We start from the raw sequence: 144,179 nt of genomic DNA, 5'->3' as shown, positions 1-144,179 counted from the left end.
GGCTCCAAGGCACTTTCGGGCATGGGGCCAGGTTCGGGGGCGGGAGCCACAACACTAAGGTAAATTCAATTCCAACTTCTGATTTTTTTTCTTCGGAAGGTTATTCCAGAATCTGAATCCATGAGCAGAGTGACCCAAAAATCAAACACACATAGATAGAAACTTAATCATCATAATGATTAAGAGTCTGAATAAAGAATGGAAAAAAGTGAGATTTGAACTTAGGCCCCACTAATTCAATAATGAGCCTTAGTTAAATTTTTAACCCATTTGTTTCAATCCTTCCCTATAAAATGATAAACTACTCTCTATCCTAGCATGTTTTAGTAAAATAATCCAGAACAACTGCAAGCAATTTGATTGTTCACTGTATTTATGAAAAAGAAGCAACAGCTAAACTTTACACAAGTAAATGGTTCCTAAATCAGACAATTCAAAGGTACCAATTTTAATAGTTTGGCTGTGAACTATGGATTCTTTTTTGGATTTAATATCTGAATATATAATATCTGAAATAGTGGCATCTTAAATTTAAAGGAAGCTTTATCTGAGAAAAATCTTTCTTTCATCAGGATAAGTATTTTTTGGTTCTTTCATACATTTTTATTCTTTTAATATGCTGTTCCATTTTAATCAATGCCTTTCAACTATTCCTACTGTTTTATATTAGCCTTTTGTTTCTGAGCTCTTCTGAGAGTCTTTAGGATTATAGAATCATGGGTTGGTAGCAGGGGTGAAATGCTCACAGTTCGGACTGGATCACGCAATCCGGTAGCGATTATGGTCAGTGGTTCGGTGATCCGATAGCAATGGCAAAGCAAAGCTGCACCCATACCGCCCGGGTGTCATTACTTCTGCACATGTGCAGAACCTTTTGAACATGCTCAAAAGATCTATGCATGCATGTGATGCAGTGCATGCACTTCCGAACCGGTAAGGAAAGTATGTAAATTTTACCCCTGCTTGGAAGGGACCTCAGAGATCTTCTAGTCCTACCCGCTGCTCATGGCAGAAGCTTCATATAAATTGTTGTCCCAGTCAAATGGTTGTTCCATCTATTGTCCAGCACCCACAATTCCAGGAGGCAAACTCTTCAATTGATTAATTGTACTCACTGTCAGAAAATTTCTCCTTATTTCTAAATTGGATCTTTCTTTATCAAACTTCCAACTATTACTTCTTGTCCTGCCCTCTGGTGCTTTGGAAAATAAATTAATCCGTTCTTCTCTGTGACAGCCCTCAAGTACTGGAAGGCAGCTATCATGTTCCCCAACCCTTCTCTTTGATAGACTAGATATACCCAGCTCCTACAAACATTCATCATACGATTTAGTCTCCAGACCCGTTATCATATTTGTTGCTCTTCTCTAGACACTTTCAAGGTTTCAACATCTTTTTTATGTCATGGTGACCAGAATTGGCATAGCAGAGTATAAATATTGAAGGAAAGGGGGGAAAAGTGAATAATAAATTCAGTGTTGACAAGCATGATTGTTTAAATGAAAGCCTAAAATTATAGTACTGGTAAGTGTTCAGGATATATACATAACATATGAGCATTATGAGGCAATTTACAAGACATGCTCTAAATAGGAGTTTTATTTCTATGAATCTCAAAGCAACTTGTATCTTCTTTTCAGAAGAATAGACATGTTATCTTTTGAAATGCCACACTCATTTTGTCTTATGTAGCACAAGACTAAATTTTATTACCTGATAATATATGAGATAAAACAAATTCTACTCCACAAAGGTCCACATCATGATTAATTTGCCAATATTGTGGAATCTTAGAGAGTTCCTTTCATTGTATCTTCCATTATCTCTTTGGGGTTACTATAGATACTTCTCGAATTACAATTGTAATTGAGCCTGGCAATTCTGGTTATAAGTTGTGACATTCATAAAGCTGGTCATAGAGCCGGACTAGACCCAATTCTACACATGTGCACATGTGCATTTCTTCCATAAAGCCGGACTAGACCCAATTCTACAACCTTTTTGCAATGACTGTTAAGTTAAATGTAAAGAAAACCCATTGTTTGCTATGAGGCAGTTTTTTCCAGAAACCAGAAGTATACCTAAGTAAGTTCTGGTTTCTGGAAAAATGTAAGCAGCAAAAACATAACTGCAGGGTACTGCAAATGGCTGTAAATGCAGGCCAGTTGCCAAATGCTCAAAATATGGTCACTTGGGTTGGGAAGGGGGGGCAAATATCATAACTTCAGAACTTGGAGTAAGTAGCTTTTGGAGAGTCTACTGTAACTTGGAATGTCACTGAGTGACCAGTCGTAACTTGAGGGCTACTTTGCAGTACTGTTTTGCATAATATTGCATATATGAAGCATGAAAATGTCCTTATAAAAATGATCTTCCTACTTGCATGACTTTTTAAAGAGATCTCAATCGTTTTTCTGAATATAGTTCTATGTAGCTGTTGCATTTTATCACCTTCCTTTAAATCTCATTATTTGTTTCTGTGTTTTGCATAATATTGTTTAACCCCAAACTTAACACTATTGAATTAAACAGGATCAAATTTATAATACTTAAAAGCTGCAGGAAGTATACAGTTCTGTGCAGACGAGTTGCCTTAAGATGAAGACAGAATTCTGTACTTTGTTTCACAAATTTAGGGAGGTGGTTGATCAAGTTTTATCTACCAAACTGTTTGTTTAGGAGGCAGCTACCGGTATAAAAAAACTTCTGGCTTTTTTGGACAGCTGCTTCTGACCAATTAAGATAATTATTCTTTATGTTCCTAAGCAGGAAATTTCTCTTCCCAGCTAAGGACAGGAAACATTATGTCCAAAGAATTCACCAATATGTTCAGAATAGAGAATATCTTATCTAAAACACATTACATTTTTATGAATCCCTACACATTTGGCAGATCAGTTTGAAGTAATGATCAGAAAGTTCAAAAACTATTATTACACATGGAAAATTAAATCCAATATGCTTTTCCTGCATTTAGTATATTGGCATCTAATTTTAAGAGAAAAAGGATTACACAAAAGTGTGAAAAACTGACATATAGTTATGGCTAAATTGGTCATAAGGTATAGGAGTAATGGGATCCTGCACAGTTGATCAGTATCTTTCCTGTGCCCTTTTCTTTTATCCTTGTTTTTTAGTTGTATACTTCACATTAGCATCAGAGATTGTTTGCAACGCCACTAAAAAGATATACATTCCAACTATTTTTTAAATTTAAAAAAAAAAACTTAATTCCAAAGAAAAGTACCAAGGATTTTTAAAAGATAAAGCCTTCTTAAAAGAAGATATAGAAGATACTAAACCAAAAACAAGATGTTTTGACTTGTTTTCTTATATTGCTTTGATAATCAATTTATAAAAAATAAGTCTCCATTTATAAAATACAATTACTGTACAGTATTTTTCAGTTAAATAAATTGAATCAAGTCTTCTCACTAAAACCAGGTACTGTTATCTTAGGAAAATAACACATAGAAAGATAGCATTAGGAGTTAACAAGAATCTTAAATGAATCAGTTCCTCACTTTAGATGCCATTAGATCAGTGGTGGGTTTCAAAATTTTTTACTGTGGGTGTGGCTTGATGGGTGTGACATGGCTTGGTGGACATGGCAGGGGAAGGATACTGTAAAATCTCCATTCCCAACTCACTCCAGGGGAAGGTTACTGCAAAATCTCCATTTCCTCCCTATCAGCTGGGAGTCAGGAGGCAGAGAATAGATGGGGGTGGGGCCAGTCAGAGGTGGTATTTACCGGTTCTCCAAACTACTCAAAATTTCCACTACTGGTTCTCCATAACTGGTCAGAACCTGCTGAAACCCACCTCTGCATTAGATTTACATAGAATGCTTTGTTCATAGTAGGGGAAACCTGCCTTGTCTTTAAAGATAGGAAAGCCACGGTATTCTTAAATTTGTCGGTCAGTATGAAAATCATCAATTACTCAAGTGCCTACATTTCTCCATTTGAGATTTCATGAATCAAAATAAGAATTTCTATCAACATGTTACAACCATCTAAATCTCCTAAGTTTAAACAGCACTGATTCACACAGACTTCCCTAATATGCTCTTCATTATATATATTTATGGTCAAGTATTCATTTCAGATATCTAGAAAAGTGTCTTAAGTTTTTTTTATAAAGTAACTTTTTAACATCATGTCACTGATCCTGCCTGTTATATATACCTTAATTTTATTTATTTTAAATGAAAACATACTTCAAAATCCTTCAGCAACAAACTGTTCCAGACTTTCCCAAAATAAATCTTCAAACGGCATCAGTTAGCATACATTTATTAGAACACAATAGGGGAATGGGGGCAATCCAGAACATTTAGTCGCACTAAAACTGCTATTCTTTGGCATTTGTCAAGAATAAACTATAATGCCACAACTGTATTAGACCTATTTATAAGTCATTGTATTCAACCAAGGTAACTTAATTTCATTTCAAAGCTCCAGCTTTTCTAAGATATGTATTTGTGCCTATGTTACTGTGTATCTTTCCAACTCATCCATAAAAATGCAGACTAAATTCATTACATTATATAGTTACTTGTTTTTGTGGTCACAATTCATCAAGCTACTTTTAAGGTAATCTGAAAAAAATTATTGTTTCCACTAACAAGTCTTATTAGTATGCTAAGTGTCCCGGAGGAACAGGGTTAATCATACACTACAGTTTAGAAGGGATGTTGCAATGTTTATTGTGTTAGCCTTTTGTTTTCTTCTTCTTGCATATACTGTACACAAGTCATTTCAGAGGGCTTTTGGTTCTAAAGCAGTCTGAGACTATTAAAATAAACCACTGGCAATGATGAATAAAATCATTACTTATTGCACTTTTGAACCTAACTTCAGAATTTAAGTATGGAGATAAAAATTAAAATATTTGAAAATTATTCAAAATTTAATATATTTACTATATTCAATAATATTAATATAATATTTAATATTTAATTTGAAAAATTAAATATTTTAAAATTAACATTGCAGTTGTGCTCTTTTCAGTTTAGTATATTAAAATGTGGAGAATTCTAGTCCCAATACAGGGATGCCGTGGCTCAGTGGCTAAGATGCTGAGCTTGTCGATCAAAAGGTTGGCAGTTCAGCAGTTTGAATCCCTAGTGCCATATAACAGCCTGAGCTCATTACTTGTTCCAGCTTCTGCCAACCTACCAATCTGAAAGCACATAAAAATGAAAGTTAGAAAATTAGAGACCACCTTTGGTGGAAAGGTAACAGTGTTCTGTGAGCCTTTGGCATTTAGTCATGCCAGCCACATGACCACAGAGACCTCTTTGGACAGCACTGGCTCTTCAGTTTTGAAACTGAGATGAGCACTGCCCCCTAGAGTTGGGAACGACTAGCACATATATGTGAGGGGAACCTTTACCTTTACCTTTAGTCCCAATACAATTTAGGATAAGAAGGGCAGTGAACTATCTAAAATGGAACTATTATTAGCACTATACCTTATTTCATAATAAACTATCAAGTTTTTTTTATTATTATTTCAACCACCAACTTCCAGCCACACCTATTCTTTAGTAGTCTGCAAATAACCATGACTTACCATGCAGGGCTATTACAGAGCACGATAAGGGCATCACATATTTTCAATATTTGACAGGATTATATAAACATTGCCAATTTTTAAGTTCACCTGAATAAAGTGAGTATCCAAATCTCACTGCAAGACAGAGCCTGTTGAAATATCTAAATAAATGTAATTAAATTCAGATAAATAAACAAAGCAAAAATAACATTAAAGACTTAAAGAAACCAGGTGGAAGAAAGTCATTCTAAAGCAAAATGAATTGCATGTGCTGAAACTTGATTGACATATGTTGGATTTATTCCAAATAAAAGATTTAGACCAAGTCCTTTACATTTCAAAATATTAAAATTTACTATCCAAGAATTTTGTAGGATTATTTCTGGCTGGTTAAATTGACACATCAAAATTTATAGATAACTATCTCACTTTTTAGAATTACTGTGCATATTTTTTACAGGCCTACTTCATGATCCAACAGCTTCCTGCTATTAACATTTAATCAGAATGCTCCTTTAAGTAGTCTAAATCTGGACTATATATCACATGACTCACTAAAATAAACATATTGTGGGAAACAAGCATATGAATGGCATGTATTCTACCAACTGCTACACTAGAACAAGGCTGAACCATGTTTGCACAGTTGATCAGCGTCTATATGCTTTTGCTTGGATGAAAGAAACTGGGCACAGGTTCCATGTTTCAATGCAATTATTAAAGAAAACTACCTTCCCAAAATGAAAGTATAGGTTTTAAATTCTTAAAACCTTAAATTCTTAAAACCTTTTAAGAATTTAAGAATGTGCATGAAATTGCAAAAATTATCAACAGATCATTAAGAGAAAATGTGTTTGGTGGACTGACTGCAAATAAAACGCAAAGTCACAAATTCTTTACTTACATTTTGTTAGAGAACCGATTATCTATAAACTGCTGAAGTAAGTGCTGAATGCAAATCAGTTTTACATTACATTATTTTATATCATTGAAGATGGATATATTGTATTGTACCTTGTGAATTTTTCTCTTATGACCACTTTTGTTAAGAATCTAACTTAAGCAACATGTCACACTCACCATAGGAAGCCTTAACTGTATGCTATATAGATATCCACCAAAAGATATGATGAAAATATGTACCTTCCAGCTCAAAACTTGGATTCAGCGTATTATTTCCAAACATGCTTTAGTGCAAAGCATATGCCATCAACTGTGTATTTATCAAAGTAGAAGCTTTTATAAAGGAATTGCCTATTGAATTTTATATATGAATTAATTATGCCTCTTTTTTTGGTACTATTTGTTTAAATCTGAGACCAGTTTGGTGTAGTGCAGGGGTGTCAAACTCAAGGGCCAGGGCCAAATCTGGCCCCCATGGGGCCACCCTGAAAACAGCAAAGGACAGGAGAGCGGTGCCTCTGCCAGAAAAAAGGGAGCTCGGGAGGGGTGCGTGCGGCCCTCTCGAGCTCCCTTTTCAGCTGGAATAGCCTCCTGCAGCCCTCTGCCAATGAAAACAGAGAATGGGAGGGAGGGGACAGAGGGTTGCAGGAGGCTGTTGCAGCCAAAAATGGGGTGGGGGGGCACACAGACCCCCCCCCAGCTCTGTTTTTACTGGCAAAGGGTTAGCAAAAGAAACTAAAAACAAAACTAAAGGAGAAATGTTTCCCTTTTGCATTTGAGCATCCAAGATGGGACAGGAAAGGAGAAAGGGAGAGGAAAGTCAAAGAAAAAGTACGGAAGATGGGAAGAGAGCAAGGAAGGAAAAATAAGTAAAGAGAGGAAGGAAGAAGAAAAGAGAATGAAGAGGGAAGGAAAAAGAAGAAAAGGAAGGAAGGAAAGAAGATAATGAGGAGGAAGGATCTGAGGGAAGCCCTTAATATTTGGCCACCACAGGTGCCCCCAACATGAGTGATGTCAAGCTGGCCACACCCCCACAGTCAAAGATAACCCTGACTTGGCCCTTAATGAAATTTTGACACCTCTGGTGTAATGATTAAGATACCAGACTAGAAAGTGAGTGATCATGAGTTCCCACCTTAGCCAGGAAAGCCAGCTGGGGGACCCTTGGGTCAGTCACTCTCAACCCAACTTACCTCATAGGGTTGTTGTTGCTGTGGGGAAAAGAGGAAAAGGAGGGTCTGTTGTATATGTTTGCCCTCTTTGAGTTATTTATAAAAATAATAAAAGCAGATTCAAATAAATATTCATTTTATTTAAAAACTCAATCATTTTTATTAAGGGGCGTTTTTATTAAAAGTAGAAAATCAGGAAGAGCTGGTCTAATAACTTAGGTGTTAAATATATTTTTTCCCACAACATATTAAATATAATTTTTTGAAAGTCTTCACAGTGTTCACAACTAAGAGGTTAAAATCAATTACCTGTTATTAATTAAGTAATTAAGAAGCAAGCACATTCAACACAGCACATTCATTTATTTCAGAAACATATAGTACACCATAGATTTCTAAATAGGTTTATTGCTGCAAAATCTTCCCAAGTATTACACAACTAAATCAATGCTATAACAATTTCAAATTTAATAAAGGTTTATATTCAAAGGCAATTATTAAACTTCAGTATTTTAGCAGCACCAATATACACAATCACTAAGACAACTTGAAATTAACAATTTACAGCATTTTGTCAAAAGTTCTCTTTGAAACTTCTATCAGAGAGGAATGTAAATAACACCCAGATGCTGTGCTATTTAAAATACCAGAAACTAAAAGGCCAAGTTTCAAAAGAACAAAGTTTTTGTTTAAACACAGAAATATACTTAGTGCTTTTATATAACCACTAAAGTGCCACTTTCTCATAAGAGTTGCTTTCAGCCTTTCCATCCTATTTTGTTTAAAGCAGCTGGCAGTGACGTGTCCACCTGAATTTCAGGAGCTCTGTGTTAACTCCTTGGCTGCTGCAGCCCCTGAAGAGAAAGTTCTGTAGTGCACTGACTTCTATTATAATCAGAGTCAAAGTGTCACAGAACTTTCTTTCCAGAAGCCAAAACTTTTTCTACTAAAGGAGCTTCATCGCTGCAAGGCAAGGCATCTGTTTCTTGTCCACTGAAATAAAAGGGGGGGGGGGAAAGCATATATTATTCACAAAGGAAAGTACACAAATTGATACTTTTAAAGAAAGCAAAGCATTTGAGCAGTCCCAGCTTCCAACTTATATGTATCCCACCTTTGCACCAAAAATAGCAGCCAAATTATTGCAATCAGACAATTATTCCCAGCTGGGCTCCTAAAAGACTGCTGGTTTAGGCTCAGGTATGTTCCAGTCAGCTGCCACGATAGATTTCCGCATTGCTAACTGACGGCACGATGGAAGCAAAAACTAGAACCCATATGCTTTAGTCTAGGAACAGAGTTTGCTTCAAGAAGAAGGTAGTAGTTATGTGGAAGATCCCATTAGGCCACGTAGGCATACACCACGGAGACAAAAAAGTATACAACACCTAAAGAAGAATACCTATGCCTTCTTTCTCCTCTCTACTATAAGCTCCGAAAATCGAAACTAACTCTAGAAAGCAAAACCGCAACCAAATCAAGAAACGGGAAGCCCACCTGCTTCTCTATACACCGATCCAGATTTAAAGGAGAGAAGGGGATCACCTGCATCCAGGAACCGACTTGCTCCTATCCCCATCCCAAATGATCTTAAGCATGCCGAGGCGACAATGGGAGCGTTGCCTGCACCGGCGCAGGAGGCAAGCCCACCACGCTGTACAATAGGGGGTGGTGGAGGAAAAGGAACTCACCCACTTCGCCTCCTTGGCACCTGGAGCAACCGGGACGCCCAATGCAACAGGTCCGTGCACTGCCTCCTCCAACTGCTCTTGCTGCAGGAGCGCTCGCTTTTCCCTGCAGAAAGAGAAATAGGAAGAAGCAAAGAGCCCGGCGGGTGATGTGTAGCGGAGCTGCCGCGATTCGGACTTCTCGCGGCGGTGCCGCAACCTCTTCTTCCGATCCGTGGTTGCAACAGCGGCGCCTGCTACGGCAACGGAGCGGCAGCTAACCAGTGCCCCTCCGGCCGTCGCGTTCGCCGTCATTGCCCATTCCTTCTTCGCGCGCTCTCTCCGTTGCTCTGCTTCCTCCGCCTGCCTGCTCGCAAATGCCCGGTTCCCGCGAGCTCCGCTCCATTTTGACTTTTGCCGACGTGGAAATTTTGGGTTTGGAGACGAGCTGCGCTCTTATTGGCTGGCGGAGAACAGGGTCGGAGGTCATGGTTGCTGTAGCTGCTCCGCGCCAAGGAGTCTATCTCTTTTTTATCTATCTCAGACAGTGAAAAAAAGGGGGCGGTACAGGACCGGAGCCCCGAGATCACGCTGACCCGATCAAGGCTGAATGAGGTGCGAGTGGGAGGCAACACCTGCGCGAGCTATGAGCGCGCCCCCGCCCCCTCAGCTATTCCGCTGTCCCACCGGGAAGGCTGGCAGGGGTGTGGGAGGCAAGGACGATGTGATGTGGGTGGCCGGAGAGCGAAAAGGCTCTGTCTGGGGACACTCCAGGTAGAGTCGGAGAAGCAGCACTGCTGGAATGATGGGGGTCGAGGAATGGCAGGCAACTCACTTTCGGGCGAAGGGCGGCCGTAGGAGAGGCTATGAGTGCGGCAAGCTAACCCAATTGGCCAGAGGAGATGAAAGCAAGGTTCCAAAAAAAGTCACCTTATGCCAGGATTTGGGGATCTAGGTGTCTTGGTGAACAATCACTTAACAGTGATTTAAACAGTGATTAAGTGAAACAATCACTTAACAGACAGCAGTGCGCTGCATCTACATGGAGGGACGTATGCAGTGGAGTATCCCAAGGCTCTGTTTTAGGCCAGTACTCTTCACCATCTTCATCAGTGATTTGGAGGAGGGATAGATGGGGAACTCATCAAATTTGCAGATGACACCAAGCTGGCAGGAATAGCCAACACTCCAGAAGATAGGCTCAAGATACAGAAAAATCTTAACAGACTTGAACATTGGGCGCTATCTAACAAAATGAAATTCAAAGGTGAAAAAAGTAAGGTTCTACATTTAGGCAAGAAAAACAAAATGCACAGGTACAATATATGTGGTACCTTGCTCAATAGTAGTAACTATGAGAGGGATCTTGGAATCCCAGTGGACTCTTGGAGTCCCAGCCAACAATGTGCAGCACCTGTCAAAAAAGCCAACACAGTTCTAGGCTGCATAAACAGAGCTGCACAAATATTTTATTTTATTATTTTATTTTATTTATATTTTTTAGATCAGGGGTCTCCAACCTTAATAACTTTGAGGTTTGTGGACTTCAATTCCCAGAGTTCCTCAGCCAGCAAAGCAGGCAGATTTAGTTGCTGATTGAGGAGATGGATTTCAAGCAGGCAGATTCAGTTGCTAGCTGATGCAAGCATGGCTTTCCCAGCCCGAAAGGAGCAGTAATTATAGGTAAGTGAGGAGGGGGGATTGAGTAGGCATGGGTGGGGACTGTTGTAAGAGGTTGTTAAAAAATGATTTTAAAAGCCTGTGATAATCAGGAAACTCATCTGGGATCGGCAGAGGAAAAAAAGATTTTAAAAGCTCCTCTGACAATCCCAGCTGAAGTTCCCTCATTACCAGAACTTCTTAAAATAATTGTTTTAACAAGTTCTTCGGCTGAAGAGCTTATAGAAAACATGTTTTTTAAGGTTCTGGTGATGAGGAACTCAGCTGGGATCGCCAGAGAAGCCTTTTAAAACCTTTTTTTTTTTACAACTTCTTCGGCCAAAGAGGTTGTTAAAAAGAACTTTTAAAGGGTTCTGACGATCTCAGCTGAGCCGCGGAATCATCAAAGGCTTTTTTTTTTTACTTTTAAAGGCATGTTTTTGGCTGAAGAAAAACTGCTTTTAAAAGTTAAAAAAAAACTGATGATGGTGTGGCTCAGCAGAGGCAGGGAGCGGGGCCAGAGATTTTTGCTACCGGTTCTCCGAACCACCCGCCACCATTGCTACCGGATCAGGCAAGCCGGTCCGAGCCGGGAGCATTTCACCCCTGCTCCAAGGCTATTGGAATGTGAACTGACCATGAGCAGGATTTTACAACATCCTTCAGGACTAGATCACATCACTGTCCCAAGGCAAAAACAAGAATTTATGTGTGACTGCTGCTGTCTTCAGTAATGTAGGTCAGGCCTATGTTTGCCATGGACTCCTAAACTGCCTTAGACGCATATTCCAGGAAGGCAGATTAAAGTCCCCCAATATAAATCCAAAACCAACCCATTCATAGCATCAAGATCAGCTAGGGAAGCTACTGTGTAGCAGGAAATAGGCTATAGAGGCAGTAATTCCTTCCAGACCCTAAAACTCATCAATAGACTCTCCCAATGAGTTGCCCTTGAAAACCACCAGTGTCTCTTGAAGGACTGTAATGTCTCCACCATTTCTGCATTATGATTATGGCTGGTATCATACTAAAATGAGAATTCCTTTATGCTAATTTGGTTTAGGTAATTAAGTTGAATTGAATTGAATATTCTATTTGGCCAAGTGTCATTAGACATTCAAGGAATTTGTCTCCAGTACAGAAGCACTCAATGTACATGCAAAGCAACAGAGAGAATAATACTAATAATAACAATAACAACAATAATAATAAAAGGGGGAACTAAGATAATCAGGACAAGATTTCTGTAGGTAATTTAAAAGGTCTTCAGAGTAATTTTTTACTTGATAAATAGTTGTTTTTTAATTTAACAGAAGACTTATATTAAGAACTGATTTGTAACCGTGCCCTAAAATAGTCTTTGTGCGCTTACAGTTGGGGTATAATTATGAGAAGACATACTAATACAAAACAAAGCTTAGATTGTCACAGTTTCAGCTTTCTAAGGTCTTGATTCCTTTTGTTAATCTAGTTTCTTGCTCAGACCACCATCAAATTTATTTTTAACTGAATTCAAAGTTCCTGGTCAATGTGATTCTCAGTCATCAGGTAATGGTTGTGCCAAAGATGATTTTTCAAGAGGCAACTGGACTTTCTGGTTTTTCTTTGAAGACAATTTGCTTCTCATTCAAGAAGCTTCTTTAGCTCTGACAGTCATCCTGAACAGAGATGACTATAAGGGCAAGGTGAACAATCTTCTGAAGGACATGCTACATATGAAACTCTGAAGAGAAACCCCACCATTAGTTACAAAAAAAATATCATTGATTTTTTGCAACACCTATTAAAAGACAATGTCATCGACAAGCCACAATATTACCGTCTTTACCCTGGGGAAACCACCCCATGCATATATGGGCTCCAAAAATACCCAAAGGGGGAATTCCACTAAGACCAATTGTCAGCAGCATCCACTCTATCACCTACAACATTGCAAAACATCTAACCACCTTATTAACTCCTCTAGTTGGCAACACTACTCATCACACCAACAATTCACAGGACTTCACTAGCAAGGTTAAGTTTCCTATGATGTGACTTTTCTCTTCACCTGCATTCCAATTACTGAAGCTGTCATGGTAGTGAAAAAACGATTGCTATAAGACAGCACCTTAAATGACAGAACCAACCTCAGCCCAGACCACAAATGTGCCATGCTGGATGTCTGCTTGACCAGTACCTATTTTAAATACAATGAAGGTTTCTACAGACAGAAACAGACCTGCGCAATGGTCCCCATTGTGGCCAATCTACATAGAAGAAGTAGAACCAAAGCCTTAGACTCCTTCACTGGAATTCCATCCACTCATTGGTATAGGTATGTGGATGATACTTTGGTCAAGATCAAAACACAGGAATTGGAAGTGTTCACCAAACATATCAACACTGTGGACAGATACATCAAATTCACATGGGAAGATGTTAAGGAAAATAGTCTAGCCTTCCTGGACTGTGCGGAACATGTTAAGGAAGACAGAAGCCTGAATACTGAAGTTTATAGAAAACCCACCCACACAGATCAATATTTATATTTTGATTCCCACCACCCACTGGAATACAAAATGGGAGTCATAAGAACCCTACAGCACTGAGCTGAAGGCCTGCCTGCCAGCAAAGATGGGAAAGAAAAAGAAAAAGACACATCAAGGAAGTCCTTAGAAGGTGTGGATATCTCAACTGGGCCTTCATCATATCTCAAATAAGACCCTACAGGAGCTCCTCCATAACAGACAATGAAGAGAACAATAAATGAAGCAATGTTATCATTTCATACATTGCAGGAATATCAGAAAAGCTCAGGAGGATCTTCAGCCAACATAACATGTGCACACTTCAAAACCAAGAATACACTAAGGCAGAAGCCTGTTCACACCGAAGATAAAACACCCAGACACAAATTGACCAACGTGGTCTATGCAGTACAATGCAGCAAGCCATGTGCAGATCTGTACATTGGGGAAACAAAACAACCACTTCATAAGCACATGACACAACATAGTAGAACAAACACATCAGGACTAGATTCAGCAGCCCATCTGCATTTAAAAGATATAGCCCATTTGTTTGAAGACAGCAAACTCCACATTTTGAACAGAGAAGACCACTGGTTTGAAAGAGGGGTCAAAGAGGCCATCTATGTCAAAATTGAACAGCCTTCTCTCAACAGAGAGGGTGGGATACGACATCATCTATCTCCAATCTACAACAGAGTCCTTTCAACAGTTCCAAGAAGGCTCCACATCAATTTGCACCAGTCAGGTGACCCTGATGACACAGATAAATCTCCAGGTGACCTTAATGACTCACTAAAAGAATGCAGATGTCCAGCTGTCTGAAAGGAATATAAATCCTTCCATTCCCCACCAGTCAGAGCTGAAGAAGCTTCTTTGATGAGAAGTGAAACGTCTTCAAAGAAAAACCAGAAAGTCCATTTGCCTCTTGAAAAAACACCTTTGGGATAAAGTTGTGGTTCTAAGTACAAATACCAGGAAATAAGTCCCATTGGAATCCATAAAACAAGAGAATAGCACTGTTCTTAAATTGGAAGATACGACAAAGAATAAAAATGAAGAGATATCATAGTATAAGCTTGTATGTTTTTAGCCAGAGATTGGTTATTTACTGTCCATTCTAGAACAGTCTGAAAATATCAGAGTGTAGATTAGTGTATATCAGATGCTGGCCTTTTCTTTCAAAATCATATAAAGCATTTAAAAAACAGTGAAAGTAATAGCAATATGTTTTTCTAAAATAGATTGCTATATTTCAGGGAACTTCTGTACAGGTTTTGCACCAGTTTTCCACACAAGCAATCCAGGAGTGAAATCCAGCAGGTTCTGCCAGGTTCTGGAGAACCAGTAGCGGAAATTTTGAGCAGTTCAGAGAACCTGCAAATACCACCTCTGGTTGGCCCCAGAGTGGGATGAGAAAATATAACATAACATAACAACAGAGTTGGAAGGGACCTTGGAGGCCTTCTAGTCCAACCCCCTGCTCAGGCAGGAAACCCTACACCATCTCAGTCAGATGGTTATCCAACATTTTCTTAAAAATTTCCAGTGTTGGAGCATTCACAACTTCTGCAGGCAAGTCGTTCCACTTATTAATTGTTCTAACTGTCAGGAAATTTCTCCTTAGTTCTAAGTTGCTTCTTTCTTTGATCAGTTTCCACCCATTGCTTCTTGCTCTACCCTCAGGTGCTTTGGAGAACAGCCCGACTCCCTCTTCTTTGTGGCAACCCCTGAGATATTGGAACACAGCTATCCTGTCTCCCCTAGTCCTTCTTTTTATTAAACTAGACATACCCAGTTCCTGCAACCGTTCTTCATATGTTTTGGCCTCCAGTCCCCTAATCATCTTTGTTGCTCTTCTCTGCACTCTTTCTAGAGTCTCAACATCTTTTTTACATCATGGCAACCAAAACTGGATGCAATATTCCAAGTGTGGCCTTACCAAGACATTATAAAGTGGTACTAACACTTCACGTGATCTTGATTCTATCCCTCTGTTTATGCAGCCCAGAACTGTGTTGGCTTTTTTCGCAGCTGTTGCACACTGCTGGCTCATATCTAAATGGTTATCCACTAGGACTCCAAGATCCCTCTCACAGGTACTACTATTGAGCAAGGTACCACATATACGGTACCGGTGCATTTTGTTTTTTTGGCATATAATACAGTTAAGTCTATAACTATTTTAATGGCTATTAACTTTTCAAATATTTAGATTAGAGGCAGGGCTTCTTCTGCTAAGGACAACCTCCTTATTTTCAGTTTTAAAAATCAAGCACCAGCAATTAATTAATAAGTTAATATGAGGCTCACTTGATGATTTTAAACTTTTTAAAGCCCTCCTGTTCCACATAATATGCTGTGGCATGTTGACCATGCATTCTATTACCTATAGAAAAGTTTTTGCTATTAGCTGAATGTAGCTTCTTTTTCCATTGTAAATTTACATCACCCTCCCACATTCTATTGCCCTCTAAATATGTTTTCCTGCAACCTCTATATGTGCAGCCACTGTGCAATCTAACATGGTATTTGTTTGGTCATTTGCAAAAGCTTTTAAGTGGTTGCCACAAACAAAGTTTTCTGGCTGCAAAATTTTCTGGCTGCAGTGACACAAATCTTTCTGCACTAAAACTTTTTTCTTTTTTTGCAAAAATAGTAGTAAAGTAAAAACATGTGAGCAAATTTTTGACCAAATACTTCCCCCAATAACTATCACTTTGGCTGCATATTGCTGCCCTGATAGGAAGAGAATAGGAAGAGATAGCCTCTAAAAAATACTAAGAGAGAGGAACTAGGAAATGACTACCTTGACTCTGGGAGCCAAGAATGAGATAAGAATTGCCACTAATGAGAGAACAGGTTGTCCCAAATTAGCAGGCAGCAATGTTCAATGACAAACAGCCATCTTCTGGTTTCGTAAAAAAAACAGAAAAATCCACAAAAAAGTAACTGTGTGCTCTCAAAACACTCACCATCATGCAATTAGATAGGATTGCTGCAGTGGTGAAATCCAATTTTTTTTACTACCGGTTCTGTGGGCATGGCTTGGTGGGCGTGTTGTGGCTTGGTGGGTGTGGCAGGGGACGGATTCTGCAAATTCTCCATTTCCCATGCAAATAGAAATGAAATGAAAATGGTAGTAAGCAAGAACCATAATGGCTTAAGGGGTGAAGTATGAAAGCTCCTGGAAGTAAATCAGCAGTCACTCACTAACCTAGGCGATTCTTCAGATTCTACAGTGATTCTTCTTCACTGTAACCTTCCTCATATTGTATTAAAAAAGAAGAGAGTAGCAGAGCAGGGAGAACACAGTTCTATGTTTATATAGGGAGGATAAAATATACTTATATTGAATGAAATGCTTGCCATAACTCCCAATTTAAAATACCAAGATATATTGTAATGGACAAAAGCATGGTAATTATTAATTGTAAAGTTAGCCACAATCTTATGCCCCCAAACTATTTATGATGAGGACATTATTAGTTAAGAATTCATTCAAATTCGATTCATTCTCTTCTGGAAAATACTCCTGTTAAGACTTCCACCAACCAGGGGACAATCCAGAACCATATTTTGCAGCCAGCCAGCCAGCCAGCCAGCCAGCCAACCAGCTTAGCTATGAGGTGTGGCCCTGAACAGGGAAGGTTAAATATATCCTTCGTGTAAGGACAGATTTCACATCTTTTCACCATGGCTTCTGAGTACAGCGATCCAGAAGATGCTGAGCTTGATTTCGCACTGCATCCATACAAGGTCGGAGATTTGCTTCTTGTGAAATGGTCGGATGATTCCTCTCAGCAGAGATGGAAGGGACCTTTCAAAGTGACTTCGATCAACTACTTGTACCTGAAGCTAGATGGAGTGAAGGAGTGGGTCCACCACAGCGAAGTGAAAAGATATGTTCCACCTCCTGAGGAAGAGGAGAAAAAGAAGTCGGAGTGACCAAGTGTCAGACTTCTATACCAAGTTTTGATCAACCATTTTCCTTCTTTCTATCTTCTTTCTGACTATTATATAAAAGCTTAACGTAAAAAGCAGTTGGCATGCTCCCAAAAATACATGCTTCTTTGTTGCCGCAATAATGGACAAATGGATTGACTGAAAAAAAAGAAGAAGAATTCAAATGGACTCTTAGTATGTTTGTCCTAACAATTGCAGAATAATTGGTGTTACTTCACAACGTTGCTTGTTTTGTTTTGGTATTGCATATTGTGTAACTAAGCTCCTGTGGTTTGTAAATCATAGTTTAAGTATAATCTGAATTCAGCCAGTTGTTTATTTAACAAACTATAGTCAAGCGAAGCACAGCTATGCAGAGTGTAAACCAATTAGCACTCAATGTTCTGTAGCAATATTCTTGCTTCTTAGATTATTAATGTTTTCTCAGTAGGGTGTTGTGAGTTTGTCACTCTCTCTTCCTTGTTTATAGGACTACAATTTCTGCAAATAATGGTTTCTTTATATGTTCTGGGGTATTTAACATGTTTCATGCCATGCACATTTAAACTAACAGCAGATCTATTTTTATGGCAGGGCTCAAAAGATTATTTTTCTGGTTGAACTGGTTCTTTTTAAAAAGCATCTGAAATTGTACATTTTTATGCCAAAGTTTTACAGAAAGTTTGCTCCCATATGCATATAATTTCAATCCAGTACTCTAATTCTATTAATATATTAATATTAATGTAACTTACTGAATGGTATGTTCGTTTCAACTTTTTCAAATGGCTTTTTATTCTTGTATGATAAAATGCTCATCCTGAAATTTCAGAACCACATATAACATCCAAAATTATGGATTTGGCTCTATGTATTGTTACACAATTGTAATTTTTAATGTGACAGAGAGGAAAATTGTTCAGTACGGGAATGAGTAATCATTGTAACTCCATTGGATTTTAATTGAATGAAATATTACCAATTTAGGTTTTGTGCAATGTTTAATATAACAATTAAAATAGATTTAATTAATTTTTATAATGCAATAACTGGATCTACGTATAGTCCCTTTGAAAGTGAAAGCCCTTATGAAATATGTATACTGAGATGACTGATACATTATCTTGTTTATGTTATAATCACATAATCTATCTTTTGTGTGACATCCAACTGTTGAGCCAGAATAAATATAATTTAACCAATGTCCGTCTAATTAATTTTCTAACTACTTTGGATTCACTTTCGTAAAGCTTGGTTTTTATCTGAAAAAGGTGGTAGTTTCTTTGCCTAGATTGAAACATTTTCTTGAGCTTTCTAAAACAACAGTTTAAAATTCTCTTCTGGTGTTAGAGAACATAATGAATATTTGGTTTTGGGAACTGAAAAAAAACAAAACTTGAAACTTACCAATCAAATGGAATTAATCATTTACACATAATCTGTGTAAAAGGAAGCACAGGTTTAGGCACAATATTATGATGTCCACATTAAGCTGCTATTATTCATATTACACCTACCACCTATCACTGCAACCATAGGTGAAAGAAGCATATAGTGTGTAGTAGTTACAACATTGGACTAGGACTAGAGAAGCCTCTGCTGTGGAAATATACTGGATGATTTGGAGTTAATTTTTCTTTGTTGGGAATTAAAAGATGAGGAAAGAGCTATTGTGTATGCTGCCTTGAGCTGAAAAAAATATAAACAATATTCAAAGTATTCAAAAGATCAGTGTATTTTTCAATCATTAGCATGGAAAAATGGCCAGACAGAAGGAGGAGAGGGAGACAAGATCGCTTGCTTATTCAAGGAAGAGTCACAGAATCCCAAATCTTTCTCAAGCCCTTTTTCCTTTTCCTTCCCTGAGTATTGCAGCAACAAAAGCACAGCTATCCTTATCCATGGGAAAAAATAAATCTAGGAAAAGGGCTAGTCCTGTATGATAACTACAGCTTCTTTCTTATGTCTGTAATTTTCCAAATTAAAATAACTGTGATTAAGATCATAAGAATAGTAATGATAGATCCATCTTGGTAGCTTCTTCAGGGCAGGACCCACTTGAAAAAATGCAGAAGAGCTCCCTCAGGCACACATGTATAAACAATTAACTAATGGCCTTCAGGTCTATTTTTCCAGGAACAACAAATTACTCAGGATGTTTATACCACATGTCACCATGATCTGACCTTGGTATAAATGGAAATTACACTTTATTCGTTATTGTGGCTAATAGTTGTTGATGAAAGAAATACCTTTTATTATTTTTTTCCACAAGTCGCAGTAATTGTCACTATATTTAATTAATGATTCCTCGCTCCTATGAATCTAAATATATAGAAAAACATGGATTCTGAATAAAGAGATAATTATCTTTTTTTGTTTTTCTGAGGAAGAATAAGAATGATCATAAGCTAAATAGTGAAGTTGGTCCTGGAGTTTAATTTAGTTTCTTACATAAATTCAGAAGTATTGAACAAATGATAAACAAGACAGCAAGTCTAATATTCATATTTATGGCTAATGTCATGCATCTGTGATAGTTCATTTGTATAGCCATGCGCCTTAGAGGACGTATTATTTTTAAAAAATGCTCTTGCAAATGCACTTTGAAAATATTGGTTTTTCAAAATATTTCATTGTCATAAAATTACGTATAACTCAATTAATTGCAGCTTCCTACATGTGTACTTTAACAATAATCTTGGTAAAGAAGGCTATTTGTATTGGATGTCTGAAGCATTCTTGCATGGTTATATCCATGTTATCAGCTTTCATTTTTATTTATGTTTAGCATATTCTCTATTTTTCCTGCTCTTCTTCAATGTCTTCATCTTCAGTACATGTTAGTGAATTTCTTCCATCGAAATGGCTTTGTTTGACTTCTACCGCCTTCTTCCTCTTCCTCTTCCTTTCCCCTCTTTCCTTTCCTCCTTTCCTTCTCTTCCCTCCCCTTTCCTTTCCTTCTCTTCCCTTCCCTTTCCTTTCTTTCCTTTATGCTTTGCTTTTAGCTTTCCCATATACATCCATTTGATCCCATCCTTTCCACTCCAATCTTTGAGCATATACTTATATACAGTGTGGGTGAATTGGCTTTTATAGTGTAACTATTCTGCTATATACACTGGATATTGATTTTACTCTGTATGTATGCAGTCCAAAAATCAATATTTCAGTAGACAGAATAGAATGTGTGCAGTGTAATGGAGCTCTGCCTTCTAATGCTACATGAAGTGTCTTCATTCAAAGATTGAGGTCAGTCACTAAATGGAAATGTATTTTCTTATTTTGTCTATTTCAGAGATAGTATAAGGATCAACATATCAGCTTAAAGTTGTGTTCTACAAAATATATCACGAAAGTTCAAATTACAGAGCACAAATACATTTTTTTCAATACACTGTTGATTTTTTAAAAGAAACATATATTGTATTTAAATAATAACTCTCTTCCTTCATTTCATATATTTAATTTCCTCTGTTAAATTATTGAAAGACATGGCAGAAATGCAGAGGAAAATTCCATAATTTGACCACTGAAGTACAATTTTGTGGCTATATAGTCAGAAGTAATTTTGGTTGAGTGCCAGGACTGGGTTTTATGCCAAGAAAACAGTATGTAAAATAATAACCTAGATTTAGGTATTTTAAATCCAGCTGATTCCAAATTATAGATCAATCCTATGTGTGTGTAGCCTGATGTGAGTTTTATTGAATACTAGGCACTGCAACCTATAGCACGTGACTTACACAGAAAACATATATGCAGTTACCCAAAAGAAATCCCTATAAACTGAAGTAAACTTTTTGTTTCTTTAAGAGACATTAGAGAGGGTTAGAGAGGGTCACTGAATTTGAAATCTGTACATCTTTTTACATCATATCTACTGAAAATGTGTATATGCAAACTGAATATATGTTGACAAAACCTTTTCATTTTCAAATTGATATTCAGCTTCCCTGAGCAATCAAAGAGAGAATAAACAGATTCATGCACTAATTCATTAGCAGATGATCCCTTGTCCTTGCTGCACTATCCCATATCATTGAGGGGACTTCTAATTTTTAATAACTTGGTTACCATTCTTTGTTCACTGATCTTTGCAAAACAGTTGCAGTAGGTCATTATTCATTTCTTTTTTGTCTGTCTTTTAGTTTTATTTTTCTCAAAGAATTGAACAATAGAGCAAGTACCACTTTTTTTTTTGAGATGCACCTTTTGACCTTCAAAGTTTCATACTAGGCAGATCAGCCCACCTATTGTTGTAGATCTACAAAGTCTTTTCCTGGAGGTTGTTATGCTATATGGACATGATAGGAGTTGTAGTTCAACAGAACAGGCTTCGACTCAACCCTTCCAAGACTGAGTGGCTGTGGATGCCGGCATCCCGGTACAGCCAGCTGACTCCATCGCTGACTGTTGGGGGTGAGTCATTAGCCCCTATGGAGAGGGTTCGCAACTTAGGCGTTCTCCTGGATGGACGGCTGTCCTTAGAAGATCATATGACGGCCGTCGCCAGGGGAGCTTTTTATCAGGTCCACCTGATATGGATAGTGGTTGAATGATCTGGAATTAGGGGAGTTAGTTATCAGACCCCTGTCATGGTCAGATAATTCGCTCCTTCAGCTGGACTTTCGAACTGCCGACCCCCGCCGCAGGGAGACGGAGCCGACTCGCTGGTTCCATCCCAGGCGCCTGATGGATCCTGGAAGGTTCCAGATGGAGCTTGGGCTATTCCCTGAGGATTTAGCCCACGACTCGGCTGGAGCACTGGTCGCCGCCTGGGATCGGGCGGTGGCTGGTGCTCTAGATCGAGTCGTGCCTTTGCGGCCTCTGACCCAGTGCCGATTTCGTTTAGCCCCTTGGTACTCTGAGAGGCTGAGGGAGATGAAGCGCCGGAAAAGATGCCTAGAGAGTATCTGGAGGGCCAGCCGCTCCGAATCTGACCGGACACTAGTTAGGTCTCAAATTCGGACCTATCTAGTGGCGATGACAAAACGGGAGTATTTTTCCAACCTCATTGCATCAGCAGATAACCGCCCAGCCGCCCTGTTTAGGGTGACCCGCTCGCTCCTCCATCAGGGAGCGGTAGAGGATCCCTTAAAGGGTCGAGCTGAGGAATTTAGACAATATCTGTTTGACAAAATCGCTCAGATTCGGGAAGGGTTGGACAAGATTGGGTAGATCCGGACGGGGTGGGGGAGGCAGGTCTTGATGTTATTATCTGGGATGAGTTTGATCCTGTGGCTCCTGAGGACATGGACAGGTTAAGGGGGGGATTGAATGTGACCACATGTTTATTGGACCCGTGTCCCTCCTGGTTGGTACTGGCCACTCGGGAGATGACACGAGGCTGGCTCCAGAAAATTGTGAACGCTTCTTTGATGGAGGGTGTTTTCCCTGCTGCCTTGAAAGAGGCAGTGGTGAGGCCGCTCCTCAAGAAGCCTTCCCTGTACCCAGCTATTTTAGCAAATTATCGTCCGGTCTCCAACCTTCGCTTTGTGGCAAAGGTTGTCGAGAGTGTGGTTGCACGACAGTTGCCCCAGTACCTGGATGAAACTGTCTATCTTGATCCATTCCAGTCCAGTTTCCGGCCTGGTCACAGCACGGAAACAGCCTTGGTCACGCTGGTTGATGATCTCTTGAGGGCTTGGGACAGAGGTTGTTCCTCTGTCCTGGTCCTATTAGATCTCTCAGCGGCTTTTGATACCATCGATCATGGTATCCTGCTGCGCCAACTTAGGAGACTTGGAGTGGGGGGCACTGTTCATCGGTGGTTCTCCTCCTACCTCTCCGACCGGTTGCAGACGGTGTTGACAGGGGGACAGAGATCGACCCCGAGATGCCTCTTATGTGGGGTGCCGCAAGGGTCAGTTCTCTCGCCTCTTCTGTTCAACATCTATATGAAGCTGCTGGGTGAGATCATCCGTGGTCTTGGGGTGAGTTGTCATCTATACGCTGATGATACTCAGCTCTATATTTCCACCCCTAACCACCCCAACGAGGCTGTTGAAGTGATGTCCCATTGCCTGGAGGCCGTACGGGTCTGGATGGGGAGGAACAGACTCAGACTCAATCCCACCAAGACCGAGTGGCTGTGGATGCCGGCGGCCCAGTACAGTCAGCTAATTCCATCACTGACCATTGGGGGTGAGCTATTGGCCCCCACGGAAAGGGCTCGCAATCTGGGTGTCCTCCTAGATGCACGGCTGTCTTTAGAAGATCATATGACGGCCGTCGCCAGGGGAGCTTTTCATCAGGTTCGCCTGATATGCCAGCTACGCCCCTTTCTGGATCGGGCTTCCTTATGCACAGTCGCTCATGCCCTTGTTACATCCCACCTGGACTACTGTAATGCTCTCTACATGGGGCTCCCCTTGAAGGGTACCCGGAAACTCCAACTGGTCCAGAATGCGGCTGCGCGGGTGATAGAGGGAGTACCTTGTGGCTCCCGTGTAACACCCCTCCTGCGTAATCTGCACTGGCTCCTGGTGGTCTTTCAGGTTCACTTCAAAGTACTTGTTATCACCTTTAAAGTGCTCCATGGCTTAGGGCCGGGATATTTACGGGACTGCCTACTGCCACCATTAGCCTCTCACCGACCAGTGCGCTCTCACAGAGAGGGCCTCCTCCGGATACCGTCAGCTAAACAATGTCGGCTGGCGACCTCCAGGGGGAGGGCCTTCTCTGTGGGGGCTCCTGCCCTCTGGGACGAGCTCCCTCTGGGGCTTCGTCAACTCCCCGACCTCAGGTCCTTCCGCCGCGAGCTGAAAACGTTGCTGTTTCGAAGAGCAGGACTAGCGTGAACGTAGTTTTAAATTGGGGTTTTAAATCAGGGGTTTTAAACGGGGTTTTAAATTTGTATTTAAATGTTTTAGGCCATCAATTGAATTAATTTCCTATTCTTTTTTGCTGTTTTATATGTATTATTTGTTTTCTGTTGTTTTACTGGCTGTGAACCGCCCTGAGTCCTTCGGGAGATGGGCGGTATACAAATATAATAAATAAAATATAATAAATAAATAAATACGCCAGTTGCATCCCTTCCTAGACCGGGATTCCCTATGCACGGTCACTCATGCCCTCGTCACTTCCCGACTGGACTACTGTAATGCTCTCTACATGGGGCTCCCCTTGAAGAGCACCCGGAGGCTCCAACTGGTCCAGAATGCGGCTGCACGGGTAATAGAGGGAGCAACTCGAGGCTCTCATATAACACCTGTCCTGCGCAGGCTGCACTGGCTTCCTGTGGTCTTCCAGGTGCAATTCAAGGTGTTGGTCACCACCTTTAAAGTGCTCCATGGCATAGGACCGGGTTATTTACGGGACCGCCTACTGCCACCAATAGCCTCCCATCGACCTGTGCACTCCGATAGGGAGAGTCTCCTCAGGATGCCGTCAGCCAAACAATGTTGACTGGCGACCCCCAGGGGGAGGGCTTTCTCCGTGGGGGCACCTGCCCTCTGGAATGAGCTGCCTCCGGGGCTATGTCAACTCCCTGACTTCTGGACTTTCCGATGCGAACTAAAGACCTTTTTGTTTTATCGCGCATGGCTGGCTTAATGTAATTTTAATATGGGTTTTATTATGGTTTTATTATAGTTTTAAATTTTACTTCAGCATAATTGAATTAGATTTTTAAATTGCTTTTAAGTTTTGTGTAATCTGTTTTTATTTGGCTGTGAACCGCCCTGAGTCCTTTGGGAGAAGGGCGGTATATAAATTAAATAAATTAAAAAAATAAATAAATAAATAAATAAATAAATAAATAAATAAATAAATAAATAAATAAATAAATAGGTAAAATACATCAGGTTGAGAATAGGTGATTTTTGGTATCCTTTTAACTATCCTCCCACTCACACCTCTACCAATAAATAGGCTAGTGTAGAATATAATAGACTAGTTGAATACCCGTTCTCCACTATGAAACTATATGATTGGGCTTGATAAATCATAACTTACAGCTTGAAAATTAATGAGTAGATATGAGGTCTCTCCTCTCCCCTTCTCTCCCTCAGCCTTGCGCCACAGAAACCTATCCTATCCTATCCCCCTTCTCTCCCTCAGCCTTGCCCCACAGAAGCCTCCCCTATCCTATTCCCTTCTCTCCCTCAGTCTTGTCCCACAGAAGCCTCCCCTATCCTATCCCCTGCTTGCTGCTTTGAAAGTAAAACTGAAACTCCTCTCCTCTACTTGCGTTTTGCATTTGGAACAGATTTCTTTTCAGGTGGGGAGAGGGAGTAGAACTCCTTAACATCATAGGGCTGTTTGGAAAGTGAAACAGTATTTGCTGTGTGAGCAAGGAGACTGGAAGGAGCCTGGCCATGGCTTAGCTCAACTGTTCTGTAGTAAAGCTGCTTGCTGCTGTGAAAGTAAAACTGAAACTCCTCTCCTCTGCTTGTGTTTTGCATTTGGAACAGATTTCTTTTCAGGTGGGGAGTGGGAGTAGAACTCCTTAGCATCAGTGCATGTTAATAATAATATAGGAAATACTAATGCTCTGATGGTCAATTCGAAAAATCCTTTGTTAGTGAGCACCTAGAAACCAAGAGGAACATACCTGGCAAATTTCAAGTTTGTAGGCTTTATGTTCTGGAGATTTTGTGATGATGTGTGAGTGGTATTTTGCTTTCATATAGATAGATAAATGACTAAGGGAAGTAGAGCAAAAGAGTAAGGACACTTCCACTTTAACTTTCAGCTTCACACTTCAAATCCTCAGTAGGCAAACACCTTGCTAGGTGAAAGTGCCCTCTTCTGCTTTCACAATATGCAGTTGACCCAACCAAAGGATCCCTTCTATCTGATGGAGAGCATAAGTACTGACTAGCAACCTGTGAGCTATGTCACCCATCCTTTTCCCATGACTGCAGATAGCTTCCTGATTTCTTGGAGCAAGGAGAGAAAAAAATGTCACCATAAAGAGCATCTCCAGAACTGATTCACTGCTTAATTAAAAAAATGTCATAGCACCGTAACATTACCTTAATGCAGTGGTGAAATCTGAACTAGTTTACTACTGGTTCGCTGGCCGCACACGTGCACTGCACGCCAAATGCGAGCTGTGTACATGCATATGCAGTGTGCTCCAAAAGGAGGCTTTGGTAGCTTCTTCTACAGAGTGTGTGTGTGGGGGGGGGGGGGTGATCAGCTGTGGTGCGTGATTGTGGGAACCTTTTTAAAGCATTTTTTACTATCTATTCACCTGAACTGGTAGTAAAAAAATGCCTAAAAAGTAAAAAAAAAAAAAAGTTCCAACAATCAGCTGAGTGACGCGCAATCATCAGAACTTTTTAAAAAAAACTTTTTAAAGCATTCCAGGGAACCGATAGTAAAAAAATGCTTAAAAAGTTTTTTAAAAATGTTCTTGCGTCACTCAGCTGATTGTTGGAATTATTTTTTTTTACATTTTTTACTACCGGTTCGGCGAACCCGTAGCATTTTTTACTACCACTTTGGGCGAACCAGCCCAAACCAATAGCATTTTACCCCTGTCTTAATGAGAGGGGGAGAGAAAGGAATTGGGATGACACAAGAGTTCTTACGAATGGGAAATAATCTCAGACATAGGTACAGGATTAATGCTGGAAAATGATCTCTGCACCATTTCCTATGATACAGATCCTATGTCCAAAAAGTTCTTAGTATTGGGAGTATGGGTGCAGCACCAGTTCCAAGTCAAGGAACCTATAGGGCCTAAAACAAAAAGAATGAAGTCAGTACTAAGTAGTAGTTGAGGAACTCGAGAATGACAGCCAAAGCATTAAAAAATAACTACAGAGAGATTATGGCTATATTGTTCAATTCATTCTATTTAATTTCAGCTTTGCAGTTGCTAGGTACCTTAAATAAGTAAAGCAATCCATTCAAATACCTGATTACTCCAATCTGTGTCAATACTAGGTAATGTCTGTCTCTCACTACTCCTGCCTTCATCCAACCCTTTTTGAGACAGGTCCATTTACTTCTATATTCAGTGGAAATCTGGATTTATCAAATCTAATCTGGGTTAATATGTTGCATTAAGACATGTTTGTTTCATCATGATTTTTGAACTATGACAGTATTTATATGACGTGCTAACCCATAACATGTAATTAATACATTTCAATATCTGGATACACATATCACCCTAAATCCAAAAAAATAGACCATATTAGCATTCATTAAATATATCCTTAGTAATTAATTTTACCCAACCAGTTCTAGCAGTGACATCTTTGTGTTAAACTACAAGATTATATAAAGCCAAATTGAGGAACAAATAATATTCTGTGTCATCTATATAAAAAAATGGACTCCAGAGGATGGTAGAGGATAGGAAGGCCTGGAGGAACATGATGGGACATGACTTCACAACTAACAACAAGAAAGCATATGTCTACTTTAAATATAAATCCATAATTATATTACATCAGGTAAATTAAAAAGCATGGTACATGAATTCTGTATCTATAGATGTGCTAATGAATTATTACATAAATAGGAGCTTTATTTAGAGCTTTCAATAATTGCATATTGAATAATTTCTGTTTAATGTCATAATTGGGTATTAAACTGTTATCCATGACATTTTATTTCTAAAAGTTATTTGTGGATAGAATTATACATGCAAATTGGAGGATTTGTTGTGGTCAGTGTAAAATGTCATTTGGATGAGTAAAATAAATACATTCAATAGAGAATTAATGGAACTACTTCATTGCTGAATACGGCAAAAGCCATTTTACAATATCAGGGTGAAAAAAAATAAATCAAAATATTATCATCTACATAGTTGTTAGAGGATGTGAATTTTGGTTGTCCTTAATGAACTGAAGGAAATAAACCTAAAGTGTGATCCATCTGGATAAAGAATTCACATAACTCATATCTTGTCAATTCTAGTTATTATGGAAATAATAAATGATAAGTCTGGTAAGAAAAATGTTCTTTGTATAACTGTAGAAAGATTTTAAGGTGGAAAAAAAATTAAGATCTTCCAATTTAATTGAAGAATATACATATATTTGGTATGTTGTATTCTACATAGAAAGGTTTGTCTCCAGGGATTGCTGTCCATTGATGATAATCCACAAGCAGAAAAGTTCCTCTTCTTCCCTTCTTCCTTCCAGAACTGATGCTGGGTATTGCCATAGGTCATAGGTGAGGTTATCTAATCTAGTTCATGATACAAAGTTATATGGTTCAGGAAATTGATTTGGTTTTGCAGTATTTTTGATTATGATTTGAGAGCCAATTTGATAAACTAATACCTAGAACCAAAAGTAAAATTGCCATCTCAGTTTGTCACAGCTATTACTACAAGAGAGATAAGAGTTTCAGTTTTGGTTTAATTTTAGTTTATTTTTATTATTGACGTATTTTAATTCATTATGTATTTTGTTTTATTCTGAAAAATCTTCATCGCACAGATGGATAGACTTTGATTGTAGCACAAGTCTACAAACAGGAAATTTTGCTATTTCATTCAAAAGGAGGAGTCAAAGCTGTATACAAGTCCACAACTACTGGTTTTCTACCTTTGTCCAAGTGTGAATTGTAACCACTATGCTATTCTGTTTGAAGACCATGAAGTTATTCCACTTAATGACTGCTTTATTTTACATGCACACAAACCAGTAAATATCTTTCACACTTTCCAAGAGCCTATTGTTGCCAAATGTAATTCCAAAATCCTGTTTGACAAGTTTGGCCTTTATTCTCAGTGCTTGCCTAATCCAAATGTATGGTTTTTGTTAAGTAGTTGATGATTAAAGATATAATGAGAGATCTGATGTGATTTCAAACAGAAATGTTTCCGTTTATTATTAAAACTTGATTAAAATAAAAAAAGGCTTTTCATATCAAAGTACTAAGACATTTCATAGAAATAGTGCCTACTTCGCTATCATTCTTACAATGCATCTTTTATTATAAATTCTGGGGTTGATCATGGATTTGATCTTGTCTTGTGGCTATTTTGAATGTCAGAATTGCATATGGTTTTGAAGGTGTTCCACAATCTCCCTTTCCAATGCTAAATGTTTTGTCCTTGGAGGTTATCAGAAGACATGGTTTCCTAAAGTACTGTAATATTGAAATAATTTTCATTGCTGAACTAATAGCTTTTGTTTATGGAGGAGGGGAAGCCCTTACCTGTCCATTCTTCCAACAGCCAGATATTAATATATGGTTTGGTCCAGAGAAACAGAACATTTATCTGTCTAGTCCACTGTCACCTAACAGATTGCCAATGACATCTAAGATTCCAGGTATGGTTCTTTTTCTCCTTTTTTTTAATTCCTTATCTTTTGCAGCAGAGAATGGAAACTGAAGAAGCAGACTGATATAGTAGGTAAGGCATTAAGTTACAAACCAGGAGCCTAATTTTGCCTTAGGCACATTAACAAGTGGATGGCCTTGGGCCAGTCATTCCTTCTCAGCCACAAGCAACTGGCAATGGCAAACCATTTCAGAAATCCTAGCCAGTAACTTTCTTAGGAAGTGGCCAGGAGTCAAGACAAACTCAAAAGAACCTTCTCCAAAAAAATGGAAAATGAATCCATCTGTAGTATATCTGTGTTATGGTCATTCACTGTATATTGTGCTAACATGTCACAATTCCTAGCCTGTTTTTGCTTTGTCTCCAAAGGAATTTTTCAGGTTTATTTTGAAACTACTAACTCATATTTTTTCCATATTAGTAAGAATGTAGATTGGAACACATAGCCAAATAACTGAGAACCATTTTTTTTCAATGGAATTCAAACATTTTTTTTCATAATATTTCATTAGGTAAAGGTTCCCCTCGCACATATGTGCAAGTCGTTCCCGACTCTAGGGGGCGGTGCTCATCTCTGTTTCAAGAGCCAGCGCTATCTGAAGATGTCTCCATGGTCATGTGGCCGGCATGACTAAATGCCAAAGGCACACAGAACACTGTTACCTTTCCATCAGAGGTGGTCCCTATTTTTCTACTTGCATTTTTTACGTGTTTTTGAACTGCTAGGTTGGCAGAATGTCATTATGCAGGTCTTAAACAGAGGTTGCCAGCTTTATGGAAAGAAAATTTATCTGACCCCATTTGTCAAATAGTAATTAATACAGTCTGATTGAGGACATGTGATTAAGGATGGGAATAATCTGTTTTAGCAATAAACACAAGGATTGCTCAGGGAATGTCAATTCAGGATATTTGTACTACCATGCTAGGAAGAGTCAGTGCAACTATTTGCCACAAGTTAGCATTATTGCACTTGTGTTAGAGCTTTATGCAACACAAAGAAAAAACACTATAATACTAATAGAGAGGAGACTCCTATATCTATCCTAGACTAAATGACTGGTTTATTTCTGGACTCAATTTAATTAGTCAGTATTTTGCTACCAAAGTTCTACATAGCCTATAGCAGTTTTGCAAGCACAATGCTTGCTTTCCTAGATCAGTTTGGTGAATACTAGTTTCGTCTTGAAAGGCATGGGCTTTTTCTATTAGATTGTCAGTGATAAAGTAATAATGCTCACAATCTTCTTGGAAGCTACTGAAATCAAATATTTTCTGTTCTTATATAGCCACTTAAGCTTCTCAAGCATGATGGTTATACTGCTTTTTTTTAAAAGTTCTCTTTTATGTTAAAAACAACATTATATTTTCCTTTGTTTTATTCTAGAAATGCACAAGCACAGTCAAAGACACATACACATACACACCAGACTAGTCCCTGTTCTAGGAGAGGCTGCTTCTACTTATCTTCAAATATTTGGATTTCTGCTCCTATGTTACCAAGCCTGGACAATAGAAAAAGATTATTAGGCACTGTTTATGAAGAATTGTCTACTTTTACATTATGAGAATATGCCCTAATTTTGCTGAGAAATAATTACCAACAAGTAACATGGATTGTCTCTTTTAGATAGACTTATTTTTGATGCGCAAAACTTCATCTTATTGTACACGTACCAATATATCTAATAATCCAAGGCCATAGGGGCCCAATTCAAAATCTTTATTGCAACCTTAGAGTCCATTCATTAGTGGCCACTGCCTGGCCTTTAGAATGATATTCCTCATAGGTCAGTGTAGCTGATGATGTTTTGGAAGTGATTAGAAACCTGACTCCCAATCCTTGGGATAGGATGTGCTTGGAACTTTAATTGATTGTTTGATTCGTGGTTGTCCAGAAGTTTATATTTTTTTTATTCTTTTTTCTATTTTCAGTGTTGCCTATGCAGTACTCTTTCTGGAGTCAGAAAGTTTCTAAATCAGACAGGGGATTGATTGGGCCATGTGATGTGAATGTTACTGGACAGGTTAGGGTGTGAGTTTTAGTGTCGGTGGTGAAAAATGCAGGATTTCAGTTTCGGGTTTTCCCCAGATGTGCCAATATAACTTTTTTATTTTTTTTTATTTTGTCACACAGTATATATAAGCATAAGCATGAAATAACTAAACTATATATAAACATGAGTATATAATAACTATATTAATTGGATATAACGAAAGGAAACAATAGGATAGAAACGGTAGGCACGCTTGTGCTCTTATGCACGCCCCTTACAGACTCTTAGGCTCTTAGGCTTACAGGCTCTTAGGAATGGGGTGATGTCAAATTTCTCTAATAAAATCTTATTTTGATGGACTTTGTCTCGGAGTTCTGAATTGCAATGAGGAGTTAGTTGGAATGCTGACACAGTCATTTCAGTTTTGGTAACATGTCAACCACATATAGTTGCTTGTCTTATTAGAAGATTATTAAACTCATTCTCATAGCCCATTTTTCTGTATGCATAATAATACAGTGCAGTTAGTTTCTCATAATCATCATTTGGAGCTGATGATGCCAGCCATTATCTCTATGAGGAAATAAAAATATATATTGAAAGCTGTCATAGGAGTGAGTAGCGTCTGAAATAATGGTGAAATGCAGCCTGTTCTACCCAGCTCGGGCGAACCGGTAGTGCAGGAGGCTCCGCCCACCCGCTGGACATCATCACATCCTGTTTTAACACTCTGTGCATGCACAGAAGGTCCTGTGCATGTGTAGAGGTGTCATGCGTGAGCAAAGCGAGCGCTCCCATTTGAAAACCAGTAGTAAAGGTTAGTGGCTTTCATCCCTGGTCTGAAATTATTTGCAAATCGCCTTCTCATTCTTTTAACGTAATGTGCCATGATGTTGTCCAGTTTTGCTGTTGTTTGGTATAATGATGGTGAGTGTAAATTTGTACATTAAATCTTCTTTCATGTTTAAATGCTGGTCTCCAGTCAGCAACAATGAAAATGGAAACTTCTGAAATATCTCAAATTTGGTGTTTTGCAAGTTGAAAGAGCACAATTTATAAGTTATATTGTTGTAATGGTTTCTGCAATAATTGAAGAATTTCATGTTGAATCCCATCATTGTAGAGTACACTCATTTTTCAACTTGATACACATGAAGTAAATTTGAATTGCTGGTTGGGATCTGGCTGGCTGATGGCTTAGAACAGAGGTCCCTGATCTTTTCTGGGCCAGAAGGTCAATATGACATTTGGTAAGCTTTTTGCTGATGGTTGAAAATCAAGGCTGCCGGGGCTTATTATTTCACAGTGAGGTTGTTTTTGCAAGTACACTTAATTCAGTCAAGGATGAAGTTGTGATGCAAATACAAAAATACCAGACGGTGCTGGAGCAGGAGAGGAGCAAGCTAACTCAAAACATCCCTATGGCTCAAGGTTAAACTATCCCAAGAGACATTCATGATGTGTATAATATTACAGAAGAAACCTTTAACATTAGCTTTATATTCCAGCCATTTTAACAGTGACAATAGCTTCTAGACTATAGCAGCTTTAAGAGATGTGAACTTTAATTTGCAGAATTCCCCAGAGAGCATGATGATGATGATGATTGGAAAGGAAAAATCCCCCCTCAATTCATTCATAGTGGCTCTAAGAGCAGCTGGGAGCATGATTCCTCACAGATTATTATTTTTTTGAGGTTTTTAAAATTTAAAAAATGGCATCTCACTAGCTTCAACAAAGGAGGCTGGAATATTAATGAAGATAACAGTTCGCAGTGTAAAACTTTCACATTTTGCTCTGCCACTGAGTAGCAGAGACATTGGGATCAATGGCCCATCCTTATTCTGTGTGCATTATAAATATGATACACATAAAAAAAGAGCAGGGCTTCAATGTTGTGATTGCAGCTAACTTCCTGCCTTTTTTTAACCTGTTTTATGGACAGACCTGCATTTCCCCCAGGATAGCAGTAAACAGAATTGCCCTCTCCTCTAATTCAACAGGATTCCCAATATGAGCACCATTATTATTTCTATGAGCTCAAGGCCACAATATTAACAGTCCCAAACTTGGCAGGTTTTTATACTTTATTTAATAGCTGTGATTCCCTCCAAATGACAGAGCCTCAGTGACAGCAATCATGATAAGGGAGTTGTGGGACCATCCAAAGAATAGATGATGTCCTGGTTGCCCAGATACCTTACTGCCGAAACAGACGATGTCTTCCTCGGGATCCATTTTTGACATAATCTTGGTCATTAGTTTCTATTTTTCCTTATCTAGGTGAACCATTAGAATTATACTTTTAAATTTGGATGGCCATTATGCAATAGTAAATATCAAAAGATAATACAAATCAGATTGACCTGTTCTGAATTCAGAAGCTAAGTAGATCCAGGCTTGATCAGTACTTGGCCAGGAGACTACCAGAGAATGCTTGGAAGAAAGAAAGTTATGGGAATCACTTCTGTACTTGTTTATGGTGGAGTGTATATCAGGGGTGTCAAACTCGATTTCATTGAGAGCCGCATTAGGGTTGTGTTTGACCTCAGTGGGCTGGGCAGGCATGGCTGGGGTGGGCGTAGCCAGCTCAATGCCACTCATGTCAGGGGCACCTGTGGTGGCCCGGGTGGGGCTGGGAGCATCTATTGTCTTCACTTCTGTTTTCATCTGCGACGGTCTCCTGCAGTCCTCTGCCAGCGAAAACAGAGCTCCGTTTTCGCTGGCAGAGGCACCATGGGCCGGTCGTTCGCTATTTCAGAGCAGCCCCGCAGGCCAGATCTAAGCACTCTGTGGGCTGGATCTGGCCCACAGGCCTTGAGTTTGACACCCCTGGTCTATATGGTCAGCTAGAACTGCATTTTATTTGCAGACATCTTCACTTGAACAGACCATTACAAATTGCTAAGTAAGCCCAATTTCCATTAGATGGCAGCATTGTTAGCATTACTGGATTCATGCAGTCCCACAATATTCAGAGCAAAGACTATACAATTGAAATGTAAATGTTACATTGGACTGTAGCCTTTATGGGAATTGTGGTATTATTTTGTGGTGGTGTAGTCTTTATGGGCATTGTGGAGGATATTCAAAACAATATTTTAATAGAACTGTAGAGTATTTAAGGAGCCATCCGTAACCATGTGCTTAAAGATTCCTCTCTAATCAATGAAATATTGATTTTATGTATTAGTGTAGCATAGCAGACGGTGATATTTCCAAATCCAGATTTTATTTCAGATGGCTAGGAGTCATAGAAAACTCAAATATTTTGAGCTTGAGATACCTAATTCAATTGTTCCAAACTAAAAAAGAAAGAAAGAAATCTAGCACATGTATTTCAAGGTTGCAAACCAAGATTTCAATTTTTCTGACTTTCATAATTGGGCTCTTCACCTTGACAAGCTGCGAATTTATAACCAGTTCCAAGGTAAAGAACTTAATTTTTAAGTTGCTTATCCATCTTTAATATTTGGAAAACAAACTAAGATAGCAAATAGATCGCACTGAGCTCAGGTCTTCTAGTCCAACCACCTGCTTAACAAGACACCTTATACCATTCTTGACTCTTCCCCACTTTAGTGAAAAGTTATTGTATTTCTAATAATTATTTATAAATTTCCACATATGTGGTCATATTAATGGGCTCTTTATCACTTGCCCTAACTGTGGCATGAGCATGCCCTGGGAACCACTCTTTTTCTGCCATGTCCTCACAGTATCAGGTTTGTCCCCAGAACTATACCTGAGGCTGTTTAAAGTTATATTAGTTGCTCTGGTTTGAAAGTAGCATCTTTACCTCTTCTGCTGACACAAAATTTGTGATAATTATGATCTGCCCCATTTCACTGAGCATTAGGTTGCTGGCACAGTTGAAGTGGGGATCCAACCAGGCACTAATGGTCACTTCAAATGGTTGCTAGTGTGTTATCCCTCCCTTAAGTTGGTGGGAAGTACCCCCTTGATCATTTTGGTTTTGGCTATAGGAGATAACTACCCCCTACTATGCCTAATCAGTCCAATGTATGCCCATTTTTTATTTGAGTCATTGCTTACTTCTAATGGTTTCCTGAATAAGTGCCTGTGGATTTGGAAGTAGTTTGTCATTGCTTGCTTCCTAGGCCTAAGAGGGAGAGACTGACACAAGGCCTTCCAGAAGGTTCTATACCTAAGTTGGAACTACAATTCACAACTCCCAGTTTATACTCTGGTGTTTTAACTACTATAGGGAGTCCTCTATTTTCAAACAGAATTGAGCCCAAAATTTCTATTGCTAAGCAAGGCAATTGTTAAATGAGTTTTGCACTATTTTACAGCCTTTACACCACAATTATTAAGTGAATCACTACAGCTATTAAGTGAATCATGTGGTCATAAAGTAAATCAGGCATCCCCCATTGACTTTGCTTGTTGGAAGCCATTTGTTGCAAATGGTGAACACTTGGCCTTGGTGTTATGTCACACGCAGGTGTGAGCAGAGGCTTTTCCTCTTCCACGCATGTGTGGGACATATTTTAAAGCTTATTGGTTAAAGGCTGACAGTCTCCCTTTAAAAAGGTGCTGTTATCCGGAAACTGTATGTTGGTTCATTTGGAGTCTTTATCTTATTAAAAACATCTGCTGCTGGAAGTTTGGCTCCTCGCCTGTGTTTCGACCCACATATTCCATTGGCGATGAAGGTGCGATTCTTATTTAATCCTTTTTGACTATATACCGGAAGCTAATGACTATACAAATATCACAGATAATCGTAAACAAGCCCTTTTTTTGAGCATTTGTGGAAAAGAAGGAGTTGAGCCAGCAAGGGCCCTCATTGCAGCCCAACCCCTGCAGATGGTTCCTTGGGACATATTATTAAGCAAATTGAGGGAACATTATGCTCCTCAATCATCTTGCCTTGCTAGAAGACATGCTTTTTAACATAGTGACCAAGCGAAGGACGAGTCTATTAGTTGTTATATGGTGGCTCTCAGGAAAGCAGCTATTTAGTGTGAATTTAGCAACTTAGATGAAGCCCTTCGAGACAGATTGGTCTGTGGGATTTGGGATGTTCAGTTACAGAGATGATTATTGGCAAAACCAATGTTAACATTACAGATAGCAGTAGAGGAGGTGCAAGCCGCTGAATTATTGAATAGATCGACGGAAGAGATACAGAAGTCAGGCATCCCCCTGGTGGCTAGAAGGGGGGAAACCGTCCATCGGGGAGAGGTGGAATTATGGGAGGATACTGGAGATGAGGGAGATAATCATGATGATGTCCATCGGTTGAGAGCAGCCAGTAAGGATTGCAAATTGACAGAGGATCAGAAGTTGTTCTCCTCATGTATAGGGTGCGGCAGAAACCACCCAAGAGCTATGTGTCGCCATAAAAACACTATTTGTAGATGATGTGGGAAGAAGGGTCACTGAGCACAAGCTTGCCATATCGCATTGCCTGCCTCCTCAACTGGGCAGACTTTAATTCATAATGGAGGGGGAAAGCATGGCCCACTGAGGTTAAGAACCCCAGAGGATGAGTCTTTTACTATTAACACAGATGCCTATTGTTCAGAGAGGGTGACAAATCAAACTGGGATTCTGGAAAGTAGTAAAATTTAAATTACTGTCCTGATTGCAGGATCTCCCTGCTGGATGGAAGTGGATATGGGATCGGCAACAACAATCGTATCCTGGCAGACTCTACAGAAATTGGTGCCATATGGAGCCGAGCAGAAGCTTATGCGCAGTTGTATTCATTTGAGAGATTATCAAGGAAATAACATCCCCATCAAGGGTAGTGGAACATTCCATGTGGAATATAAAGACTTTTCCGGGCCACTTAAATTGGTTGTTATCGAAGGTGCACTGCCTAACCACCTGGGACTGGATTGGTTTGCAGCGTTGGGGTTAGAGAGATTACCAAGGTTCATAAAATCCAGGGAGAAACCATCAGAGAGTTGAGTAAAGAGTTTACCTATGTGTTTGACAGAAAGTTGGGAGAATATAGGGTACCCCAATATCCTTCAGTTTGGACCCCAAGGTGGCACCAATAAAGATGAAACTGAGGAGGGTGCTGTTTGCACTAAAGCCTAAGGTTGATTAACAATTAGATAAATTAATTCAGCACGGCATACTGAAACCAGTGGACCATGCCAAGTGGGAGACCCCTATTGTGACACCAGTGAAATCAAATGGGTCGGTCTGAATTTGTGCGGATTATAAATGTACATTAAATAGGGCTCTTCAACATAACGCGTATCCATTACCAGTGGTGCAGCACTTGTTCCATTTGCTGGGGGCGGGGGGGGGGGGTAAGATCTTTGCAAAGTTAGATCTTGTCAAGTGTATCAGCAGATCCCTGTAGATGACGTCACTGCCAAAGCCCAAACTATCATAACACGTCGGGGGGTGTTCCGTTGCCACTGCCTACAGTTTGGAATGAGTGTGGCCCCAGGGTTGTTTCAAAGCCTGATGGAACATTTTTATATGGCATCCCTGGGGTTGTTCCCTATTTTGATGACGTGCTCCTCTCTGCTACCAGTAAAACTGAATTATTTGAACGACTACAACTAGTGCTACAAAGATTTCAAGAGGCTGGACTGAAGGTAAAGGAGGAAAAGAGTAAAGTAGCAGTAAATAAGTTGAGTCCCTGGGATACCTGGTCGATGTGTCCGGATTGCATCCCACCTTCGTAGCCAATGGAATGTGTGGGTCGAAACACAGTCGAGGAGCCAAACTACCAGCAGAAAATGTTTTTATTAAGATAAGGACTCCGAATAAACCAATGTACAGTTTCCGGATAACCGCACCTTTTTAAAGGGAGACTGTCAGCCTTTAACCAATAAGCTTTAAAGTATGTCCCACAGATGCATGGAAGAGGAAAAGCCTTCTGCTCATGCCTGCGTGGACATAACACCCCTTCCCCCTTCCTCGAGAAAATTCTGTACACCACAAACATAATCATTCAGATACATTGGTCTATGGTGGCTTCGCATTGACTAGTGGCTTTCCTGTATTTCTGTCGGACCCTCACATGTTGACTGCATTTTCAATGATTCTTCAACTACATCAGATGGCTTACATATACTCTCTGGGGCCCCCTCCTGAGCATATCATAGTACAACTATCATAAATGCCAGTTGCCACGTGGTCAAATTTAGATCAGATGATTATGGGGATACTGCAAGGGTCATAAATGTGAAAACTGGTCATAATTCACTTATTCAGTGGTGCTGTAATTTTGAAGAGTCACGAAATGAATGTTTGTAAGTCAGTGATTACCTGTGCTGTGTCTCACTTTTCATACAGTTGAATCATATTCATATGAGAGATTAATTTCTCATTTTCCGTTAATGCATTTAAATAACTATCTAATGTCAAATCTAATGTAATATGGGGTCTCACTTCCAAATTGTGTTCTTACTGATTAGGTTGATAAATTAAATAAAACTATGGGTGTGGGTGTGCTTTCTTATATGTTACAGTATATGAATCCAGTCATGGTTTGTCATGATGTTTTAATCTATCAATGATAGCTTTTTGAACAAAGCATGCCTAATAAAGTCTTGGCTTAGAAGTAGACAATTAGAAGTAGAAAATCATGTCATGATTTTCCTTCTTTCTGTCTTCTTTTTATCTTTCATATTATAGGCATATATGATTCATTTTATTTTGCCTGAATAAGAATTCTGAAGCATTCAGAGGCCTGAACATTCCTTTTCTAGAATTTTTATCTGTTTTGTTTAATTATAATTAAATATTTGCTGAACTACTGATATTGGGTTTTTTTTAACTAGTCTAACACTGATATCATTGGGGTTTTTTAATACAACCTAATTCAGAATTATAGTTCCATATTAAGAGGTCTGAGTACATACCGTTAAGATAAAAGGAGCTTAATACATACCAATAAGACAAAACACCTTGATTTGATTCAAAATATTTATTTTTAGCTGTTTATAAAGAATGCTGCATTCTTTAACTGTACTCCTTTTGGGCACTATAAACACAAAATACATTGTAGGAAAGAGGCTATGGTGATTAAATATACGCTACATCTCCATTAGCCTTACCCAGTGGTTCTCAACCTTTATAGTGCTGCGACCCCTTTAATACAATTGCCCACGATGTGGCGACCCCTTTAATACAATTCCCCACAATGTGGTGACCCCCAATCATAAAATTATTTTCGTTTTGAATTTATCGTACCTGAAGCCGTATTGGCTAGCGATCTGAACTGCTTGCGATTGCCTTGAGGATGGAGGCATTAAAGCGGAGACTCCTCCCCTATTAAGTTTATCGCGCCTGAAGCCAGATTAGGCTAGCGATTGGGAGTGATTGCAGCTGGCTTGAGAGGGAGACATCAGAGCAAAGATTTCTCTCTTTTTTAATTCATTGTGCCTGAAGCCAAATTCGGCTAGCGATTTGAATAGCCTGCAGCTGGCTTGTGGAGTCAACCATTGGAGCGTGATTCTTTGACTCGCAAGTATACTTCCCATATTTCCAATGGTCTTAGGCGACCCCTGGCAAATCGTCATTCGACCCCCAACAGGGTCCCGACCCACAGGTTGAGAACCGCTGGACTAACCACAATACAAACTTGCCCTGCTCTACCAATCTTTTCTTCTCCTTCTATGTCTCCATGATGTTTTCTTGAAGAATAAAAGTGAGTCAGGGAGTCTTTAGTTATACATGTCAAAGCAGTATTTCCTTCCTTATTCCAATAACAGTCAAATGCAGACTAACAGCAAGTAAATGTTGCTCGGTTTTATCAGTTTTTATTTTGGAGGACAGAAAAGTGATTGCAGTGGTTGAGATGAAGACAGATTAGATTCAAGAGTTATTTCATCAATTTTCTCCTGACTCAAGCAGGACTCAAAGGTACTTTTTTCAAAAGGCAACTGAACTTTGTTTTTCCTTGAAGATATTTTGCTTCTCATCCAAGAAGCTTCTTCAGTTCTGAAGCTTCTTGGATGAGAAGCAAAACATCTTCAAGGAAAAAAAGTTCAGTTGCCTTTTGAAAAAAACACCTTTGGGATAACCATCACTGGATGACTGAGAATCTCCATTTCACTCCAAGAAGGAGTGAAAAGTACTTATTGGGGAAAGGCCTGAAAAAAGGTATGAATTGTCTTGGATCGTCTATCTCTCATGTTTTCTCTTCAAAGTAAATATAATGACAATAATATGATTTACCTTAGGTCAGATATAATATTTCTTGCATTTTCCAATCCACAGATTGAAGATCTGTTGTGTTGCCAGTGGAGAATTATACTGGTGTAATTTCTATGAGAATCCGTGACACAGCCACTGGAATGCTGATTTAAAACAGATGCTGATTAATGCCAACAGGGCAGATACATCATAATTACTATGGACCTTCACAGAAGTGTGTGTATCAATTCACACACAAATGTAGATGAAACAGAGAACTTATACAGTATATTTCAAGTGTTCCCCTCTCCCAAAAAGGTTTGCAGAACAAAACAGAGCCTAGATTATGCATCAACTTCTGCTAACCAGCTGACTGGATATTCTGGTTTAAGTTGACTCACCTTAATGGCACAAGCACTGCCATTCAAGAAATGGGGTGACACTGCAACAGTGTTGGATGTGAGCATCAAGAAAATCCCCAGTCCACAAGTAAGGCAGTTGAAAGCCTATTTAGCTTTGCTAATTTTATAATAGTATTTCCTCTTCAATACAATTTGTATCATGGGCATGGTCCAGTAAGCTTCATCAATGATGTACATTACAGTATTTACTGATGCAGCAGGATTGTGAGCTATTGGCAACTTTAGGCTGCTGTATACTTGCCCTCTGTCTGGCCATTGTGGCTTAGGTTGCATGAGAGACCAAACATCTGGTTTTCACAATAATTAGCTTGCATAATATCTGATTGAGCCTTTCCAAAGCACTTGTCAAGCCTTACATAAGTAGGTCCCATAGGAGTCTGAAGTTCTTTTTTATTTTAACCAGGTTGGGTGTTACTTCTGCCATCAGTGAGTGCATCACAAGCTTCCACTGCTTCTGGCAATATGAGTTTCTCTGTAGCAATACTTTAAACTAGTTTTATTATTTTGATGATGTTGCAAAATTTGCCTATCCCTACTCCAATTTGCCAAATCCTAGGATATTTTCATGTATTTCTTGCTGTGCTTGTTTGCTGTCAACATTGTCATTGCCAGCATAAATTGATGGTGTACAATCAATATAATACTTGCTCACTACTGATGGTGGCCATCATTTCACTCCACATCCTTCTTTTGCATCTTCTATGTCTCTGATAGACCCATCAGAGACTTAGAAGGATATAGGGAGAAAGAGAAGATGTAGAAGGTCCTATGCTCCTCACAACTCTTCCTTTGTTCCTTTGACATGTCAGTGTTCAGAAGTAGCCCATCCGAGAGGTTCCCTGGAATCCATTGGTTGGGCAACTTAACATAGCTACACCTGCAATTAAAGGCACATGCCTTCACTTGACCCACCTAACATTAAGGAAATGTTTGTGTCGTGTGTATATTCCTGGCAGCCAGGGATGATTAGTGAGAGAAAAAAGAAAACCAGGGGAAATTAACTTTCCAGATGTTGTCCTGCATTAAGACATAAAGGATAGCACCATTTTTGCCAACCAAAAAAGCAACAATCTCAGAGATTTCAGAAAGACGGCTTTAATACAAATCACAAGTAAAAACAAAATATTCAAAACAGGCTGATTTATATCAGTGAATGTGCAGTCTTTCTTCTCACAGCCCTCACAACTGCATTATATTGTCTCATCTCACATAAAATGAACACAATGCTGAAATGAACAATAGTATACTTTTTTGCTATTGCAAGGATTAATATACTCATTGGATTTTCTCCTTTTGCTGGCTACCAGACAAAAAGTTCAAAGAGTGTACAGTCAAGAAAGAGAAAAATGAGATATAGTGTCTGGAAGATACCGGGTTCTCTCTCTAAAGCCTGTAGAAGATTATTGATGTAACTGCCCATAGTCAATTTAGGATGAAATTTAGATACTATCAAAAATTATATATAAAAATGACTATTAAAATGTTTGGGTATCTAATGAAGAGCTAGATGGAAATGCTAGATGGATCCCAACTAAGTACCAAATAGGTCCAACCGGTCTTATTTCTCAGACTGGTCAAGATCAGTCAGATGCTGCCACCTGCTGTAGTCAGTTAATATGAATATTATTAGGGAGTAGAATAATGACCTTACAAAACTCATTGCTTTTGATGGATATTTGACCTAAATGGAGACTGGTTAAAATCATGGAAGTTTGGACTACCCACAAAGTCTTCTGTGGAACATCTAGGTTTAGAAACTTCTGATAGTCAGTCTCTGAAAAGGAGACAATGGGATAATTCTTGCTTTCATGCTGCATGCAGAGAGGTCCCTAGAAAGTCCAAATAACTCCAGCTAAATCAGAAAGGGTTTTGACTTCATCCTTGAATTTTACCTTAAAATTAAGTAACTTACTTAAACTTACTTTTAAAAAAGTAAGATATATGTGGAGGTATATATAGAGCAGATATATCTGGAGTTTTCTGGAAGTTTAGGACTTAAGTTCCCATCAATTCTAGCAAGCTAGCAGAATATTGTGGAGAAAAAAACAGCAGTCAAAATATTTAATACTTTACCTATGATTACTACCAGTAGGAGGAAGAGCCAACAGTCGAATACTCAGTACATCAAAGTATTTGCTATAGCTGTGCATGCATTATGTTTTGGTTGAATAATACAGGCATTCAGATTGTAGGTTCCTATGAAGACTGTTATTTCAAATGAGCTAGTATTTTACTCTAAAGATGCCTAAGACTTTTGGATCAGTGGACTGATTTGGAAAATAGCTGCCTTGGTGAGCATGAACTTTAATAAAATACACATTTACTACAGGACAAATTGAAGATGCTTCTCCTTGCTTCCTCTTTCTATCCCTGGGATCTTATTTATTTATTTGTCAAATTTTGAAACCACCCATCTCACTCAGAGAGGGATTCTGGGCAGTACACAAATAATACATTTAAATAGTATATAAAATTTAAAAAGAGACAAGGATTATTAAAATTAAATGTTATAACTTAATTAATTCATTAACACTTTCCAAAAGACCAGGAAAACAGGACCTCATGTCTGGGGGGTGGGGATGGAGAATGTTCCAGAGACAGTAGCTACAGCAGAGAAAGCTCTCTTTCTGAACCCTGTTAGTCAGAATTCTTTGGCCCACAGGGTCCATAATGTATCTTGCTTGCCTAACCAGGTGGGAGGACTGATGTAATGGGACAAAGACATCTGTGTAGGTAACCTGGCCCTATGTAGGGCTTTAAAGGTCATAACCAACACTTTTAACTGGATCCCAGTGCAGCTCATGAAGCAAAGGTGTTACATGCCCCATTCTTTGAGTATCCAAGATTGCTGATGCGGGTGCATTTGTACCAACTGAAGCTTCCAGAACTTTTTCAAGAGTAGCCCCATGTAGAGAACATTGAAATTGTCAAAATGGGAGTAACCTGGACATGAGTGACTGATAGCCTATCCAATGGCATTATGACACACAATACAAAATTGAGCAAAGGGTACAGCTACCATGACTCCAGGAAGACTTCAGATTACACACTGGCTCCATCTGGGGTAGTGTAGATCCAAGTCCAAAATTGATAAACTCCCGGATGCAGAGGGGCCTGCCCCCATCACTCCATTTTATAGGGTTCAGATGAAGTCTTGTTCCCCATCCAGGTCCCCACAGTTTCCAGATGCCACAAAAGAATGTCTACAGCATCACTCACTTCACCTAGAATGAAAATGTATAACTTGCTATCATCAACATACTAATGATACTTCATACAATGGCAATTAATGATTTCACCTAGTGGTTTCTAATAAACGTTAAAAACACTCCATAAAGCAGGGACAGTGAGCTGGATCTCAACATCAATTGGGACCAGCCTCAGAGGAAGGAGGTAACCAGCACAGAATTGCGCTACTTACTCCCAACTCCCTAAGTTGGCCCAAAAGGATACCATGATCAATGGTATCAAAAATCACCCAGAGGTCAAGAAGAGCACGGTTGGACACACCAGCTCTATCCCGCTCCTGCCAGAGGTCATCCATGAGTGCAACAAATGCTATTTTTGTCCCATATGCAGGCCTGAAACCTGATTGAAAAGGGTCCAGATGTTTCCTCAGGTTGCTCTGGATTACAATGCTACCACTTCTCGATCACCTAAAAAGGCAAGACTGGCTGAGGAGCATCTGAGTGACTCTAAAAAGCACCACTGGGCAGCATTCTGTGGATGCCATAAGAACAGAGAAGTATTGGCACTTTGTCATTCATACCTCTAGGAGGTAGGCCTTAAGTTCTAGCTCCTGTTTGGTCAAATTTATTCCTCCTTGTCATCCAGCAGTGCTCTAGGCATCTCTTGATGCTTTCCAGCTCGCTCAAATGCTCCATGAACCATGGGAAATAGTGGGACCAATGGCCCAAGAGAAGGCACACTGGCACAATCCTGTCCAAAGCTTCAGCCATCCTCATCTTCAGGAAGCTATCAGAACCTCCACAGGACTCTGTGACAGCCAGGTGGACACAACAAAGACAATGTTGCATCATCAAGTTGGAACAATTAGGGTTATCAAAGTGTTATAGTGCTGCAGTAAAATGCAAGTGAGAACAGTCCTTCATTTATGTTTGGCTTTTTAATTTAAAAAATCTAAAAATTAGTTAACATATTGCAATTTAGCTGAAACAACTTCAAGAAAGTAGCTATTGATATGTTGATGGCTATAGCCATCAGATTAGGAACCCAGCTATTAATTAATATTTCTGGAAAAAGACATCCCTACAATTAAAGGGAGGGGGGGAGGAAAAAGAAAAAGCTCAATTACAAATGATAGGAAATATTCAAATTTGGGTTTTTTTTCTCAGCAATCTCCAGATAAGTTTCCTGTAATCATAATCATTCAATGCCCCATTCAAAAGAGACAATATCCACTAGAACTAGCTAAATTACCTAGAAATATTTTCCTGCAGTCAAACATGCCCTATATATTTAATTTTAGTCACTTGATATTCACAAATCTGTAGTGCAAATCACTGAATTTGTTTTGTTGTTCTAAATAAAAGCAATGTGATTTTCCAAGATAAAACAATAAAATACTATAAAAAGTATTTTATAAAAACTATAATAATTTTTTTCTTCTGTAGAGTTTACCCTCTGGAATGGCACTGAAAAAAAGTGACTTATGACCCATTTTCAGATTTAAAACCATTGCAGCATATGGCATCATCCCCCCTCAGCCCTGAAGTAAGATTGGCCTCAATTCTATTGGCCCTTAAACTTGATTCTGGAATTGGGCCTGCTGATCCCATGGAACTCTGGTGCCGGTTAAGCTGTGTTTAAGTTTAGAATATCGTACATTCTTTCACCTCTGTTAGCTATGTTGTTTAAAAAATGTTTTAACTTGTGTTGTATTATTTTAATTATTTAATTGTTGGTCATTTGGCTTTGTGTTTTTAATTATGTGTGCATCCCAGGTGTGAGATGGACAGATGCATAAATTTAATAAATGAATTAATGAATTAAATGAATAAATAAAAAGCCACTCTAAACAAATTTTAAAGAAATTATGCTAGGTTACTTCCGATTCTTAAGCTTTTTTAAAAGCCTAACTCCAACTCTATCCAAAAAAAAGGGGGGGGGAATGAATAACTTCTCAAGTTGTATTGAGGCTAGAAGAATGAGTCTGAGAAAATTTCCTCATTCCCCAAAATTCTTTTCAAATTTCACATTACCTGTATGAACAGGAAATTTATAAGATGAGGACCACAGAGAGTAAATCTCATGAGGAAAAAATGCCATTATGGTCTTGCAAAATAAGGATGTGTAAACCTGATTCCTTATACTTTGCTTTCCATTCATTTACATCATTAGATCTACCTCACTGGAAATTTTTAGATTAGAGGATGCTAATTCTGCTATTGTTAACATATTTCAGTGTAAGACTCAAGGAAAAAAAGAGCTTCACATGCATCAGCACTTAGTACCCGAATGTACATACTGTGCTAAACCATGCTGTGCTTAATCGTGATTTGTTGGATGTACAGCAAATGGTTAGGGCCACATAATGTGCTTAGAAATAAGCCATTATAAGCTTCAGTGGCTGGATTCATTCCAAATCCCAAGGTACAAGCCACATTTTAGCATGGCATGTTATACAAATTCAGTCAATAGTACTATGTATACTGTAAAATTGTCCAGACAGTCTCTGTCTTGACTCCTACTCATGGCTGAGCATCTGCAAATGAAAGTGCCTTTTGGTAATTTTGACCAGACAAGTACCAGTTGCATTCTTTCCTGAAGAAACATGGAGCACTCACAGTCATTTATACATATTAACCTTGAAACTGGGTTACTGAAGAGATGATCGCTACTGAAAGAATTCAGATATTAACTACCATAGATATATTTAGCTTAATAAAGAGAAGTCTGGGGAGATGTGATAGACTTTTTTTTGTTTTGTTTACATTTATACCCCGCCCTTCTCCGAAGACTCAGGGTGGCTTACAATGTATAAGGCAATAGTCTCATTCTATTTGTATATTTTTTACAAAGTCAACTTATTGCCCCCCCAACAATCTGGGTCCTCATTTTACCTACCTTATAAAGGGTGGAAGGCTGAGTCAACCTTGGGCCGGGCTCAAACCTGCAGTAATTGCAGGCTTTGTGTTCTAATAACAGGCTTCTCTATTGCCTGAGCTATCCCGGCCCTATTCTCTATAGCACCTAATAAGACAAGAAACAATTGGCAGAAGCTTGGCAGAAGAGATCCAACCTGGAAATAAGGAGGAATTTCCTTACAGTGAGAACTATTAAGCAGTGGAACAGCTTGACTCCCAGAGTTGTGGTGCTCTGTCACTGGAGGTTTTCAAGAAAAGATTATACAACCATTTGTTTAAGATGATATAAATATTCCTCCCTTAAAAGTGGGTTTGGAGTAGAACACCTGTAAGGTTCCTTTCAATCTTATGGTTCTATGAAACATTATATAGCAAAGCTATATAATTTTACTGTCATTTTGATTTGCAATGATTTTGAACTTGGTACTGAATTAAATTTAAATTAATTAAATTAAATTTTTATTTTCAGCAATGCATATAAATAGCCATTCTATTTTCAGCTTCTTCTATTAACTTATTTGTTTAAAATCAAAGTTTAGAGACTTGTGCCACCTCTCTAACCTCACTTTATCTGTGGCCAAAAATTAAGTCTGAAATCCATTTCCTTTCACTAGCTTTCTGATTTTGAATATTTCTGTGGTCTTCTAAATACCATGGAGAGAGATTTCTATTTTTGCAGGGTTGGTCATAATACGAAATGATATATTCCATTTGCCTGCATATTCAAACAAAACTAATCTTTTAATTGCAATATTAAAGACAAAAAGCTACAAGAGTATATAATTTTTTCATTTTTACAGTGTAAATATGTACTTTTTTGTTTAAGGTAATAGCAAACATCTATGATATTATCAAGATTCTAAAATTGTACATTTTATTTATGAAACTACAGATCAAAAACCATCACTGGGTACTGATAAACCCTGAATATAATTTTCAATAAGAGCATAACTGAAATCTTTTTTCACCATTTTTTTTATCATCTCTATAAAAACATATCTTTTTTTATAGGTATTTAACAATGTGTGAGCAAGTACACTATTCTTGATGTGGCTCCTGTCCATTTAATATTACTATTCAAAGCAATGCTTTGGGGTTATTTCATAGCTAAACTTGCATTCTTACACTGAATTCTGATGTCAACATATGATTGCACAGTACTGTCCTTAATTGGCTGCCTCCACAGTCTCAAGTACAAGATGAGATACTGTAATTAAAGGAAAATAATTATTATAAATCTACAGATAAAACAGGTTATGCCTATAGGTGAATTGTTTGTGTATGGAAATATTCTTGCAGAAAATATTGTCACTTCAGTATACTAAATGCAAATCATATAACAACATTTATATTTTAAAAATTAGGAAAGTAACTTTCTATTGACAGACATTTACAAAAGTATGTTCTGGACTGTCTGCATTTTTACTGTACATGTCAACATTTGCCAAATTTTGAATGTTCACTGTAAACATATCAATCATTGTGTAGCTAGCAGATGTCTTGAGTCCATAATTAAAGTGTAACATGTGATAAATTTAGTATGTGCATATCCAGTTCTCTGCTTAAAGCCTGTATTTGTTTGATTCATTATAACATGCTTGAATAAAGTAATTCAATTCTTCCTCATTTTTAATGTTATTTGAGCCCTTTAATATAATTTGATGAGTTATTACAGTTGTTACAGCTGCTAGTTTTGCCCTCAATACTGATTTCACTTATGACCCCAGTCAAAACAAGATTTAAAGTTGAGATGATGTAAGTGAATAATTTTTATTAAATTTATTCATGGGACAATTTAAATAAGAATCTGCCTACCTTAGAATCAGGTCCGAATGAAAAATGCATTTGATTTATGGACCTGTCTATTTTAAAGATTTGTATATAGCTTAGGATGATTAAGTAAGAGACAGACCTGATTATATGAAATATGTAATTTTTGTAATGCAATATTGGAAGCAAGCTGCTAAACAGCAACAGCATAACAATGACTGGTCAAATATTTTTATTAAAAGGGAACTGCATAGCTGGAATGCAGAGTCATATGAATACAAAAACCTCTGTTCTTTTGAATCTCATTTTCTAACAAAGGTAGAGTAACATGTTTGAAAGAAAGCGAAAACCTCTACTTTTTATTTTATTTTATTTTATTTTGTCACAATATTATATACAAGAACATATAAGGAAACAATAGGACAGGAACGGTAGGCACTTTTGTGCACTTATGCACGCCCCTTATAGTCCTCTTAGGAATGGGGTGAGGTCAATGGTAGACAGTTTTGGTTAAAGCTTTTGGGAGTTGGAGAAGAGACCACAGAGTGGTACTTCCTGACAAGGAAGCAGTGTATTCATTGTGTTTGCCTGCTTGCTTGCTTTCTTAGCCACAATAATTTATTTCTGATATTTGTTTCATTAGAGATATATACAGGAAATGGGATTCAACCGATTCACATCACTTCAGCCTAACCAGGTTTTAAATTGCTGGCTGGCTCCGCTCCGCCCAGCTACTACTTATTGGCCTCCCATGCCTTGGCTGGTGCTTTAGAGTCACACCGTGGCATAGCTGCAGCTGCTCTTTGGCTCCCTTGCCTCGACCACACAGCCCAGCCTGCTTGCCTGCCTTTGCCATGGCCTACAACACAGCAGCGTCCTGCTCATCTTGGCCTGTTCCTGAACGCCCATCTTGGGCTGCTCCCAACCATTCCAGCAGCAGAACAGATAAGCACAGCCAGGTGCTCCCTCAGGGAAGGGTGGTCGACCTGCACCCACCTGGCCACTGGCAGCAGCCTACCCTGGTCAGATTGCCTTGGCGTACAGCCAGCTCCGTCTATTGAATTGACCACACAGTCTCTGCAGGCCAGCCAGTTTGCCTGCCTTCCCACATGACCCCCACAGTCCATCCGGTTCCCTCACCTGCTTTCCTGGCTCCCCAGCCATTGCAGCTTGCCTAGGTCCTATCCAATTCCCTCACCAGCTCGCCCGCTTTCCCGGCACAGATTGCCTAGACCCTAGCCTAGACCATGTGGGGCCCATGGCCAGCTGCTCTCCAGCTTCCTTGCTCCCAACCTAAGCCTTCACCAACCCCTAGTTAGGTAAATTTCTATTTTACTTACATCTCACCCCTGGGGCTGTTGAATGCTTTCCCCCAGAAAATCTACGCTTACTGCCTGTGCTCACCTAGAGGACCCTGCTCTGGTCTCAAACTACACCCTCCCCCCGGGCTATAGCCATTTATCTGGCCTGTGGCCTGCCACACTCGGCCACAGGGGGCAGTATGGGCAAGTAGGCTGAAACGGTTTGGGTAAGGTTATCTTACTGTCCCATCCATAAAGTGCTGCAGTGGAGACAAGCAGTTGGGTCAGGCCATTGTCTTGGGAGAACAAGGCTCACTGTGCTGTGAAAGACACTCTTCAGCAAAAGCAGCAGCAGAGAGAAGCAGCCACTGGAGAGCACAGGGAGCTGCTCTACATGTTCTCCAGGTCAGCAGTTGTTTTCTCTCCAATGCTGCTCTTGCTGGAAAGCATCTTGTGCAGCAAATTTAGCAACCATGAGCTGCCACTTTCCTCTAAGTCCCATCCAGAAAGCTCTGCAGCAGAGAGAAACAGCATTCAACCTGGCTGCTTCTCTCTGCTGCAGCACTTTCTAGATGGGACTTAGAGGAAAGCATCAGCTCATGGCTGCTAAATTTCACTGTGCTGCGCAAGACACTCTCCCAGCAAGAGCAGCGGTGGAGAAAAACAGCTGCCAACCCAGAGAGTACATGAAGCATCTCCCTGAGCGCCCAAGGCATGACCAGCATCAACAAGGTCCGCAAGAAGTGGCCATAAGATCAAGCAACATCTTGATGGGTGGGAGTCCTGAGAGAAAATTCCTTTTCCGAAGGCCACCCGCTGCTGCCGCCGCTCTGGAGCTCTCCTGCCACCACTGCCACTGCCACCGCCACTCTGGAGCGAACCTTCAGGATGGATCAGAAAGGTCTTGCTTTGCTCCCTGGAAAGGGCTCCATCATGGAGAGCTGTGTGCCCAGACCAGGTACTTTCTCTCAGGCCCCCTGCCTTGCATGGGGTGGCAGGAGGAGGAAGTGTATGGCTGGGAAGGCTGCCGGAAGTTCTTGCAGCCAAAGCCGGGATGTCTGCGAACCCTCATGTATGTATGAGGTCTTCTGCCTTGAGCAGAAGTTTGAACTATAAGACCTCCAAGGTACCTTCTTCTAGCCTATGATTCTAAAGTCTCCAAGACAAGGGAATTTGCTTAAATTGAGTGTGTGGTGTGGTGTGGTGTGGTGTGGTGTGGTGTGTGTGTGTGTGTGTGTGTGTGTGTGTGTGTTTCCCAGGAATAATAGAATAACAGGGTAGAAAGAAACTTTGGAGGTCTTCTAGTCCAACCCCCTGCTCAGGCAGAAAAAATGAGGATGCCAAAATCTGAGTGGAGGGCCTGGGAAAGATGTTAGAATAACAGAATGACACTTAGAAGGGACTTTGGGTGTGGGGGAATCCTATACCATTTCAGAGAAATGGCTGTCCGGTCTTTTCTTTAAAACTTCCAGTGATCAAGCACCTAGAATGTTTGGAGACAAGTAGTTCCATTGGGTTAATTGTTCTCACTGTCAGGAAGTTTCTCCTTAGTTTTAGGTTGCTTCTCTCTGTTCAGTTTCCATCTATTGCTTCTTGTTTTGCCTTCTGCTTCTTTGGAAAATATATTGTCCCCCCTTCTTTATGGCAGCCCCTCAAAAGCCAATTTTTAAAAAAATTTTTACAGCATAATAAAAAAGAATCATGGTGAACAAATTATTGGTCAGGTACATCTTTAAACATATCAAGTTTTACCTAAGTTATAGTTTAATACAATGTATTTTTCTTCTTCTTTAAATTCAATTATTTAATTGCACACAATCTGATTATAGAGGTAAATCAAATTCAACCCATTCAGGAAAATATTTAAATAAAGTCTAGTCCCCGTGCTTAATTCCCTTCAACCTCATTAAAAAATTCTATTTACGTTTTAAAATTTCACCACTCTCAGCTTTATATCTACATTACTAATCAGAGGTCATCCTATCTAAAATCTCTTTCTTAAAACTGCCCAGAGATCACATAGACAATTTCATTCTTCCCTCATCTTCTTCTGCCTCTAAATCAATAACATATATTTAAAGTTTTCCATCTAATCCATTTTAATATCAAATAAAAAATTTAACATTTGCAAGGGTAGTCATTAATTATATCCTCCAGTTATTCCCCCAAAATATTAACTGTTTGCTTAGAAGTTTTATCAAATCCTTTCATTACCTTACTTATTTGTAAAAAAAAAAAGAAAGTTTTTTCTTCAGTATAATAAGACTCATTTCCCTCTTATCCCAATTTATTCTAGTATTTTTCCCTCCATTTCCCAAAACCTCAAATATTTTTTATCATAGTTGTCATTCATATTTTAATATAGATATTAACATTTTCTAAAATAAATCTCTTAACATAACTCTAAAAGCAGCCATTAGTTCCTTTCAAAAACATGTCGTGTGTCTACATCAGCAGCGCCTTCTGCATGGGAATAGTCCACTATTCCATTCTTACTTACTTTCTTTGCCTCTGAGTTCTTCTTAAGTAAGGAATTCTCCATTTAAATCAATAATCCAAAGACACACCATCTAGAAATCTCTTCTAAAACTGTTGTGCGGTCCCAACAACACCAATCCTCATGGAGATAGTCACAAGAAAGCTATTCGACTCTTGCTATTTTCCTCTGCCTCTAATTATAAAGGCAACCATAAGTTCCTTTCAAAAAATGTCGTGTGCTCACATCCACAGAACTTTCTCCATGTGGAATAGTCTGCTATTCCATTCTTGCATACTTTCTTTGCCTCTGGGTTCTTGTTTAAATAGGGAATTCAATTTCTATAATTCAAAGACGCCATCTGAAACTCTTTTCTAAAGCTGTTGTGTAGTCCCAGCAACACCAATCCTCTAGCTGTCTTCCTCTGCCTCTAGATGTCTCCTTTTGAAACAGTTACTGCTCACAGATAATAAGTAGCCATTTTGGTGACAAAGATCCTTTGTTCTCAAATGTTTTGGTACGTTGAGGTCAATTTTCCAAGATTTTCCCTTAATTGTATTTATTTATCTTCCAGATTCTTATGTCCTATTAATATCTTTAATATTCCATAAATTTAAAACAGAGGGATTTGAGATATTCACATAAAAAACAGTTCAATAGCTTCTTTTATTTTTTCTCCTATTTCTTTAAATTCCAATATAATCCATTAAGACGTCCAACAATCTCCAAACCATTGTTTAGTCGGAAAAAGTTTGTTTTTCTTTTCTTTATTTAAATGGGATCTGCTTCCATTCCAAACCCTATCTTCTCTCTTTCACTTCCCAAATGTGTATTCTCCAAATTGATTTTCACTTTCACTTGTTATTCAATTAGCCGCCAATTTACAAGTTCTTCCCAATAGGGAAGGCTTGTGCCTATTTTAAATTCTTATTTTTTCTTTGTGAGACCATCACTCACCCGACTTCAACAATTTGTTTCTTGATGGTTCTTCCTCCTGCTTGCTCTTGCAGCCGCTGTGGCTTTGGTGCAGCTGCCATGATGGACTATGGTGCTGCATTCCTCCCGCTGGGTGGGGGGAAAAGATCCGGAGCTATGAGGAGTTTGCCAACTCCCCATTCGTTCCAGCGGCTCCCCCACTCTTTGCTGCTCCTTCAAGGCAGCTATGGTCTGATCCAAAGTTCGGACGGACTCCCTGGGCAGGGGGATATCAGAGCAAACCCCAGAGACATCAGGGTTTGTGACCGTCTCGCTCGCGATGCTGGCCACACCTCTCAAAAGCCTATTTTGTGACCTGCCTATCACACTCTTGGGCAAAGCATGTAAGCCATTTCTTCCTTTCATTGGTTCATGAAAGTACATTTATAGTATGTAGATGCAGATAATAAAGTCGAAAAAAGAGGAACAACATTTTTATAGAACTATAGATATATTGCGGCTGGACATGACAAGGAGTGATTAGGAGGGGAGGGATCGGGCGAGGTGCCCCTCGACATGAGTGATGTCCAGTTGGCCATGACCATCCAGTCATATGACCACCCAGCCAAGCCCACCCAGTCAAATGACCACAAGCCATGCCCACAGAACCGGTTGTTTAAAAATTTGAATCCCACCACTGGATATATACGATACAGATATTCATTGCAAGACCATGTGCCCTAGATCAAAATTTTTAAGGCTGATGCAATGAATTTCCAGAAATATTGTGAGAAAGAAACATAAGAGTCAATTACTGTAAATTTTTATTATTGTTTCCTAAATTGGTTTGTTTATATTTTTTGAACATTTATTACTTTGAGAATAAAATAGATTCATTTTATTCTTATCCATCCTGCCTTTCAATTTTTTTGCCCTTTGGAGGGACCCATTTTGCCATTTTAAGGAAGGGAAATTTAAAAAAAAATTTTTTTATGTATATGTTGTCTGCCTTACCAGGTAGACTAGACAGACTTTATTGTAAGGCAACATTAACAGAATCTTGCCTTTCCAGTCTGAAAATACAATTATTTATTTATTTATAGTTATATTTTACATTTCTGGATCATCCATCTTCCTCAAAGAGGAGCTCTGGGTAGTGTATAAGTACAGTATCAAAGTATAAAGCAGTATATGAGAATGAAAATGTTACGTTAACATTTAAATTTTAAAAGATTATAAAATTGTAAGAAATTTCAAAGAGACAAGAAAAAGTTCAAGGAGGCAATTTAACCCTGTTAAAAATTGGTTGATAAAGGCCAAGGAAGGGCTATGATGGCACCAACCTGTGATTGCATACTCCTTTGGGCTCCTCATACAAGGCTACAGAGTCATGTTTTGACTTCTTTTCAGAAGGCCAGAAGTGTGGGAGCCGACCTCAACTCCAGGAGAAGAATATTTTATTTATTTTTATTTTATTTATTTTGTCACACAGTATATATAAGCATAAGCATGAAATAACTATACAATATATAAGTATATATATAAGTATGAGTATGTAATAACTATATTAATTGGATATAACGAAAGGAAACAATAGGACAGAAATGGTAGGCACGCTTGTGCTCTTACGCCCCTTACAGACCTCTTAGGAATGGGGTGAGGTCAATAGTAGACAGTTTTTGGTTGAAGCTTTGGGGATTTTGGGAAGAGACCACAGAGTCAGGTAGTGCATTCCAGGCATTAACAATTCTGTTACTGAAGTCATATTTTCTGCAATCAAGATTGGAGCAGTTAACATTAAGCTTAAATCTATTGTGTGCTCGTGTATTGTTGCAATTGAAGCTGATAGGGTGGGAGCATTGGCAGAGAAGGCTATCTTCCTAGACCCTGTCAGTCAGAATTCTTTGACTGACTGGATCTGCAACATATCTTCCCTGCCTGTTTGGGTGGGATGGGCAGATGTGATGGGACAAAAAGCCAGTACCAAAGGTAGGGTAGCCCTATGCCAAGAAGGGCTTTTTAGATCATAACCAACACCTTGATTTTTACATGTGTGGCTAATTTAAGTCCTACCCCCCAAAATAAGCCCTAGTCAAGACCCTGCCCACTCCCGGGTACAGGACATGAGGTGAGGCACACTGGTAAAAATTAAGGGTTTAATTTTTAGGGTGGGGATAGGAGGGTGGACCTACCCTACTTACCAGGCCTTGCACACCCAGACACCTGCCTCGCCTTGTAGGCCCACTTCTGTGGCCACTTGCTGCTGCTCATGCGCGTTGCCCCACCCCTGGCGGCACGACACTCCGGATAGATCCAGAGCTCTTTTATCAGCTGCAGAGGGCTCTGATGGCAAAATGGAAGACAGGGGGTGCTGTGCACATCAATCCAGAGCAGGGATGAAATGTAAAATTTGTTACTACTGGTTCTGTGGGCATGGCTTGATGGGGGTGGTGGTAATGTGACTGGGTGGGCGTGGTCAATTTTTATTTTATTTTTAAAAGCATTTTTTCTACAACCTCTTTGGCCAAAGAGGTTCTTAAAAAATGCTTTTAAAAGCCTTTAATGATCAGGCAACTCAGCTGGGATCGCCAGAGGAAAAAAAGCTTTTAAAGGGTTCTGACAATCCCAGCTGAGTTGCCTGATTGCCAGAACCCTTTAAAAGCATTTTTTTTACAATCTCTTCAGCCAAAGAGCTTGTAGAAAACATGCTTTTAAAGGGTTCTGACGATCCCAGCAGAGTTGCTTGATTGCCAGAACCTTTTAAGAGCATTTTTTACAACCTCTTCAGCTGAAGAGGTTTTTTAAAAATGCTTTTAAAAGGTTCTGGTGATCAGGCAACTGGCCAGAGGAGCCTTTTAAAAGCTTTTTTTAACCTGAAGAGGTTGTAGAAAAAATGCTTTTAAAGGATTCTGACGATCCCAGCTGAGCTGCGCAATCATCAGAAGCTTTTTTTTTTACTTTTAAAAGCATTTTTTTTGGCCAAAGAAAAAATGCTTTTAAAAGTAAAAAAAAAAACAACCTTTGATGATCGTGTGGCTCAGCTGGAGCAGAGGGGGCAGGGATTTTTGCTACTGGTTCTCTGAACCACCCGCCACCATCGCTACCGGATCGGGTGATCCAGTCTGAACTGGGAGCATTTCACACCTGATCCAGAGCCTGTTTCTCAGCTGCAGAGACCTTTCCGGAAGGCCTCTGACAGCAAAATGGAGGCCAGAGGCAACACACATGAGCAGTGGCAAGTGGCCGCAGAAGAAGTGGGCTGGCAGTGGGCTCCTGCTGGGTGGGGCTGTTGATGTTGCCACTGCAAGGTGAGTTAATAATTAGACATCTGAAAATAAGACTTGGTGCCCTTTTTGGTGGCAAAAAAATTAAAAAATAAGACCGATTCTTATTTTCAGGGAAACATGGTAGAGTGCATTGCAATAGTCCAATTGGGAGATGACCAGGGCATGAATAACCAAGCAGAGGGCCTCCCTATCAAAGAAAGGATGTAACTCACAAAACACAAAGTAGGGCAAAGGCCCTCCTAGCCACGGCTGCCAATTGCTCTTCAAGCAAGAGCCGTGAGTCCAAGAGGAACACCAAGTTACACATTGCATCTGTCTAGGAGAGTGCAACCCCATCTAAGACCAAAGATGATAAACTCCTGGATACCGAGGGACCCATACACAGCCACTCCCTATTACCAGGGAAAGGACAAATATCCACTGCATCACTCACTTTACCCTGGGCAAAGATATACTGTATAGCTGGCTGTATAGCAGGGATGAAATCCAGCAGGTTCTGACAGGTTCTAGAGAACCAGTAGTGGAAATTTTGAGTAGTTCAGAGAACCAGCAAATACCACCTCTAGCTGGCCCCAGAGTGAGGTGGGAATGGGGATTTTGCAATATCCTTCCTCTGGAGTAGGGTGGGAATGGAGATTTTGCAGTATCCTTCCCTTGCCATGCCCACCAAGCCATACCCACAGAACTGGTAGTAAAAAAAATTGGATTTCACCACTGCTGTATAGGTATCATCACACTGGTGATACCTCATCCCATGGTTATAGATGATCTTGTCCAGTGGTCTTATGTAGAGATTAAAAAGGAATGCGGAAAATACCAAGCCCTGTGGCACTCTGCAAAACAGGGCAGTGAGCTGGATCTCTCACTCCCTATTAAAATTGACTGGGACTGGCTCCTACCTGAGATTATCCATGAATGCAACCAATGCAGTTTTGGTCCCATATACTGTACGAACGTGAAACCTGAATGAAATGGGTCCTGATAATCCAATTATTCCCTGTCTCCTTTACAGCCTGAGAAATTAAGGAAAGTCTTTTCTAACATTTCCACTATCCAGCTGCAGACTATGTTGATAAAAAGATGAATGTAGAATTAGATTTTAAATATCTTGCTTACTGTTTTGAATCCCTATTGTGCCATGAGACTCAGTTAGCATATTTGCAAGTTTGCAAATTAAACACAATAAAGCTACATATGATTCTATCTTTAGAACTGCCTTATTTGATCCAAAGGCTGGATTGACAGATCATAATATAACATACTATGTTTGATTTTAGCATATCATATAAATAAATAGTTGTACTTTGTCAATCATGATTTATGATTTAATATTTTGTAATCCCAGACTTTACTATTCAGTAAACCATATTAACAAAATATGATTTAGTATGTTGTTTGAACCTAGTGCTAACACTTTTAGGTTGTCATACTACAACGAGTATAATAAATTAATATGCTTGTTTAGTGGAAAATTACAGTTAAAACTAGAGTTTTACACATATATGTATATAACCTCTGGATGGAAGGGCAGTCCAAAATGTCATAAGCAAGAGTAAAAGTGCTTCTACTGTATAGGGCAGAAAAATCCATGCTGCAGCAATTAAGTTTAAAAGCTTTTGACATATAAGTGAAATAATATACTGCTAATAAAGAAATTCCAAACCAAGAGATCATACCAGTAATGCAATTTGCATAAAACAGAGTTGACCCAGAAATTTCTAATCTAAATCTTAAACTGATTTGTACAGGGTAATTTTATTTATTTCCTCCTAAACTACGTGGATTTTATCAATTATTCCAATTAAATTGTCCAACAGATTTACTGGCCAGTCATTTTCAAGACAGATTCTTTGACACTGTTCCAATGTCATCAATTGACTCAGTCTGTTTAGTTTCACATTTCAGTATCCTGGCATACATTGGAAAGCAAATAAGAAATATTTTTTAAAAGATGTTTATTTTAGTGCATTTTGATGGAAACAACCTGAAAATTATCATTGATTCAGAATACCTGCAATTCTAGAATATGAATTAATGTTATTAATTTTCAATCGTGGGATTTTAACTATTGAGAATTGTGCATGTTTAATTCAATTTTGTTGTGCAATCTTGGATTCAATGTCAAATAGAGATATAATAGCTTGACAAATAATTAAACCTGAATATTTTAAAAAGCAAAGAATGGATATTGTTACAAAGTAAACAATAATGATACAATCAAAAGTGTAGAGTCTGCAAGCCAAATGATCTTGAAAAATTGATGATGAGAAAAAGGAGGGGAAAAGAAAATTAAATATCAATAGGTACTAGAAACATCAAAGATTCAAAGCAAGTAACAAATGGCTACATTGAATAACATACACAAGCAGTGCAATATCTAAACTAGGTAAAATAAAGAGATAAACAATGATCAACCTCAGATTATACATTTATAATCTATATTGTAGACTGTAGACCTAAAAAATTAGGAAACACTTTCACATTTCAATTATGCTATCGGATACAGGGGGCAGAAATCCAAATGATTTCTAGAGAGAAGCAAAGAATTACAGAAAGCCTTGCCATTTAATCATCATTCGAGATTTTGCAGATGACATTTAATAGTTCTTTCTATTTAAAAAAAAATAAATTTGGAGATTTTTAATCATTTCAAATGATAGTCTCTCCCCCTCTAGTTATGTTCCTGGAATAAGATTTTTCTTGATAAGCATGCAATTTCCATTCTGCCGGCATTCTAGAAAAGCTTAAAGAAACAGCTGTTCCCCTAGGCCTTTGGATAGTGCAATTGTGGCCCCTGGGGAATGTGTGTGAATGTGGTTGCTGAATAGGCCCCTATTTTTTGTTGATTATCTTTTTATTCTTTCACGATTGTTGTATTCTGTTTCTGTTGTCTTGTTGTTTTATTGAATACTATTCAAACTTGGTTGGAGCTGGGTGGTGTGCAAACTAAGTAAGTTAAATTAAATTAAATTAGGTAGTTATTTCATCCCAATTTACAGTGATAAATTCCTTGAAGATGATTAGATTAAAAAAAATCTGCTCTGTCCATTTTGATTGACCTTATATGATTTATAAATTTAATAGAACATAAATATAAAAGATGAGAAACATTTGTTTGAAATTTTTTGGGGAAGAATTTCTCCGACTTCTTAAATATATTATCGTTTTTCCAAACAATTTTTTAGAAACTATTTTTAATTCCAGTCAGCTTTATAAAGGTATGGCCTCTGTGATTTTCACTATTTCTTTCATGGCTAATAACCAACTACAGGTAATCCGTGAGTTACAAATGTAATGGAGCCTGCCAATTACATTTGTAACCCTAGGATTCGTAGGTATAAATCACATAACTTGAATGTGTTTCTTTCATCCATTCACTAATAGAATGTGTGGTTCATTAAATGCATAAGGTATCTCAAGGTGGGGAAGCCCATGGGGAGCCAAGTACTTCTGACCACCTAAGGTGTCCCCCGACCCACTGAGATATTTCATGCTTTCCCCCCACCATCTTGCCCAAAAGGGTCACTTACCTTATGTAAATCTTGATGATCAAAGAAGCTGTCTCCTCTCCAGCCTCTCTGCCGTGGTTTCGCCTTGAGTAAAGGCTTACTGAAGCCTACAGGAACAAGAGAGTGCGTACCTATAGGCTCCAGTCATCTTTGCAAAAAGCCTTTGCCGATGAGAACGGAGGCCGAGAGGGATGCATACACCCCTATTGGCCTCCATTCAAAGCAGTAAAGGCTTTTTGCACAGATGGCAAAAGGCTTTGCAATGGAAAGAACGCTTTGATGCTTCAGGCCTTCCCTCCATTTGTAAAGCCTTTTGCCTCAGATCTTGTCCAGGCCTCCGTTTGAAAAGAACAGAGGCCTACTGTGCGATCACGCAATACTTTAGGTCTCCATTCTCTGCAAATGCACTGAAGGCCTGAAACACCAAAGCAGGCAAAAAACCCAAACGCTCGCTAAATCTTCGCAAGTTGAATATCCACAGGCCCAGTGCCTCTAAACACCCAGCAAGTGCGTGGGGGGAGCACGGAGGAAATAAGCAGGGCAAATGTTGCAGTGCCTCTGTGGTCATTCATAAAGGTGAATGACTACTGTGGTGCTGCAATGTTCATAACAGGACTGTGTCATAAGTACTGGGGGGGAGGGCGTTTATGTCATAACTTTGAATGGTCAATAAATGAACTGTTGTAACTAGAGGATTATCTGTACTGCTTTTTCTGTAACTTGGTATGCTTCAAAACCTTTGCACTACAACATAAGATTTCTGCAATAGACGGCATATGGTAGGAACTACAGTCCATCCTATCTGGCAGACACTATGATAAGAAAAATAGTTGGTGTCCATATTTACTTGAAAATATGTCCAACATTCAAAGGGTCTAATTACACACAATTAAGAATAGGCATGTCTTAGCTGCAATCTTTCATAAATGTGATAACTAATCTCAACCAGTAGAGGTCTCTATTTCTTTTATGTTGACTACTGTACAATACAAATAATTTAAGAAACTTTGAACCTGACAAAACAATGCCAAGCTCCATACAATATTGTCTCCCAAATAATAAACATGGTATTTATTTATTTATTTATTTATTAAATTAATAAATAAAGTACAAAGTAATAATTTATTTATTATATCTGTATCTGTCACACATACCCATTTATATCACTAAACTTTGTAAAGTAGCTTGAGATTGAGATGATGGTAATGAATTAACTACAGAGTATCCTAAAAGTCTGTTAACTGAATCACCTTCAGTTAAAAATTGGGCCAGGACTTTTTTTTTTTGTTTTTGTTTACATTTATACCCCGCCCTTCTCCGAAGACTCAGGGCGGCTTACAGTGTATAAGGCAATAGTCTCATTCTATTTGTATATTTTTACAAAGTCAACTTATTGCCCCCCCAACAATCTGGGTCCTCATTTTACCTACCTTATAAAGGATGGAAGGCTGAGTCAACCTTGGGCCGGGCTCGAACCTGCAGTAATTGCAGGCTACTGTGTTCTTAATAACAGGCTTTACCAGCGTGAGCTAAACCGGCCCTTAACATAAAAACAGCATTTATGCCTGTTCCAGAGGTGGGTTTCAGAAGGTTCTGATCAGTTCTGGAGAACCGGTAGCGGAAATTTTGAGTAGTTCGGAGAACCCGTAGTAAAAATTCTGACTGGCCCCACCCCCATCTATTCTCTGCCTCCCAAGTCCCAGCTGATTGGGAGGAAATGGAGATTTTACAGTATCCTTTCCCTGCCACACCCATCAAGCCATGCTCACCAAGCGATGCCACATCCACCAAGCCACTCCCACAGAACCAGTAGTAAAAAAAATTGAAGCCCACCGCTGCCCTGTTCCTATTAAACTTCTTATTACCCTAATAGTATAGACAGTTCTGATGGTACCATCAGCCATGATATTCTTCTGGACCATTTGCAAGATCTAGGGTTAAGGGCACTAGTTGATAGTGGTTCTGCTCCTACCAGAATAGATAATTCAAATCAATTGTCAAGGAGGAAGAGCAAACAAGCATGATTATACCAATATGGAATGCCATACGGTTGGTTTGGAAAGAGGTATCATCAGCATATCAATGACTCTCAGTTACACATCACCACCCTGGGTTGGACCAGGCCAAACAAACTGCGGAAATCTTCCACTGGCCTGGAAGCAGTATGAGGTAGATGGGAAGAATCAAGTTCAGACTAAATTCTAACAAAATGAAGAAGCTGATCTGAAAAGTCAATCCTAATGGTTGCTCTAGATAAGGTTGCACTTCTCCAGGTTCGTGATTTGAGAGACCTGAATTCACAACTCCTCCGGAAAAACACGTAGACCCCAATCAGGGCTAAGTTTTTCAGTTTAGCTAAGATGACTGCAGCAGTTACAGCTCCATCTAAAACAGGAAGTCCTGGCAATGATAAAACTTGATTATTGTATATACTCACAGATATTTTATAATATTTATTTTATATTATAATATAATATAATATTATTATAATATATATAATTATATATTAACCAAAAACTGTCTACCATTAACCTCACCCCATTCCTAAGAGAACTATAAGGGGCGTGCATAAGTGCACAGAAGTGCCTACCGTTCCTGTCCTATTGTTTTCTTTCATTATATGTGCTTGTATATAATGTTGTGACAAAAATAAATAAATAAATAAAATAAACTGAGAATTTAAATGCCAAAATGCACCCCAAAATGAGATTTGGTTTATCCATATTACAAAATATTCTGGCCCAGTAGTGAAATCTGAACCGATTTACTACCAGTTCACTGATTGCATATGCGCACGCCAAAAGGAGGCATGGATTAAGTAGAACAGCGCAGGGGGGTGATCAGCTGTGGCGTGAGATCTTTTTTTTTTTACTTTAAAAGCACTCTGCTGAATAGGTTGTAAAAATGCTTTTGAAAATAAAAAAAAGTCTGTGACAATCACATGGCTCAGCTGTGATCATAAGAGCCTTTTTTTAAAACCTTTTAAAAGCATTTTTTAAAAGAAGCGGCAAGCGGGGAAGTGGGTGGCCAGGCATTGGGGTGGGCATGGGTGGGGAGGGGCAGGGATTTTTGCTACCAGTTGTCCGAACCACCCACCGCCATCGCTATTGGATTGGCTGATCCGGCTCGTACCAGGAGCATTTCACCCCTGTTCTGGCCCCAATCTTGATGTTCCAAAAGCAATAAAACTTACTTTGTCCTAATGGATCTTGGATTCTTTGGGTATGCTACGGTCGGCCATTTAATATAATTATATTGTATGGTGATTACCTGAGTTTTTTACTTTTATATCGTGCAGAATCTCTAGATTAGGATGATATATTAAATGAAATAGGTAATAGATAAATAAAAATAACTTATTCTCTGGTGCTTATTTTTAAAATTTATAAAGATCACACCCTTAAAACACAAGCTTTCCTTTTCTTTGCATGTCATCCAGATGTTCAAGACACAATGCCAGTCAAATAGCAAAGACCATGTGAAAGCTGTAACTGAAAACATCTGAAGAGTATTAGATTGCCTACCCCTACCCAAACAATCCAACATGTATACTGCAATTTTTGTTAGCACACCCAGGTTAAGCAGACAGGAAATATAATTAGATGAGTTAAATCTACTTTATTGCAAAGCTATATATTAACAGAATCTTGTAAGTCTGAAGGTACAAATTTTCCACCTGTACTTTTAATCGTCTGATCAACTAGACTAGGTCCCATCTAAGTTTCTTTCTCTGACTGTTAAGTGACTGTGGTATCCTCCTTTTCTTATCTGATCATTTCTTAGGTACTCTCTTTCCTTCATTCCCCAGGTCATCCGCATATTCCATTACAATCGTTGACTTTGCTGTATTGCTTAAGTCTTGACCAATTCTCAAAAAACATGATAAAGAAATACATTGTTGGTATACAGTGCTTTAGAGATTGAAGCACTCAGCTTGAAGCACTCATATTATTTAATAGAGATGAATTAATTCTTTAAGAGACAGCATGCTATATCTGGGCTTCAGAAATCTGGATGATACAAAAAAGAAATAAATAAAACCTGATATCTTTTAGCCATTAACTTTTTGCCAGGTTTTTGTAACCCCAGTCTGTTACACCTATCAGTTATCTACTTTGATTGTATATATTACAATAACAGTCCTGAAGATATCAGAGAGTAAATTCTGACTTGATTCCAAACACTTTTTTTTTTTTTTGGCATCCATAATATGGTGTGCTTGCTAAAAGCCTCTGAGTAAATCCTATAAAAAGAGACCGACAAAAATGTGTTCAGGAGCCCTAAGAATTCTAACAATAAAGAGAACTTTCATATGTCAAATTGGATTACATTAAAATGGAATTAGGTCATTAGCTTTTACACAAAGCTTGCCATATTATCCTCTGTTTTTCAGAAAGGTTGTTTTCTAAGAAGCCTTTCTCTGCGGCGGGGGGATCATTTTAGCTAGCTAAGTTGAATAGGAAATCAAGTTTTAATTCAGTTTCACTATTTCCTAAAAGCATTTATTAACATATAATATTCCTAACCTCTGTAATATTTAATAATTTTGCTTAAGAAATATATATTGCTTCTTTTTTGTACAATCATAAAAGTGATTAATTAAGAAATCACAAATCATGCTAAGTTTTAATATGGTTTATTTTTAACATATTGTATACATGCAGATAAAAATGGCAGTTTACTATAATAACATTATTATTTTTCTTCCTTTATAATTTGGATTGTCCTTGTGTCTTAAAGTTAAATGATTTGACAAAATCCTTCATAATTTCCAGTTAGGAAACTGCCAAACAATTGCCAAGAATCCAGTAAGCAATTATTTTAAGGTTTTAATCTTTGCCTAACCTGCTTTTCTTCTTGCTCAAGGCAATATATAAAGCAACAGATGAAAAGTCTGCCATTATGGTTTCATAATTATGTAAAAAATCTGCATTTAATGAACGTGCAGAGCTGACAGTTTTCCCATGTTGCTGATTCATAATATGATTTCCTCATTTTGGCTAACTGCAAACTCTGTCATTGTGGTTTTGAATCATTATGTATAACTGATCCACTTCGTATGTATTACAATGCAATCATAGTTTACTCAATAAACAAAAATTGCCTGTCCACCCAATTTGCTAACCAAAGTGATTTATTTAAAGTTTTTCCTTGAATGCCATCATTCTGCTAAACAACTAATTCCCACAACACTGTCAAATTATTTACTAAGACTATATTACTATTATTCTTCTCGTCCTTCCTATTACTTTTCTCCTTCCACTTATGACTATAACTATGTTGCTTGTATCTTTACAATTTATATTATTTGTTTACTAGTATGATTTGATTGCTTATTAATAACCTATGACTATCACTAAGTGTTGTATCTTACGATTCTTGATGAATGTATTTTTTTCTTTTATATACACTGACAGCATATGAACCAAAGACAAATTCCTTGTGTGTCCAATCATACTTGGCCAATAAAGAATTCTAAACCACAATGACTTGTTACACACAAGCTAAGTTAAAGCAATCCTTACAATTTAATAAAATATATAAATTTTAGTCATTCTTGTGCAAAATCATGATTAAACAAATCATGGCTACATCAATGTCCTGAAATTTCACTATCTAAATGATAGACTTTTGTTGGTCTCTATGAGTCTCAACGTGGTTATTATTGGAACTATTTAATATAAGATGCTGTTATTACCCTGTTCCCAACCTATCAGTGGAAGTATGTGGACTATGCTCGAACTAGATGAATTGGAAAATTCATATAAGAGCTAGTAATTTCCTTTCCAATCAGATCTGATGGCCAAGAAAACTTTGAAACAAAGAGTCATTGATGTGGCTGCCCAATATAATATTGCAGCACTTAAATATGTTAAGTTTTACAAGTCTTTCAACACAAATTAGCCTCCCAGTTAGGAAAACATTTAACAACTTATATGCCTCAATATCTCAGGAGAGCTTTTTGTAGTGTTTGTTTGAAACAACTAAGCTCCATGGTAAGATATGAGAGGTTTCACCAAGTTCCAATTGAAAAGAAGACTGCATTTGTCTTCAGGAACACCAGCTGTTGAAGACTTTGGGCATACTCTTTTTGATTGCAAACTGTACTCTTTAGAAAAAGCTGTTTATGTAGATTGTTCTTTAAAAACTAAAGAAAATACAGGAGCACCCAAGAGATAATGTCTTACTTTGTGCTGGAAACAAAATTGCATATCACTGGGAAGATCACAATTTTTATATCAAAGGTCATTTTAAAGACTATTTAGATCAGCTTGGGGTTAAATATAGAACTGATGACTTATTATGAACATAGTCTATTGTTTGCATTTACTTGTATATTTGTATTAGTTTTATACTTTTGATATGGTCAAATGACTAAATCAATAAAGTTTATATTCTACTATATTCTAAGATTTTACAAAAAGTTTATGTAAATAAATTGCATTGCATTACAGTTTCACTTACAATTAATCTTATTTATTGCCTACCAAAATCAGAATCTATATACTACTAAAATACCAAATACTACTAATACTTTCCTATCTGTTTGTTATTTTCAATTAACCAAAATGTTGCAGCATAGAGCAATGTTTGAATCAAAGTACCTCAAATACACTAACTTAAAGAATGTGCACAAAATCTGTGACCCATAATTCCTGTGGAATTGAAATTTCAGACCAGTTGCATTCAGAAATTTGTAACTCCTGCAAGGCTGCCATGGGCAGCTGTGATCTCATAAGCATGATTTCTAATGCTCCCTGCCAGCTTCTCACAAGCAGAGGCAATTTAGAAGCCAGCAGGAAGTTGGAATCACTTCTGCTCCTAATGCATTTTTGCATTGCTCATTTTATTTATCTCTTTGGGTAATAAATATTGGCAAAGAATGACCCAATTGGTTGTAGATTGCCTAGATTGCAGATTTCAGGCACTATTGTTGTCTATTAGCATTTACTTTGGGACGAACTGAATTGAGGTGACGTGCTAAATATAGGAAATAGTTTTTGATAGTATTATACCTCGGCAAGTATTGATTTGTCACACAAAACTGAACATTTAAGTAAAACACCTCTTCACCATAAATTATTTTATTGGTTAAAGTGCAATCTCTGTTTGGGTAGTCTGTCTCTAGAAAAATATCTTATGTGCTTATCTATCAGCCAGTCTTTTGCTGACTGCCATTAAACATATGTCTTTATATTCTCCTTTATTGGTAACATATGTCTTCATCCATTCCTCCTCCAAATCTGAAAATTATTCTTTTGCTTATAGTTGGGAGCCACAACATGATATATACAAACACTTTCTCAGGAATCATTAAACTCCCTGCTGTACCAACTATTTAAAATGTTCACATATTTTTAAAAAAATATTTAATATGTTTTCATGTTTTTGTAACTGGCTAAACAATGGCAGTTCTACATTTAAGAATGCTGACTCCAACAAGGGCCCCACAGGTAAGCTCATAAGTTAGTAAACATGGGTAATTGCATCCCAGTGATTTGTTTAAGAAGAGATGAACTATTATTCAGAAGCTCAGGACAATGGTTTTTAATTAAATGATGTACCAGCGTTTTGTCTCCTCCTGTATCCTTCATAATTTCTCAACCTTGCCTTCCAACCATCCATGGATGTCTGCTATTTATCTTTCTGTTCTCATATTGCAGAGAATCAAAAGGCTGCTAAGCGCCCTTTAAGCCAAATCCAACTTTTTGTTTCTCTGAAGGCAACCTTTTAATTTTTTTCTGGTGTCTTTTTAGTCAGAACTTCACCACCACTATGAAGTAATAATAATTTTTAGAAATGCCTCCTGGAAATAATCATCCCTGGAGGATTTCAAAACTATTGTATAACTACAATCCCATGTTAGAACTAAGGCCACATAGTTAATGAGGGGCCTACATATTTTCCCTCCATCTGCTTTTCCCTCTATATCTCCTCTCTTTTTCCTCTCATATTTCCTGCTATCAATTTTTAGACCAAAAGGCATTTGCATTAGGAGCCTGTGAAAACTGCTCTTTGTAAAGTATTATGTCCATAGTTTAAATCTTTTTCTCTGCAGATTGCAGGCATGCAATATTAATAATTATCTAGAGAGAAAACTGCATTGCACACAACTCTCCACACGTGTGTCTGTCTGTCTGTCTATCTAATTTTATCTATCTATATCTATAGATATCTAGATATCTTCAGCTTCACCCACATGCCTCAAGATATAAGAATGACACAAACTAGGACAGTCATTCCAGCTGAGACATCATCCGGATTAATGAGATCTGTGTCAAATGTTGAGGAATCCGGAGAATCTGATGATATGTGGGCTATTGGAACAAACCTTTATGAATGAGACAAGATAACCTAGAACTGATAGAATGCTTTACATTCTATCCCGTTACATATAGGAGACCTAATCAAAGGGGATTTAAAAAGCATATGTGAGAATTATGGAGGGACGGAAAACCTGCAGCCACACTAACTGAAGAGAAACAACTATTTTAAGGTTTTAATCTTTGCCTAACCTGCTTTTCTTCTTGCTCAAGGCAATATATAAAGCAACAGATGAAAAGTCTGCCATTATGGTTTCATAATTATGTAAAAAATCTGCATTTAATGAACGTGCAGAGCTGACAGTTTTCCCATGTTGCTGATTCATAATATGATTTCCTCATTTTGGCTAACTGCAAACTCTGTCATTGTGGTTTTGAATCATTATGTATAACTGATCCACTTCGTATGTATTACAATGCAATCATAGTTTACTCAATAAACAAAAATTGCCTGTCCACCCAATTTGCTAACCAAAGTGATTTATTTAAAGTTTTTCCTTGAATGCCATCATTCTGCTAAACAACTAATTCCCACAACACTGTCAAATTATTTACTAAGACTATATTACTATTATTCTTCTCGTCCTTCCTATTACTTTTCTCCTTCCACTTATGACTATAACTATGTTGCTTGTATCTTTACAATTTATATTATTTGTTTACTAGTATGATTTGATTGCTTATTAATAACCTATGACTATCACTAAGTGTTGTATCTTACGATTCTTGATGAATGTATTTTTTTCTTTTATATACACTGACAGCATATGAACCAAAGACAAATTCCTTGTGTGTCCAATCATACTTGGCCAATAAAGAATTCTAAACCACAATGACTTGTTACACACAAGCTAAGTTAAAGCAATCCTTACAATTTAATAAAATATATAAATTTTAGTCATTCTTGTGCAAAATCATGATTAAACAAATCATGGCTACATCAATGTCCTGAAATTTCACTATCTAAATGATAGACTTTTGTTGGTCTCTATGAGTCTCAACGTGGTTATTATTGGAACTATTTAATATAAGATGCTGTTATTACCCTGTTCCCAACCTATCAGTGGAAGTATGTGGACTATGCTCGAACTAGATGAATTGGAAAATTCATATAAGAGCTAGTAATTTCCTTTCCAATCAGATCTGATGGCCAAGAAAACTTTGAAACAAAGAGTCATTGATGTGGCTGCCCAATATAATATTGCAGCACTTAAATATGTTAAGTTTTACAAGTCTTTCAACACAAATTAGCCTCCCAGTTAGGAAAACATTTAACAACTTATATGCCTCAATATCTCAGGAGAGCTTTTTGTAGTGTTTGTTTGAAACAACTAAGCTCCATGGTAAGATATGAGAGGTTTCACCAAGTTCCAATTGAAAAGAAGACTGCATTTGTCTTCAGGAACACCAGCTGTTGAAGACTTTGGGCATACTCTTTTTGATTGCAAACTGTACTCTTTAGAAAAAGCTGTTTATGTAGATTGTTCTTTAAAAACTAAAGAAAATACAGGAGCACCCAAGAGATAATGTCTTACTTTGTGCTGGAAACAAAATTGCATATCACTGGGAAGATCACAATTTTTATATCAAAGGTCATTTTAAAGACTATTTAGATCAGCTTGGGGTTAAATATAGAACTGATGACTTATTATGAACATAGTCTATTGTTTGCATTTACTTGTATATTTGTATTAGTTTTATACTTTTGATATGGTCAAATGACTAAATCAATAAAGTTTATATTCTACTATATTCTAAGATTTTACAAAAAGTTTATGTAAATAAATTGCATTGCATTACAGTTTCACTTACAATTAATCTTATTTATTGCCTACCAAAATCAGAATCTATATACTACTAAAATACCAAATACTACTAATACTTTCCTATCTGTTTGTTATTTTCAATTAACCAAAATGTTGCAGCATAGAGCAATGTTTGAATCAAAGTACCTCAAATACACTAACTTAAAGAATGTGCACAAAATCTGTGACCCATAATTCCTGTGGAATTGAAATTTCAGACCAGTTGCATTCAGAAATTTGTAACTCCTGCAAGGCTGCCATGGGCAGCTGTGATCTCATAAGCATGATTTCTAATGCTCCTGCCAGCTTCTCACAAGCAGAGGCAATTTAGAAGCCAGCAGGAAGTTGGAATCACTTCTGCTCCTAATGCATTTGCATTGCTCATTTTATTTATCTCTTTGGGTAATAAATATTGGCAAAGAATGACCCAATTGGTTGTAGATTGCCTAGATTGCAGATTTCAGGCACTATTGTTGTCTATTAGCATTTACTTTGGGACGAACTGAATTGAGGTGACGTGCTAAATATAGGAAATAGTTTTTGATAGTATTATACCTCGGCAAGTATTGATTTGTCACACAAAACTGAACATTTAAGTAAAACACTTCTTCACCATAAATTATTTTATTGGTTAAAGTGCAATCTCTGTTTGGGTAGTCTGTCTCTAGAAAAATATCTTATGTGCTTATCTATCAGCCAGTCTTTTGCTGACTGCCATTAAACGTATGTCTTTATATTCTCCTTTATTGGTAACATATGTCTTCATCCATTCCTCCTCCAAATCTGAAAATTATTCTTTTGCTTATAGTTGGGAGCCACAACATGATATATACAAACACTTTCTCAGGAATCATTAAACTCCCTGCTATACCAACTATTTAAAATGTTCACATATTTTTTAAAAAATATTTAATATGTTTTCATGTTTTTGTAACTGGCTAAACAATGGCAGTTCTACATTTAAGAATGCTGACTCCAACAAGGGCCCCACAGGTAAGCTCATAAGTTAGTAAACATGGGTAATTGCATCCCAGTGATTTGTTTAAGAAGAGATGAACTATTATTCAGAAGCTCAGGACAATGGTTTTTAATTAAATGATGTACCAGCGTTTTGTCTCCTCCTGTATCCTTCATAATTTCTCAACCTTGCCTTCCAACCATCCATGGATGTCTGCTATTTATCTTTCTGTTCTCATATTGCAGAGAATCAAAAGGCTGCTAAGCGCCCTTTAAGCCAAATCCAACTTTTTGTTTCTCTGAAGGCAACCTTTTAATTTTTTTCTGGTGTCTTTTTAGTCAGAACTTCACCACCACTATGAAGTAATAATAATTTTTAGAAATGCCTCCTGGAAATAATCATCCCTGGAGGATTTCAAAACTATTGTATAACTACAATCCCATGTTAGAACTAAGGCCACATAGTTAATGAGGGGCCTACATATTTTCCCTCCATCTGCTTTTCCCTCTATATCTCCTCTCTTTTTCCTCTCATATTTCCTGCTATCAATTTTTAGACCAAAAGGCATTTGCATTAGGAGCCTGTGAAAACTGCTCTTTGTAAAGTATTATGTCCATAATTTTTTAAATCTTTTTCTCTGCAGATTGCAGGCATGCAATATTAATAATTATCTAGAGAGAAAACTGCATTGCACACAACTCTCCACACGTGTGTCTGTCTGTCTGCCTATCTAATTTTATCTATCTATATCTATAGATATCTAGATATCTTCAGCTTCACCCACATGCCTCAAGATATAAGAATGACACAAACTAGGACAGTCATTCCAGCTGAGACATCATCCGGATTAATGAGATCTGTGTCAAATGTTGAGGAATCCGGAGAATCTGATGATATGTGGGCTATTGGAACAAACCTTTATGAATGAGACAAGATAACCTAGAACTGATAGAATGCTTTACATTCTATCCCGTTACATATAGGAGACCTAATCAAAGGGGATTTAAAAAGCATATGTGAGAATTATGGAGGGACGGAAAACCTGCAGCCACACTAACTGAAGAGAAACAACTAGTTATTCAATGTTTCAATATAGTGAAGAGAAAGCTGCTATCACAACTGGAGATGAACCAACTACAGATTACATCCAATATTCAAGAAGATCTGGAAGAACAACTAGATGTGCAGCCAACACCTAAGGATGGATCATTATCATCCTCTTCATTACAGAGCACAGTTGCTGATATGAGGCATAAAATCATGGATAAACTAGCTATAATCAACCCTCAAGACCAAGGCTTAGTAGAGAAGTAACATCAGATAATATGCTAAAAGATGCCAATAGAGCCCCCTCAACAATATGTACTACCAGGATAACTCAGATCAATGATAAATGTGATGGCTGTTGTAATCATGGAGTTACTTGGCTTCACAATCAAGAACAGTAGTACATATCCCCCTTGGAAAATAAGGTCAGAGGCTAAGATCAAACAAGTCATAGAAAGATTAGTCAATTGGTGGAATTATAAAAAGGAGTGAAGAGATTAGGGATAAGACTTCACTCTGAAAAAATCCAAGGGCCTAACTCCATCTGAAGCTTTCAAGACTGCTAAACAAAGGCTCATGGCACTGGGTACTAGGCTAAGTACCTTGTACACTAGATACACTAGAGAAGCAGAGGCCAAGAAAATAAAAGCCTTGTTCCCCAAAGAGCCATCCAAGATATACTCCAAATTGTAGTACAATAACTTAGTATTAGTAGAGCCACCAACAGCAGAAACTGAACAGTACTGGAAGGACATATGGCAGAAAGAGAAGACATATAACACCAGTGCAAAATGGCTGCAAGATCTAAGAGCAGACCACAGCAATCTCCCAGAACAGGAACCAGTCACCATCACAGTAGCAGACATCAAACAGTGGGTTAAGAACAAGGAGAGCTGAACAGCACCTAGCCCAAACATGATCTACAACTACTAGTTAAAGAAAGTAATAGCAGTGCATGAATACCTAGCAGCACAAATCAACCATCTGCTAGCAGCAGGCTTCCACCCAGACTAACTAATGCAAGGAAGGACAATACTGATTATGAAAGACTCCCATAAGGGAACAGCATCAGCCAACTACCCGTCAATAACCTGCCTCCTCATAGTGGAGGTTTTAAAGCCTGATAGTTGGCTATAATGATAGTTGGTCATCTTGGCAGTATACAAGCACAGAGACTCAATACACCAATTGCTCATAAATAGAGCAGTCACTCAAGACTCAAAGTCTAGACAGACCAATCTGAACACAACTTGGATTGACTACAGGAAAAGCCTATGATTCAATGCCACAAACGTGATCTATGAATGCCTGGCACTATACCAAGTCAACAGTACACTAAGAACTTGCCTCTAGAACTCAATGTACTGTGGAAGACAACACTAGAAGTAAAATCAAGATAGTTCACACAAGTGGCCATCATATTGTAAGTGCACCATCATGGGAGATTTTCAAAAATAGACTGGATTTGATTGATCAAATAGACTATTTGATTGAGATGGCACAAGGCTCCTGCCTTGAGCAGAGGGTTGGAGTAGAATACCTCTGAGGTCCATTCCAACCTTATGATTCTATGTTCTATGTGGCATATAACTTGAGTGGAATATACCAAGGTGATGCACTGTTCCCATTGTTTTCTAAATATGCTTAACCCCCTTCACCAGATAGTCACAAAGACTGGAAATGGATACAAGTTCAAGAATGGAACTACCATCAGCCACCTCCTCTATATGGATGACATCAAATTGTATGCATAGAATGAACAAGACATCGACTTGCTGACCCAGTTGACATGGACCTACAGTGAGGACATCAGGATGTCATTCAACTAATGAGGTGTAGTCAGATGGTTATCAAGAGATTAAAAGTTAAGACTAATGGGGTGGAATTACCAATGGGTCACATAACAGACTTACAGACCAGTTACAAGAACTTTGAATCCCACAGTTACATGGGAATCATGATGAGAAGGCAAAGAAGACAGCAACACCCAAGTAGACCAAATCAGACCAAAAGATCAGATCCTGAAGAGCCATTTCAATGCAAAGAAGATCCATGCCATCAACATGCATACATTGCCAGTCATCAGATACCCTGCTGATATAGTGAGCTGGCCAAAGAAGGACATGGAAGCTCCCAATGTGAACACTCAGAAGCTCCTCACAATGTACAGATGTTTCCACTCGAAGTTCAAGAGACTGTACACCAGAGGGAAAGGGAGTTGTTGGGATATGGTGTCAAAGCCAGAACTTCCATATCCTTCTTTGACCAGCTCATTATATTGGCAGGGTATCTGATGGCTGGAAGTGCATGCATGTTGATGGCATGGATCTTCTTCTTTCCATTGAGCTGGCTCTTCAGCATTGATCTTTTGGTCTGATTTGATCTTCTTGGATGTTGCTGTCTCTTTTGCTTTCTCATCATGGTTCCCATGTAACTGTGGGATATAAAGGTACCTGTAACTAGTCATGGATAGAACCCAGAGCATCTAGGAGTACATTAGTCAGGCAGCACTTAAAGACAAGCTGCTGAGAGAATGCTTGAAGCAGCAGAAGATGTGGAAGAAAGGTCAAGCAGAGGAAACGCCATAGCAAGATAAGTCCCTACCTGGGATGTACCATGGATAGTTAGCTGAGGTGGCAGACATTGGGAAATCCTACCAGTGGCTGGAAATGGCTGGACTAAAATACAGCACTGGGGCACTGATTATAACAGCCCAAGAACATGCATTAAGCACCAGATCCACAGAAGTGGGTCTACCACACTAGGCAGGACACAAGGTGCAGACTATACAGAGAGGCCTCAAAGACAGTCCAACATAGGTGGCAGGGTATAAGATGCAAGTAAGACCAGCATACAACAAAGTACTGGCATTGTGTACAATATCTATACAGAATGTTGGCTGGATCCTCCTAAGCCTAGATGAGAGATCCCACAGAATGTTGTGGAAAATAATAGGGCTAAAATGCTGTGGGACTTCTAGATCCAGGCAGACATACTGGCCAATCAATCAGATGTCATAATAGACAAAGATCAGAAGATGATAGATCTAGCAATGCCAAGTGACAGCAACATCAGGAAGAAGTATGAGCAACTGGAAAAGTACCAGGGCCTGAAAGAGGAATCAGAGAAGATGTAGAAAGTAAAGGCGAAAGTGGTCTCAGTAATGGTAGGAACACTCAAGGCTGTGACCCCTAAACTGAGAGAATGGCTCAAATCAATCTCAGGAATGCTGTCAGAGCTCTCTATAATTTTATTCACATTCCACTATGATGCATAGTGTCCAATCTTTCCTTCTTTGTGCATATAGTAATCTCACCACAGTAATCATATACTGAAATAATGTTCTGTGGCTTTTTTGTGTTTATCTATCAATCTTAAAAGGAAAGTTTCTGGTTTGAATATTTAGACATCAAGGATATCTCATTATATTAAAAAATCTCTTTAAAATCAGAATGAAAAGTTCAGCCAATTTAACCATGTATTGATTCATCTGTATATTATAATCCAAATTCTTAGCCCACTTTATGAAGATTTCCCCAATATTTCCTAACCTGGCATATATATCCTTAGAGTTCCCTCTCTTTCATAGTACCAAGGTGAAAATGTATTCAGAGCAATGACAGGAGCCATCACACATTGTGTCAACTGCTTTGTACTACATTCAAATTTCACAAGATGCCCAATGCTGTACAGCTTAGCTTATCAAAATTTTGATGGTCTGTAACAAAGCATCTGCATGTGTCTGGAGAAGAGATGCATAAGAGGAGCCTGTCATGTGTACACTGTCGTCGTTATGACATCACTGGATTGTGTGGGGTTGAAATGTTTGGTTCCACCTTTCCTCCACTTGGGCTTTAAAGGGTCTTTTCAGTAGAAAGGGCACCAATTTGGCTTTCAGCGCCCCAACTCCCACCCCTTAAAACCTGAAAAAGTCTTCGAAGACTAGCACAACCCTCTTCTAGAAACGATAAACCCTTTGAGTTAGTGGGAATTGTGACGTTCAGAAACAAGGAAATCAAACACACGTCTGAAGGGGAACAAGTTGGCAAGCCTGATAAGCCTTTCTATTCCACCACCGTCTGCCGCAAGTTCTTTTGACTCCCCTTTACATGTACGTTAGTCTTCGATCTTCGTCTTCTTGCTTCCCCTCTCAGTCTAATTGTAATGGCGAAAAACTCCAAGTTGAGGATGGCCGTGGCTAAGCCACAACGAAAAACTAGTTGGAAGTTCCTGCCTCTCGGACATTCCTCCGCTCCACGGAAAATCTTCGCGGCGGCCACGGTATATGTGCACAGAAGTAGACAGGCAAGAAACGGCAGAAGGGGAAGACGCGACAGCTGCGACGGCCGCGCTCCGACTTGCTTTTCCCCTCGGGCAGCTTCCGCACGCACGCCCCACTCCGGTCTCAAACCGGTTGCAGGAAAGCAGGATGAAAACCCCGAATGGGGGTTGGCGCCACACTTCAGAGGAAGATTGGCTGCAAGACACCCTCCTGTTTAGCCTCGCCCTTGTGGCATTCCGGGGAAAGCTTCCTTCGGGGATGCCGTTCTTCTCTCACGAGGAAGACACGAAGCTGCTGGGGGAATGCCTCTGGCTCCGCGGTGTTCAAGCGCCGGGGACGCTAAGCTTTCCCTCCACGCGAGTGGTTCCTTGGCTTGCTCAGGAGGACAAGGCTCCGGCGCCCCCCACTTCCGACGCGGCAGACGGTGGGAGTAGGCTCTGTCGGGAGGAACGCGAGTTCTTCTTGGCAGCCGAGGGGCAAAGCCAGTGGCTGCAGCCACCCCAAGAGACCCTGGAGGCAGGAGTCGCCTCACCTGACCCTGGAGAGAAAAAGCGAGATTTCAATCCGAAGGTAAATCAAGGGCGGATGAGCACCGCGCCCACTTGAGTAGGGAGAAATTGGAGAAATGGAGCGCAACGGAGGTATTAAACCAATAAAGGAGAATATTTGTAGCTCAGAGTTGAAATGGGGGGGAGGTCCTTGGTGCTCTCTGAGTTTGCTTGGTTTCTTGCAGATGTTTCATTACCAAACTAGGTAACATCATCAGTGCTAATCATTGGTGTATTAAAAGCTTGAAAAGCACCGTGTTTAATAAGATCTGGTTTTACTAGCCCCCTTTTTAACATTAAGGCGACAATCATATTTTCACGTGATGGGAATGGAATAAAAATCAGCCTGTTATGCAGGTCATGGGGTTTCCTACTCCTCTTTGCAAAATGACCCTTGACTTTTGCCCCAAACCCAACTCTCAGAGCATCCGAAGACTAGCAAAGGACATGGTTACCCTTTGTCTCTCAATCTTAATTCTGTTTCGGAGAAATTACCTTTGTTTCCGAAGAAACATTTTTCTGCCAGAAATCCCGACTGAAGGATTATTTAGAACTTTGAATTGCAAATACTTGCATGCATACTTTCCCATTGGTTTTTTATTGTTATGAAACTGTATTAAATGTGAATAATTTTAATGCAGAACAGGGGTAGCATATAAGATATAGCTTTGCTTTCTTTCTTTTTCTTCATTTTACATATGCAGGGAAAATAATTCAAACTGATCAAATTTAGAGAGAGAGTTATTTCTAGTATTTGCAAGTAGAAAGACCAGTGTCAGATACAAACAAGCCAGGTTCAGGATGGTTATTTATATATTCATTTTATAACAATGCTGTCCTACTCTTCAGACTAATATTTGGGCTTCCATTAAATGAGATTGTGTCCTGCTCCAAAGCAAATGGTTTTTGTGTGAAAAAAAGACAAACATACATGGATCCTAGAAAATAAATTAAAGGACAGAAATCAGTTCAGTGGCAGTAATGGAGTGGTCAGAAGCATTTAAGTATTTCTTTGGGCCAGGCTGAAATGTTCTTGCTTAGGTTGAATGCAGTTTATCTTGAAGGTTGTATTCCTTGAAATGATGGTCTCCAGACTTTATCAGGATGGCTATACATTGACTAGATAGGATTTAATACTTCAATAGCTTCTTATTGTCTGGAACAAAAGATAGTATAAGAACTCCTGGGTAGCTCACTGTAATATGCTGTATTTTCTTTCTGCAAGAAGTGTGGAGGCAGTTCTACTTGCTCTTCCTAGTCCAGCCTTCCCCAACTTTCAGGTTTCCTGTTACCTCCTGGCAACTTGACAATGACAAGCAACTTGTTGATTATGAGATTTGAAAATTTATCCTTGTCTTGAAGGCTTGGAGATGAAGCAACTTACCCTAATCCTTTATTTGTTAAGGCTAGTCTGCACATGTTCAGAAGCTGTTCTTCCTTCACTGCCATGTATTTAGACTGCATTCAGATCTTGAAGAAATTCTTTAATTTATAGTGTGCTTGTGATAAAGTGGTGTTTGTGATGTGCCAACTTATTATTTGCCTGAAATGTATCAGAGTGATGCCAAAATGGTTGGACGTGGCTTTGGATGTTACATTCAACTGTCCCTTGTGCTGAAACTTGCTGTGAAAGGAGAATTTATTCTACTATATCTTTAATTCCTTTTCCCTGCATTCCTTTTGTTTTAAGAGAAAACATGAATCCAGGTTTACCTATCTTACAATCAAATCCTTTATGAGTTTGCAGAAACAAATTCTACCACATTTAAGAAATTGGAAAGATACTATAGAGAATAAATAATAATGAAATCATGCTTGGGATTGAGAGTGTGACATTTAGAAATAAGAACTTGTGTGGACCACTGGACCACTTTTTAAATTGGGCCAGGTTTTTCTATTCTATACTATAAACCAATAGATGCCAGAACACTGCATATCAATGATATGTGAAATATCAAGGATTGCCTTTTCAAGTTAGGGGCATATTCTTACAGATGCTTATTTTTTCCAAGTGAACAAGTCTCTCTGCTGTTGCATTTTATTTTTTTCTCCAGAAGAAACAACCTCCTACCTTCCTTGCCATTTTGAAATTGTATTTATCTATGGTCAATGACCAGTGAAGTAGCTGTAACAATAAGAACAACACATACAATTAAAATGAACAATAACATCTCTATATAGACCTGGCACTTAGAATTTACAAATATAAACTGTAAACAAAATAGAACAAAACAAATTTGATAAAAATAGAATTAAGATGAAAGAATGTGATATTGTTCCAAGATTAGAACATCTTAAATCTTCTTAGAGCAGTAGGTTCAGATAAGAACTTGGTGTCTCTGTTTATAATACCAGGAATATGATGAGGAGAGAAAAAACTAATTAAAAACTTGATTTTTAATTGGTACAGAATCTCACTGAAGGAACAGTACACTAAGGTTTGAGATTCGTTCTGGCCACAGAGACAATTTCTCTTGTTAAACGGGATTTTGTGAAATCTACTATTAAGGCTACCTAGAGTAGAATATTAAAATGGGCTTTTAAAAAAGCTGCATAGTTTCTAAGATTGAATAGGTAGTGTAGGTCTAAAAGATTTCTAGGAAGAAACCCACTGTTGTAATACTCAAGTCTATCTGATGGCAATATTAACAATTTTGTGTGTATATGAATCAAAGCTTTGGTTTTGTCTAGACCTACAGTAGGAAAGAATAGATAAAAAGGCTGCAATGTCAGTTTATTTCAATCTTGAGGCAAAGTTATCAAGAATAGTGATGCCAATGCACCATCAGAGGTTTGAGCCAACCAGAGTCAATAAATAAACACAAAATCTGGCCACTGTTATTTGCCCTTTTTATTTAGTTCTATTTACTTTCTTGATAAAGAATTCAGAATGTTTCCAGACCAGGACTACTATATATTTAAATATAGCTGCAAGATAATCATGTCAGGTTTTCATATTAACCATAATCCTGCAAAGAATTTAGTAGCTATTTTTATAATATTAAAATATAACAAATATGAAGTTTTCCTGCAGAAAGGGGCATGTTTTGTTTACTGAGATTTCCAAAAGTAATCTTTGTAATATTCAGGCTGAGTTTAGTAGATTGAAAATAAAATGTATTTCAGTGTAATTTCAGGAATCCATTACTGCAAAATGGAGTGTCTGTCTTTATATCTCTGTTGGTACCTGTCATAACCTTTTTATAATTAAATGTAACCTTTTTATAATTAAATGTGTAGTAATGGCAATTTTGTACAAATATTTGACCATTCTACATGAGCTTTGAATATTTTTTTTCTGTTTTTCTATAAACCTAAAACCATTTCCAGTAGCTATTGTAATTCTTACCAAGAAAATAGTCCATGCGGAAAGTCCCTAAAATATATTGCTTTTACATACTGCACATACTGTCCCATCCTATTTAATGAAACATCCTGAAATATATTCTACTTCAAGTGTAATACTTAAAGGACATCCAATTTTTAAACTTATCAAAAACTGTATATTATAGGAACTTTCTAATCCATACAGATTTAGTATAAAAGTATTAATGTAGATTTTCAGCTATAAAGATTTTATGTAAATTGTACACTATTTTTGTTTTCAAATGTTTTTTTACCTGATGTAATAATATTTGAACAAGTATTTATTTGGCTCGGTTTGCTTCTATAGTAAGCTATAAAACAAGTTTCTCCACCTTAATCTACAGCAATCTTTCAAGTGGTGCAAGAGATGAGTAATTTTTAAAGAGATGAGTAATTTTTCAATCTAGTTAATACCAACTTATCATGAGAATATAAACTGGAATGCTGAAAAAAGGATAGATCTACATTGCTTATTTGAGACATAGCTTCTAACATTCTGTTCTATCTTACAGATTCTTGTCAAACACCATACATAAAAGCAATTTAATTATATTTGCTGATTAGTTAATTTTAAATATTTCTGCCCTTCCCCTTTCAACTCCAAGCTAAACATACGTTAAAAACTCATACATAATCAAAATGCATTAAAAAGCCATAGGAAACCCCAATAATATAAAAAATAATAAGATTTTTCCTGCAAAAGGGAACCAAATTTTGTCACATTTATTTGAAGCTCTATAACTGCATTCCATGATTTGGTAACTGCATCTGAAGGATACATATCCACAATAGGCACAGCACAGGCAAATCAGAACTTCTATGTACCTAGAAAAAACTCTCTTTTATTGTGGTCCAATTGATTATTCTTTAGTGCTTTAAAAGCTCACAATAGCTATAGGGTATCACACCATGAATATCTTTGTAGGAGGAAGGCCATATTAAGTCTATTGAATCACTATAATCACCATAGACAAGGAAGCCATTCCAACATCTTAACAGATGATCGGGCTATACTTTTCCTTAAGTTTCCTTAACTATGGAGTCAACAAATCTAATTAGTGCAAAGAGCATGAGAAAAGTGTTAAGTTCTGGTCTAGATATGTGAAAATCTCTCTGGCAAAAGTAAGGTTTTTTAAAATTTAGATTCATCATATATATGAGATGTCTGGATCATTTTGTAGAAATGTTAAATAAAGCATACCCTTTTTAATTTTCTAACCAAAATGTCAGGGATGGTCAGTAGAACTAATAAACTATTGCTTAGACTGCAAGTACCACCTTTAATTTTCAAATATTAGTGACCATCAGATTTGCAGTGCTCAAAATTATCTTTAATAATGTTTTTTTTTCCATTTTTAGGTTTTAGATTTAAAAGGAAGGCAGGAATATTTGGAATACTGCTATTTGTTACCAAAAGAAAATGAGCACTTAGAAACTCAAGAGGACGAAAAACAAGAACGTGATAAGAGTGAACAAGCTGATTGGAAGGAAAGGCAGAATCTCACTTCTATCTCCTTGGTGAGAATAAGGAAGGAACAAACCTATTCTTCCTTCTTGCAATTTACCGTGGAAGGATTTATATTCCTTGCAAACAGCTGGTCATCTGTATTCTTTGAATGCACCTGGATAACTGATTTCTATTGCTTTATATTATATCCTGCTCTTCTGAAAGTGATCTTTGTATTTATTTAATAAACAGCCAGTTCATCCAGTGGCTTAGTATAGATTAATATATTTGCATAATAGCTAACAAATGTGATAGTATATTTTCTAGGTTGCTAATGATATTATTGAATTCAATTATATACAGCCTTTTAAGCTAATTGTTTTCAAGGTAGTCCCTAACAGAATAAAAGGTAATATATAAAGTCAGGATGAAAAGGTAACACAAACAATGAAAGCAATAAAGCATTATCAATCATTAGTTAATATGCTCACTGCTAGTGAATTTAAAAAACTTGAACATTTGCAGGATTTAATATTTCAATGGACAAGTTTACAAGTCCCAGTCACTAGGTTATCTCATGCTAAGCCAAAAATTATAGAAACCTATGGCTTTGTATAGTGTGTGCATCAAGTTGGTTTCTTTGCTATTCTCATTTCGGCTTTAAGTAACCTCTTATTTAGAGATATACCAATTTTGGTGTGTATCTTTTGTTTTGCAGAAATACAATACTATTGACTCTTTTTACTCCTTACGTTCGTTAGTTGCGAAGTTGTGTCCAAGCCATTGCGACCCCATGGAGGTTCCTCCAGGCCTTCCATTCCTCTACCAGCTTCTGGAGTCCATTTAAGCTCACACCTACTGCTTTAGTGACTCCATCCACCACCTCATTCTGTTGTCCCATTCTTCTTTTGCCCTCAATCTTTCCCAGCATTAGGCTCTTCTTCCTTCTCATTAGGTGGCCAAAGTATATGAGTTTCATCTTCAGGATCTGGCTTTCCAAAGAGCAGTCAGGGTCGATCTCCTCTAGGACTGACTTGTTTGTTCGTCTTGCAGTCCAAGGGACTTGCTCCTTAGGTTACTTTCCAGTTAATATCCCTCTCCAAAATTACTTTGGAAGAAGTGTGAAAATTAGGGCCTAATGTTATGAAGTATTTAATACAATTCTGTAATTTATTTAAAATACATATGCTAGTTAAAAGCAGCAGATTCCAAACCTACAATTTTACCATTTGAGGAAAATTCTGTCTTGCAATTATTGTTATACTAGATCAAACTGTCTAGCTGCTCTTCATAGGCTGAGAATTTTGTATTAAAAGTAGCTGCCACTATTATCAATATATCCTATTCAAATGGGATACCATTCTAAAGGCAGAATATGAGGTTTATAATTTGTGTTCATGTCCCAAATATGGAGGTCTTAATTAAATTTTATGACCATCTAATCGACATTCATAGTCAAACCTTTGGGTTTTCCAGTAGTAATGTATGGCTGAGTTGGATCATGACACTGAGCACCTAAGAATTAATATTTTTGAATTAATGTGGTGGTGAAGACTTTTGAGAATCCTTGGGACTACAAGAAATCAGTCAATCCTGAAGGAAATCAACCTTGACTGTTCTTTAAAAGGACAAATATACAAATATTTTGGTCAATAAGTTATTGGTAAAGACCCTGATGTTGGGAAAGATTGAAGGCAAAAGGAGATGGGGATGGCAGACAATGAAATGGTTAGTGTCATCAACACAATAAAATGGACAAACCTGGGGAGACAGTGGAAGAAAGGGGGTTCTGGTGTGCTATGGTCCAAGGGGGTCATGAAGTGTTGAATGACTTAGGGACTTAATATAACTGACACTCAAGTCTGGGTTAGGGTAACATTGAACCATTAAAAACAAATTAAAAGCAAACCCAAATAAAAGCCACTGTACTAAATAGGATTACCCATTACCTAGATCCAAAGTTCAGTGAAGAGCCTGCTCCAGCAAGGCTAGGACCACCTGAATGTCAAGAATGGGCTATTCCATAAATAGGAGATGCTATAAGAGAAAGGGCACTCTTTGGACTGATTAGATGGCAATGCTTGATTCAGGGGATCTGGAGCATACCCATCCCACTTCCTTAAGTGAGACATAATTGAAGATGGACAATCCAACAAATGCAATCCTGCTCGTTGAGGGGTTTCAGAAGTTAAAATTTGCATCCTCAATTGCACCTGTTAAGTCACGGTCAACCCATCTATTTGCAAAAGTTTTAACCAAAGGAATGTGGACATGGTGACACATACCGCTTTAAATCCTTTAGTCAGAATTCACAACCTTCTCACTTTGTTCTAGTATTTTTGAATTATAAATTGATTAAATAGCAGTTTTTGCTAAAGAAGCCAGAATTGAAGAGTAGGTATGCTGAATACTGGTCCTTATGCAGTCCCCAATACTGATCAATTTCAGCATGACAGGTATAAAGATGGCATGTCTTTTTCATCAAAATAAAAAAAATGCTGTTTTGTGCAATTTTGACTGTTGGTCTTCATTGCATTCCTGTAGCAAAGACGTGGTTACAGATTGAGGACTCCTTTGGAAATAACTGTAATTGTTTGTTCAACACCTTTGAATCTATGTTCAGCCTGGTAATAGTTTCAAATGACTTATATGATTTACCTTTAACAAACTTTTTTTGCACCCTTTCAGGAACAAGCAAGCAGCAGAGATGTGAATTTGACAAACTTTCATCAGAGCCCTATAGATTTAGCCCAAGCTATTAGCCATGATGTGAGCCTTCACGATGCCACAGTGATGGGATCAGACTATGCTAATGTAACAGATATGGAGAATTTACCCGGCTTAAATATATCTCCAACAAACGAGACCATGTTAGAATTATTTGCAAATGATCATTGCTGCACAAGTCTTACACACCAAGATTTCTTTTTCAGCCTGAATGAAAATGGATATGAGAAAATACATTTCACACCATTAACCACAGAAGGAAACTTTGACTTTGCAGAAACTTGTCTTTTTGAAGAACGAGATTCAGATTCTGGACTTTCTTTAGACTTAAATTACAGTAATGCATCCTTTGTATTTTCTTGTAACAAGGATGCCAGCTTTGGCACATCAGATGACTCAAAAGCTGTAGGAGATAGTTGCCTACAATGTTGTCATACAGAATATCAAAGCAATTATGACCATGGGACAAAATCACTAGTAGGTATATTCCATGATCATACATACAATCAGGATTTACAACAGCTGACATTCCCAGAATCAGAGGATTATTTCAGATTGCCAGAAGAATCCAAAAGAACTGAAAATGAAAGCGATACAAATCTAAATGATGAATACCGGGCAAAAGCTCTGAGAATTCCATTCTCTGTTAAGGATATAGTGACCTTGCCTGTAGAATCTTTTAATAGCATGTTGTCAAACTACTATCTAACAGATAACCAACTGTCACTCATTCGTGATATAAGACGAAGAGGAAAAAATAAAGTTGCTGCTCAAAACTGCCGTAAACGTAAGTTAGATGCAATTATGAACCTGAAAGATGAAGTATATCATCTTCAGATGCAGATGGGAAGACTTCAGAAACAGAAGGCACAATATAAAAGGTCAATTCGCAATATAAAACAAAAACTGAATGATCTTTGCTGGAATTTTTTCAGTAAATTAAGAGATAATCAAGGAACAATTAATACAAGCCAATGTGCCTTTCAGTGTTGTGGAAATGGTACTACATTAATTTTACCTAAAAAAGAAATCGACCAGGAGCCTCCAAACTAAAACAATAAGACCAAAATTTTAAATATTTTAATGTTTAAGGATTGCATTTGCAAGAAGCCAGAAGAAAACAAATGTGAATTGTATCCCTTGTCTAATTTTACTGTTTTAAAGAATTTCAACCTAAGTAATATTTTTGTTATTTGTTCTGCATAATTTATTCAGCTTGTGCATGGATTCTTATATTAATGTGCTAACTATATGACCACAGAAAATCCTGTCATCTGCAATTTCACTAGTTCTTAAAAGTAGAAAGCATCACTGCTTTTCACGGACATTGGGACAACGAATGTTCCAACCCTGTTCCTCTGCAAAATAAGACACCGTCTGATAATTAGCCCAATCAGGCTTTTGAGTGCATGGCAATAAGGCCAAGCTTTTATTTCAGGGTTCAAAAATATATAAGACAGGGTCTTATTTTGGAGAAAACACGGTAAGAGTAACCATGCAGGCCTTCACTAGCCATTGGCAGGTAGGACTGAGGTATATGAGCTAGCCTTCCACTCTTTTTGACATTTGCTTTACTTTCCATGCTCCACTTAAGGCTCACTTTTGCAGGAGTTCGTTGTAGACAACTTTTGAAATTGATGGTGTATTATTCATTCCCAGGGTGTAGATAGTCCTCAATTTACAATTTGTAGTTACAGCAGCACTATGACCAATCCTCACATAATAATATCCCATGGTTGTTATCAAAATTTGGTCACTTAACAACTGGCATGTATTTATGGCATGATCCATGATCATGTGATTGCCATTTGCAACCTTCCATGCTACCACTTTACTATGCAGCAACATAATGCCCCCCCAGCAATCATGATGCTTAACACACAAATAGTCCTCGTGTTATGCTTTTTGATTGCATCACTGACATAATTTCCAATCCCAATTGCTGCTGTAGCCCAAATACATGTGCTACTTATTTGGAAATGTTATCATCACAAAGTGCACACCCTACAAGTATCTCATATTTCCAAACATTAGCAACACTGTATTTTACATTGAGAAAGTTCCTGAGGTGTTAGCATTACAATTCTATCCATATGTTCCATGAGCACTGACTTGTACGCACTGAAATGCAAGAGCTTGTATTTATACACTGAATAAGCTACAAGAAATAGCACAGAATTACTTTTTTCAGAAAATTGAGCTTCTGTATTTATACAAATTTATAGCTGTCATTACTTTTTTGGAGGGGAGGTTTCTTCTTAATTCCATTGTAATTCTGTTTAATACTGTTAAATGCATAACTCAATGAACCAATATGCATTTACCTAGGCCAGTGATGGCGAACCTTTTCGGCAGAGTGCCCAAACAGGAACATGCGCTTGTGTGTGCACGCCAGCTACCTGGTCTTCTGGTTTCCAGTGCACCAGCTGGTCTCAAACGCATGCATGCCTGTCGGCTAGGTGGTCTTTGGGTTTCCAGGGCTTCAGCGTGTGTGAAGTCCAGCGGGCACACCGGAAACCAGAAAACCAGGTGGTGATGGCATGGGTGCCCAGAGGCCTCTGCCTGCCACCTCTGGCACATGTGCCATAGATTCACCATCACGGACCTAGGCTGTACTGGTTTAGCTATTTTACATAAATCTACCTCTGGTTTATTGATTTTCTACATAAATCCAATGCTGGTTGTTAAGCAAATCATGTGAATGTGCCCAATTTTAAAACATTTGCGGCAGTTGCTAAGCATCTAATCTTAAATCAATAACTATCTGTACCAGCCTTGTACTTAATGCAGCCATTTATTTCAATGTTTTTCATAAAATATGCCTAAGAGGAATTTAGGCTCATAACGGGCATATGAGATTATTCTATCATTACCTTCGAAGACCAAATTAACTATATTCCACTGATTTTACTTTCCTATTCATAAGAATCCCATACTTCAAAATGTACTGAAAAAATTGGCAACATTATCTACAAAGCTAACTGCTTTAAATTTTAACTTTAGCAGTAGACATAATTATCGGCTAAATATACTCTTAGTAATACTGGTATTTCCATGCATTACACCTGATGTTTTTGCCGTTGCTATTGTATTATGTACTCAAATGCAAGGGTACATACAAATAAAATTACCAGCCATTTTGCCCAACTCATTTTTGTAACTAGATTCTTAGAGTTTCTTACCAATTTTCACTGGACAGTTACTTTTTCAGAATATTGCTTTCCCTAGCAGTATAGGCAATGTTTTTCTTTGATGCTAAAAAAGTAACATCTGCCTTAAGATGCTAAGGGACAATGTCCAATTCTGTAGGATGCTGTAGAATTTCCCAGTTATATTTGACTTTCATAGAATTAAGTCTGCAGCTGATTCTTCATTCTGCTGTTTAGGTTATATTATGCTGCAGTCACTGGGCATAAAGGAAGATAAATGGATAGATATGATCCTGAAAACTAGGATAGTATTATTTCCTCTCTTCTTAGTGCCATTTTGCCCTATTTTTCATGTCTCATAGCAGTATATTAGTACCCACAAGGATGCCGACAAGTATGTAATTTGGTACAGCTCACACTGCATTGAAGAACTGTTTTTTATCATTTGGGATGTGCATAAAATGGTAATATGGTATCAGACTAGGAATATTTTTAAACAAAAGTTTATTATAACACTTATAAAAATCAAATATTTACATTAGTCTTGATTTCCTGTCAGTCTGAATTCTAGAAAAAGTATACCTTTCATTTTGTAAAGCTTTGACTAAATTACAATAGGCTGCATCTGAAATCATCAACTATAAAGGGTTTAATAAAAATCAGTAAAACCAACTATTTTGTGAAGAGAAAAGAAATATCTTATTTCTTGAAGTTTCTGTGGTTGACCACTTCTTCATTAGTTACCTGCAGCATTGGCACCTTCCTGCCAAAGAAAAAGAAAGTATCTGAAGAAGTTTATCAGAAGCCTCTTTGTATTACAGGAAAAAATTCAGCAAATGGCTAGAAAACAGATGAGGCAAGGCCAGGCTTTTAAGTGTGCGAGTTGTACAAAGCAACATAGAATTTTTAAAGGGTAATATAAGAGTATTTAAAACTGAAGATTCTGGAATTAATGTCTTAATTTATATTAAACAGAATATCCCTCTAAGTAAAAAAAATTCCATGTCCATCATATTGAAGGTAATTACAGCATTCAGTAACGGAATAATTTTACATTGTGCAGGATTGGAATATACGCAATGAAAACACTTTTTGTAAGCTAGCTGAATTTGAATACCACATGATACTTCAATTCACTAAATGCATATTGCTATATAGTGTTGACAAGACCAGTGAGGGGAAGAATTTTGCATGTATAAATCTGCGTAAGTCTGCATAAAGTTCACTTTCACACATAAAATTCAAACCCAAGTTCTATAATAAAAAAATATGTTGTATTGAAGAACAGATATCCAACTGTCCTATTCTGAAGAGCCATAGTTTTCAATTTTAGGTTTTAATATATAAGAATGGGTAAAACAAGATATTGTACCATTTCAAAAAGCTGCAACATACCATTTTAACTACCCATAGCAGGGATGGAACCCTTGCAAATCATTAATGGACACTTGGTTGGTTCATTTGCTCAGCAGATCTATTGCTTGTCCATGGTGCATAAAGCTAGATTCCAGTAGGGAAAAGATAGGTTAAGCAGCTGAAGTTAAAAATAAATCAAAATATAATAGCAAAAAATGAAACCAACCAACAAATGAAAAACAGAATACCCAAACCCCCAAATCAAAACAAGAATTGTTAAATTTTCCAGTGCACAATTGTTAACTTGGTTCATTGCTATGTTAAACTAGATAATATAACCACTATACTGAAACAGTACACTGTCATATAGTATTAGTTCTTGTTTTTGGAATATTAAAAAAAGGAAAAGTAAATAAGATCTTACCTAAAGTGGTTTAACTGAAGCTTAGAACTATTTTGCTCTAGAACCCTCAGCTCTCGTTGGCATCCTTAAAACTACTGAAGTTAAAGCTTTGGAGAAGTACAGCACAGCTTTTAAGACTGGCTGAACTTAATTGCCGTTCTCAAGAGTTCTTTTGCACTAGACCTGTGTCCCTGGAACAGTACCTCGCTGGGGATATTTCCTTTACTTGCCATTGAAGAAGCAGCATCTAAAAGATCTAAAAAGGTGTTTCTCTTTGCAGAGATATCCCTTAAGTTATCTAGTTATTAATCTGGTAATTTACAGAAAACATTATCTAACCAACATATTACATGTACAACAAACAAATTTATAATATTTGTGGGACCTTCTACTACCCACTCCTTGCCTTAATTTACAATATATTTTAAATAAATCTATAATTACACAACATTTCCTTTAGAATTATTTTATTAAATCATAAATGTACAACAGCTTCTTAACTCTACACACGTACTTAAAATTTTTTTCAAAGGAAAACGTTATGTCTTATTACACCATGATCCTGGCTAATAGCTTTTCAAAACTTTAGAGAAATTTTTTTAAAAAAGGTTTCACATGTCACCTGAAACTTACAAATTTAACATTATCAAAGGAATGCTTCTACACTCTTACAAAGACCACTAAAAAGAAACAACAATGAAAAAGCTAAGAAACTGTCTCAAAGGCATTTTTACAATCCTTCCTCCACAGTAAGGTATGATATTAAATAATCCAATCCATTCACAAAATGGCTCTCTGCATCTGCTCTGGTGTCTTCTGCCATATCACTGCATATTTATGCATGACTGAGATAAGTGTTTCCTTAACAAAGTTATTTCGAAAACCTGAAGCTGTTCTGTTACCTCTGGGCTCATCCTCTCCTATTTATACAGTGAAGCCTGTTTCAACAGAAGTAAAGAGTAAAAAAATAGGTTATGAAGTTATCCCAATTTTCTTTTTAAAGGAAAGATAATATGACCCTAAAAAGCTTTTACCCCTGCAGCTAAAACTAAGAAAAACTGCAATTTTATATTAAATGTACACTCACCCATGAAAAGCTTACAGAAGTTCAATAACGACTCCTCCCTCCATAACCCCCACTTCCACCACTGCCTCCAGGACCATAGTTTCCTGTGTTAGTAAAAACAGAAAACAGTTAGTAACAGAGAACTTTCCCCTAAACAATTTCTTTCTTTTGCCAAATCTCTAATAGTAATTGCCAGATTGCTGCTTGATGAAAAGCAAGCATTCTATTTGATTATTACCAAATCTCGTTATCCCTCAATAAAACTTGTAAAATACTTTCATTTTAAAAGCATTTTGATACTTTTGTCACATTATAACACTCCCTTTTTAAATAGCACATGAGCCCAGATATATGAACATTTAATTCTACGAATATATTATATTCCTAGAACTAAATGCTCTAAATGAGCATAGTATCTCTTACAATTTAAATTAACCAAGGAAAACTTTAAAAATAACTGAATACCTAAAGAATGTTCAGGATTGTCCAATTCAACTTATTTTCTAATGAATAGTTGTAGTTTATCCTAGGGGTACGAAATATACATAGGATGGTGGCTGCTTAAATCTTGGGAGCAACGTTATTTCAGAAGATGGAGCGAACCTATTGACTTACAATAACAAAAAGAGCAGCTTAGAAAAATAGATCTACCTTACTTGTTCTGTTTTTGTTAGTAAAATCAACGAAGTGATAAAAAATCAGAAAATACTTTTTGTTCAATGTTACCTCCACCATATGGTCCTCCCATGTTCCTACTTCCACCAAAATTTCCACTTTTCATTGGACCATAGTTTGAAGGCTGTTGGTTATAATTTCCAAAGTCATTGTAATTCCCACCTCCATAATTGCCTGCATAAAAAAGTATTTTGTTCATTTCAATGGTAATTTTACTATGAATACAAGATGTGTAAACAAATATGTAAGACACCTGTTTTAACAAGACAATGAAGACAATTGGCAATATAAGAAAGGAGTTTTTGCATTGTTAACATTTTTATGACCTTTATTATACCTGTGTTGTTATATTTTGTATGTTCCCCCAAAAATAAGAACGACCCTGAAAATAATCAGGGGGATGGGCGTGGCCAGCATGAGAGGCAGAAAGCGCGTGCAAACAAAAGAGGGTGGAGAGAGGCAGGGGGTGGGGGAGAGAAGACAGGTGATCTGGATATCATGGGAGGCTTGCACAGTGGCACCAACAGCAAGCAGACGCATGGAGGAGATAGGTGATCCTGACACCCCACACAGGTGCCTACTTGGTGCAGCCACAGATAAGCAGAGAGAGGGTGGGATGGAGTGGGCGGTGTGTTGGGATCGCCTCTGTCTGGCTCTGCTATGTCAAGAGGAAGCTTCGGCTGCTTGTAAAGGGGACACTTTGAAATCAAGTTAATTGCTTTGTCTCTCTGTCATTTCTCCATCGAGGCAAAAGGTGTTTGGTCGCTTATGGGGTTCGATTTGCTCGGTTCCCAAGCGTCTAGGCAACTAAACACTTTTCGCCCCAACAGAGACTCAAAGCTTCATGTGCTTGCAAAGGGGAGGGACAGTTTGAAACCGAGTGATTAGCTGTGTTTCAAAGCAAGCATATGAAGCTGTCTCCCTCTGGGTGAAAAGTGTTTGGGCAGCTACCATCAGACCTGCCCTCTCCATCCCACTGTCTGCAGCCTCAATTGTGGCCTAGCTCTTGGCACGCCCCATTGCGGCTGAGAACTGTCCCAGCAGCAGAGTGGGACAGAGAGAGGTAGCTCCTACTTCCATCAGCTCCAGTACTCACTGCCTCCTGCACATAAAAAAGATCTTCTCGAAAATAAACCAGAGTGCTTATTTTCAAGCCGAAAACAAAATAAAACCAGGTCTTATTTTTGAAGAAAACACGGTACCAGTAGTAGAGTATATTTTACATATTTTAACATTTTTGCTATATACTAACTTTGTTCTATTTAAGTTTTACATAAATATAAAATGTATTTATAAAAATAATTTATGGATATTATTGACCATTAACTCCAGTAATGTTTTGTGAAATGTCATGCCAAGACGTTTTTTGAAATTTATGTTTGATCAATACATTAACTAGTTTAGGAAACTATTCTCATTTCAAATGTTCAAATAATCATTACCTCCTCCATAGTTGTCATATCCACCTCCGTAGCCCCCACCCTGGTTGCCGTACCCAGGTCCTCCTCCACCATATCCACCTCTTCCTCCTCCATAACCAGGACTGCCTCCAAAATTGCCACCTGTTATAATGTAAGACTACATAAATACACTTGTAATATAACTATCTACATAAAGTGAAATCATCTTAAGATAGCAATTACATGATCATAATATGGGGATCTCATTAACTATGAGACAATTTGGAACTTTTACTGCAAATTTTCAAATAAACAAGAGGGCTGTTTTCTCTGGTGATAGGTTTATTGCTGTGGGCAGTAATTTCTTTTTAGTCCTGCTTTCAATTAGAAATAATTTATCACAAAATAACTTCTGACTAAGACGTTTGGCTGCAAGCCTAGCTTTGAATTAGTGCTTTCCCCCATATTTGAATTTTACTCAGTCAAAGCTATTGTTATTTGAAGTATTTTTACATCCATATCCCACTGGTTAAAGAATTCTGTCTTTTGTTATCAGAAATATTTACATCAATATTGTAATAAGTTTTTTCATATATTGATTGAAGTTAAGTTTATGTAAGCAGTGTCTATGCCTAGGTTGAACAATGCATTAATTATTGCTTGCTGGAATACTAATATAATATAATATAGTATAATATAATATAATATAATATATAATATAATATGACAATACTTATACTTTACATTAATTTGGGTACATTCAAATGAGCCTTGCCTTCTAGCATCTGGACCAGTCCGTGCAATTTTCTTGGCAACATTCTAAGTTGGTTACAGTTTGCTTTCTTCCGAGGGTTGACTATGAATGACTGGCCCAAAGTCATTTGGCTGGATGCCTAGATCAGGACTATAATTAATAGTCTTCTGGTTCCTAGCATGGTGCCACAACTAAGCCAAACTAGCCCTCAATCAATATTTACACATATATAAAACTGAACAGAACTTAGCATTATCAAATTATAATAGACAATATGTGCATGACATACAATAGATTTTAGACAAAGAATGACTAACATTATGAATATTTAACACTTAAAATAGAAAAACAGATGTAAACCTGATTGAAGATCTCAATACTTACAATGTTAATAATTTTAGATGAAAACAAAACATCTACTAAATAATTTGTATTAATATAAATGCTGCTGCTATTTCATTATTTTTTAAAAATCGTTTCAATATCTCAAAAATAGAAGTATTCAGTAGACTAACCTCCTGGTCCCCCTCCATATCCATTATATCCATCACCAAATCCACGACCACCTCCATAGCCATCTGTGGAAGAAACCATTTTAAAATCGCCTTCATTATGAGTCAAATTCTTATAAAACAACATTCAAAGTCTGCCAGGATTTACTTTTAGCTGTTAATTTTATGATGTCCTGGATAAAAAATATGTAATGGAAGGTATTAGGAAGTATTTATTGTATGAGTGGATTTTCTGACTTACCAGATCCACCTCTGAAATTGCTTCCTGGTCCTGGACCAAAGTTTCCACCACCTCCACGTGAATCTCCAAAGCCAAAATTACCTGAAAATATTTTTTAAAATTACTATTTTATTTATACTATTTTTAAAAGTAACTAATTTATTTATTTATTTATTTATTTATATTTTTATACCGCCCTATCTCCCTAGGGACTCAGGGCGGTGTACAGCCATATAAAAACACATAAATATACAAGTAAAACATTCATCTAAAAAACTTATTATATCAGCCAAATAATTAAAATAGATATATAAATAATAAAACCCAGTTTAAAACCAAATCTAAAATTTAAGCATTTAAAAATTTAAAAAACTTAAAAATCTAGTCCAGCCCTGCGCAAATGAATAAGTGTGTCATTTAAATATAATGCAGTTCAAACATACCTCCCCTTCCACTCCTTGAGCTTTGAACTTCTTGCATTTCTTGCCTTGATAAAGCCTTTCTTACTTCTGCATTATGTCCATTGATTGTGTGGTATTTCTGTACTGTTAAAATATAAAATTTTAGACAATAAATATCTCAAATTTCAGAGTAGTGACCAAGCTTATTAGCAAAACAGAATTTAATTGTAATCAGAAGATGTAATTCAATTGAACACTAGTTACAACATCAAGTTTGAAGATTTTTTTTGAAATAATTGCATATGAAGGATGAGTGAATCTCATTTCATTTTCATGCATCTATCCCCATGATGAAGACCCTATGGCCCGCATGCCAGAGGTGGAATGCAGCTCCCTTTCTGTGGGCACACGAGTTGTTGCCCCAGTTAAGTGCTGCAGTGCAAGTGTGCACGCCTCCTGCCAGCCAGTCTTCGGGTCTCTGCTCTGCATGCGTGGGAGCCACGCACACATTGCATTCTGGGAGCTTGGGTACTCATTCCAAAGGAAAAGGTTAGCCATCACTGATTTATCCCCTATGTTAATTTTAAAAATATTATTCAATCCAATCTTTAATAATTCTCATAAGGTAGTAGGCAGTTTTGCTGCAATAACTGAATTTCTAAGTATGTACTCTAGTATGCAGCCACTATTTCCTCTCAAGTTTCAGAGCTTTACACATCAATATGGATAGCTTCAGCAATTTTTCAAAGAACAGAAATTCTTCTGCTTGCAATAATTTGTCTAATAACCAAAGTTACAACAGCAATGAAAAGTTATAACTTGTTTTCACTTATAACATGGGTGTCAAACTCAATTTCATTGAGGGCCACATCAGCAATATGGTTGCCCTCTGAGCCAGTTGCGTGTAAGACTATGACAACTCATAGCAGCCATATGGGCATGGCCGGATGGTCACAGCTGGGTTGCAGTGACTAAGTGGGTGTGGCCAGCTTGACACTGCTCCCTGGATACAGCTGATTTAGGACAGCTGGGTTGAGCCACACTGGCTCCACATGGGAACAATTTGGTGCCCCACAAACCTCCCCAAACTGCTGGCAGCTACACAAACAGACACACTACATTCTAAGTTTGGGGATTTTTTATCCAGAGGAAGGAAGCCCTTCTTCCAAGCCCAAGCATAATTGATAGTATGCAAACTCAGATGTGGATAAGTCTCCAAGCTTGGAATGGTGTGTATGCACAGCCTACCAAAGGAGATGTTCTTCTCCCATTGTTCTTCTATCATTGGCATTCCCTATCCGGCACCCTTTCCCAGCAAAGCAAGAGATGGAGGATGCTGCTGCTATGTGTAGAAGTGCAGAGGAAAAACTTTACAGAAGCCATTTCCCAAGTCCAACTTCTTTCTTGACAGATCTCTGGAGAGCAAGAGGTGGTGGCAGAGGAATAGTGCTCTCTAGCCCTGCACAAGGGAGGCTGGTTCTACTCGAAAGGGTCCCAATTTCCAATTGTTGTGGAAAGGATGCTGGCTTACTAGGGCAGCTTTCCCTCACACAATTCCCCACCCCACCCCATCCCATCCTGCTCTCTAGAGATCTGTTGAGGCAGAAGTTGGATTTGGAGGAAATGGCTTCCTGCGGACTTTCTTTTCCCTGCTCCTATATACAGAAGCATCGTTCTCCACCTGGGGGGATGGGGGCAGGCAAGGCTGGGAGGGGGGATATGGCAGTCTCCAGCAAAGGAAGACAAGATCAGAGCAGGGCGAGTGGCAAAGCCCTGTCCACCAAGAGAATTGCTGTCCCTCAGGCCACATGGAGGACCCCAGTCTGGCCCTCGAGTTCCTGGGCCACCAGGATCCCGCACCGCAGCCCAGCCCAGCCCAGCCCAGCCCAGCCCCGCTTTCCCGAGCACTTACCTCGTCCTCAAGGTGGCTGCTGCTGCGCTCGCTCTTAGGTTGGGTGCGGGAGGGCAAACTGCTTGGGTCAGAGGGAATCCACTCCCCCTCCATGTGATGAGACCCAGCTTTGTAAACAACGCATCCTTAGCGATATGATGGGAAAGGGGATGAAGACTTCCCTCAGACCCTCCATTCAACTCATTCCAATTTCCCTCCCTCCTTCTCATTCCTATCTCTCTCCTTCCTTTCTTCCTGCCCAGGACGGGACAAGTAGAGGGGGGGAGGGTTGACAATGCTGCTGGTGGCCGTGGCTTTCCCATGTGGTAGGTGGGACCCATCCTAGTGAAAGGGAAGTGCTTGCGGGTTGTGTCGTCATGCCCTGCAGGCTGACTGCATTCCAGCTTGGTGGCTGCCACAAACTTGTTGTAGATCAGCATATAGAACCCCAGCAGCAGTGCCGTGTCTGCCACCAGCACCTCTGCGATCCAGCCTCACCCACTGGCTCCACAGCCCATCAGCACTTCCCTTTCACTGGGGATGCTAGCCCCCGCACACTCAATGCATATCTCCAGGGTGGCCCTGTGGGACTGATCTAACCACATCCTTGAGTTTTACATGTCTGACATATATCATTGCAGTATTCCCAACATTTGGATGCTTGGCAACTGGCATGTACAGGTAGGCCTCGATTTACAAGTGCAATTGAGCTCAAAACTTTTGTTGCTAAGCAAGACTGCGGTTCAGTGAGTTTTGATCCATTTTATGACTTTTCTTGTCAGTTGTTAAATGAATCAATTTAGTCATTAAATTATTACATGAATCTGGCTTCCCCAATGATTTTGCTTGACTAATCACAAAAGGTAATGACATGACCCAGGTCACTTCAGCAGTTATTAAGTGTGAAACATGGTGGTCACATTTTTTTCAGTACCATTGTTACTTTGAACAGTCACTAAACAAATTGCTCTAAACTGAGGATTACCTGTATTTATCATAGCTACACTGTCTCAGGATATACGATCATCATTTGTAATCTTCCCAGGAGACAAGCGAAATCAACGGGGAAAGCTAGATTTGCTTAATAACCAAATGGTTCACTTAACAACTGCAGTGATTTACTTGTATGGAGCAAAATTCACTTAACAAATGCTTTTCTTAGCTACAAAATTTTGGTGTTCAATTATGGTTGTAAGTCGAGAACTGTAGTTATCTTAATATTGGTCTCGTCACAAGCCAGTTTTCTACAGTTTTCTCTGAAGCAGGAATTTAATTTTAAGCATCATTGTCCAGCAAAGCTTACTTACTGTTTTTGTCAAGAAATTACCAAGTCTGGTATCATCCCATCAATTCTCCAAATACTAAAGTATAGCCACTTTACTTAACACTCTTATTGAATGCTAACCAATTCAGGTTAAGTGTTTTTTATTACTTGCCTCTGATTGTTACCTAAGTTTGCAAGTAGCGAGGTAACAAACTTGCTTTCAGACTAACTAAAAATAACTAGTAACTGTAACACAAAATGACCTTAGTATTAATAAGATCCAATCTGGCAATGGCTACAATACACACACAACAAACAATTTAACTGCAATCTTAAGATCTCACTCACATACCTATTTATTTTTGGATACTTACACACAATTTTATCCACAGGATCATGGTCATCAAAAGTTACAAATCCAAAGCCTCTCTTTTTGCCAGATTGTCTGTCTGTAATTATTTCAATTGTATCAATTTTTCCATATTCTGAAAAGTAGTCTCTGAGGTGATGTTCTTCAGTGTCTTCTTTAATTCCACCAACAAATAATTTTTTTACAGTAACATGAGCTCCAGGCTTCCCAGATTCCTTGAAAAAATAGTATATTGACACTTAAAAAGCGTGATTATGCTAATATAAGGTCAGACATCATCTTTCTCCCTGGGGACAATTAATAGTGTTATAAATTAAGGGCTTCTGGTATTGGGTAAAGGGGAGAAATTTGAAACTGATTTATTCCATTGATTTGTGCAAAATCAGGGGTTTCATTGGTAAGGATCTGAAAAACGTTTTTCATTCCAATTATAAAATGTTTCCCTCTCAAAGCAACCTTGTTTCAAGGTCAGGACAGTGACAGCTCTCATATTTGAAAAATGCACACCTAAAATAATTCTGGTCATGAATTGCCCTACACTGCTCTAAATTTCTTTCTATTATAATGAATCCAATACTTTGTCACCATTAATGTTTTAACACTGATTGTTTTTTATTATTTTATTGAATATTGTATCCTTTAGGTTATTTTTTACCTATTGGATGTGATGATATGCCCTGACTATTATTCTCTTATGAAGTATATTATCTAGTTTGGAATCTAGCAACATCTGAAGAGCTTAAAATGCTGCCCATTTATTATGTTTTAAAACCACTGCGTCTATAAAAGTGTAGAAAAGCATTTTGTAATGCTGCTCCACACCTCAAAACTTACCTCTCTGGCTACAGCCCTTTTTGGTTCAACTACTCTTCCATCAATTGAATGAGGCCTGGCAGCCATTGCTGCATCAACTTCAGCCATAGATGAAAATGTTACAAAACCAAATCCTCGTGAACGTTTGCTTGCAGGATCTCTCATTACCTACAAGATGATAAATTTAAAACAATCTCCTTGAATTATTGAAGTATTATTGCCAGACATTTCCAACATTTATACTATTTATCATTGATAAAACCTTCCATAATTTTAAAAAATGAAAAATAATTGATTTACCTTCAGTAATATTCTTGAAATAGAAGTATTTTAAATAGAAAACTCAACAATATATACATTATAGTAATATCTACCTTTGATTGTTTGAAATAGGTATTTTGTGTACACTTGCAATTCACTATTAATATGTGTACTTTAAAGCAGGGGTCTCCAACCTTGGTCCCTTTAAGACTTGTGGACTTCAACTCCCAGAGTCCCTCAGCAAAGCTGGCTGAGGGACTCTGGAAGTTGAAGTCCACAAGTCTTAAAGGGACCATGGTTGGAGACCCCTGCTTTAAAGTACATTCTCAATACATTTACTTGGAAATTTATATTAAAGCCTATATTTAATTAAATAAGTTATAGAGGCAAAAGCATCAGTTACATTAATAGGTAACAGTAAATTTAATAACTGCTAAAATCATGCATGAATATTGAGTATAAGCATAGTTCTAAAGAGAAATTTTAATGCCTTTTTATGGCTCAAAATGTCACATTATTCTTAAACAGTGGTCACCAACCGGTGGTCTACAGAAAAATTATTTGCATTTTTATACTGCACTAAATGCTATTTGTCTTTTTAAAAAATGTGTATTATGGTCCGCAGGATTTGAAATTATGAATTTAGTGGTCCCCGAGATCCGATCTGAAAGGTTGGTGACCCGTTCTTAATAACAAATCATTTATACTTGAGAGCCAGCTTGTTTTCACTTAAAATTGGGTTCTAGCCCTGCCTTAGGTAGGAAAAAACAACTAGGACGGGGTGTCAAACTTTGTTTCATTGACAGCCACATCAGGGTTCTGTTTGACCTTAGGGGCCGGGATGGACGTAGCTGGGGTGAGCATGGTCAGCTCTACATCATCGTGTCAGGGGCGCTTGTGGCGACCCAAGCCCTTTACCAGCGAAAATGGACTTCGAAGCTGTTTTCAGCTGTGATGGCTTCCTGCAACTCTGCCAGTGAAAACGGAGCTTAATTTTTAGCTGTGACAGCCTCCTGCTGCCCGTGGCCCGTGTTTTCATAGACAGAGGCACCGCAGGCCAGTCCTTCACTGTTTCCAGGACAGCCCCATAGCCCAGATCAAATCACCCTGTGGGCCAGATCTGGCCCATGGGCCTTGAGAGTTTGACCCCCCCTCAACTATGGTGACCTTGGGCTAGTGTCTCTAGCCAAACTTCTCTTGTAGGGCTGTGTTGTGGGGAAAATAAGAGGGAGTAGTATTAAGTATGTTTGATGCCTTGCGTTACTTATAAAAATCCAATAAATAAATGAAATATATTTCCTTAACCCTGGATTTCTGTACTATCAGCCCTGACATATCTACCATATTTTTTGGACTATAAGACACTCCGGATTATAAAATGCACCTAGCTTTTGGGGAGGATCCTCACGGCCTGGAATGGGCTGAAAACAGGGCGTGCAGAGGTGGAGACAATCCCCGCAGCCTGGAACAGCTGAGAGGCGGTATTCCAGGAGGCAGATCCAACCACCAATCAGCTGCTCATGCTAAATCCGGCTGCGCTGAAGCTGACCAGGCTGTTTGCTGCAAGGAGGCAAATTGCTGGGAAGCAGAGGCCAAAGGGTGGGGACCAGCAGGGCTTCAGCAACATTCGCTGTATAAGATGCTCAGACATTTCTACCCACTTTCTGGGGTGGTGAGAGTGCATCTTATATACCGAAAAATATGGTATGCAGCTTACACCTCAAGAATTTAACACTTTTTTATTCTAAATTAAAATATTGCACAATCCAGTAACTCAATATTATTTTCATTTAGCTAGTCACATTTCTTCAGAACTATAGAACTAAATCTGGAACATACTATATAGCATTGCACGCACTTTACCATCAGCATGTAATCCCAAAATATTAGGAGTTATTTGTTATTTAGTTTAATGTAGACAGAAACTGCAAAATCATGATTTGTAATCCACTATATGGGATCACAATACTAAAACAAATACTAACCATTATTTTGGCTTACCATCCTCATTTTCAAAACATGGCAGAAATACGAATTGTTATTCTATTAACCACAAATAAACAAAACTTACCACACAATCCGTTAATTTTCCCCATTGTTCATAGTAGTTTCTCAAACTTTCTTCTGTTGTTTCAAAGCTTAAGCCGCCAATGAATAGTTTGCGGAACTGCTCCTTTTCCCTCTGATTAAAAGAAACAAAAAAAGTTTTACAGCTTTTACAATATTGGCTTTTTTTTTAAAAAAATGAGCAATAACTATAGGATAGTCTACATCTTGGGTGCTTGGTAAAGATAATTTAGGAGTATGTATACACACACACACACCTTACATTTTATAAAAAATTTACCTAATAAATTTCAAAAAATTGTAATTACTACATATTTATCTTTAATATTAATATTGGTTTTCCTATACACTCTTGCTAATTTTAAATGCAAAAGTTGATAGCCTGAAAGAACTGAAACTATTTTTACAATATAGAATTGAATGAGATAACTTATAGAATAAAATATCTGGGTATCACTTAACTGAAATAAAAATGAATTGCAAGTTGCCATCACCATAAAAATTTAATTTTATTTATTCACACAAATACATTAATTCAAATGTCTTGAGGTTTGTAAAGATTTGATGGAAAAATGATAGTCTTTATTGTGATGGATATTACAACAGAAATTTGAGTAGGCCCTAAACTCCCTGACATCTGGAATATTAACATCACATTTTCAAAAGATAAAATTTAAGTGCCATTAGTTTCTAAAATTGTAAAGCATCTGCTTAGATATGTAACCAGACAATGTGGAGAACTGGTTAGTCCTCCACTTGAGAAAGTAAGTAAGTAATCAAATAAAAGACAATATAATTCTACTGTTATGCAGTATTCTATGCAGGCCTTTTGAGCCATACAGTTTTTGCACATTCTGTCATTAATCCTAAAAGAACAGGGATTCAAAGGAACTTGGTCTGTTAAACAAAACTATCCATTATTCTCTAATCAAACAGGAAGTACTAGAAAAGTTTCATACTAGAAACTTTTGAATGGAGATTTTGTCCTGTACATATCTAACAATACAAAAATAAAGAAATTTTCTGATGTCAAAGTTAGCTATTGTACTATTCTTACATCAAAACGGTTGTCATAGCAACGTTTCCACAAATATAGAAAAAAAACCTGAAGAAAGCTTGCTTTTAATTAACAATAAACATAATAAAAATAAAAATCTGGTAATACTTTTTCTATCACCACAGATTAACAACTCTCCCATTCAATGTTCTTCCATTGGTTATCCCTACCTTAGTCCATTTGTAATCTATGAAAACCTGATCCCCCCCTTTGTAGTCTCATTCAAAAATTTTCATACCAAATATAGTCATTACAAATCTAATTTCTAACTTAACCATAAGTAACTTTCTAGGCTAAAACATGGATGTGTAAATTTATATGCAACTCCCCTGCATAAGCAGACACTAAAATATATGATGCATATATGTATTTGCAGATAGCGATTTATCCGGCTACCGCCATAGTGTGAGATTCTGAAACAACAAGAAACCATTTGAAAAAGTAGGCTTCACCTCTGAAGCAGTTAACATTGAGAGCAGCCTAGTCTCCGCCTCCCAACCGAAGATGGCTCCGCCATGTGACGGTTCCGACAACCCGAGCTCCTCAGCGGACTATAAGAGAAAATGGCGCCGACGAACACCGAGGGAGGGAGGAGACTCGTTCCCAGGAGGACGAGTACTTTATTCCTTTCTGCGCATGCGTTCTGCCCTCCCTTTGTAGTACTGTATTAAAGAGGTATCAAAGTTGCGCTTTCGCTCTAGACATGTCCATTTAGGACTTCTAAGTCCGTTGCACTTCGGTTATCGTCGATAGAGCGAAACATTACCGAACTCCCTCTCTACCGGATTTAAGGAGATTTAAATCGCCGAAACTGTTCCCTCCCCTTTTCCTAACGGCCGCCGGCCGTTCCAGAACCTTCCTCTCCATTAACGTCTTCCTTGTGAGACACCAAGTCCCGCCAATTGCGCCACCAAGTGTTCCAACGAACAAGTTATGCGTCATCGCTAGATCCTACGCTAATGGCGTATTGTGCCGCATTTTAGTATCCTAACAGGCACCAACGCGCCTTCCAGATAGCCGTTTCCGCAACAACCCTACGAACTTTTATTTCCACATTGTATCAGCTACACATTTCGCGCAATGCCGTTTCAGAATACGACTCCATCACGTATGGCGGCCTTGACTTCTGCGTATTTAAATATTCACAGAACCCTATTCTAGGGTTATAACGACCACGTGAAACATTGTCGTGTATTGGAGTAAATACTTGTAATTAATTCTCAGACTGATAGTATGCATTGGAAACGATGTAATTAAGCAGATATAAATTACTCCAGTGTATTGTTTCTGTATATTTATATATTATAAAAATAGAATGTGTACCATAATTAAATATAGTATCAAAACTGCATTAATAAAAATCGCCTCGTCATCAAGAGTTTTCTTAGTCTACGGATGCAACCGCCTGCTTTCGATCACGACCGAAAAAGCAAAGAAAAGCAATTATTATTCATCATCTGGACCCTTTTCGGTAATTTCCGGAAAATCCAAAAACAACAAGAGGAGATCGGCAATTTTTCTCCCATAAATTGCCTCAGAAGATCGGCGAACAATAATCGCGCCAAAATGTTACGGATAATGAAGACTCCATTTTTCCCTTTAACCTACCATCTTATTCGCTAGATCGATCGTAAATGTATATATGAGTATTCTTTTTTGACATCTAAATATACTAGAGAAAAATGCCGCCTGTGCATTGTTTCCGTATTTTGCATTTTATTGTATCTGTCGGCCAGATAAGCGCCTGAGGGGAAACACTAAAGCGAACGTGCAACAGGCCGCCATTAAACGCTCATGGCTTCGCCTGCCTCCTCCACAATCTTCCGCGCCGCTTTTAAAAGCGTTGAGAATCGAATTTAGCCCCCCCCTCCTTCGCCCCTCGCCCGCCATTTTCTCTTCCTCCTGGCTTTGGAAGACTTACCCGCCCACTGCCCGCGAAAGAACCCGTTAAGGACACAATGAATGTTCGGGGGGGGGGGGGGAGAAGTCGGCCATTACTAAACCACGCCGTCCGTTACCTCACTCACCCAATCGCTCTCCCGATCCCCGCGAGGCATTTCGGCCGGCGATTAATAAAAGGAAGTAAAGGAAGACGTGGATTTTTTTCTCCTCTGGCCGTTGCAGCTGCTGAAGCGACCCTACCGGCTCGCCTCTGTCCGACGATCTCCTCGGCTGGGCGCGGCGTACGCAACGGCGGCGGCAAGAAGAGTGCGCGGATCGGCCAACGACTCTGCTGGCGACGCAACGAAGGGCGGGAACGAAAGAGGGCGGCGCTTGCTGAGCCGGCTCCGCCCTCTGACCAGGTTGCCGCAGCACTAACAGCCGCTCCGGGCGGGGCTGCCTCTGCCGCCCTCCCACCCCCTTTTCCCCGCCCCCTCATATGTCGCTGCTGCTTCAGAGCGCGCCAGGAGCCAGGAGACTACAGGGGATCGGAGACGTTGGTCACCATTGAAGTCCGTATCTTTCTCTCCCTCATTTTTTTTTTCTCCGCTCCTTCAGATCTTTCCTAATTCGGTGACAAATAGTAACGGAGGAGAGAACCGGTGGGAGATCTCTGTGTTTTTGTGTGCGTGTGCGTGTGTGTGCGTCTCGTGCCGAGCTTACATTTTATGTAACTCCCGAGAAACGATCAGGCGTGGCCTCGTTTTGCTCTCCTCCATTTTCTCTCTCGCGGCTCCCTCTCCCGGGCGGATTGACAAGCTTGAAAAGAGGCGCGGGGTTTCCCAGTGCGGCCTTTCGACTTCTTGGCGGGCCTTCCGCCTGTTCGGCTCCCTCCTACTAGCCGAGACAGGAGCGATCGAGCTCCGAGATTGCAAGCCGCATGTATTTCTTTATTTTTTTTAACCGCTGAAGTGCAAACACCTCTGAACCCAATAAGGCACCATGACTATAGCGATCGCAGACATTTTCCCTCCCCCGTTTTCCTGCGTGTCAGCAACGTCCAGGCCGCGGGCAAAGCAGGACTTGGAGGCGTGGACTTAATTTAAAAAAAAAAAAAATTAACCGCCGAGGCTTTTGACAATTCAAACGGCTGCGCTTGTGCTTGGCGGACGTAGGCGATGCATGAGCTTATCGAAGTGGGATAATGCCAGGGAGTCTCCCTGAAGGATCGGAGGTGTTTTGGTGTATTCCACCTTCCCTGAGCCAACAGTATGCGCTTCTGGCTTATTATGAGATTCTCATCCGGGATCATTCTTTCCCACCGGCCTTCGCTTGCGTGCCTCGTGCTTAAGGGCGCCCTGTACAGTTTTCCTTTACGGCAGGCGTTTCTTAATCACGCGTTCATTTATTCTAAAATGGAAAACGCGGTGCAGAATCTCAGTGACCTAAAACGACTCAGAGATGCCAGGCTTTGGGTCTTGGTTTTGGTTTTTGATTTTCTTTGCTGAATCTCATGACTTATGTTCTTTATAGGTTTGCAAAGAAATCATTACGAATTTTAAATTTTAGAGAAGTTCGAGGACAACCGGGTTGCAGATGTCCAATGGCTTATATATTAAAGTTGTATTATGATTACCATATTTTATGATGCACAGTTGTATCTGTACCTTAGGCAATCCTTTTCAATGATTATTTGCTATTCATAGATTGAAATAAATTCAGTGTTCTACAATAGCTTACTTTTCAAAATATATTTTGTTATAGCACGTTGTCTTAAGGTTTTGAAAATAAGGGTTTCCTATAAAATTGTGTTCAGTATTAGATTAGCATGTATGATATACAAAATCCTGAAAAGCCGAGGTAGGTCTTGAGAAACTCCAAATAATGCCTAGGATAATGGAAACACAATTTCCGCCTTTGTTAATGATAAATGTATATGTCTATGTAAGTGATCTAAATAGAAAAAGAACCATTTGTATTGAGATGCCTTCCTTTATATAATGCAACATTCCTTTTGTCGTGCATTTTTCTAGTAAAAGTTCAGCAAGTCTTCAATAAAAATGGCCACCAATAAATCTACATTGGTAAGTTCTTGATCATCTAAAATATGTAAGGATTTTACCATCATATTTCTTCAGATTTATTGTTGGCATCTCTGCAAAAGATACATCCACATCTGTCCTCCACAGCATAACTAAAATTAAGGCATCTCAAAATATGCATATTCTGGCTCCAACAACTTGCTATGTTGGTTCATTTCTTCATGAGAAAGTGTATAATCCACTTTTGTTGGGAAATAGTGTTTCAGTAATGTGGTTATATACTTAATTTGTTTCTCTTATATTGAAAAGCAACAATAGTGTAAATCTTAGTTGAAATCAAAGTTCTGTTGATGACTTAGTGGAATGTCCATGCAGTTTTCTTTGCAAGAGAACTTGCTTTCTTGGATATTTTTTGACACCCCCCCCCCCCCCAGTTTAGCCACCAGCTCAAGAGGCTTCCCATTCAAGTATTAAGGCCTGATTCTGCTTAGTTTCTAAGCCTAAATAAGGTCAGCCAAGCATTGTTACTTGCTGAGTTGTGTAAGTTATTATACAGGCTATAAAACTAAAGGAACAGATGCAAAGCTAGCCAAGTTAATGTAAAACGTATTAGTTTAGAAAATTGTATTTCAGATATTTTTGAGGAGATATTGAGTGGAAGGAATCAGGTCCTTGTAGTTTCAAAATTACATTATCTGGCACAGTTCCTGTGACTTTCAAACTCCTTTTCTATTTCCTTTTGTAAGAATTAGATCATGGGAAGATGATGTATTAGAACAGCATCATTGATGATGAGAATCAGTGGGCAAGGTCTATTAGCTGACAAAGGAGAATATTTGTAGCTCAGGGTTGAGGAATTTTTGGTGCTCTTTAATCTTGGTTGTTTTCTTGCAGACATTTCATTACATAAATCACTGCTAGTGAAGGAATGGGGTTTGCTTTAAATCTAAATTTTAGTGGCTTGCTCTTGTCCATGTGGGGTCTTAAAGGTTCTTTAGTTGGGCTGTTTACTATTCGCTTGTTTAGCAGTTCCTTGATTGGGGTATTGTTTATTTGATCATTGGTCTGATGTTAATCTTGTAGTAAATCAGTGTTCCTGATTAAATGATTGCTGATCAACAAGCTAAAAAGGGAACAAAAAGACCAAAACATCTTCCCACCAGCAATCAGCACCCAGGTGAGCATGGATTAACTCCCAAGATTAACAACAGACCATCAATTAAGTAAACATTACCCTAATCAAGGAACTGCAAAACAAGCCAATAGTAAATAATATCTAAGACACCCCCTCCCACCAATATAGACAGGGCAAGCCTGTCTATGTCCACTAGCCTGTCCACTAAACTGAGAGCAAACTGTACTTATTGCTATCACTGGTGATGTTAACTAGTCTGGGTAATGAAACGTCTTCAAGAAAGCAGCCAAGCTCAAAGAGCAGCACCCAACTATTAGTTGGTCCTTGGAATTTGTTCCAGTATGAATTTCCTTTGATTTGAAGGGATTTGGTCCCAGAAATATGTGAATAGGACTGCAGTTGTCTTGGACAAGTCCCCATTAAAAACAGCGAAACTTAATTCTTCATGGATTGGTATGGTTTATTGGGTGGGGGCCAAAGAATTGAGGCCTTTGAACTCTGGTGCTGGAGAAGACTCCTGCGAGCCCCTCGGACTGCAAGGCGAACAAACAAGTCAGTCCTAGAGAAGATTGACCCTCACTGCTCTTTAGAAAGCCAGATCCTGGAGAAGAGCCTAATGCTGGGAAAGATTGAGGGCAAAAGAAGAATGGGACGACAGAGAATGAGGTGGCTGGATGGAGTCACTAAAGCAGTAGGCATGAGCTTAAATGGACTCCAGAGGATGGTAGAGGATGGATAGGAAGGCCTGGAGGAATGTCGTCCAAGGTGTCGCGATGGGTCGGACACAACTTCGCAACTAACAACAAATTGGGTGGGAGCTTGCATTACCAAGATGAAGCAAGGTCCATTGTAGTCATTCCTTGATCAGCAAGTCTAATCATATCGCTAGAATACAGTATATCCTTATTAGTGTTTTTAGTATAATAGTGCTATTTGTAGAGATAAGTTGCCGCAGATGTAAACGAATGGAATATAATTTATTTTTTAAGGCGCACTTTGCATCTACTTTCTTTGCATCTACTTTCTTAAAAAGACATGTGCTTTGGCTAATAATTTTGAAACACTTGAACTAGTATCTGTAAAAGTGCTGTTTATATTAGATAAAAATATATTGATTCTGGTGCCAGTAAGTATTTTCCACAAATCCTGTGATGTACATCTCATATTTTTATACGTAGCTTAGAAGATGGGGTGACCCTGTATATTTTTTAGTACCTCAGCTAAGTGAAAATAGGATTGTACTTTTGTATGAAGAATAAAAACCTTCTATTCTTTGGTGCATTATCTTAGTCTAGAAAAGAGAGCACTAATGTTGCCTCTAAATCTTTGCCAAGTGTGCAAATACTGTATGTCAGTTTGACATACTAGTTAATCTTAGTCTAGAAAAGGGAGAACTAATGCTGCCTCCAAATCTTTGCCAAGAGTGCAAATACTGAATGTCAGTTTGGCATACTAGTTTAACTTGATAGATTTAAATAAATATAGAATTAATAACTTTATACATAAACATGAATTCTAAATTATGGCTGGAAATAATTGGTTTGGAGTGGGAATGTAATTGTGTATAAATAAGAGGAATTGGGAAAATATAGTAAAAAGGCCATTGTGCGTATTTATGTTTTAACTTCTGAATTTTTTTGTGGTATATTCCCAAGATTTTAAGTAATATGGATAAAGAATATATTCAATTTTCTCAAAATTGTCATCCATCAAAGCAACAATTACCTTTCTTCTTTATATTTTTTTAGAAATGTTGATCACTCATTTATACATAGTTTTGTTAGCATTAGTGTGTGGCGTATTTAGCATTAGCCTTTATTAAAGTTGCTCAGAATCTAAAGAAACTATCAAATTGATCTCAAAACATTTTGATACTCTTAATTTTCAAAAGATGTCATAAGAACACAGCTCTAAAGAAAAGTTTTGGCCCTGTATTGAAATTCATGGAACTTGAAATTGGAAGACTTTAGCATTATTTCTCTTAATCTGGTTTTTCTCATATATGTGAGGCTCAGTATGGTCCCTCTACTGTCACTATATTGCCTACTGGTATTTTGAACTATCCATTATGGTTTACATCCAAAATTATGACCAGGCTCTGCATTTGTTTCTAATAGAATTGCAACTACTTCTAACATTACAATAATAAACTGATTTTAAGACAATGTATAGACAAATTACAGACAATAACATCTTGCTGAATTGTGTTCATTGAAGTTGGAATGCTTTGAGGATGATGTGGATGTATTAATTTGCTATCTAATAATAATTGGCTGCTAAGTGCTTTTCTATGGAATTTAATTTAAAGCCATTTTTAACCTTTTAAATTTCTTGAGCTTGATTGAATAAGTTCATTAGTGCTAACATTGCTGATACAAAAGGTATTTGTGTCAGTCAAGTTTCAATCAAATTCTGTTAAGAACGCTTGAATGTATATCTTCAATGTCTAATAAAAGTTGAAATGATGCATGTATGTAATTATAAGATAACTGCTTCATACCTAGCAACTGAAAGCTTCAAAACTGCTTTTAATTGCTGATGATTGTTATTAATGTTGCAATCTGGATGCTACCATATTTTTTGGTGTATAAGACGCACTGGAGTATAAGACGCACCTTAATATTTTTTGGGGGGGGACAAGAAAAAAAGAATTCTGCCTCTGCCTACCATCATCAGGATTAGCAGTGTCCTCACTTTTGTTCAGATTTTGATAATGGGAGCAGCCTGGGGAAGCACTGAGGTCCGTATTTGCTTGGCGAAGCAGGCACTGCGCAGGGGGCAAAAGGCAAGGTGCTGCCACTCAATAACACTGTTGCCGCAATCTCCATCGCCTAGAGATCTCTGCTGCCTCCCCAGTTTCAAAAACGGGGTGTGCAGAGGCAAAGAAAGAACATCGCGTTTTAAGGCGGTTCCAGGCAGCAGAGATCACAGCAACAGTTTTCAGGTGGCAGCGCCTTGCCTTACACCTCCTGCGCAGAGCCCAGCAAGCCAGCAGTTCCTTGAAGATGCAAAACCATTTTCCTGAGGACATGCGGTTGTGTGAATTGCATCGGGGAGGAAAATGCGATGCATGGAGGCAATGCTCTTTTTTCCTCTCCGATTGCCCGAAGCAATTCGCAAAGCCAACTTTGCTTGGAGACCGAGTTAATTTTTCTTTTTTCACGCCTTCCTTGCCTGGATCCTGCAGTTCGACTCAGTCTTCCACGAGGAGAGACTGAGAAAATGAGGCTCACCATTCATCATGACAAATTTGACGGAAACAACTTTAATTTCTACCGAGCAAGGCTCGATGATCGTGGGAGAGCGATCCGGGAGGTTACCAGTCTGCTGGTAATCCTCCCTACCAGCCTGAGATCGGCTGAGATCCCTGCCAGTCCCGCGTTCCACGGAGGGGGCTTTGCGTTCGTCGGGCAGTCCCTGGCAATTCTGCAACCGCAGAAGGACTCAGTCCCTACCTGGTTGGTCCAGGCACACTGACAGCGGCAAGCGCGTCTGGCACCCCAAGAGCCGCGGCAGGAGCGCTCATGATGAGCCAGGCTGCCTGACTTACGTGTGGAAAACGGCTGCTGTTTCGGAGGTAGGAGTGCTCTTTGCGAGCCAGGCTGCCCGAATCCTTTTGAAGAAGCAGCGACAACGCTTGGCTTTAGGACTGTCTGTCCTAGAGCCGAATGTTGTTGCCGCTTCTTCAAAAGGATTCGGGCAGCCTGGCTCGCAAAGAGCACTCCTACGTCCGAAACAGCAGCTGTTTTCCACACATGAGTCAGGCAGCCTGGCTCATCATGAGCGCTCCTGCCGCGGCTCTTGGGGTGCCAGACGCGCTTGCCGCTGTCAGTGTGCCTGGACCAACCAGGTAGGGACCGAGTCCCTACGGTTCTACGGTTGCAGAATTGCCAGGGGCTGCCCGACGAACGCAAAGCCCCCTCGGCGGAATGCGGGACTGGCAGGGACCTCAGCCGATCTTGGGTGGGTAGGGAGGATTACCAGCAGACCGGCAACCTCCCAGATCGCGGTCCCACGATCATCGAGCCTTGCTCGGTAAAAATAGAAAGGACTGGCTTAGATTTTTAAATTTAGAGGGGTTTTAAATTGATTTTAATATTTATACTTCTATTTTTAATAATTGGTATTATTAATTATTGGCATTAGAATAAGTCTTTTAATGATTATTTTAATTTGTATATTGATGTTTTTATATGCCTGTAAACCGCCCTGAGTCCTTTGGGAGATAGGGCGGTATATAAGTTTAAATAATAAATAAAATAAAATAAATAAATAAATTAAAGTTGTTTCCGTTGAATTTGTCATGAATGGTAAGCCTCATTTTCTCAGTCTCTCCTCGTGGAAGACTGAGTCGAACTGGAGGATCCAGGCAAGGAAGATGTGGAAAAAGAAAAATTAACTCAGTCTCCAAGCAAAGTTGGCTTTACGAATTGCTTCGGGCAATCGGGGAGGAAAAAAAGCGTTTCCTCCATGCATTGTGTTTTCCTTCCCAACCGTGTGTCCTCAAGGAAAATGCAGCAGCAGGGATCTTAGGCTGACAACTTCCAAAGGGTGGGGTGGGGCTACATTTGGCGTACAAGACGCCCCCAGATTTTCACCCTCTTGGGGGGTAAAAAGGTGCGTCTTATACACTGAAAAATACGGTAATTCTGGTAGCTTCTTTTTCTAGCATTTACCCCCAAATTTGTTTTGCTTGCCTTTTGTTTACAAGATTTGTTTTTAAAACAATAGATAAAAATGGAATAGCTGACAGCAATTCTGAATAAAATATTTAAGATGCTGGAATAAGAAATAGATAAGAAATGCTCTTGTTTAAAATAGATTTAGGTCTTGCTGAAAAGAGTATGAAAGTTTCTGCTTGGTTGAAATAAAGGTGCATTTAATGGGTATTAAATGTATGTGTGCAAATGATTTTGTTTTATAGCATAAAATGGGAAAGAAACAGAATGGCAAAGGTAAAAAAGTTGAAGAAGCAGAACCTGAAGAATTTGTTGTGGAAAAAGTCCTGGATCGACGTGTAGTTAACGGCAAGGTGGAGTACTTCTTAAAGTGGAAGGGATTTACTGAGTAAGGAACTTCATACTATTTTTTTCCTGAAATATTTTCAATATCAGTGTTAAATTGAAGAATTCTACAAAGATATGGTGTGAAAAGATTGCTACCACCAATTCCGGTATATGAAAAGTTCATATACCAGTACTCTGAAGTTCTGAATGCATGGAAAATAGGCAGGGTAATTTAATATAAAACTGGCTTCCCTGCTTAATATTAATAGAGTTGTAGAAAATGCTGCATTTTCCACAGGATTGTGCTTTAGTTGTATAGCCTATGAATAATCTATCTGCTGGAAGTATTCAGTGTACAATGCAATCCTAAACATGTTAGCTAAGAAGTTAGCATCATTTTGTTCAAAGGATTTATTCTCTAGTGTGTACTGTTGAAGCTGTAATATTTCTGCCAGGAATACTCTTCATCTGTAGGGAAGAAAGCAGATAACTTATGAGTTCATGCTATCAAAGTATAATGCTCATTTATGGCACATAAAATTACTCAGATCAGCAGAAGAGTGTTTAAAAGTTGACAGTGAGAATTGACTAACCTTTTCCTTCTGTTGATTGTAAATGCTTTATAATATTGGGTTGCAATATACTGTAGCATTTCAGGAAAAGGAAACTAGTGGTAAATACTCTAAAATTCATTTTTCTGTTTACTAATTTTAAAAAATTCTCTCGGATTGTTATTTTGAGTGTATTCTACAGCCACATGTCATATTATATGACGTTGCATTGTAGAAGAGCAATGTTTCGGTGACCAGATGGCCTCAATTTATATTTTTGAATGAATTGAAGAAATACTGTTAAGGCTATGTTATATATTTTTTCCCCTGGATTTCTAGGTTTTAAAAAAATCCACGGTTTTTTTTCCAGAAAATGGTGTGTATGTGTGTCAATCTGGAAGGTTGCCATAGTCAAGTTTTAGCAATAATAGTTGACTACAAAATCACTGGCTGGGAACTGCATGTGACATTCTATAATATAGTTAATACATTTTGACTGAAATAATTACCCAGTATAGTTTCAACTTGGTTTAGTTACTCTAGGAACCAGTCTACAGAAATAGATTTTGGAAAAAAAAATTGTTTTAGGAATTAAGCAGATAATCTGGATTTTCATGTGTAACTATAACTTGCGGACCTTCAGATTTAGCTCTGATAACAGATTTTTACTTTTTGTTCTTACCAAATTGTTTTTTAGTGCTGATAACACATGGGAGCCTGAAGAAAATTTGGATTGTCCAGAGTTAATAGAAGCTTTTCTGAATTCTCAGAAAGCTGGTAAAGAAAAAACAGAAGGTACCAAAAGAAAATCCCTTTCAGATAGTGAATCTGAGGACAGCAAATCAAAGAAAAAGAGGGATTCTGTAAGTTAATGAAAACATTAAACAGACATTTAGATCTGAATAGAGAAAAGGCAAGGGAGGACCATATATACCAGGAATAGTTATGTCTTAGCTCCTTGTTAAAGGCTCAATTTTCATGGGTCATTCCTAACATATGTCACAGGCATAATGCACTACTTTACAAATTTAATTCTCTTTTATATATGCCAGATCCCTCTGTGTGCTCCCAGTTTCTTCAGCAATCCTATTTCTGAAGATACTTTATTACAATTAACTTACCATCATTTCATTCCTGGGAAATTTCTTGGGAAAGGATTTGAAACTAGGATACCTCAGTCCTAGAATGGAGAATGGTAATATTGAACTTCTCTGAAAGATGATAATAAGAAAAAGCTGGTCAACAGGATGCTTAAAACTTGGGGCAGGATTTGCAGCAGATTGCAAGTCATCTTTAAGAATTGTATGTGGTCCACAGGCTAGCTCTATTTTATACTGTTCTGAATATATTTATAGATCATATGCTGTTTTTTTCCATAAATCAGAAGATAATAGAAGGATTTATAATTCTCTAAATATTTACTCCAACAGGTTGATAAACCCAGGGGGTTTGCACGAGGTCTTGATCCTGAACGAATAATTGGAGCCACAGATAGCAGTGGAGAACTTATGTTCCTTATGAAATGGTGAGCAGTATACTAGAATGTTTGGTTTGCAATGTGGCTTCGATTAAAGTTAAGAAATATTATTTTTTCTGTTACTACAAACTAGCCAATAACATTTAAGGGATATTGTTAGGTTGGTTTTTCTTTTTTAGCGTTGATAAATCACACCATATTATTTAAGAAATGAGAAAACGTATTATTTATCACAGGTAAATAATCTGACTTGTAATATTACTGTATCTGTCCATAGTTATTAAAATTATTTTGTTCTTATATAAGGCATACAGGAACCTGGGATAACAAAACAACAGCCTAATTTCTTTCTACTTGTTTTTGGGAGCACATTACACTGACTGTAGTGATTAATTCTCATTATAGCTTTAAAAATTGGTAATTATTCATAAATTACCATTTTAATCCTATTGATTTAGAATCTAATCAAAGTTAGCTATCAGCCACCCTTATCACAGACTAACAGATTTTGAATGATTAGAGTTTTTAAAACTTCTGTAATTCTCTTACTTATAAATAATATCAGAGCTGAGAGTCCATCAAAGAAGATGCTTTGAAAAATATAAAAATTGAAATCATTGAGGCAGCAACATCTTTTTTAGACTATAGTGTTGATACAAAAAAGACATGACTTTTTAATTATTCAAAGACATATTTCATAGGAGCTGTTGTATATTTCAAAGCATCTCTTTTGAACCATGAAAAAAACTCTTACACATTCAAATCTGCTTGCCTGAAATTTGAAATAGAAATACACATGGTTAAACTATGTGCAGTCTCTCAAAGATGTTAGTAGTTGTGATTAAGATTAACACTCCAGAGAAACAAGTGCAGATTTTAATTTCATGGCATTAGAGCCATGATTAGAGGGAGTTCTTACTTAAGAAATGAAATAGTATCATTCTGTCTTATAATACATGGTTTATATGTAATTTATACATATGCATAGTTAAAATGAAATGTTAATAAAACCACCAAAGTTTAGGGATAATAGTGATTTTAAATGTCATAAATGCTGCTAATAATGTCAAGGCTAAAGAGGAAGGATTATTGTATATCACCCAGTCACTTTTTTTGAGATGGGCAGCTTACAAATTTGTTAAATAAATTAATTGTAAAGACTAATAGTAGGACAAAAACAGGGCTATGTGAGTCAAGGGTGTCTTCAATAGTTTTTAATATATTAATTGGACATTCTTTCTTAAAACAGGAAAGACTCAGATGAAGCTGACCTGGTATTAGCTAAGGAAGCTAATGTGAAATGTCCTCAGATTGTAATTGCTTTTTATGAAGAACGATTAACTTGGCATTCTTGCCCAGAGGATGAAGCACAATAATTGTTTGGATTTTCTCCTTCCCTTCCCCTTTTTTCTTAATTATATGTACGAAATTTCACTTGATACATGTGGAACACCTTTAAGTCCTATTGGTTACTTCAAAAGTAATATGTTTTGCATAAGGAAGAAAGCAAACGTGGTATTCACAAGAAGCCCATACTGCTTTCTGCATATTAAATCAAATGTTTTATAAAAATTTGTTAGTTAATAGTGGTCCTTAATGGCAACTTAAAGTGTTTTGTAATTCTCTATACAACAAATGTGCATGATTTTTCCCCGCCATATAGTCTGTAAACCATTATATTTAGTATTTGTGGCAAATTGGTTCAAAGGGGACCAAGTGAAAATTTCGTTTTAATCTGAAGTGCATATTGTATTGTATTTCATTGTATATACTGCTGAACAGCTACCAATAAAATAGTTTCATATTCTTGTGCTCTCTTTACCAAATTGCAGGAAGCTAAGAGGTTTTAAAAGCTGTTTTGGTATGGAAAATATCCACTAAAGGATAGACAGTTTTGCTTTTTTGCAAAACACAAAACAAAAAAATAGGCAGTTAACATGAAAGTTATAGTTTTCTCCCATAGATGTTGTTTCTCATAAGTTGTTTCCTAGAATTGGCAAAATAAGAACATAAACTTCTGTGGTGCATTGAATATTTAATTTTTTAAGATTAGTATGCAGATTTGGTTATCACATTTATAGTACTCAGAACATATGGTTGAGTAATCAAATCCTGACATAATCTCTTAAACTGTATATCTGATGTTTTAAAAGTTAATAATTTATTGATGTTTTAGGCTTGACTTCTTTAGGAACTATTATCCCTAATCCTAATATACTTCCAAATAAAATTATTTTAATTGATTGCCTGATAGATTTATGTAGATAGCAAAATTGAGGCATGGAACTGCAGAAAAGAGGATTCTGTTGGAATATAGAGCATATATATATCAATCAATCAATCACATGGTCAGTTGTTAAATTACAATTAGATCATCCAAATAGGGTTACTATATGTGTGATTAATTTTTAAATACAAGTGCATGCAACTAGCGTTATTCATTTGGCTTTGATTATATTCTGTTTGGGTAAGCAATAAGGAATCTTGTCATGTAGAATGCAGTTGTCAGATTATTTGGTTTCTAATATAGTTCAGTGATTCCATGTACATAGATTAATAGAATAGATTATTGAAGTTCACCATAATAAGTTTTTATTTTAAAAAAGCGTAATAATTACAATTCATCTCATTTCTGAGAATTACTGTAAAAATAAATATGATGCCACACTGAAAAAAATTTAGAGTTCTAAACATAAAGTCAGTTCACTGCTTTTCAATAAACCTATTTCCTGATATCTGTTGAGGTTCCCTTCAATTTTTTTTGTGTTTTTCTGATTTCTTCCATTTTGTTTAGTACTTGTATTTCTGCTTATGTTTTTGTCAAAAATTTTATTAAAGGGTTTGTTTATATAGTAACCTCCATAACTGTCCTGTATCCATATTCGACCTATCAAAACAGTATTGTAAAAGACATATTAAAAATACAAGTCAAAATAGTCAAGAAAATGGTAATAGAATACTTATCCACTCTGGACGAATTAAAATCAACAGGTCTAGATGGATTACATCCCAGGGTTCTGAAGGAGTTGGCAGACGTGATCTCAGAACCACTGAACACAATCTTTCAAAGATCCTGGAGCACCGAGACCAGAGGACTAGAGAGAAGAGCTGACGTTCCCATCTTCAAAAAAGAAAAAAAAGATCGAAAATATAGACCAATCAGCCTGACATCAAAGACTGGGGAGATCCTGGAAAAGATAAGCAATGAATCTGTGAACACCTAAAGGCAAGCAAAGATATAATCAGAAACCAACATGGGTTTGTCAAAAACAGACAAATCTTGTTACAGTTTTTGACAAATTGACTAAATTAGTGGACCAGAAAAATGCTGTGGACATAATTTACTTGGACTTTAGTAAGGCATTTATTAAAGTAGACTACAGCCTACTACTTGGTAAGATAGATATGGGTTAGACAGCATCGCCAACAGATGAATTCATACTACCTGATCAACTGCACTCAATGTGTAGTCCTTAATGAAACTATATCTACATGAAGGAAAATATGCAGTGCGGTACCTCAAGGTTCTGTCTTAGGCCTTGTATTCTTCAACATCTTCATAAATTATTTAGAAGAGTTAGAAGGGAAATTCATCAAATTTGCAAATGACACCCAGCTTGTAGGAGTAGCCAATACTTTAGAAAATAGGCTCAAGATCAAAAAAGATCTTGACAAACTTGGAATACTGGGACTTATCCCAAACATGAAATTCCATAGTGAGAAAAGTCAGGTTTTGCACTTCAGAAAGAAAAAGTAAATGCCCAGGTATAGAATAAGTGGTCGCTGAATAGCAGTAACTCGGATATCTAGAATCTTCTAAGTGGAGCAACACTTAAATATGAGCCAGCAGTGCGCTACAGCCACCAAAATAACCAATAGTCTTGGGCTGCATTAATAAGAGAGATAGACTCAAGATCACATGAAGTGCTAGTACTGCTTTATAATGCCATGCTAAGATCCCAGTTGGATCCAATATTGCATCCTGTTGCCATGATACAAAAAAAATACGTTAAGGACTACAGAAAAGAGCAACTAATTAGGAATAAGGCTAAAATCGACAGTGCATGAATTGGGCTAATGGAAAGAAGGACTAGGAATGACAAAATAGTCTTCCAATATTTAAAGGGCTGCTACAAAGAAGATAGGATCAACTAATTCTCCAAAGCAACTGAAGGAAGAGCAAGAAGCAAATAATGGAAATTAATTGAGAGATCTAACCTAGAAATATGGAAAAATTTCCTGACATTTAGAACAATCAGTGGAATTTCAGAAGTTGTGGATGCTCCATCACGAGATTTTTAGGAAGATATTAGACAACTATTTGTCTGAAAGGGACACACACAAAAACATTGCTCAGTGTTGGTGTTGCAGAAGGGATATATAGAATAAAGAGATTATATATCTCTTCTTGTAACACCATTGAGCAACAGTCCTGGACAGCTCCCAAAGCTAATGCACGGTGTACAGTATAGTCACCTAAAATGCAATGGCACAAAAGTTCTCCATTTGGTCAGGATACTGCAACATGCCATATATATGTATGTTTGAAGAATAGAGGGAAGCTTCAATAAGTCTAGATTTAGTGGACTAGGCAACCACTAACCAGAACATAGTACACTTGCCACTCAAGTACCAAATTGGTTTTCTGTTATATTCCATATGCAATTCAAAGTATTGCTTTTTCCTTTTAATGCACTATATGGCTTGGTATTGAACACTTTCTCACTCAACTTTTATCACTGTGATGAAAGTTTTAATTTAAAATGATTTTATGAGGGGGCTTGAATTGTATAATGTTTTGTTTTTATAGCTGTTTGATTGGTGGGTTTTAAAAAATTATGGTTCTATTGCTATTATGTAAAAATTAAGCCCCTGAGAAAATCTTAATTATGATGGTAAGAAAATTGAATAAAAATTTAATGAAGAGTAGAAATTAGAATACTAGAAATTTAAAATGCGTTGGATGTTGATTGAACAAAGAAGTGAGTAATCAATATATAAGAAATACATGAAGAGATTGCACCATGTAGAAAAAATGAGTTAAGATTACAAAGTTAAATATATGAAAGAAGAATGAACTGTCAAGTAGAAGGGGAAGACCTAGAAAGTTGTAGGCTGATGAAATTCCGAAAAAAACATAAAAGGTTTAAAGAACAAAAGGCAATATATGAAAGAATGTATGGATGTGTGGAATTGAGGATGAGACATATATTAATGTGTTATCTCATGCTTTTAATTTTTTCACTTTACTATAGGTAGGTCATGATTAGTGTGAATTTAAATCAATATTCAGTTTACTGTGATTTGTTCACTGATACCAAGTTGTATTTAAAATGAAACAGAATTCAGGTTCAATATGAATTTAGTGGGTCGGCAATCAAGATTAGCACGTGTGAAATTGCCATTGGGGTTTTACATGCTGCTAATTTTTGTGGATGCAAAATGGAAAAAATGAAGATTCCATCAGAAGAAAGTAACAAGTTTAGAAAGAGGCTCTGCTTTAGAACAACAACAAAAAAAGGTGTTGAAGATCCGTTTTTTTTGTTTTTATTTTACTTTATAAACTTTCATTAACATAAATTTAAAAGTATCGTATTTTTTGGAGTATAAGATGCTTTGGAATATAAGACACACATTAGTTTTTGGGGAGGAAAACAAGAAAAATAAAATTCTGCCTCTGCCTACCAGCCTCCATCAGTATTCATCTGGCTAGCATCCTTGCAGCAAACAGCCTGGTAAGCTTCAGCATGTGATTGCAGCCTGATTTAGCACAAACAGCTGATTGGCTGTTGGATCAGCCTCCCGGAATACTGCCAATCGGCTGTTCCAGGCTGCAGGGATTGCCAGAGCTCATCACCACTTCCATGCATTGTGTCTTTGGCCTCTGCACATCGCGTTTTTGCCCTTCATACCCTCAGTTTTAGACATGTTCCAGGCTGCGGGGATTGCTGCAGCACATTGCTGCCTCTGCACGTCACGTTTTCAGCCTCCCCACTCTCCATTTTTGGCTTCCGTGCGTTGCATTTTTGGCTGGTTCCAGGCGGTGGCAGAGGTAGCAGTCACCACAGGTCTTAAATGGAGTGTGCAAAGGCCAAAAATGTGATGCGTAAAGTCCGAAAATGGCTGAAGGGTAGGAGCCAGCTGGTGGGCGGGGCTTCAGCAACATTTGGTGTGTAAGATGCACCACAATTTTCACTCACTTTTGGGAGGGGAAGTGCACCTTATACTCCAAAAAGTACAGTATATTCTTTTTATCCTTTCATATACATCCAAAAAGTTATATTTAAATTTTTTTATTACCCATTTCCCTCAAGTTGGAATCAATCACTATATTACTGAATAATGCAAATTGGAATAATGCAACCATTTTGTGGTACCTATGTAGGCCTCTCTGCCAGCATGTGAGCCCTTACCCCAGCTGAGCTGTATATACATCCAACAGGAACAGGAAGTGCTTCAAAGGAGTAGATAGAGATAAATCCTAGAAAGGCAGGAAATGCATCACTGAACAATAGAGATGAATGCTAGAGAGGAATAAAACTGCATACAAGGCAGACATAACACTGTAATAGTGTACGCATACAGGGGGGCGGGGGGAGTGTAGGGTGTGTGTGGCATCCCTCCCCCGTTTTTGGTCCCAGGAGGCTTCAGGTAGGTCTGGTAGGCCCAAAATGAGGTGCGGGGGAGTTGCATGCACATCCACGGGGGGCAGGGGGAGGCGCACAAATGCATAGGGGATGTGTCATACGTGCATTGTATTATGGGTGTGTGCATGCGCACATGCACTGTTGTGCACATGCACACACTTTTGGCACACAAAGAAAAAAAGGTTAGCCATCACTGACCTAGGACATACTTTTTAAACTTTTAAAATTAAATTTTAATTCGGTTGCTTGGTATATAATCTAAACAGAATCGAAGAATGTTGACTTATTTGCTTTGTAAACATGTTTTTTGTTTCTTTTGGTCATATTGGACTTGCATCTTTGGGGTCATCTCAGCAAAAATACAAGATATGATCATAAATCACACAGAATATGTGATTTTAAAATATTTAATTTTTATTTTATTTATATATAAAATTTGGAGACCATCCATCTTGCTCACAAAGCATAAACGTTACTTCAGTAATCTTAATATATTTGCTGAAACGAAAGGCAAGAGAATATGACTGATTTGTTTCTATGAACAGCATTGATGATGATTCAGTAGATGGCAGTCTTCATTGGTCTGATAAAAAATATTGTAAGTGTATGGTTGCAGTTCTGATTCTTCAATATTTATTTGTCATATTGGCTGGGTCATGTATGATACATGAGGATGGTTACTGGTTCTGCATATTGTATAAAGACAACCAGTATGATTAGTTTATACTGGCATATTAAATTAATTCAGTAAACTATGATTCAGTTAACCATGATTAACTCACGTGGAATTTTATTATGCTTTCTAACCATTCAGCAAAACTTATGATTTTTTTCTATTTTCTTTTTCCAAAGATCCTGTTGTGGCGATTAACTGAGTTTCTTCAAAAAGTGATTCAAGTTATAGGGACGTGGTGGCTCAGGGGCTAGGACTTTGAGCTTGTCGATCAAAAGGTCGGCAGCTCAGCAGTTCGAATCCCTAGTGCTGCCGTGTAACGGAGTGAGCTCCCATTACTTGTCCCAGCTTCTGCCAACCTAGCAGTTTCGAAAGCACGTAAAAATGCAAGTAGAAAAAATAGGGCCCACCTTTGGTGGGAAGGAACAGCGTTCCGTGTGCCTTTGGCGTTGAATCATGCCGGCCACATGACCACGGAGATGTTTTCGGACAGCGCTGGCTCTTTGAAATGGAGATGAGCACTGCCCCCTAGAGTCGGCAACGACTAGCATGTATGTGCAAGGGGAACCTTTACCTTTACTTAATCTTTAAAATGGCATTAGCTTTGTGCTGTGGCCTAAACATTTGAGGATTTCTATCTTGATTTATTTTATACATTTTTATTCTGCTTTTATCAAATTTAACAAATTGCTCTTTCAGCCCAGCCCATTTTATTACTAATCCTTAGTCTAACCTTAGCTATACAACTTGCCATTGTTCTTCCCAAAATTGACTGACATGGTTACATTTCTAGGAAGACATCCAAAACTAAATGCTGAAATACACAGATTCCTCCACCCCATCTTTTAGTTTGCAAGCTTCACTCTATTATAGTGTATTTGAATATCTGACTTATTTTCTCAACTGCTATATGAGAGCTAAGTTTCAAAGTAGAAAAACATTTTTGTTCTCATGAATTATCTTCTTAATTACCTTACTTCATTCTCCTATCTACAAGAGGTAAGTAAAATCTCTGCTGGAAATTGTAGAGAGCTGCTGCAACCAACATCGAAGATATAAACTGAGCAGAATAGGTCATTCTAATCTACTGGTTTGGATCAGTATAGGTTAGCTTTATAGTTGTATACTGCAATAGATAGGATTATTTGAGACAATATAAGAAAGAGATGTTAATATGTTTCAGTGTTTGAAATACTGATATAAATAAAGATTTGATTCCATACTACGCATACACGTGGATGCTTTCCTTGCTAGTTCCTGAATCATTGCCTTTTCTTTCTTTCTATCTTTCTTTCTTTCAAAATCTTACAATTAATATATTAAATGTGAAGCTGCCATGCTGGAAAACAAAACATGCTTTCTTTAAAAAAATAAAAGGGAGATAAGTTAAAAGTAGGGTGTTTGTATGCTTTAAACATAACAAAAGTAAGTTGTTAGAAGTTATTCTTGGGAACAGTTGTGGCTTAAAGAGGATGGGGCAAAGGTAATATGGCACAGTAGAGATAATTCAAAGGCAAAGTTATGGCTTAAAGAGGTAATGGAGAATAGTTTCATTAGTTTCCACTCAGTGAAATACTGTTTCATGTCTGGCTGCATCAGCATAGCATCCAATTCATGAATATAGTAGTCCCAATCCAATTTCAGTTAGAAAACAAGCATAAAATCTACATTTTAAATTCACCCATCAGGCTACAAAAGTTGTCTAGCCCTACTTTCGAAGGATGTGATATTGTTGGAAGAAATATCCATCTGGGTTCAGTTCCAAGTGGGGACAAAGACACTGGAAACATGGAGACTGCTTGGAAAGATGGTTTAATGGTGGTCAGGATCACATGGCTTGAGTTCCTGAACAGAAAAGGGGCTGAGATCCTGTGTGCTCCCTGGCTTTATGCTTCTTCTGAGCTTTGAACTTTCTGGGGCACAGGAAGAGTATCCTGATTGGTTGTCAAACTTCCAGGTGGTCTAGAGGTCTTAGTTAACATTGTAGGTTGTCCCTCAAGCTTGCCTGAGCCTTGCCATGTGGTGAGTTTCTGTTGCTAGATGGGTTCTATTATGTTGCAGATGATGGCCCATTGACAAAGGTGGGGAGAATGAGTTTCTACCTCTGACCCATTGACAAAGGTGGGGGGAAATGAGTGAGCTTGGTTGAGGCTTTAATAGCCCATTGACAAAGGTGGGTGTGGGAGGAAGTTGCAGCGAGCTGCTTTGTCTTTAAAACATGTTTCTCCATTTCTCATCCAGGTAAATATATTCTGCCTTTTTAAATATTTTCTAAAATATTTCATTCTTCTAGGAGGGGGGTGGGTGCTAAATTCCTACAATATAAAATATTTATACTATTTGTAACAAAAGGATACTTTAATATCTTAACAGAACTTTTAGAATGGAAAATTGAGATACTTAAATACATTTTCATTCTTATTATATTCATTCCAGCTATAAGGCTACAGAAATTGGTAGAATACCCATATAAATAAGGCAAGCAGTAGCTGAAAAGGTTCTAACCAAGCTATGTAGCAAATCTGGAAAATGGTATACAAGTAATCCTTGATTTAGGACCACAAGTGAGCCCAAAATTTATGTTGTTAAGTGAAATATTTGTTAAGTCAATTTTGCCCCATTTTACAACCTTTCTTTTTTCACAGTTGTCAAGTGAACCACTGCAGTTTTTAAGTCAGTTAACATAGTTGTTAAGTGAATCTAGCTTCCCCATTGACTTTGCTAGTCAGAAGGTCATAACAGGTGATCACTTGACCCTGGGATACTGCAACCATTTTAAATAAGAATCAGTTGTCAAGTGTACAAATTTTGATCACAGGACTGTGGATGCTGCAATGGTCATAAGTGAAAAATGGTCATAGGTCACTATTTTCAGTATTGTAACTTTGAATGGTCACTAAATGGACTAACTTGAGGACTACTTGCATTGACAAACAAATAGGTAGAGATTAATCTAGATTCCAATACCAAAAAAAGAGACTTAAAATCTATGCAAGATATTGTTAGAAGAGAATCCTTTGGTTCAAACCCAAAGATTGGATCTTCCAAAAACACATAATCATAAATTACTTGAAGCAGAGGCTAGTTAGGCAAATTAAAGTGGCTACAAAATTATAGTTTAGGAATAGGAATAGGAATAGGATTTTATTGGCCAAGTGTGATTGGACACACAAGGAATTTGTCTTGGTGCATATGCTCTCAGTGTACATAAAAGAAAAGATACGTTCATCAAGGTACAACATTTACAACACAATTGATGATCAATATATCAATATAAATCATAAGGATTGCCAGCAACAAGTTATAGTCATACAGTCATAAGTGGAAAGAGATTGGTGATGGGAACTATGAAACGATTAATAGTAGTGCAGATTCAGTCTGACAGTGTTGAGGGAATTATTTGTTTAGCAGAGTGATGGCCTTCGGGGAAAAACTGTTCTTGTGTCTAGTTGTTCTGGTGTGCAGTGCTCTATAGCGTCGTTTTGAGGGTAGGAGTTGAAACAGTTTATGTCCAGGATGCGAGGGATCTGCAAATATTTTCACGGCCCTCTTCTTGATTCGTGCAGTATACAGGTCCTCAATGGAAGGCAAGTTGGTAGCAATTATTTTTTCTGCAGTTCTAATTATCCTCTGAAGTCTGTGTTTTTCTTGTTGGGTTGCAGAACCGAACCAGACAGTTATAGAGGTGCAAATGACAGACTCAATAATTCCTCTGTAGAATTGGATCAGCAGCTCCTTGGGCAGTTTGAGCTTACTGAGTTGGCGCAGAAAGAACATTCTTTGTTGTCCTTTTTTAATGATGTTTTTGATGTTAGCTGTCCATTTGAGATCTTGCGATATGATATTTATTTATTTATCAAGGAGAGATTCAATCTAGAATTAAGGAGAAATATTTCAGTGAAAACAATTCAAGAGATGAACAGCTTGCCTCCAGAAGTTGTCCACATTGGATTGGGATGGGAAAAAAATAATAAAATAAAGCTGAAAACTTCTTCCGTTTCTGTCTGCTACTTTTACTTTGCCAGAGGCATGTGTAATAAAAAATAGGATCAGCCCAAATCTACTGCTTGATTCCTTTCCAACTCCAGAACAATTCTTTGCCAATTATCAGGAAAGCCCTCTTAATCCCATCATAGCTAAATCAATGGGAAAGCACTTACCTGTCCAGCTAAAATAATCTAAGAACAGCCTTAACAAAGAATTTCTGTTAATATGATGAGAACCAGGCATTCTATTACCAAATGCTCCCCCCTCCACTTATCTCAACGATCCACCCTCTTTAACAATGGAATCCTCTGCACCATTGTCTATTGAAGAGCCACAGCTTTCATTTTAAAATAGAAACATACTTTTTCTTTTGTTTAAGCCCTATCTTGCATCCTATTCATGAAACAATTTACTCAGATTTCCTAATTCTCAACTCCAAAATGTGTAAGAATCTCTGCCTTTCTATTGTTCATGGTCCTTTTTTGTTAAGAGCAGGTCATTAAAGATCAATAATCACTATACAAAGAAGTGGCAATTTCTCCTTGGTCTTGTGCTCCTTGCTTCAGCAAATTCTATTTCAGGATAATTAAGAAAGAAAAAGATCCCCAAAAGTCAGTATTCATTCATTATAAAGGGTCTTTGATTGTTTCAATCATGCCAGGCTATGGAACATCCTTATACAAATGGAAACTCCAGAGTATCTCATTGTCCTCATGCAAAACCTACAGTATATATTACAGGTCAGGAAATGACAGTTTGGATATAACATGATGAAACAAGTCTGGTTCCAAGATATCAATGGAGTAAGATAAGTATTTATTTAATCTATATGGTGAAATATATTAAGGGAATTGAGAAAAGGTTAACATGGTTCTAAAATTAGGAGAAAAATATAAATAGCTTGTGCTATGCTAATTGCTCTACTAATAGCTGAAAATGCAAAATTCCTGCAAACTTTAGCAATAAAGCTCAAGGAGCACAGTAAAAAAAATGAGACTAAAATTTAAAGCAGACCAAACTAGTAACAAGTACAACCAATTAAGAATAGGAATTTTGAAGCAGTAGATAACTAGGATCTGCCTCAATAATAAAGAAATAAGGAGTTAAGAAATAATTCTACATTCTATCATATACTAGAGTAGCCATGAAAACCTTGGAAAAGATATTCAGATGCCATAATGCCTACAACATGATGCATAGATCTCCAAAGATCAGATAATAAATTGCTTTTTTGTAGCCTATGACTAGCATTAAATGTTGTATCATTAAGTGTTAAATTTGTACCCTATGACTATCATTAAGTGTTGTACCTTGATGAAGGTATATTTTCTTTTATGTACACTGAGAGCATATGCACCAAGACAAATTTCTTGTGTGTTCAATCACACTTGGCCAATAAAAATTCTGTTCTATTCTATTCTATTCTATTCTATAATAAAGTAAACTGCTTAGAAGTAACTCTACATGCCCTTTGTTAATCTCGCACATCAAACAAATAAACATAAGAATTCTCATTGGAGGAACAAATGCCCAGGCTCAATTTATTATACTTAGGAGACATATGAAGATCTAGTTGTTTGAAGAAAGCTCTAATGTTGGGAAAGCTAGAAAGAAAAAGAAGAAGAGCAACAAGATAGATGGAGTCAATTGTTGGTGCACTGTTGGAAAGACCATGTGACTGTGAAAGGAAGATCATTTTGGAGAAAATCTTGTCTATGTGGTTGCTATAAGTTGTCACTGACTACTTACTGTCATTGACATCAATTCTTATTCTTATTTCTTTAGTACTTTAATATGAAGTAATATATACAATATACTTAACTATTTATAATTAATTCGTGATATATTAGAAAGCTATAATGTCTATGATGTCTTAATCATTTGTTTACTTGTATAATATTTTTGTTCCTTTAATTTTCACTTTTGTACTTATATATTTTGTTTCAAATTGCATATTTTTATTGCAATTCTTGTTCAATTTAAATTATTTATTCAATAATTGAATAATTCTTATTCAATAAGAATTTCAGAGAAATTCTTGTCTGAAATATTTTGCTTTTAAAATTGTTTAGAGGCAAGTAAGAATTACGAAAATGTTCTATCTTTCATTGTACAATCACTTGTCCAGGAGGTTGCATCCTTCTTAGTTTCTAATGTTTCCATTAAATCCCAAGGAAAGATGACATCAAGAAACTTCCCTTGGGCTTTTTCAAACTGGAAACTGTGCATAACAACCTCAGAAGTAGTTTCCTTCAGCAAAATAAACCCTAATAATACAGCAAAAAAAGTGTGAAAGAAATGTTTGATATTGAGAATACAGTAGAAAAACAATAACCTCTTTTGCAAGAGAAAAAACCTTGAGAAATTACAGCACAATCATCAACAGGCATGATACATTAAAAGAGGACTTTGGACCATCCTAGTTCACCACTAGGACTGTGTTTTTTAAAAAGGGAAGCTTTTCCACTTCAAAAGGTTTGCAATTGGGGTAAGGGAAGGACCTGTCTGAGAAGGTTTCCACCTTAGGCTGGAAGTTCCACACTCGTTATACAATATTTCTCAAAGATAAGGAAATATGTCTTCATTAGAGAAATTCTCATCGAACTCCCAAATTAAATTTTAACTTTTATTACTCCATACATATTTGTTACAGATCACATTCAGAGATTTCACTGTTATAAATTAAAATAACAGTTACTATACCAGTGATAAAAATGTATCTTAATTTGCAGAATAGTTAAAAATTGTTAGATGGATATTTACTGATCCAAATCATTCAGATTATGAAGAATGTACAGGAAGTTTGGGGTAACAATTGTAAAGGAATTGAAAGAATGCCATGAACGAAACTGAACCAGAAATGTGGAAGGTCATGGAAGGTCCGTCTTCTAATGTGAGTATCAAAATCTTTGTGCTCCATCAGTTGATTATATGCATATTTTAAAATAATTTTACTGTGCTCTTTAGGTAAAAAACAGGTTACAACATTCAGAAATTAGACGTGTTCCTTTGTTCCTATTTTGCTAACTGCAGTATATATTACATCTTCCCTTAAAGCCATATTTTCACAATACAGCAATTCTGTTGTAAGGAATGACACTTTTTTCTTGAAACCACAGCCTTGTTATTTTCCTCATTCTTTAACATTCACTGCTATGTGCAATTGCAACACAATCTGGATTGCAACTATACTGTTGCTTGGAGTTGTTCTTGAAAATAGCTTGGTCCTAAGTAGCAATAATGACTGTATTCTGCTGTTATCTATTATACAGAGTGGATAACTGCAGCACAGAATTGGTCTATATAATAACAGTTGTTTAACTATCCTGCCCTCAATGTCATACTTTGCCACTTTCAAATTGTTTCACAGATAAAACTTTGGCATAATACTAATTACCACATGATTGGTCCTACAAGTATTAAGATAGTTAATTGATATCTAATCATGAAAGGCCAATGTATAGTACTGTATCATTTAATTTGATTTAATGCTTCTTTTGAAAAGAAAGCAGAGAGAATGGATTTTAAACTTTAATACTGTTTTAAAACAAATTATTTTTAAAAAACTATTAAATCCATGGATCTAACTGGATGTGTTTTATTCTTAACCTATAAAACAATTTATTTTGCCAAAAGGAGGGGAGAAATACATTAGTAGGTTTTCTTAGTTCCGGTAGAAAGGATAAGCCCTGATACGCTGTCTTAGTTTATTGATTTTGTAGACTTTTGTTGTTAGTTGCGAAGTCGTGTCCAACCCATCGTGACAACATTCCTTCAGGCCTTCCTATCCTCTACCATCATCTGGAGCAGTGGTCACCAACTGGTGGTCCATGGACCACTGGTGGTCCGTGAGAAAATTTTGGTGGTCCATAGAAAAATTATTTGAATTTCTTATATTGCACTAAATACTATTTATCTTTTTAAAAAATTCATATTAGTGGTCTGTGGGATTTAAAATTATGAATGTAGTGGTTCCTGAGGTCTGAAAGGTTGGTGACCCCTGCTCTGGAGTCCATTTAAACTCACACCTACTGCTTCAGTGACTCCATCCAGCCACCTCATTCTCTGTCGTCCCATTCTTCTTTTGCCTTCAATCTTTCCCAGCATTAGGTTCACTAACCTAGAAAGGCAGTGCAGGACCTATTTCACAGACAAAAGCCAGGAAAAGCTCCAGGCCCAGACAAGATAACTCCTTGCTTAAAAGTCTGTGCTGACCAATTGGCCCCCCCATCTTCACCCATATCTTCCATAAATCACTAGAGATGTGCTATGTTCCTTCTTGCTTCAAATGCTCTACCATCATCCTAGTGCCGAAGAAGCCCACTATCAAAGAACTGAATGACTACAGACCAGTTGCTTTAACATCTGTAGTCATGAAAGCCTTTGAAAGGCTAGTGCTTTCCTACTTGAAAACCATCACGGATCCGCTGTTAGACCCCTTGCAATTTGCATACCGAGCAAATAGATCAACAGATGATGCTGTTAATATGGCTCTGCACTACATCTTACAACATCTTGAATCTCCAAAGACCTATGTAAGGGTCCTTTTTGTAGACTTTAGTTCAGCATTCAATATAATCATTCCAGACACTCTTAGTTAGCTAAACCAGCTAGAAGTACCTGAACAGACTTGTAAGTGGAAAACAAGCTTCCTAACATACAGGAAGCAGCAGGTAAAGCTAAGCGGGATCACTTCAGATACCTGTACAATTAGCACAGCCCCCCCCCAAGGCTGTGTGCTCTCCCCATTTCTCACTGTATACCAATGACTGCATCTCCAACGATCCATCTGTTAAACTACTGAAGTTTGCAGATGACACAACAGTGATTGGTCTTATTCGAGACAATGACGAATCCGCATATAGATGTGAGGTCGAACGACTAGCCTTGTGGTGCGACTGTAACAATCTGGAACTGAACACACTCAAAACTGTAGAAATGGTGGTAGACTTTAGGAGAAACCCTTCCATACTTCCACCTCTCACAATACTTGACAACGCAGTATCAGCAGTAGAAACCTTCAAATTTCTAGGTTCTATCATATCACAAGATCTAAAAGGGCAGTTAACATCAAAAATATCATCAAAAGGACAACAAAGACTATTTTTTCTGCATCAACTCAGAAAGCTGAAACTGCCCAAGGAGCTACTGATCCAGTTCTACAGAGGAATTATTGAGTCTGTCATTTGCACCTCTATAACTGTCTGGTTTGGTTCTGCAACCCAACAAGACAGACACAGACTTCAGAGGATAATTAGAACTGCAGAAAAAATAATTGCTACCAACCTGCCTTCCATTGGGGACCTGTATATTGCACGAATCAAGAAGAGGGCCGTGAAAATATTTCAGGATCCCTCACATCCTGGACATAAACTGTTTCAACTCCTACCCTCAAAACGATGCTATAGAGCATTGCACACCAGAACAACTAGACACAAGAACAGTTTTTCCCCGAAGGCCATCACTCTGCTAAACAAATAATTCCCTCAACACTGTCAAACTATTTACTAAATCTACACTATTATTAATCTTCTCATCATTTTCATCACCAATCTCTTTCCACTTATGACTGTATGACTGTAACTTTTTGTTGTTATCATTAAGGGTTAAATTGCAACCTATGACCATCATTTGTGTTGTAAATATTGTACCTTTGATGAAGGTTTTTTTTTCTTTTTCTTTTATGTACACTAAGAGCATATGCACCAAAACAAATTCCTTGTGTGTCCAATCACACTTGGCAAATAAATTCTATTCTATTCTATTCTATTCTATTCTATTCTATTCTATTCTATTCTATTCTATTCTCCAGTGAGTCCTTCCTTCTCATTAGATGGGCAAAGTATTTCAGTTTCATCTTCAGGATCTGGCCTTCTAAGGAGCAGTCAGGGTCAATCTCCTCTAGGACTGACTTGTCTGTTCACCTTGCAGTTAAAGGGACTCGCAGGAGTCTTCTCCAGCACCAGAGTTCAAAGGCCTCAATTCTTTGGTGCTCAGCTTTTCTTCTGGTCTAGCCTTTCTTATGGTCCAAGTTTCAACAGCCTTTCTTATGGTCTAGCCTTTCTTACTATCCAACTGGGAAAACCATAGCCTTGACTATATGCATTTTTGTTGGCAAGGTGATGTTTCTGCTTTTTAGTACGCTGTCTAGATTTGCCATAGCTTTCCTCCCCAGGAGCAAGCGTCTTTTAATTTCTTGGCTGCAGTCTCCATCTGCGGTGATCTTGGAGCCCAGGAAAATAGAATCTGTCACTACCTCCATTTCTTCCACATCTATCTGCCAGGAATTGAGAGGGCTGGATGCCATGGTCTTAGTTTTCTTAATGTTCAAGCTAACTTTTGCACTCTCCTCCTTCACCTGCATCAAGAGGCTTTTTAGTTCCTTTTCACTTTCTGCCGTTAAAGTGCTATCATCTGCATATCTGCATATCTGAAGTTGTTGATATTTCTCCCGGCAATCTTAATTCCAATTTTTGATTCATCCAACCCCGCCTTTCTCATGCATATAAGTTAAATAGGGAGGGCGATAGTATATAGCTTTGATGGACTCCTTTCCTAATTTTGGTTCCGTGTCCAGTTCTCATTGTTGCTTCTTGACCCGCATACAGATTTCTCAAGAGACAAATAATATGTTGGCAATTTGATCGCTAGTTCCTCTGCCTCTTTGAAATCCTGCCTGTACTTCTGGTAGTTCTCGATCCACATACTGCTGGAGCCTAGCTTGTAGGATTTTAAGCATAATTTTACTAGCAAGTGAAATGCGTGCAGTGGTGCAATAGTTTGAACATTTTTTGGCATTGCCTTTCTTTGGAATTGGAATGTAAACCGACCTTTTCCAATCCTGTGGCCACTGCTGAGTTTTCCAAATTTGCTGACAAATTGAATGTAGCACTTTTACTGCCTCATCTTTTAAGATTCTGAATAGCTCAGCTGGAATACTGTTTCCTCCACTAGCTTTGTTGTTGCTCAGATTTCCTAAGGCCCATTTGACTTCACATTCTAGGATGTTTGGCTTGAGGTCAGTGACCATCCCATCGTGGTTATCAGGGATGTTAAGCTCATTCTTGTATAGTTCTTCTGTGTAATTTTGTCACTTCTTCTTAATCTCTTCTGCCTCTGTTAGGTCCCTGCCACTTTGCTCCTTTATCATGCACATCTTTGCATAAAATGTTCCCTTCAAATCTCCAATTTTCTTGAAGAGATCGCTGATTCTTCCTGTTCTATTGTTTTCTTCTATTTCTTTGCACTGTTCATTTAAGAACGTATTCTTATCTCTTCTTGCTATTCTCTGGAATTCTGCATTCAACTGGGTGTATCTTTCTCTTTCTCCCTTGCCTTTCGCTTCCCTTCTTTCCTCAGCTATTTGCAAAGCTTCCTCAGACAACCATTTTGCTTTCTTGTCTTTCTTTTTCTTTGGGATGGTTTTAGTTGTTACCTCTTATACAATGTTGCAAACGTCCATCCAAAGTTCTTTAGGCACTCTGTCTATCAGATCTAATTCCTTAAATCTATTTGTCACCTCTACTATATATTCATCAGGGATATAATTTAGTTCATACCTGAGGGGCCTGGGGTTTTTCCCTACTTTCTTCAATTTAAGCCTAAATTTTGCAAGGAGAAGCTCACAATCTGAGCCACAGTCAGCTCCTGGTCTTTTTTTTACTGACTGTATAGAGCTTCTCCATCTTTGGCTGCAGAGCACATAGTCAATCTGATTTCTGTGTTGACCGTCTGGTGATGTCCATGTGTAGAGTCATTTCTTGAATTGTTGGAAAAGAGTGTTTGTTATGACCATCATATTATTTTGACAGAATTCTATCAGCCTGTGCCCTGCTTCATTTTGTACTCCAAGGCCAAACTTGCCTGTTATTTTGGTTATCTTTTGGCTTCCTACTTTAGTATTCCAATCTCCCATGATGATAAGGACATCATCTTTTGGTGTTAATTCCATAAGGTGCTGTAGGGCTTCATAGAACTGGTCAATTTCATCCTCTTCAGCACCAGTGGTTGGGGCATAGACTTGGACTACTGTGATATTGAATGGTTTGCCTTGGATTCGAACTGAGATCATTCTGTCATTTTGGGGATTGTATCCCAGTATTGTTTTTCCTATTCTTTTATTGATTATGAAGGCCACTCCATTTCTTCTGAGAGATTCTTGCCCGCAGTAGTATACCTGATAGTCATCTGAATTAAATTCACCCATTCCTGTCCATTTTAGTTCATTGATTCCTAAGATGTCAATGTTCAGTCTTTTCATCTCTTGTTTGACCACATCCAGCTTACCTTGATTCATGGATCTTATGTTCCAGGTTCCTATGGAGAAACAATCTTTACAGCATCGGACTTTCCCTTCACCACCATTTCATTCCTTTCCTTTCATTCTTTCTGGCGGTACTAGTACTAGCCCTCCACTCTTCCCCAGCAGCATATTGAACACCTTCCAACCTGAGGGGCTCATCTTCCGGCTTCATATCTTTTTTCCTTTTTGTACACTCCATGGGGTTTTCATGGCAAAGATACTGGAGTGGGTTGCCATTTCCTTCTCCAGTGGATCACGTTTTGTCAGAACTCTCTGCTATGACCTGTCCATCTTGGGTGTCCCTGCACAGCATAGCTCATAGCGTCATTGAGCTACACAAGCCCCTTCGCCATGACAAGACAGTAATCCATAAAGGGGATTCATAGACCAGAATGACTTAAAAGGGTTATTTTCACTATCTATACTTTTTCCCAGCAAAGGGACTGTGCCTCCACATATATGCAAAGACAGTGGGGCCCAAGTACTTTCCAAAGCAGTTGAATGAGCCTGGAGAAAAAACTGGATGCTGTAATAATTTTAAAAGGAAGTGGTCTTATCTGTTCCAAGGCACTTCTATCAAATGGTTTCCACATTTTTAATGTATATGTATGGTTCTTTAAGGTAAAGAGTTATGTTTGCATTCATATACACTTTGAAGATTAAAAAATCTTTTTGAGGATTTTGAAGATTTTAAAAAATCATGCAGCATTTTGCATTCAAATCTCCAAAACATAAAGATATAATATATAATGTGCATGTTCAAATTGCAGTTCATTTCAATATTTCCAATACATGTGATCTGACTCAGGGGTAGGTTCTAAATTTTTTTACTACTGGTTCTGTGGGCATGGCTTATTTTGTGGGTGTGGCTTGATGGTCATGTGACACTGGCCGTGGCTTGGCGGTCATGTAACTGGGTGGGCGTGGCCAATAACAATAAATAATAAAAATAATAAACCAAGTATAGAAAACAATAAGAGGTACCAAAAACCAACTTTCACACTTTATACCCACACAACACAACACAACACAACTGACTCACACACAATGTAAAAGCAGCTGCATTTCACCCAAAATGGCCCCTGCAACAAGCAGGAACTTCACACAGCCACAAAAAACTCAAAAACCAACTTTCACACTTTACACACACACAAGACAATACAATACAACTGACTCACACACACACATACAAAATGCCACATACAGCTTTGTGAGATTTTGTGTGTTTGTATAGTTAGAGTGAAACCCTACAGAAACACACCAAATCTCAGAAAGCTGCACAGAGCTGTGTCAGAGAGATTCAACCAGGAAATATGGAGGAATTTCCTGGTAGTAAGATGATTAATCAGTGGAACAGCTTGAATTCCAGAGTTATGGTTGCTCCATCACTGGAGGTTTTCAAGAAAAAAATTGCCAACCATTTGTCCAGGATGGTTGATATAAGGATCTCCTGCCTTGGGCAGAAGGTTGGATTAAAAGACCTCCAATCCTTTCCAGCTCTACTTTGATTCTGTCAATTTTCACTATTTTTCTTCTGTTGATGGTCAGGGTAGCACGTTTGTTCAGTCCACATTCCACTGCAATATTTTGGCTGTATAAACACAGTGTTGAGCAACAATTCTATTTAAAGATGATGTTTTCCCATATCATTCATATGATCATTCATGTAAAGGACGTGGGATAATCTGGCAAATGTTTGATGCCTGACTTGTTCAGTATTGCTGACAGAGGAATCAGTACAATGACAAACAATAGTGGTGATAGTGAGTCACTTTGAAAGATTCTTGCCTTGATATTAATCTCTTCCAGTATATCACCATTGACCAGCAATTGTGTCTTCCATTGTGCCATCAATCTTTCCACAAAGATTCTGATGTTTCTACTGATTTATTATTTATTTAATTTATATGCTATACATTAGGCAACTCTAGGAAGATGACAAGATAGAAATGGTGATATAAAACAATAAAATATGAAAACAATTAACAATACCATTAATACTATATTATATATCTTTATGGAACATCATTTATTTATTGATACTTTTTTTACACACACACATACACATTTATGTGTATATGTGTGTGTGTGTGTGTGTGTATATATACACACACACACACACACACACACACACATACACACACACACACATATATTAGTCAGTGTCTGGGGGCAAAGAAAAGTTGCAAGTTGAGAGCAGTGGCCCAGCTCAGTTGTGGGAGAGATAGCATCCCCTCCTCCTTCTGGAGCTGCAGTCCGGCCAGACCTGTCTTGGGGTGGAGAGAAAGTTGAGCGTCTCCCCGAGCGACCGAGGTGTGTGCACGGCTGGAAGAAGAGGCAAGTACTGGGGCGCTTCTCTTCCGCTTCAGAATATGGAGCAAGTCTCCATTTGCTGCCATCACTCTTACCTTTTCAGGCAAGGAGTGACTGGGAGAGGAAGGTTAGAAGCCAGCCAGTGGTGGGTTCAACTGAAATGATAGTTGATTTAAATCATATAGTAAAAATCACCAAAGAAGAAGAAAAAACATCAGCAAAACAAAAACAACACAAAAACATCCCAACCCTCGCCTGTTTTTGGACATAGTTCAAGAGGGAACACACATACACAGAGAGAGCGAGAAAGAGAGAGAGAGCGAGAGAGAGAGAGAGAGGGAGGGAGCCACAGTGAGAGAGATATACCTGTTTCCCAGAAAAAAGAAGATCCTGGAGCCACAAAACCTGGGTAGACATGCTTGGGGGGGAGGGAGTTCGTATGACTAGGTAAGTGTGGCTGGGGGGAGGGGAGTGAGTGACATTGAGTTGGCCATGCCCATCCAGGTTTTGTGGCTCCTGGTGTTTTCTTTTTTGTGGGAAATGGGTCCAAATGGTTCTTTTGAGTGTTTAAGGTTGCAGACTAAACCTGGACTAAACGTATCTAGTTACCTTAGCTGTTCGTTGTACAATTTAGCTCCACATCCCTTATCATCTTGTTACCCTTTTTTGCACTCATGCTATGGTCTCAGCATCAAAATTGTGGTGACTAGAACTGGATGAAATATTTCAAATGTGGCCTCACTTGTGTAGTACAAAGAGATATCACTTCCCACGATCTTGATGCTATTTCTGTGTTCATGAAGCCTAGAACTGCTTTGGCTTTTTGGGCAGCTGTAGCACACTGCTGACTCATAATTAAGCAGTGATCCACTAGGACATATAGATCTCTCTCACAGTTACTATTGTTGAACCTTTTATTTTATATTTATGCATTTGTTTTTCCTTACTAAGTGCAGGACTTTAGTTTTCTCACCACTGAATTGTATATTGTTGGATAGAGCCAATGTTCAAATCTGCTCAGATCTGTCAAGATCCATCTGAATCTTGAGTCTGTCTTCCAACATTTTGGCAATTACCCCCAGCATGGCATTGTCTGCAAATCTGATGAGCTCTCTTTCTATCCCTTCATCCAGATCATTTATGAAGATGTCGAAGAGCACCAAGCCCAAGACAAAATCTTGAAATACTTCATTGCATGCTTCCCTCCATGTAGCTGTAGCTCTATTTAGGACTATATGTTGAGTATGGTTGGTTAGCCAACTGCAGATCCATGTCTATTTCATGTTGTTCTATCTTATTGTGGGATGTAGGTGTTCATTAAGACCCGACACTCATGGCTTCCTCGGGGTGAGTGTCCAGAGCCGAAGCTCCAGTGACTCTTTTATTGAGACAGTATAGCACAAGGAGATACAAGGAACAATGGCATTGCAACATTTCCTGCCAGGTGACAGCTCCTGATACAGAGCAAGGAAGTCACAGAACAATACATTCTATCTTGAGACATTCATTATATGCTATATGTCTTAACCTAAACCGCAGGCTTTATCAAGATGTAGTTTTACACAAAGCTATCTTATCTGCCATGAGGGCAAAAAGTCTAACCGACTTTTCATGCATTCCTGCACGTACCAGCAAAAGCCATTTTATTCCCACATCTCCTCCTTTTTTGTTTGATATGAAGAATCAACAAAAACCTCAGTTTTTATCATATGAATGTCAACTTGTTTGTTTGGCTTAAAGCATTGTCTAAAAGTAGCAAGTAATGAAGGCAAACATTGTACACAACAACATAATGCAGTCAAAGCAAGAATACCCATGATCACTGTCATAATTAACCCTCGGATCCAGGACCCATCAGGCAGCCAGGACCACATGGCTCCCCATATGTCTCTGACACCGAACCAGTCCCTACCAAGGGATTATCCTTAATCATTTGTTCCATAACAGTTATTGTCTTAGTGATATTCAATTCATTATCATGTACATATACACAGCAATGCGAATGAATCAAAGCACAAACACCTCCTTTTGCTGCTAACATAATATCTAATGCATATCTATTCTGCAAAGCAACTTTTCGTACTTCAGCAAGCTCTTGATTTACCAACTTTAAAGCTAATACAGTTTGATTAAACATTGCTACAGTCCAATTGTTGAGCGCATGTAGGTCTCGATAGTTCATAGCCACTCCTAATGGTGGAAGTGCCCCTCGCGCTATTTGTGTCGCCAAACTTCTTCCAAGAGTTAAAGGCGAATCTTCGATGTTACGGCGATTTCTGAGTCTGGTTTTTGGCAAAGTTGTTACCGTAGATATTGCCGGTATGATGTATCCAATTGTGCAAGTACCAGACCACTGAGATGGCCACATCTGGTAGCCATTGTCACCACATATTAACCACAACCCTTTAGGCAATGGCAAAATTTTGTGTCCTTCTTTTTCCCATTTGAACATCATCTCAAACCAAATTTTACCTACAAATTCATGGTGTTTTAACACAGGATTAGCCCAATTTGTACGACCATTACAGCATTCCGCGTTGTCCCCTATGATGTTCAAGTTCTTGCAGGATTGTCCTGCGTTCACTCCAGAAGTTATGGTAGCAGAAACATTGCGACCAGCGTTGCAAGTCATTGCTGGGACATCCGCCGGTACAACTTTGTCGCAGGCAACCATGGCTCCCAAGTATGCACCATTCGTAAGGCGCCGAATACAAAGAGGCGAATGACTCAAATGAAGCTCAAGGCGGAAGAAGTAAACCAGTACCATTCCAATCGGGCCACACCATGGGATTCAAGTACAATGGTTTAGTTTCGGGGGCCCATAAATCCGACCACCCAGATGCATTTACAGGTAAAGAGTAGACAGGCATACCCGCTTTAGATTGTGGCGGAATCATCATACAAATCCAGCAATTATCCAACTTAAGACTCTTTACTGTGAGGTGGAGATCCTTTAGGAAGTTGTTCTGGCTCCACCCCAGGTCCCCCGCTCGATCGATCCTTTTGCTGTAAGCTGGGATGATAAGGGCGAACACAACGAGCAGGGACCCACGCCACGCCATCTGGAATTTGGACAGCAGCGTATCCACGACCCCAAGTAATCAAACGATAGGGACCGGACCACTGTCGATCGGGCAATCGTCTTACTCGAACCAAGACTTCTTCTTTGATAGCTGTAGGGGAAGAAGAAAAAAGTGAGTGACGGCACTGAAGCAGAAGGGGAAATTCCAAGATTTAAAAAATTTAAAGTGTAGAGGGCCAAATTAAGCTGATTTTGCAGTGCGGGTAAACCCCCACTTCCCCTTTCTGTTTTTCCAATTTTATCGAGCATACGTTTCAAGGTGCCATTGGCCCGTTCAACAATGGCTTGGCCAGTCGAATTGTAAGGAATGCCAAAAACATGCTGAATACTCCATTTAGAGCAAAATTGAGCAAAAGCCTGACTGGTGTAAGCCGGGCCATTATCAGTTTTTAATTGCGACGGAGCACCCGCCACAGAAAAGGATCGCATGCAATGATTGATAACACGTTTCGTTGCTTCTCCCCGCTGCGGGGAAGCAAAAAGAAAACCAGAAAAGGTATCAATAGACACATGAAGATGTTTCCATGGGGCAAAAGGAGGATAAAAGGTAACATCCATTTGCCATAGCTCATTGCGATGAAGACCACGCGGGTTGACCCCCTCTCCCAATTGAGGACTAGGGCCAAGCTGCGCACACGAGGTGCACTGTTGTACAATAGCCGTGGCCTCTGGAAGAGTGATGTTAAATTGTTTGCTGAGCGCCTTGGCATTCTGATGAAAATAATCATGACTCTCCCAAGGGGTAAGGACAGTCATTACCTGTGTAGCAGAGTCAGCCTTATTGTTTCCCTCGGTCAGCAAACCAGGGAAAGGCTGATGACTGCGAATATGAGCCACATAATAACTGTGTGCTCGCTTTTCCAGCAATTGCTGTAGGGTCAAAAACAACCCGTAAAGAACAGTGTCTATACCCGGAGACAGGTAAGCCCAGGGTAAAGAAACAAGCAAATTATATACATACAAACTATCCACAATCAAATTGAAAGGTTCGTGAGGGTGTAATTGAAAGGCTAAAATGGCAGCAGCTAATTCTGCTCGTTGGGGTGACGTTTGAGGCGGGGTAATACGTGTTGTCCATTGGCCCTGCGCCGTTTGCCAGGCACAGGCACCATAGGACTTCCCACCATCCGCAAATATTGTTAAGGCAGGCAAAGGAGACCGTGACATGGAAGGCTTAATTGTAATTTCCACATTTTGAAATATGGCCAAACGAGGGTCAGCCGGGGGGTGGCAAGAAAATTCCCCTGGCCAGTCCCCCAAAACTAATTGTAGAGGTTCATTTTCCATAATGATCTGCTGCCAAAGTTGCAAATTCATGGGAACATAAATTTTGATTGGTTCGGTGCCTGTCAGAGAGAGACACCGATGACGGCCTTTTTGTATTAAGGCAAAGTAATTTTGAGCTGGGGTGGTTATGGATTTTGCTGGAGTATGACGTAAATGAATCCACTCTATAAGTTTAACTTTACTATTCTCCTCCTGAGTTATGACTCCTGTTCCTAAACGACCAGGAAGGATAAGATAGGCAAAAGGAATGTTCGCTGAACATCTATCCGTCCAGCGTTGCGTTAAATGCTGTTCCACTAAAGCAACCACTGCTAATTGATCTGGCGACAATGTAATGATGTCACTAGGTGCCTTCCCTTGCTTTAAAGCGGAAAATAAAGGCCCTAACTCAGTGGTGGTTAAACCCAAGTAAGGCCGGACCCAATTTATATTTCCTAACCACTTTTGCAAGTCCACATAAGTGAATTGTTTGGGTAAGGTAAAATATATCAGCTGCGGAGTGATAAACGCAGCACTCATTTTGGTACCTAGATAATTGATAGGTAATTGTATTTGGATTTTCTCTGGACTAATCAGAAGACCTTTTTTAGCAAGAATGGATTGTAGTTCACCAAGTGTCTGTTGCACCGTCCCGCTGCCCGGAGCGGCAATCAAGATGTCATCCATATAATGATATATTTTCCAAACTGGGTGCAAATCTCGATATGGCTGTAAAGCCCATTGCACCACCATCTGACACATCATTGGACTGTTCAACATACCCTGGGGTAACACTTTCCATTGATATCTAACAGTAGGCTCCTCATTATTAATAGCTGGAATTGTGAAAGCAAAAAGTTTACAATCATCCGGATGAAGCGGAATGGTGGAAAAGGCATCCTTCAAATCAATTACCATAAGATCCCAGTCTTGTGGAATCAAATTTGATTGGGAAGCCCGCATTGAAGCGGCCCCATAGGCAAAATAATTGCATTAATGTTACGTAAGTCATGCAAAAATCTAAATTTCCCCGATTTCTTCTTGATTACAAAAACTGGACTATTATAAGGACTATTACTAGGTTCCAAATGCCCTGCCTGCAGCTGTTCTTGAACTAATAGGTGTAATTGTTCTAACTTAAACTTTGGTAATGGCCATTGATCTGTCCATACCGGCTCAGTAGTGGTAAGCTGTAATTTCAGTAAATTAATCATCCTTGTCTATTTCAGAAAACACGATCTTCCCTCCTAACTGTGTGATCAAATCTCGTCCCCACAGATTAACATGTAAGGGCATTACCACTGGTTTAATATGAGCCGGAGGGGAGGAGTCAGAAGCCCGAACAACTAACCAATTTTTACTGACCTTCGCGGCTTGCAGACCTCCAACCCCTCTAACTGCTGGAGTCTCTTCTAACGGCCACTCCCTAGGCCATTCACCAGTTCTGATAACCGAGACATCCGCCCCTGTATCGATCAAACCTGATATGGGACGACCATTAACCTGAAAAGTAATCAAAGGCTTTCCTAGTTCCAATCGTTTAGCTAAAGCAAGCACCGATGTAACAAAACCAGTGGGTGGCTCCATACTGATATCCGTAGAGCCAAAACCCCCTTCTCCTTGGATCTTGTCTTCGGCTTCCTGCTGAACATATGGAAGCAATACTAACTGCGCAACCTTTTCCCCTTTCTGCAGATTGACTGGTGAGTTAGAATATAACTGAAGTTTGATGGTACCTAGGTAATCACTGTCAATAACTCCCGGAATAACAAAAATCCCTCTCTTGCCTGCTGATGAGCGTGGTAAAACAAAACCTACAGTGTTTAGTGGTAGAGGACCTTTTAATTCTGTATCCGCTAATTCAACCATGCCAGGAAATTGCAAATTAATAGACGAGGCTAATGGCAAATCTAACCCCGCTGAGCCTTTTGTGGCAACTTTTCGATCCCAAATGTGTTGTTCCATTAGTGAAGGTTCCTTATTGGGATTAAATGGGGGCCTTCCCTCCCCGTCAATTAGTTTTTTCCTTGGCTAGTTGCTCGTTGCCGGCACTGATTTGCCCAGTGATATCCCTTCTTGCATTTAGGACACAAAGACTTTGGCTTGTTAACACCCCCGTTTCTTCCTTTATGTTGACCTCCTCCTGGAGCACGACATTCTGCCTTAAAATGACCTGGTTTGCCACAATTGTAACAATTGCCAACCTTCGGTCGTCCTCCACTCACTGCCACTGCCAAAGCATCCATTTGAAAGGCTGTACTACCTACTGCCTCACAAGCCTCAATCATTTGCGCCAACTCTTTCGGTCCTGTACTCAACAAACTTTGAAGTACCTTTTTGCAATCAGTGTTTGCATTTTCGACTGCCAATTTCCTTAGGACCTCCTCAGCAGCTAACTCATTCTCAATTTGGCGATCTACGGCCACTTTCAATTTATCGATAAACTGTCGGTAAGATTCTCCATTTCCTTGGCGAATAGATGTAAAGCTCTTGCCTTGAGACCCTTTATCTTCAACTTTCTGTAATGCTGAAAGAATAATCCCTACCAAAATCGGAAAAGCAGCATCCGGGAAGGTATCTCGCTGCTGTTCAACTGTCCTAAAATTTCCTGATCCATAAAGTTGATCAGGGATTACTTGTGGTGTTGCTCTAGCAATAGCATACTGTCTATACTGATAATCAAAGACCATGTATTGCCCAGGAGTCATAATCATCCTCATCAAAGCTTTCCAATCTTCGGGGATGAGGCGCTGACCATAGCCTAAAGCTTCTAAAAGAGCAATCGTGTACTTGCTCCGAACCCCATATTCCTTAGCAGCTCTAGTAATTTCTTTTAAAGCTGCCAAAGGCAAGGGTTTCCAGACCCGAATGGGATTTAATTGCGGGTCATGCTCTATAGTAATTGGATAGGCAGAGACAGGAGTCTCCACCAGATCATCCGTTGAAATTTGTCCAGTGGATAAGCCTGCTAAAATTGCCTCCTCCACTGCACTTTTAGCAGGACAGGCAACCAACGGAGGTGGGGTGATAGTCGTCGGAGCTGATGGAGTAATGG

General features: G+C 38.3%; 3 protein-coding genes across 13 annotated transcripts; 2 read left to right on the top strand and 1 right to left on the bottom strand.

The window, feature by feature from the left end:
- Positions 1-42,354: 42,354 nt before the first annotated feature.
- Positions 42,355-104,985, bottom strand: HNRNPA2B1 (heterogeneous nuclear ribonucleoprotein A2/B1). 9 transcript variants are annotated; one of them, XR_009155082.1, is made up of 14 exons: positions 104,781-104,985; positions 101,710-101,820; positions 99,399-99,545; positions 98,569-98,779; positions 95,082-95,183; positions 94,660-94,740; positions 94,422-94,484; positions 93,195-93,314; positions 91,804-91,926; positions 91,543-91,687; positions 91,099-91,181; positions 90,033-90,949; positions 89,648-89,752; positions 88,740-89,015 (listed from the first exon to the last, which is right to left on the bottom strand). XR_009155082.1 is itself a non-coding variant. In XM_058183107.1 (11 exons), exons 1-10 carry the CDS (start codon positions 104,817-104,819, stop codon positions 91,120-91,122), a joined length of 1,059 nt encoding a protein of 352 aa, XP_058039090.1. In that variant the 5' UTR covers positions 104,820-104,985; the 3' UTR covers positions 42,355-44,458; positions 91,099-91,119. The 9 variants fall into 9 exon arrangements, 1 of the variants encoding a protein (XP_058039090.1); XR_009155088.1 differs by having other exon boundaries at positions 91,543-91,680; XR_009155084.1 differs by having other exon boundaries at positions 104,790-104,985.
- On the top strand, positions 75,146-88,602 carry NFE2L3 (NFE2 like bZIP transcription factor 3). The gene is made up of 3 exons (XM_058183106.1): positions 75,146-77,585; positions 82,289-82,447; positions 85,065-88,602. Exons 1-3 carry the CDS (start codon positions 77,019-77,021, stop codon positions 86,154-86,156), a joined length of 1,818 nt encoding a protein of 605 aa, XP_058039089.1. The 5' UTR covers positions 75,146-77,018; the 3' UTR covers positions 86,157-88,602.
- A 126-nt stretch (positions 104,986-105,111) lies between the features above and the next one.
- Positions 105,112-117,719, top strand: CBX3 (chromobox 3). Of its 3 annotated transcripts, none has more exons than XM_058183114.1 (6): positions 105,112-105,215; positions 106,677-106,727; positions 112,745-112,887; positions 114,075-114,240; positions 114,808-114,902; positions 116,104-117,719. In XM_058183114.1, exons 2-6 carry the CDS (start codon positions 106,704-106,706, stop codon positions 116,228-116,230), a joined length of 555 nt encoding a protein of 184 aa, XP_058039097.1. In that variant the 5' UTR covers positions 105,112-105,215; positions 106,677-106,703; the 3' UTR covers positions 116,231-117,719. The 3 variants fall into 3 exon arrangements, with proteins under 3 accessions (XP_058039097.1, XP_058039098.1, XP_058039099.1); XM_058183115.1 differs by having other exon boundaries at positions 105,157-105,305; XM_058183116.1 differs by lacking the exon at positions 105,112-105,215 and adding an exon at positions 105,606-105,912.
- Positions 117,720-144,179: the final 26,460 nt, after the last annotated feature.

The sequence above is a fragment of the Ahaetulla prasina genome, chromosome 4 (genome assembly GCF_028640845.1).
Source record: "Ahaetulla prasina isolate Xishuangbanna chromosome 4, ASM2864084v1, whole genome shotgun sequence".
Taxonomy (NCBI): Eukaryota; Metazoa; Chordata; class Lepidosauria; order Squamata; family Colubridae; genus Ahaetulla; species Ahaetulla prasina.
The sequence above is the reverse complement of the archived record's forward strand: the minus strand, read 5'-3'. Positions and strand labels throughout refer to the sequence as shown.

Excerpts from the sequence above, each read along its gene's own strand:
- NFE2L3 (XM_058183106.1), top strand. The coding sequence starts at position 77,019 with ATGTGCACAGAAGTAGACAGGCAAGAAACGGCAGAAGGGGAAGACGCG. Across the intron at positions 77,586-82,288 it reads AGCGAGATTTCAATCCGAAG|GTTTTAGATTTAAAAGGAAG; the intron begins GTAAATCAAGGG and ends TTCCATTTTTAG. Across the intron at positions 82,448-85,064 it reads ATCTCACTTCTATCTCCTTG|GAACAAGCAAGCAGCAGAGA; the intron begins GTGAGAATAAGG and ends GCACCCTTTCAG.
- CBX3 (XM_058183114.1), top strand. The coding sequence starts at position 106,704 with ATGGCCACCAATAAATCTACATTG. Across the intron at positions 112,888-114,074 it reads AAGTGGAAGGGATTTACTGA|TGCTGATAACACATGGGAGC; the intron begins GTAAGGAACTTC and ends ATTGTTTTTTAG. Across the intron at positions 114,903-116,103 it reads CTTATGTTCCTTATGAAATG|GAAAGACTCAGATGAAGCTG; the intron begins GTGAGCAGTATA and ends TTCTTAAAACAG.
- HNRNPA2B1 (XM_058183107.1), bottom strand. The coding sequence starts at position 104,819 with ATGCCTCGCGGGGATCGGGAGAGCGATTGGGTGAGTGAG. Across the intron at positions 98,780-99,398 it reads AAAGGGCTGTAGCCAGAGAG|GAATCTGGGAAGCCTGGAGC; the intron begins GTAAGTTTTGAG and ends TATTTTTTCAAG. Across the intron at positions 95,184-98,568 it reads TCCTGTGGATAAAATTGTGT|TACAGAAATACCACACAATC; the intron begins GTAAGTATCCAA and ends ATATTTTAACAG.